This window comes from Adiantum capillus-veneris, chromosome 12, assembly GCF_014529385.1.
Source record: "Adiantum capillus-veneris isolate H3 chromosome 12, ASM1452938v2, whole genome shotgun sequence".
NCBI lineage: Eukaryota > Viridiplantae > Streptophyta > Polypodiopsida > Polypodiales > Pteridaceae > Adiantum > Adiantum capillus-veneris.
The window spans coordinates 81,427,787-81,571,965 of record NC_140942.1 but is presented as its reverse complement, the minus strand read 5'-3'; the positions used below and the strand labels follow the sequence as shown (position 1 = coordinate 81,571,965).

Below are 144,179 nucleotides of genomic sequence, written 5' to 3'. Positions count from 1 at the left end.
AAGAGATTGAAATGAATGTTGATAGCTTTGATTTTGCTAATGAAAGAGCAACTAATGATGCCTCTATTCTTGTAAACTATCTTGTTTCTACGCTTCAACATGCCCTGGGCAATCCATCCCTCCAAGGTGAAGTGCTACAACAATTGTGCACCCATGGTATTCTCCAAAATCCCCACCAAGAAGAGAGAGTACCTAGGAGAGCTCCTAGTGAGACTTTCAAAAGAGGACTCTCTCCAATAAGGGAAGAAGAGGAGGATCCGTACGAAGGGCTCAAAAACTTACTCCTCGATGAGACGTCTCCCTCTCAAAGGAGAGCCCAAGTTTCAACAAATAGAGCACCACCGAAAGAACGAGAAAGAAGCGAGTCTCCTCCCACCTCGGCGGAGCTGGCTCCACGAAGACGGTGGGCAAAACACTCTCCAACACCCCCTAAACGGAGAAGACCATCACATACTCCTCTTCACCATAATTCAAAGAGGGAAGAGAGGAAACAAGAGGAAGAAAAAGACAAGAAAGAGATCACCCTCTTCTCCATCTTCCTCATCCTCTTCCTCTTCTGAAGAAATGGTGCAGAAAAGGAGGAACAAGGGAAGAAAAAGGCGAGAAAGAGGTCACCCTCTTCTCCATCCTCCTCATCCTCTTCCTCTTCTGAAGAAAGTGACGGTGCAACTCTCGATCCACCCAAGAGAAGAGACCATAGAAAATCCTATACCGCCCTAGAAAAGGTCGTCCAAGCTCAAAAAGTTCAAAGAAGGAGGAAAGAACATCTCTTTCTTTACCTACGATGGCACCTTTGGTGCTACAGACAAAGTCTTGGCCTTTATCCAACAATTCGATGCAGCGTTTGGAGATGAGGGCGTCACGGATTCCTCTAAGCTACATCGTGTAGCTATGCATTTTCAAAAGTCCACCAGGCAATGGCAGTCTAGCCTACGAGCAAACGGTGAAGCTCCACGAACATGGAAAGCTTTAAGAGCTTCCATCATGAAGGAGTTTTTCGCTAGCGATGCCAAAGACAAAGTACTCACGGAATGGCGAAGCTTGAAGCTCTCTCCCTATGAATCTTTTCACAAATATGTAGACAAGTTTTGGGATTTACATCTCAAAGCCACTATCTACAAAAAGATGGATTTTGGAGAGCAAAAACAACAATTTTGTGCGGGTTTATATGAGGATATGGTGCAGAATGTTCAGTCCCAAAGGCCTCGCACCATATATGCGGTCATACACCATACCATGGTGGCTTCAAGAATCAACTTCCAACAAGGGGCTAAGAGAAATCTTAAGCCCATGGAAAACAAGGAGCGTAGTGAGTCTAAGGGGAAGGAAAACGTTGCAACTCCAACAACAACAAAGCCAAGGAGAAGGGAGTTTATAAAGGCAAAAATAAACTCTCTCCTGAAGAGCTAGAGTGTTATCAAAAAGATAACCGTTGTTTCAAGTGCGGGGAGCAAGGGCATGCCTATCATGCTTACCTCCACAAGAATACACGTAATAAGCCTCCTAGAGCTTCCATAGTCAAAATTCAAGAAGAGTATGATCATCACAAAGGATCTCCTCTATGTCATGCTTGGGGAAAGGTAAGAGAACATGATGCTTTCATTCTCTTTGACCCTGGTTCTACTCACTCCTGAAGGTAAGAATAAACTCTCTCCTGAAGAGCTTGAGCGTTATCGTAAGGATAACCGGTGTTTCAAGTGCGGCGAACAAGGGCATGCGTACCGCGCTTGTCCCCAAAAGAACAACCGCCAAGATCCTCCTAGAGCTTCCTTAGTTGAAATCCAAGAGGAGGAGACTCACCAAACTCACCACAAAGGATCTCCTCTATGCCATGCTTGGGGAAAGGTAAGAGAACATGATGCTTTTATTCTCTTTGACCCTGGTTCTACTCACAATTTCATATCCACAGAGTTGGCCACCAAGCGAGGCATCCAAGCCTATGAAATGGGACATGTCCTACGTGCCGATGGTGCTTTCAAGGGACAAGAAGCCTAATTCACTCTTTAATTGGAAAATTGAGGCTCCATGTCCAAATCTATGTGGACAAGGAGGATTTCTTCATCTCTCCTCCCAAACATGAGGATGTAATCCTAGGGGCACCATGGTTTAATCCCATGGTTGCCAATGTTAAATTCCTTGAAAGACAAATCTATTTTAGGTACAGGGAAAAAGATATGTACATAGATGCTAAGAAGTAAGGTAGCACCATACCCATTGTACATAAGCAGGCTTTCAATAAGTCAATAAAGAACTCTATTTCTATGTACATTATTTTTGTTAAAGATTCTCAAAATGAACCTAATGTTTTAGCAAAAGAAGATATAGGCAATCAAAAGGAATTAGAGTTATCCAATTTCCTAAAGGGATTCCAAGATGTTTTTATTGACAATATCCCTTGTGAGCTACCTCCCAAGCAAGGGGATGACAACCATGCAATTGAACTTCTTCCAGGAATCTCACCGCCTAATAAACCTCCTTATTGAGTTTTTTAAGCTCAACAAGAGGAGATTATGCAGCAAGTACATGAGTTGGTTGAGAGAGGCATGGTTAGGCCTAGCTCATCTGCATTTTGTTCGCCAGTTTTATTAGTGCAAAAGAAAGATGACACATATCGTATGTGTGTCGACTATAGAGCACTAAATAGGATCCCTATCAAGAATAGGTTTCCCGTTTCATGGGTAGAAGACCTATTTGATAATCTACAGGGGTCAAATTACTTCAGTAGGATTGACCTAAAAAGTGGCTATCATCAAATAAGGATAGTCGATCAAGACATTGTAAAGATCACATTTCGCACTACATTTGGTCTTTACGAGTACATTGTCATGCCTTTTGGCTTGACCAATGCACCAGCCACATTCAACTGTCTGATGGATAAGTTATTCAGGCCTCACCAAAGCTTTACTGGAATGTTCTTTAATGATATAATCATCTACTCTAATTCATTAGACGAACACAAGCAACACCTCTAGGTGATATTTCAAGTTTTACAAGAGAGCAAGGAGGTAGATTGTCTAACCAAACTTTCTCTATAGGAGCTGACTTCAAAGTTAGGCTCCCATCATTAATCTCTCTAACTTTTTCCCATAAGTGTCCTGGCTAGTCTTCTTCTACGAATGGAATTCCATCTAAGGCATCTTCACTGTCAGACACTATGAGTTCTGGCTCTTTTGTTTCAAGGTGGGCTTCTACCACCACTTCACATTTCTCTTTACTGGTTCCTACCACAAGCTCCTCAGATTTTTCCATACTCTCGAACTTGGGTTTTTGTTTTTTCAGCATCTCTTGAGTAATTCTTACCAAATTCTGGTAAGCTTCAAGCTTAACTACTTCCATATCTGGGAAGGATAGTTTTTTCATTTGTTTTCCATGTTTTGGCCTGCTTTAAGTCCCGCTTGGTAAGCTTCCAAGGCTGCATTGATTGGCTCAAAAATTTTGTTTACCAAAATTGATCCTCCAGATTTCACTGTGGTTTCTTTGATTTCACTTCCAGTTTCTTTCACCTTTTCTTGGAATAGTTTCTTTGCTTTCTCCTCTATTTCAGCCCTTTGTTTCTATTTTCTCATCTCATACCTTTTGCTTCTGCTTCTCTTGGTCTTTTGAGAGGAAATTTTAGTATTCTCCAAATCATCAGAGGAGTTATGTTTCTTTTTTTAATCATGGGCTTTGGTGATTACCTTCATTGGAACAATCGGTTCACTCTCGAATGAGCTACTAGGTATAACTTGGACTACGTTCACTACTATTTTACCCTTGTTTAAAGGATTTTTTGGACAATCTTCAGGGAAGTGTCCTCCCTTTTTGCAACATTGCGTACAAAAAGCTTCAATTGACTTAATGTTCTTGTCAGGCTCTGGGCTTTCATTATTCCAATGATCATCTGCACCACAGTTATGACAGTTCCCAGTTCTTGGCTTAATCATGGGTCTTACCATAGGAGGTCTAATATCTTGATTAGCTACATAGTACATCGGTGCAAGCTCTGGTATAGTATAAGTCACATGTTCTTCCATTGGTGGTGGATGTGAATTATACCAATCTCCTTCTACCATTACTGTAGATGGACTAGGCTCAACATAGGGTATAACAGGCACTAGGGCTTGTTCATCTATGACTCCCTCTGAATGCATGTACTTTATAGGCACTGCATTATATCCAGGATATGGAGGTTGTTGACCCAACACGAGTTGAGGTCTTTCCATACCCATCGGTGGTCTTTGAGCTAGAGCCATATTAGACTGATATCTGTACATGGGTTGTCCTTGTGGCCTCATAGGCACGTATTGAACATTCCCATCATACTTTGGTAGATAATAGCACTCATTGGTCTCATGGTTGCTCCATTTACCCTCAATTGCACACTATTTCTGCGGCCTAATTGGTTGTCTCTGTTGAGGTATCTCTTGTCATGCTCCCCTCATAGGTGCTTTTTGTATATTATCCATCATCTCATTCATCCTTTTGAGCATGTATTCTATGGCTGTGAGAGGTGCTGCAATAGCCGTTCCCACTTGTGCTCGTTTAGTGGATGATATTTTCTCGCTTTGGTTATCCTTAGGGACATCTTCTTCAATAAAAATATCACAATTGTCTCCTAAATTAATAGCATCTGAATACAACTTTTAAAGCATACTCTCTAGTCGTATTCAGTGGTTGACAGTCTTTTGGTGCCATTTCTAGCCGTAGATTTGAAATTTTACAACTTCACATAAACAACTCACAATTGATTATTTTGAAGAGGGCAATGTTCTGAAATCCCACCTCGGATTCTACTTACCCTACTCTAGATCCTACTGCAATGGGGTTGTGGAAAGTGTCCCCACAAACACTCGTTTTCTTGTTTTTTATGGTTTTCTGAGCCTTGATCTTAAGACTTGTCTCGTCCATCCATCATTCTCAAAATCCTGATCTAATCCTACAATCTTAAAAGGTACTTAGCAAGCACAACCTACTTCCAAGCTACCTCTACACAATAAAAGACGACAATCTTAAGCTATGCGGTTTTAAGAAGGTTTTGACTCTAGGAGACCTAGAGGAAGTTAAAGGATAACTTCACAAGACGCTCTTGTTTTTCCCTAGTTTAGGTCTCTTCGATTCCCGACACGCCAAATGTGGGATGGGTGTCTAACTTCACTCCTATCTTATTGCATACATAGCGAGAACCAAGAATATAATTGTCAATCCATGGGATGAAGCTGACTTGACAAGTGCATAGAGGCTACAAGAGGTTGTCAATCTCTTGGAAAACAACAAACAACTTGCATTTATCTCATGCTACACTCAAATGACTGAAATCACCAAAAGCTAATCGCTCATCGGCAAACAAATCACATCCGTTACAGCATCAAACAACATCCAAATGTTACAAAACTTCTAGGACATGTTTATAAGACCTAAGCACATGCTTATAGTCTCAAATATCACTTTAGGTCAAGTGCAAAAATCACGATAATTAACAGCAGTGAGTTTTTTACCTAGTCGTTTTCGACTCAGAATGCATCTAAATCCTTAGCAATGATGTCCCAATACCCCACCTATACTTATTTTATGACTTTAAAGCTCAAATTACTACTTATGATGAAAGTAGTCCACAGGTAGGCGACGCCATTAGTCCGCCGGTCGGCGACGCCAAAAGCTACGGATTACCATGAAATGCTTACATCAATGCGTAGAGCTTTTACCTATGGTTGCAATGCAACAGACGACTGCACTGCAATGTGACAACCGGGGAGGGAGTAGAAAGCGCGAGAAGGAGAGAAGTGAGCGCCATTAGCTCACACTGTGTTTCTATTTTCCAAAAACTTACAAAAGTTGGCTTTTATAACTTAGCCAAGGTTTTTGTGGTCAAAACTAATAATCTTGGAGCTCTACAAACAATGAAATGTTTTCATTAACAACACATGGCCTTGCTATATGCATAAACAACCATCTATTAATGTTGTTTAGCAGCACTTGTAACGTTAACAAGTCGTTCTAAGTACCCGACAATTTTTAGTCACTGAAATTGTTTCTGATACAGTGTGCTCAAAACGGATTTGACCAGCACTTTGGGGACTTGGTCGTGACACATAATTGATATAACGTGTGCTAGTGTCAGTCCCAAAGACTCATATTCTCCACATGTGGAATATGTCTCAAAAAAGGACATTTGAAAGAAGAACGTCCTTCAAGTATGAGATGTACTTGTATGTGGGGGTAACTATAAACACTCAGTGACATGAGTGAGAGGGACCCTCATTAACCTTGCTCCACACTAGTTAAACCAAACTCCTTGAGGTCCTAGACCATGTTGTATCCCATGTGACAACATGTGCCAAAGAAAACCTTACATATAGGTCCATGACTGGATAATGCAGAATTGTATTTGGGACACTGTAACCCAAATATTGGTGCTCTTACATGACCTTGTCATGTCTCTGAAGAGCAAAATGGATGAAAACATAGAAGCTTGTACATCCTACTTGGAAAAATAAATGAAAACATATTTGAATAAGAAATAAAACCAAATCAGATGTGTACTTGGAGGTTGAACATAGTGTTTACTTACCCGTAGCCAAATGCACATGCCCAAATTTCCCGCTGGCAAAGGCCTAGGAACACTAATTGGAAAATCAAGCAGCATTCCACTGGTAATCCTAGGTGTTGCCTTTGCAATCCAAACCCCTTGGTTAAAATCTACATTCTCAAACCCCTTGGTTAGACTAGGCAGCAAAAATGCTCAACTAGCAGCCAATATTAATTGAAATCAACTTTGGAAGTTGAAATTGTCCACTACCCCTTGATATATTGTGTATTTCTATCCTTGAAAGTAGAATTACGATGAGATCAAATTGTGATGCTCAACACTTATGGAGTGATTGTGTATTAGCGGGGTCATACCCCTAAAAATGCCACACTTAGAGGCCTAATCAGCGTTGTAACTAAGCAACGGATCTTTTTCATTTGGAATCTTATTCACAGCTAAGTCGTCACGGAATCTTCTCCCTCCATGAACAGAGGAGAAAGATGTGAAATACCCCCAAAGAAAATAGTCATACTATATTTTTTCTTGTGTTTACACAAGAGATTACCTACGGGAAGGCTCTCTTAATCTATTCATGTCTTCCCATGAATCAGTTACTTGATAGCTAGGCCATGCTTACTTGCGACCCGTAGAAATTGTCATTGGATTGGTTGCACCTTGTGCATAGAGCCAATGATGTAAATTGTTCGCCGTTGTATACAAATACAACGATCGGAAGGCCATCTACTAGCCTCAAATATTTTTTGACAGAGTAGTTGATGTTATTGCAAAAGCGTAAAAATGATGGAGTGGACGTACTGCTATCTTATTTGCATGCTATGGATGCATATCAAAAAAATGGATAGATAAGCCCTTGGCTTCGATGGTTGTCTCAACGTGGTGAGATACCGCTATACATGCCTTGCACGATTACACGAGCATGGATACATCACAGTGCATTATTGTCAAACTTACATTGTGAGCTTATATCCACATAGTGCCAAATATCTGTGTCATTATCCTTGATCTGCAGTCAATGGATAGTACCTTGGTATTAAATAGAAGCCTTGCTTCGCATGAAGGCTGGCAAAGCATGGTGCTTTGCACAATAGAGAAATATTTTTCAATGAAAGGTTAAATCATAGAAAAAAAACAAGTATAGCTTGAAATGTGCTAACCTTGTTGCCTCCCTGAGAACTGTTGGCTTCGCTTGAAGCTGGCTCGTAGCCCTGTATGCTGAGAAATTTAAAGCTATCAAATGTACCCTACATGCCATCTTGGCTTGGGTCATACCGACCTCCAAGAGAAAAACAAGTAGATATGGTGCCAAGTTTCTCGAAGTCTGTATGCTATGAGCATATTCCAAACTTTGGAAGTGTTTAGGCAAAATGCCACAAATTGAAGCCTTACTTCACATAGGTTCATAGAGGAGATGAGACAGACTGAGTGTCATTGCTCTTAGCGAACATGCACCCATATGAAGAAATATAGAATCAACCTTGTCAAGTTTTCATAGTAAATCATGAGATTGCCCAATATTGAAAGAGGTAACCTGTGAAGCCTAGATATTAAATATTATCGAACTGTCAAAGTCCATTTTTGTGACCACCGCCCTTATCAACGGAAATCATAGCATCTTGTGGCAGGATTGTGCTTTCAATGTATTTTGTGCACTGATGTTGTCTACACTCTGGCCAGCTGTAATTGCTTTGGAGTTATTATGGATCTAATGCATATACATATGGAGCCGTGCTCCTATGGCCCAATCTACTTACAGCCTTGCTATAACTGAATGCAAGCCATTCTCGCCTTAAATGTTTTGCAAATTGGAAAATAACAATGCATCTTGGCATAATTCATTTGCATGTGCAATTGTAAAAGTAACGATCATTCCTACGTGCAAATCCATGCATATAGATAAAAAGTATTAAATCTAGTCACACTCTTGCTGTAATGAGAAGCAAACCAAGCTTTGGAAGCTTATGTGTATCCCTTGGATGATAATCATTGCAGAATGATTTTGAAATTGAAATTGAATTTGAAACTAAAAAATGAGTACCTGGAATCTTATTGGATACACCAACATGCCTCTTCATACGCCAAAAATCTTCAATAAATACCTTGGCAAAAGGAGTCCGGCCTGATTGTGTCGTACACAATTTGCAAAAAGGATTTGAGTCTATCCCCCAATTTATTGCCCAATGCAAACCACGAGCATATCTCTTCGATGGGGGGCAGATTAAATATGGTGTACTCTAAGCCGTGCTTCAAATTGAGACCATTTCGTGCCCTGCTTGATTTTGGTCTTCAAACTAAGCATTGGCCTTTGGATAGCTAAAGTTTGCTAAACAAAAACCTTGACATGCCCAGCCTTGCTAGGTTTTTACGCCTTTTAAAGCCATGCTTGTACTTGCTGTTAATTACCCTTAGAAACTTGTCGAATGCAGCATTCTAGCTTCGTAAACAAAAGCAACTAGTCGGCCATGCCGAGCATCATTGTCTTCCATGGCACAAGCCTTGCATGTACATGCATGTCGTTATTGATAGGAAACTTGAATAACCCTAATTGCCAAATCTATCGACTCTTGTCTGCACTTATGGAGACACTTTGTCCTAGATCTTGTCGCCTTGCCAACTCTATATTATGATTTGCACGGCCCTTGCATGCAGCCGTAAAGACCTGCACCATCCTCGTATAGTCATGCTTGAGTAAAATTATGAGCAATCTTCAGTGACTACAAAGCCGTGCTTCACATTTAACCCTTGGTTATCGTGCACAATTTCTCAAGAATCAATCTTTGCCTATCTCTGAATATCTCTGCAATTATCGAGGTTTGGTGCCTGGCCTAAGGGCAAAGGTCTTGGGCACCGGATATGAAAAGAAGATCTGATTTGGCCATGGCAACAAGCTAGCCGCGGCGCGCGAGAAAGAGAGGGAGATGCTGCCCATTGTGGTGCGTCCCATCCTACACGCCATTGATGGGAATGATTTTCCTTCCCCTTGTGAACCCAGCAAGCCCGCTTGCCAATGAGTTGGTGCCCCTTAACTCCACCTCCTTCCCCTCTGCAAGGGTTGTTGCATGGGGCCCCTTCAGCTTGGTCTCCACTACTCTATTGCATAAGCATGCAACAAGATGCAAACTCAACAGGCCACGCCCTCTTTGGCCCAAAAAAGTTAAAGCTTTGATAACAATGTAAAGGCCTGAGGAACTGCCTTGGGAATACATCCTCCCTACCACCCTTTATGTAGGTCCTTGGTTGTTAGCATAAGGTATTCCCCTGTCCACACCTTGGTAGTCAACCCTTGGCCTGGTCTGTGACTCTCCAAGGTTTCCCTTGGCATGACATTTCCTTGGGTCATAAGTTTCCAAGTATTGGCAAAAGTCTAGTAAGAATCTGGCAAAGCATCAAGAATAGTCTACACAAGGGAACTGTCAGAATTGACTTTGCCTACAGAAATAAGTTGCTCATTAATATCCTTGATATGAGCAAGGAAAGTTTCCATTTCATCTTCCTCATGCATAATCTTCGACTCCAGCTCTTTACACAACAGTGCAATTTTAGCCTCATTGCGACTTGAATAAAGACCAACCACAATATCCCAAGCTTGTTTTATAGGTTTAGCTGAACAAATGTGAGGACTAATAGTGTGCTTCACAGACGATGCAATCAATGCGTGAGCCTATGCATCTCTTACATCCCAACGAGCCTGCTCAGCCGTAGGAAAAGCAGCTCTAGCAATAGCAATTCTGTCACCAAAACCTGCAACATCCTCAGTGTCGCATGTATCCACAGAATCGAGACATACATCAATGCCTTTCACAAGATTCCAAATGCCCTTTGACACAAGAACATGTTGCATCATGTAATCCCACATTAAGTAATTGTCGCCATCCAATCTATCCTCAGCAACAAACATCTTGAACACATTTGTGTTGTTGTCAACCATGGAGAATGTATACACCTGATGTGAAAACTACCCAAAAAGATGAGAAATGAAGGGGGACTAACATGTGCTATATAGCACAACCCAAAGAAGGCTAAAAGGGACCTGTTATGCAAAAAAACGACACTGAAAAAAATTCTGCACAAAAGGACAAATTTGTTTGCACAATACTGCATGTAGTGGAAATGGAGGCCGAAATGAGCTTGAATGGAAATTTTGAGCAGACCAAGCTCTACGAGTTTACCCGAAGTATTTGTCAGCCTACTGATGCTCACCAAAGCTCACTGAAATCGGAGAAAGTGAGCAGGCATGTGCTGGCAATGCTGACGACTGAGCCCGAGAGAACGCAACTACTGTAATATCAATTGTTGGAAAGAGGGTTTTAGGGAAACACACACAATTCTTATCTCCCTACCCCCCAATATTGGTGCACTTCTCTTATGTGAGAGGAAGGTCTTACATGTGTGATGGACCGTGTCCAATACTCTATGATAATAAACCATCAAATATTGAATATATTGCTTGATTTCAATATGATGTACATGGAGAGATACACAGCTTTATAGTAGTGATGTGTTGAATTTTGCAGAGATTTGGCTAAATTATATAATTGAGGGCTTTAACAAAAGCTATAAGGCCAAAGTGCACACAAAATGCGATAAAATGACTAAATATGGCTCAATCATGAGCAAAGAGAGTCGTGATTCATAGCATATGCATGTGCAAATGCAAATCTCCTTTCTTAATTACACTAGCATGGGTAGTGGCAGAAAGAATTGTATGTATTCCATCACTAATTGACTCTAGCAGAGAGAGACTAGAAAGGTGATTAGTGCCAAACCTAAATATAATGCATAGAAGTTAGCAATCACAATGGCAAAAAAGAGGTACCAATGTGATCTAGTATAGAGGAATTATGCCTAGGTTGTAGTAGGTTAAGGGATGCTACTTTATACCATAAAAGATAATACCAATTGATGTAGATTATGGAGGATGGAACAAGCATCCATTCATGGCTTAATTATAGGTGGATTAAACTTAGACCAAGGATTAATTAATTACCAATGCATCCAGTGAATATGGTTGCAAAAATTGCATGATTAATATGCATAAAAGTTGTACAACACATGCTCTTTTGTGGAGCTAGAAAGAGTAGTTTTGTCATCCATGCAAGCACTATAGGTGGCTTATTCTAAACCTACTTATCATGGTTAACTAGATTTTTGAGCTCCCCTACCACATAGGGTACGTCACATGACTAGTGTCTACCAACCTTGACACATGTGCACATCAAGTGGAGAGGGCATTCATAGTAGATACAACCATAGTTGCATCGAACATGTAGATCCCAATTTCAAGGACTTCCAAGGGTTTGTCCCAAATCTATTGGCAGTAGGCTTGTGGTCAGAGCTCGTAAAAAGGCCGCATCATTAATAACATGATATCCCCCATCAAAGCACAACCTTAGATGAATTTGGCCCCTAAATCTTCCATTTTTTGATCCACTCTTATCTAGATCAAACCACATGGATGCCACTAGTATGTGGTTATACCTCATTTACACATTATCAAGCTGATCTTTGTTTGTCCAAGAACTTCATCCAAACAACATTGTTTACTTTAGCCTAAATAGTAAGCATGATATACTTTCATGGAGTGGTTCAACAATAATAAACAGAAACCCTAATTATAGAATGGAATTTATGTGCTTTTGTGAGGGTGCGTATCTCATCAAGCACCTTTTGCCTTAACCAGTAATCAATTCTCCAAGAGAAGTCTAAGAGAAAACATCCTTGATAAGAATCTCACTAAGAAATTCTTGTGGTTTTGCTAGGATGTCACATTTGGTGTATATGTCAATCAAACCATTTTCCAGCATGACATGCAACATTTTGAATGATGTCAAGAAATAAGCATAGGTGATGTCATTTTAAGGGCTTGTTCTTCTGGTTCATGCTCACTATATCATGCAATCAATGATGTCCATGAGACAACAATATATTATTATCAAATACCACATGTGCCTTTGTAAGCAAGATTTGAGTACATGTGTACCAATGCATCAATTCAGTAAGCAACAAGCTTCAATGCTTGTTGGATATGCCCATGTTTACCATACCCTCAAGTAAATGGCTTCCAAGAAACTACATAATATGAAAAGAGAGAATCAATCACTTCTATGTAAACCTGCCACAAACCACATTGAGTGTATATATCAACCAAAGAGTTTCCTACAATGTCTTCTCGAGCCAAAAACCAATAGCATCAAGAACCTTTAGGGCACACACACATGCCACTTCATTTCAAGATTTTCCTTACATAGCATCTTCTCAAAACAACATAGAGCCCGGTAACCTTGCCTAGCCTTGACATACCTATTCTCGGTCCATCCTATGTGATGACATCACGTGAAAGCAAGTACTTTAGGATTGTCATGCCTAGTAAGAGGACCATAGTCTATAATGAAAATTGATATATAGTTATTCACTGCAGCTAACACGTGGAAAAAGCATGATGGGCTATGAAAAAGGATATTACATTTATGTACATTTTATTATTCACGTGCTCTTTATGAGCTATGATCATTATTATGTCTGATCAGGCAGTCTGTCCATTTTGAGCATTCAAGAAATCTATAAATAAATACATGCAAGAGGAAAATTCTCACTCTTGGATGGGGGGAGATTGCACCCAGTGTTTGTGTTATTCTTCTCTCCTTGCCTCTCCTCTCTTGTTATGTGCCAGTGTAGCACTCCGTTTCTAGGAGGTGCATTGATCCATGCTCTCCTACTTTGTGTGTGTGTGTGTGTGTGTGTGTGTGTGTGTGTGTGTGTTTGCATATAGCTACAGTTATGTGCTTGTGGTCTTCACCATATATATAGATTTGTTGATTTATTCGTTTTAACATGCAGTTTTGAGCATTTTTGTAGGCACACCCCGCTTCCGACTGTTGCAGTGGTATCATAGCTCACATCGATGTGTGTGGTTCCTCAATTAATATGTGCAACAACGATACAACTAAGTCTTTCTTTTCTCGATCCTTCTTTTTTGTTTATTTTTCTTTTCCTCTTCCTTTTGTGCTTGATATATATTTGTAGTGAAAGAGAGGTGATGAAAGGTGATATAAGTTCATAATTGACTAGTGAGATCTAATTAGTATTGATAGATTTTAATTAGTTGTTAGTTTAAGCAAGAGTGAGTATTAACCGATAAGAAGTCCACCAAAGATTCGGTAGAAGAGAAGGAGAAGAAGACAAACCAAAGAGGAGGACTATTTTTTTAAAGTGACAGGGGAGATCCATTAAAATTGATCCAAATCCCCAAAGATCCTCATGGAAACTCTCGTCTTGGAAGGAATCCCTAAAGACCAGGAGAGGAAGAGAAGGAGGACTTCAAGGAACTTCAAGATCAAAAGGTTATTATTATTATTTAGATAGCACAACAAACTTATTAAACCTTAGAGGTTGGGAATTCATAAGATCTAATGGGTATTTGTACTTGTTGAATGACACAATAAACCAAGCTGATCGCGAGGGACAATAGCAACTTTGTGGGCCTTTGCCATTCGGCTGCAGTAGCAACTTCAAATTTGACATCAAGCGGGCAGTGCCATGCATGTGCAACACATGTAGTGACAAGTTATCTCGAGGAAAAAAATAGCAAGGCCAACGAAAAATCGTTCCCACCCGTCAACATCGATAACCACTTGGGGATGCCAGCAAAGAAAGAGTATTGCTTCAACAGCGGCGCACTAAAATAAACACTAGCAAAGCTGACAACGGAATCATAGAGAAGCATGGAGAGCACACTGCCGCAATAGCAAACTAATATCAACAAATTTCAATGTAGTGCCAGAGTCGTTAAACAAGTGGCCCACGTCATTCGTGCATGCGGTAGTAAACGATGACCTGATCCGTGCATCAATGATGGGGACTGCCTGTGGCTATGATTTAGATCATGTTTAGCTAATGAGTCAAGCTTGTGACGGCCATGCGGATTTAGTGTAGATAGAGAGCATCAACTACATGTGAGGGTGAGAATCTTCATAGCTGGTAACTCTCCAAAAAAAGTGGTGCCCCACCTTGTGCCACCTTTTTGAATGGAGCATAGTATGCATGGCATTGAGTGTAAGCAAGGCCTATGATAGATTAATAAAAATCTTTAGCAGTGGCACTGTTCAAACTCTCATGCAGGTTGCAAAGCTTTGAAGCTACCAAGCAAAGTGGGACATTACTAAAATCTTCAGCGATTCTTTCCCTATCTCTCTCACCTCCTCGTTCTCCACACACATGCGCCTACTCTCTGTTGCCTATCACTCAATTTTTCTTTTCTTCTCTTATTAATTTTTACGGCTCCTTGTTCTGGTTGCACGCCACTAAGGAGAAGAGAAAAACCCTCTTTTTATCTCTCCCACACACACACACACTCACTCACTTGCCAATTCAGATGATGCACACAAATACACACCCACACCACACGCGCTCACTTCTTTGTAGTTTGCTCCATACGTGAGCGCTTCTTCTTGGTAGTTTACTACATATGCATGTTGAGCATACACACTTGCACCCTTCGCAATTTTGCATTGGCTACGAAGCCCTCTCAAGGCACACACAAATTTTGTCTCCCTCTAGATGCAAGCTCACACATTCACGTACACACACACACACACACAAAATATGAGAAGTTGCCCTTTGGCTATAGTTCCTCTTTAATGAATCAACAATATTCTTTCTCTTACACATAGACCGATGGGCATTTCAAATCGTCGCCTGCTTTTTGATGGTGATGATGCCTTGCGAAGATGACAGAGTGGAAAAAAATTAACAATAACAATAATAATAATGATACTAATAAACAAAAATACATTTTTTTTAAGACGATTCTTTGTATTGCATATCTAGCCTGTCCTTACATAAATGCAGTTTTGTATTCTTTTGTTTCACCAAGCTTCAAAATAGCCCTACTTGCCCACGATTTTGTCACACCAGGATAGGCCTGTAAGGGCCATGTTGAGATGGTAGGCGTGTATTTTCCATAGTGAAAGTGAAAGATGGCCTCAAGGTTTTAAGGGCATGTCTTTCATGAACCCTTAAATAAATAAATATATATATATATATATACACACACACACACACTCACACACACACACACACATATATAATACTTAACTTTATGTGGATTGTATAGCAGTCAGAGTAGTGTTCGGGAAAAGTGTATCCCAGCTTAGCCTTAATCTAGTTAGAAATTCAAGACATCCGGTTAATGTGCAAGTGAAAAGGAAAAATTTTGCTTAGCATTTGCTTGAAAATAGGGTAAATATAGCCAAAAATATAGTTTAATTTTCCACTTTTAAAAAAGGATTAAAGGGTTTATGTATGTTTGGGGATAAAGGTTTTCCATGAATACTATGTGATAGGACTCGACAGGGCAGTTCTTGTGAAAAAAAACCATGAGTTTATTTGTTTCACTTTCCTTCACTAGATGACATTGGGCTTTTCTTGTGTATATATACAAGATATTTGCATATACAAGCATAGTTGCTTGTAAAGCACTTCAAAATTCAGTTTTCAGTGTCACTTCTTTACTTTGATCTTTCTTTTGAGAACTTGGGCAACAAAGAGGTGGGGCTCTGCTTTTTGAACTTTAAAATGAGTTGTTTGGTTTAAGTGTTGATCCACCCCCCCCCCCCCCCCCCCCCCCCCCACACACACACACACACACACACACACATGTGTAGGTAAAATCTTCCCTCTTAAGATGCATCATGCCTTAATATTCTAGCAATGATGACCATATGAAGACTCTGACCAGATACACTTGTAGCTACCAACACCCAAACTGATTGCTATCTCAATTACTAGAATGCAGATACAACTATATAAGCATCTATCTATTGTAAACAAGAAAATTACTCTCTCATCACTATTTGCACGAGCCCTTAGCTGAGTAATGTACATTTATACCCGTTATCTGTGATGTAATGGAATTAGATTTTTTCTTTGATTGCTATACAATTATCTTAGATGTAGCATCATATGGTTGTGAATTTGTTGTTGATTATTACTCGATATTGCTTCATCTATTTGCATCATATGGTAGTGAAATTGTTGTATCACATCCCTCCCAATATTTCTGATACTCCTTGGTAGATGCATACAATAATGAAGGGTACTTACTTCTAGGCCAAAATTTGATACCAACAACTTTGGGAGACCTACTTTTAGCCTATTCTATGTGATGATCATCACATATCTCTATATTTCATCATGAGTTCAATTAGTCTTTATGGATTGGCTTCATGCTTTGACTATCACTCTTACACCTCTTCACCAAGTATAAGATCAAATATCTGCAAAGTCATATATAAACAAATTCTCAAAAATTGAGCACTTAGATTAGTGTTTCATTTAGTGTTATTGATTGGCCTAGTACAATTTTAACATAAGAATGATATCCACTAGTCACCTAGCTCTACAAACCATTTTGCAAATTTATATGGCACCTTCATTATCTGCTTGTTTGTACTCAAAATTGCCTGTTTTCATTCTTTTTTATTGGAAAACCTCCCCAATTTCATCATTAACGGCTTTTAAAATGTTAATGTATTAGTGTGCAGTCAAATTGTTGTTGAAGTAATAAGAAATCATCTTTAATGCTTTGTCTTTGAGAAACACTTTTGTACATAAAGCTAAGTACAATGCTATCACATCAACGAACCTACAAGTATGAAAATTCTCAATATATTTTGACAGTACACATGTAGCAAGATAATTTCACTTACCTCTCACGAGTAAGCTTTCTCTCTCTATACACCTAGATACCATATATATTACACCACCTTAGTGTTTATTCTACTCCCTTCCTTATCTTAAGATCTCCAAATTTTGCACCACCTTTTATAACATCTTCTTATATGACAATCCCTCAATTTAACATATTCAATTTGATACAGTAATGCTCATTTTATTTGATTTCTTTTAAGCGACTCTCCTTGGAGATATTTCTAAGAGGCTATACTCAAGCAATTTTGCAACAAGCAAGAATACCGTCGGACCCTTTTTAGAAGCATAGCACTTTTACTTGTTTACATTGTGTTATAAGCTATAAAATCTATTATCTCTAGCATCATGGCTTGTAGTTACATTGATTGGAGCTTCTACTGACACACATTGCTGTCAAACTATACACCTACTCACAAGAGCTCAATTCATTTGGGATGATCGTCAACATTTGCTACATACTTCAGTACCCCAACCTACTCCAATTCGGCACCAAATAGGTAGCAAATATTTTGGGTTTTTTTAATACCCTTTGTCTAGTCCATTGGTCACATGCGCATGGATTAACTGATTTAGGTAGTGTGTAAATGCTCATCCTTGGGTAGATTCACCGATTTAGGCAACACCACTTATCTTGTAGATCCATTGATGTAGGCAGCACGAGTGTAGATTTGCCGTTTTAGGTAGCACACACACAAACTACAGATTCACTATTTTAAATGATATTAAGTGCAGATCTGTAGGTTTAGGCAGCACTAGTGTAGATTCATCGATTTAGGCAACACAAACTTAAACTACAGATCCGTCAGTTTAGGCAATACAAGTGAAGATTTATTGATCTAGGTAGCACATCTCATTGGTGTAGATTTGCCAATTTATGCAATATTGATCACAAAATCATGTTGCAGTGGCTGGCTACCACTGTCCTTGGTATGATTTTGTTACCGAGTATAAAATGGAAGATATTTGGATTTGGAGTTGGATTTGGTATATGATGATTTCCTATCACGATAGTGTTTATGGAATGGACTTGGAATTTATAAAGATTGATTTTTGAATGATGAATGTGACCAATGATATCTTGATACATTGACATATATTGCATATTCTAGTGGTATGGAACACTAGTATGTGGATAACAACAAGCATAAATAAATCCATTTGTTTAAATTTAAGAGTTTTATTTTTGACAATTAATTCTAACCATTATTTTTTGACAAGTATGATTTGCACGTTTTTATCTTAGCAACTGAGGAACAATTGCTTTCTAACAAAGAGGTATGTGATGAAAATTGATATAGTTATTTACATTAGTTCTGTGTGTGTGTGTGTGTGTGTGTGTGTGTGTGTGTGTGTGTGTGTTCACGTATAGCTTCCATTATGTGCTTGTGGTATTCACTAGTATACAAATATGTTGATTTATTCATTTTATCATGTAGTTTTGAGTATTTTTGCAGGCACACCCCGCTTTTGGCTGTTGCACAGTCAACATACATATATATGTTGAGCACAATTTGATGCTTCAACAACCCCTTCATTAAAACCTCACCATATGTTTTCTCCTTGTTAAGCCACCCACACCATGGATAATACTTTTCTGAAATCTCATCATGGATTTACTTCCCCTAACCAATGGTTGCATGCACAAAACAAGCTTTTTTTATTATAAAAAAGGTGTAAAAAAGGATGCCCTCAATGTCATGCTTTCAAATGTAATAAAACTTTTAGCCAAACATTGACTAAAAATCACATTTCCTTAAGAACAAGAGAACGATTTTTTTGAGATTTATCAATAAGCCCTGTTCAACCCTCATTTGTTTTCATAGCACACATTAGTATATTTTACAGACAAGGCAAATACACACCCTATACACACAAGCACACACGTACTCATATGAGGACCACTAGAAAACATGCAAAACATTGATACGTACAAAAATTTCAAGAACAAAGTTAAGCTTGCTCCAAAGATTACATGTCTAAAGAAGTCATGTAAGGGAATAGTGACACAAAAAGTGCCCCAACTTCTAAACTTCAGCCTGAGCTACAAAAGTATGTAAGCAAGCAGACCTCCAAATGCCTCATAACAAGAAAATATGTGTCAAAACATCGCTTGCACCATCAGAAGGAAAGTCATTGTTTTGATTGGTCCCATTATGCCACAAACCTCTCTGACAAAGCATGCCAAAGAGTATTGTGACATTGTTAGGATGCTTTGCATATGGGCACCTATGAAAAACCAAGTCACAACTCACAAGGGACAAAATCTTACCAACAACATGAAGCCATACAAAGGAATAATAAGAGGAAAAACAATGAAAACTTTTTTATTGCGCTCATCAAACATGGTGTAAGAACAACAATGTGAGAAGAGAGGAAATGTTTGCATAGACTCTTTGTGGATGCCTTGTTGGAAATCATGTTCCATGGAGGCCGAGAGAGGTTGAAGGAGGTGAAGAAGGAGAAACATAGAGGAAGGGAATAGAGCACGTAAGCACGTACAAGGGATCTCGACCCAAAGATAAGAGAGATGTCATTTATTCAAAGTTCACACATACACACACACACACACACACACACACACACACACATAATCCATGCCACCTTATCTAAACACCTCCATTGAGTCTGCATGTTGCTCGTAGCCACACACGTCATCAGAGTGCCATCATTCTCCAAGGGAGATCGGGAAGGCATCGAGCCTCTGGCTCTGAGAGATGTGAGAGGGGAGCAAAAATAAAGAGAATAGGATCCAGATAGTGCTATTCTAGTCCTAGTAGCAGAAGATGGTATGGAATTTAGATTGATTTGAGAGAAATCAAAGAGAATGGAACTCTAGATTAATGTTGTATAGCAAAGAAATAAGACATGAATGAAGCTTGCAATCAATAACTTATTCTAATGAATGATTCTCAATATTCAAAGTTCACAACTTATCCATACACACCACTATTAGTGTACACATCGATTGTGTTTTCCAAAATGAAAACCTTTTCATGAAAGCTTCAATTCCCACCTTTCAAGAACCTTGATAGCAAAAATCCCCAAATTTCTATACGCATGAAGAAGCCATATCCTTCAAAAACCATCCAAAATACCATGAAATTCTCCCTTTCCTTGTCGATAGTCATCTTCACTTCCAAGCGAGAGAGAGAGAGAGAGAGAGAGAGAGAGAGAGAGAGAGAGAGAGAGAGAGAGAGATCATTGGACGAGCCAACTGGAAAGGCATTACACGTTTTGGCAAGGAATTTGAAATGGCAAAAGCAAGTGAAAGGAGTCTTGCATGAACTTTAAGACTAAAAATAGGGTGGCCATGGGTAAAGACAATGTGAACAGAAAATCATAAAAGCTCATGGAAACTTCACCATCTTGCAAACTTCTTGAGGCAAGGTCACCTTGCACTTGGCGGGCTATAGAGGGTGAACCAAAGGTCTTCATTGTACCAAGTCCACAATTAAAAGTCCAACATTAACTAAGTTATTTGTTGACAATCTGTATAGGCTGTATGGGTTGTCCATCAATATTGTGAGTGGTCATTATCCCAAGTTTAAAATCATTTCTAGAGGGCTAAATTTAAACAATTGGATACATAACTCAACATCAGTACTACAGATCATTTTGAAACTGATGGTCAAACTAAACACGTAATCAAGTCCTAGAGGATATGCTATGGGCATACATTAACAAAAGGCAATTAGATTGGGAAAATTTTCCCTATTCTTGAGTTTGCTTATAATAGTGTCAAGCATGTGACAACGACTGGTTTCAGTTCTTTCATGCTTATGTATGGTTTTCAACATGGGTCACCAGATTTAGTCTTTTCATGCTTAGGTATGGGTTTTAACCTAGGCAACTAAGAAACTTTAGCAAGTCAAGGGTTTTCTCCAAGACCACATGGAAATGCTGAGATTGGATCATTAAAATGTTTGACAAGCATAGGATCGGTATAAAAGAATGGTGATGAGAAACATTGACAAGTTACTTTCATGAAAGCGAAAAGGTATTTTTACGTGTGCCAAACACGGTTGTCTTTCTTTTTACTTTAATCTTTTTTTAAGCACTTTATCTAATGATGTAAAAATTAATTCACATTGTAAATATTTATTTGACATTAATTTTTGTGGGTTGATGTAGGGAGAGGTGGCACCAAGAGATTAAAGAAAGTGTTTTTCAATAGTTTGTTGTTTAATTTTATTTTATTTTTAACAATTGTAATATTTTTTTAAATTGATTATATCGAATTTATATTATATCTTATAAAATTTAGTTTGTTTTCTTTAGGAGATACTCTCCGGTGGGTTGAGAAGTTATGTGGAGGATTCGATATGCATGTGCATCGTTGCATTATTATTATGCACCACAATTCATATGGCTACATAGAGAGCTATGGAGAGAGAGTTGAGCTAACATTTTTTAAAACTTCCTTGAGATGATATGTGGTGAGATTTCACTATGTGACACTCTAGTTTTTATGTACATGTAGTGCGAAACTTCTACGCTATTTTTGGTTCAGAGGAGGGGTGTCCATCCACCTTGTTTTATTATGGAGAGCACACCAATGTTTCACTTATTGGGCATGAAACCAACAGACTCACTAATGAAGCATTACTTCCCTGATGATTCTCGAGCTTTATGTTCGTCGAGAGAGCCATGGCGTGGTGCATTGCAGAGGAACCATGGGCTATTTGCATGTTTTGTGGAGATGTTGTGTAGGCCGAAGGGTATATGTTTGGAATTTGGGTGTGGGACCGCTCCTATTCTTGTTGCTTGTTTGGTTACAGGGCGTGCTTGTGCTTCTATTGATAGTGATGAGGATCTGATTGCATCATGTGTGCCGCCTTTGCTTCACTCAAAAAAGCGAGACAAAGAGGAGGCTTCTACCTCCAAAGATGTGGATGATGAAGGGGACAAATTTTTAGGTGGCAATCCGTTTGATGATTTGTGAGGCTTCCACCCTCTAGTAGCACACCAATTATGGTTTTGACAAAATTTTAGAGTACTTTTTGTTTTTGAGACTTTGATGGCTATGTATTTGGTTTTGATTTGCATATCAACTGTGTATGGTGTAGTTTTGCAGTTAAATTGGTAATTATTATTGTTTCTTGTTTTATGTTATTGTATTGCCAGTGTACATTGAGGCGATTGCTGAAAGGATGACATCAGACAAGCAGTACGATTATGTCTTTCTGGATGAACAACAACGATATGATGTCTTTGTGGATGATGAGTGGGACTCATCTTCGTTTTCATGATTACCATACGTACACTTATAGTAGCAACTTTTTTCGATGATGGATTTTTTGTATTCAAAATGTTCAAAGTGAAGATGTGTAATGTTTAAAATGTGGTGAAACTCTTAAGGTGTTACTACTCTATTACATCAAATTGATTCTTTTGTTGTTTTGAAGAGTTTGATTTGGTTACTTAAGTGGTAAGATTATGGCTCTCCAATTGGACGGCATGATGCAATGTCTTTGTGGATGATAAATGGCACTTTAACAACACATCTCACATATAAAATATATTTATCAAATTTTCATTGAAAATAATCATTCAAACATTGTATTAGAGCACATTACTTATATATATGCATATGTCTACAAATAAATATGAATATATACACGTATATTAATTTAAACGTAAAAAAGCACATATGAAGTTATTTCTTGAATCGATTTGCTCAATTTTTAATTCGGTCGGATAAGTTCGCTCAATGATTGGTAAGACTCCCTTAATCGAGCCTTGGGAAACTTGAGCAAGACCCAATCATTTAGTTTAAAGGCTAGGGATCTTCTGTGCTTATCAGCAGCAGCCTTTTGCCTTTGTTGTGAGATGGATATAGCATCCTTAATCTTTTGAAAAGATTCTTGCAAGTCTCGGCTATATTCATCTGCAGCGAAGATCTTCCCATGTACCTTGAGTAGCAAGGGACTTTTTTTAATTTCCCTCTACCACCTCAAAAGGTGCTTTTTTCGTGGAAGTATGTGCAGTGTTATTGTAAGCATACTCCACTAAGGGTAAGTACTTCTCCCATTGGCACTTTTGATCTACTTTGTGACATAAGCTTTTAGTAGATCAAGCATTGTTAGGTTAGCTATTTCACTTTGGCCATCTTTTTGGGGATGATAGGCCGAAGAGAAGTTTAGCCTTGTACCTAAATTCTCAAAGTATGCTTTATATTCTTTATGGTTCAAACGTTTCAGCAAGGCTTGCAAACGATTGCAATAGAAAGTATTTAGTTTCTTTTCAGAACTATTTACACTCCTCTTTCACGTTTTCTATGGGCATCATATTCGCCATAAGTATTGGAAAATATGGTCATGGATATGCAGATTTAGATTTGTTTTTGCTTAATGCATGCATGCTAGGTGTTATAGACCCTAATGTTTAGCAAAGACTGATTTGGAGTGGCGTGCACATTCATGACATAGATCTAACAATCACCAATAGATTTCATGGCTTGGTTTGGGTGCTCGTGGATCTTTCAAGTTAACCAAGATGGTTCTTCACATAACATTGTTGATTCATCAACAATGTTGTGAGGCACTGTGATCCCTATTTAGTAGTCATTTTGAAAGACAATCTATAAACGGTGGGAAAAACACACCTCAATATTGTCATTTAACCAAAGAGGATAGGAAAACTACAAGTGTAATCTTGTGCTAAAGGATATGAAAAGAGCGTACGTTAGCACTAAGCAATCTAATTAGAAAGCATGTATCGCTCTAGTTGGAGTTTTATTACCATAAGGTAAAGCAGGTTTGCAACTAGGTTTAGTCTCTTCATGTTTAAGTCACGTTCTCAACCTTAAACACTAGTTATGGTGGGTTTGTTTACTGATGAAGATTGATAACAAGTCAAGGAATTACACTATGCTGATGAGAATAGGTTTAGTCTCTTCATGTTTAAGTCACGTTCTCAACCTTAAACACTAGTTATGGTGGGTTTGTTTACTGATGAAGATTGATAACAAGTCAAGGAATTAAACTATGCTGATGAGAAACATTGGCATGTTACCTTCACACAAGGGGAAGAGGTATTTTTGCGTGTGCTAGAGCATTCAAAAAGCCTAAAGAGTGGGCCAACACCTAAATTACCTCCGAGATACTGTGGGCCTTTCAAGATACTCAAACAAGTTGGTGACGGAGCCTACAAACTCTGGTTACAGCACACTTTCATATTCATCCAATATTTCATGTATGTCGTTTACGTAAATGCTTGCACGAGGCTTGCATGGGGATGACAATTTCATTGACCATCATATTTTTGTTGATTTCGTTGAACCTCCTACCCAACCGCATGAACCTGAGCAAATCTTAGACTATCATGATTTACGTACACGTCATCATGTACGCCCACAAGCTTTAGTCTAGTGTCAAGATCGACCCTCAAGAAGGTGCCACTTGAGAAAATATTAGTGTTCTTAAAACGAGTTTCCCATATTTTTTTTTCAAGGACGAAAACACTTCTCCAAGGGGGAAGTAATCTCATGCCAAGGGAAACCCTGGGGGGTCACGGATCGAGGCCAAGGGCCGACTGCCAAGGTATGGACAAGGGAATACCTTATGCTAACGGCCAAGGGCCTACATAAAGGGTGGTAGGGAGGATGTATTCCCAAGGTAGTTCCTTAGGGCTTTACATAAGGAAATCTTGAAGTTGTCAAGTTTGATGCATTATGCACATTGCTATTGCAAGAGTCACTTTCAAAACAACGTGCAGTTGTTGCTGCTCAAAGAAAAAGTGGTAACACCAATGTAGCCACTTCTCATGGTTCTTTTGCGAGTGGAAAGACACCTGTTCCTAATGCTTCTGCTTGCAACACTTTGTCTAGAAATTTTGGTGAAAGGGGGGAAAAGAAGATGCACTGCCATTATTGTGAAGCTTATGATCACTTGATCAAGCAGTGTCTGAAATTGAAGGAAAAAGAGGCTAGTTCCACTACAAGTGTAGCTATTGTAGAGTCTTCTATGGGAAGTTGGAAAGATTGTGCTAAATGTTGCAAATGGGCAGTTCTTTCACACTTGTCGATGTGTACTTGGGGAAAAAAGGACCGTATCTGAACTTGCTAGACTTGGTCTTGTAGTCAAATTTGTGGATGACAAATGTATAGTTCATGATCTCAGTTTTGGTGATGAAATTGTTGCATCTGGCATTTTATGTCGTGGGCTGTATAAGCTCACTTTGTATGACAAGTGTGGGCAAAATTTTGCAAATGCATTTATGGATTCAAAGGCTGTTTCAGATGCAAAAATTTGGCATGCACGTTTTGGGCATGTGAATTTTGCTAGTTTTCTACGTTTGCAAAAATGTGATATGGTTGCTTCTTTGCCGCCTCTTGAAGCACCTGTGAAGTATGTTTGTGAAGGCTGTATTTTGGGTAAGATGCAGCATTCAAAGTTTCCAAAGGATCATTCAGTATAGACTACATGCAAAGTATACATAGTGATGTTTGTGTGCCCGTGCAAACTCCGTCCTTGGAAAGTTACCATTACTTTGTGGTTTTCATTGATGATTACTCCATGCATGCACGGGTGTATCTGCTTAAAGCTAAGTCTAAAGTGTTCATGTGCTTCAAGTAGCTATTGTTGAAAATGTCTCTAAATGTACTATGGGCGCCCTACATTCACATTGAGCGGGGGAGTATATGTCTCATGAGTTTAATGCATTTCTGGCTAGTTGTGGGATAAAACACAAATGTATAGTGCCATATACACATCAACAAAATGGTGTTGCTAAGAGGAAAAACAAGTCGCTTACAGAGATGGCATGATGTATGGTCAAGAGTCAAGCTTTGCCACATTCGTTTTGGCTTGAGGCCATCATGTGTGCTACTTATGTACTTAAGAGGTGTCCTACTAAAGCTTTTCACTGTGTGACTCCTTATACAGAATGGCATGATTGAAAGGCAACTATTGATCACATGTGCATTTTTGGTTGTTTGGCTTATGCTTTGGTGCCACAAACTAATCACAAAAAATTGGATGATAAGGCTGTCAAATGCATTTTTGTTGGTTATAGTGCTGAAAGCAAAAGTTATAGGTTGTACTATCCATCAAAAAAGTGTATCTTGGTTTCACGTGATGTTATGTTTGTGGAAGATACTATTCAGCCCTTAATCTCATGTACTAGAGACAGTAATGTAATCTCACAAGACATTTGACAGTTTGTTGCCTCTTTTCAATGGTGGAAATTTGAATGTAAATTTGAATGAGGCAAATGTACAGCCTATGGGGGTTTCTGAAAATGTTATGAATCAACCTATTACTAATGCACATGTACATGATGTACTTGATGTGGAAAGGGTTGAGAATGAGCTGGCTAGAGGTATGCCAAAATGGCTGGTGAATACTTTGCGTGACTGTAAATTGGATGCACATTTGTCTAATTGTACTTGTTTAGGTTCTCACCAGGAATCTTATGCATAAGATTGTTATGCTTTGGTTGTTTCTAGCTTATGTGATGTTGAGGAACCTCTGCCTTTAATGAAGCACAAATTCAAAAAATTGGATGGCTACCATGCAATCAGAATATGATGCACTTATACAAAATGACACATGGACTTTATGTGATTTGCCTCCTGGAAAAAAGGCCATTGGTATGACGTGGGTTTACAAGTTGAAGTGTATGCCGGATGGTGAGATTGATCGCTATAAGGCTCGACTTGTTGCAAAGGGTTATGCACAACAGAAAGGCATAGACTATGAAGAGACTTTTGCTCCCACTCATTGTATGAATATTGTGCATTTTCTATGTGCATTGGCATCTCATTTTGGATGTGATGTACATCAATCAGATATTGTTACTGCTTTCTTGAATGGTGGCATACTTGAGGAACTTTATGTTTTGTCATTAAAGGGACTGTGCAAATGTAAGAAACCTTTGTATGGGTTGACGCAATCTCCTCGTGCTTGGTATGAGAAAGCTGACACTCATTTGGTTAAACGAGGCTTTCATAACAGTCCAACATAAAGCACTTTGTATGTAAAGTGTGGGGGCGATGTACTTCTCATCGTTGTTCTATATGTTGATGATTTGTTGATCACTGATTCGAATGAGGGACATTGATGAATTTAAGGCTGATTTGAATTCTACTTTGTAACATTTAATGGCCTAATAACTTATGTGTAGCGGAAATTAGCATGAACATAGTGGGCATTTCATTAGAATAGATTCCTAATGAGAATTACAAGAGTGCTTGGGTGGAGAGAGCAACAAAAAGCATAACACCTAGTTAAATAGCATCGACAATACTTTCAAAAGAGAGAGAATTTAAGCTATTGACAACAGTTGAGGACCGGATTTTCATGGAGCCGATCCCCCCTCCAAAAGGCTTTGTATTATGGTTTCTCCCCTCAAGAGAGACATTGTACAATACAATTCTTTGTGTTCCTTCAAGACTAGCTAGTGCAATGAAGATGGAAACTTCATGCACTAAGCAAAACACTTAACAAACACAACTTGAATTATCCCCGTTCTCATACCCAAGACCTCACACACCTTCGAAGATGGTGAGAGCTAGCAGGGTATGAGAGTAGATTGAGAGGAAGAAGGAGTATCTTACGAGAAAGATGTACATCTCCTCACATAATCACTCATATGTAGCATAGCTTAGCTTAGTAATTAGCTTGGTAGAGGAGATGAGCATGCATTGAAGCTTGGCTCTTGGTTGGATTTGCATCCACATGCCAAGAGAGTGTTGATGTAGGCTTCTATCTCACAAGCTTGGAGTAGGTGATGAGTTCTCCATTAAAGCTTGGGAAGAGATAGTCTTCCCTTTCTTCACACATGAGCTTGTGTGAGTGTGTGTGTGTGATAATGCCTTGCAAAAATCAGCCCCCTCTCTCTCTTGGGCGAGCCCTCTTGCTAATTGCTCTTGTTGAAGCCTCATTGGCCCTCCCCAAGTCAAGCCAATTACAATTAAGCAGCATAAGTGATAGCCTTCTGACATGTGTCCCCCTTTCCCCTTTTGTGAGAGCTTTAGGTAATTAAATAATTAAACTAAACTCTCATTGGACCCCTTTCCCTCCTGGCCAATAGGAATCAGGCAAGACATGGGGCTCCTGAATGCTCATTGGACCCCTAGGGAGACTGCCCAATAGTCTTCTAGGAGACTTAATTCTCATTGGTTTCTTTTATTAAATGTTTTTAAATTAATTAAACTAGATTTACTCTAGCTTAATTCTCATTGGTCCACTTCAAGGGTCATCCAATAGAAATTGGGCACACCTTGTGGGCATCTGGCCTAGGGAGCTGACATGTGTCCCTCATTCCCTTTGTGTAAAGGGAGCCTGTGTGTGTGTGTGTGTGTGTGTGTGTGTGTCTTTCTCTCTCATCCCCTACCTTTAGGGCTTGCCCCCTCCCATGTAGGGATGTGCAAAGACTTTTAGGGCACACACAAAGCATCCAATTTTCCCTAGGGTTGACCTTTGGACACAACCTTTGAATTTTGGAACCTTAGCATTTTGGAAGTCTTAATGGGCTGAACCTTAGGGTCTTTTTAGCCCATTGTTGCACATGGCTCTTTTGCAGATGGCCCCCCCTTTGGATCCCTATTTTCCCTCCTTTGGATCCCTACTGTGGCCGGTCTGCTAGCTTAACCAATATTCTAGCTTTTTCTCCCCTGGCCTTCCCCACATTAAATGATCAGTTTAATATGAGAAAATCATTTAGGAGGCTTAGATATTGATTATTATGACATACTTTCAAGATGAAAGATTTGGGATTGTTGCATCATTACTTGGGCATACAATTTAAGCAATGTGATGGTGATATTGCCTTGTGTCAGACAAGTTACATAGAGACATTGCTATGTAAGTCTGGACTTGAGGATTGCAAACCTAGTGCCACTCCCATGGAAACAAGTTTCGAATTGAGTCTTCATGATGCTAGTGATCCTGTCAATGTCACTCTTTACAAATTTGATGTTGGATGCCTTATTTATGTATGCAACACAAGGCCATACATTCAGCTTGTAGTCTCATAGATCATCAAATTTATGCATAGCCCAAGGTCTAAGCATTGGCTGGCTATCAAGCGGATCTTTCGTTAGTTAAGTGGCACTTTAAATATTGGTTTTTTAATCCCAAGGGGGGATCATTGCCGCCATATTTACATGCTTTTACAGACTCAGATTGGGTTGGTCGTTTTGACACTTGAGTTTCCACATGGTTTCTGTTTCATGCTCAATTGTTCATGCATATCATGGTTGAACAAGAAGCAACCTATTTTGGCTACCACTCCTAGTAGTGAGGCTGAGTATAGAGTAGTCTTCATAGATACGGTTGAGTGTGGATGGCTCAGACGCCTTATGAATGATTTGGGTGTTAGACAGGACATTGCCAACATCATCTACACATACAGTCAGAGAACATTGGCAGTTGCGAGGAAAAAAATTTTCATGCTCGCACAAAGCACATTGAGGTGCATTACCACTATGTTAGGGAGAGACTCTCAACAGGAAAAATCAACCATGCTTATGGGCCAACAGAGGACAAGCTCGTATATCTTTTCACAAAGGCATTGTCTTGTGGGAAGCGCGAAGCTTTTCGCAAAGTTTTGGGATTAATCCCCTTTGTGGACTCATCATGTCCTCAGGGCATGGCACTTCCCTATACTTTATGTGCTAGCTCTTGTTCACCGCATCACTCCTAGGGGGGTTTGTTACCATATACATGTGGTAGTGATGTGTGTGAATACACTTAGGACTTCCAAGGCATTGTCTTGTGAGAAGTTTGAAGCTTTCTGCACAAAGCTTTGGGATTAATCCCCTTTGTGGACTCATCATGTCCTTAGGGCATGGCACATCCCTATACTTATGTGCTAGCTCTTATTCATCGCATCACTCCTAAGGGGGATTTGTTATCATATACATGTGGTAGTGGTCTGTGTGAATACACATAGGATTGCCAAGGCATTTTTTCCCTCACTAGGAGGTTCCCCCCACGTGCATTTATATGCCCATCACTTTAGGACTATCTTATCTTTCCATTGCACACTAAGTGATACTAATCTTTATTGTGTGCCTTGAGCTTCCTTCATCTTTTCCAAGCTGTGTGCATTTCCCTGCAACCCTATTCCAACAAGAATATCGACAAGTTTAATGGCCATGGGTTTCACACTTGGCATGGAAAAACCAAGGGCTACTTATTATGCGAACAACTTTGGTCAGTTGTTAATACACCTTGACTCGATGAGAGAATAGAGACAAGCTAGAGCCAAACACAGTTTGAAGGTAAAGATGAGCAAGCTCCATCTGGGCATCCTGCTCACTTCAGTTGATGATAACTTTGTGCACTATCTCGATGCTTGCAACACTACACACAAAGAATGGATCACCTTAGAGAGTCACTTGGAGCTATTTCCAAGCATTATAGGATTGCATTGAAAATGCACATGTAATGGATTTTTCATGGTGCCCAAGGAGGATTTGCCTTCTCTCATCAATAAGCTCAAAAGTATGTGCACATAGCTAACTTATATCAATAGCTTTGTAGACAATGAAAACCAAGTTGCTATGCTACGAAAGGTTGTCCTAATGCAAACCTTGAATAAATTGTGACAATGTTCAAAGAGAAAGACACCGTGTCATATATCTTCAAGAGCATGAGAAAAAGTTCAGAGGCAACACCAAAGACACTCTTGAGGAGCTCTGCTACAATAGAAGCACCAAAAGAAATTCAAAGTGCACAGGTTATGGGAGAACAAATCACCTTTCAAAGGATTGTTATAAGGTGAACCCTTGTCGCATTTATGGTAAGAACACCTTCCTATTGACAATTGCAAAGATTAAGACGACCATGTGGGCTTAATCTCTGACAACGATGATTTATTGTAAAAATCAAAACACTTTGTGTACCGACCCTCTTAGTGTGCAGGGGAGGGTCATGAGTCCCTCCTATGTGTTTAAGGGGAGGCTTGTGATTGTGTGTGCCTTACCCTTTATGATTTTTGAGGGGAGAATTGTGTCGTGCTTGCAACAAAACACTCATAGGGAAGGATTGTTGGATGCGAGTTTTGTTGTATCTAATGTGAATGTCCTCTCCACCTCATGTGCCCAAGTTTAAAGCTTAGTAGACAATAGTCATGTGATGTATCCTCTATGGAATGTGAGTTGGAAGCTCTAGTTAGCCATGATGTGTAAGTCTCACAATAAGGGCCACCTATAGGGCTTGCATGGGTGATAACTCTGCTACCTAATCTAGCTTTAAAAAAGAGTTTGTACTGTACTTTTATACATATTAGTCAAGAAAATTTTGTAGCCATATTCCCTTGGTGCTGGGTCATTAATTAAGTCCTAGTCTAAGTCTAATTTAATTATGGTTAAGCTATGAATGGATCAATGGTCCATTCAACATAATATATAATATCACTTCGGTGCCCAAAGTCTACTACCAATGAAGACTAAAGATTGGAGGCAATTTTATGTCTCATATAATTCTTTAACTGCAAGATATAGAGAACAACAAAACTTGGAATGTTTTGTCCACTGTGAGGATACACTTCCAAATGCAATCTCCTATGCATGTGTTTGGATCATAGCTCATGGCGAGGGAAAGCAGAGCCATGATGATATTTCAAAGCAAGGTTTTTAGGAATGTTGTTTTGGGCTCAAGTTCTCCATAATAAGAGTTGAAGGTTTCTATTGGGTCAAAAGGTTGTTGTGCGGTGGATAAACCATACAACTTTGCATCAACTTTAAAGGTAAACAATTCTTCAATATTCTTTATTCATCCAAAAAGAATGTGGCCTCTAGTGCTAGAGGAGAATTAGCATATTGTCACCCTCCATTGGTGGAGGAACATATCATGTCTCTCCAACGAGGAGAAAAGAAGCATTTCATTATGGTTTATAGAATTGAGTGAGGATTGTGCCATCTTACCATCATACTATGTATGGTTCTTTCTTTTCTTGGGGGCACAAGCATTCGAGCCTGTGATGCATTTCTCATTATTTCCTTGAAACTATGATTGGATTTTTTTTCTAATAACATATGATAATTCTAAACTTCTCTAAAATTGTGAGGCTTCAAAAGTAATTAAACTCTATATATGTAAGAGTTTGATATCAAGCTTCCACACAAAATTCAAGTACACTACTATGCTTCTATGGGAATGAAGCATATTCATGACGATTTGCAAGAGCACACGTACACATTGGTGGTGAAATGATGTGGGAATAATTCATATTTATTGTTGTCTAAAGACAATTGTATTTGTAGAACCTATGGTGCTTTCTTTAGGGATTTTAAATAGGTTGGTAGATTTGACCTAAGAAAGTAATTCCATGTAGATCTTTCCTAACACATTTCATTTCTATTGTAAAACACATATATCTTGTTGAAGAATGATTTTTTTAATGTGTAGCCTAACAATTCCTAATGATCCTCTAGGAAAGGGGATGAGTGAAAATGGATCACACCACTCCCCGCCATAGAGGATTCATGAATAACCTATGATAATTGCTTGCTGTAATGCATTGTTACAATCTAAACATGAAGGGAAAGCTGAGACCCACCTAATTGCTAGATAAATCATAGAGCACACGATTTGCTCAAGTGCACCTACATTTGCATAACTTATCAAATCATACCAATAACTTAAGGTGTCCACATTAGTCTTATATCACCAGTGATTGACGAGGATTATATATTATAACCTTTATTGTCCACAATCAACGTCTACAAAATATATTCGTTCTCTCGAACGAATCAAAATTGTATGATGACTTTTAAAAGCTATTATACCTTTACTTACACTCCATGAAAATCTGCACAATGAATCTAAGAATTGCCTACTAAGTAGGCCTATTCATGGCCTTTAACAACTTCAACCTCGAAAGAATCTACCTACAAAGTAAGTTAACTTAAGTGCTCTATGCCAACACGGTCTCTAAGGACTGAACATTATTGCTTCCCCTCCTTTAGGCCACCTAATAATTATTCATGGCATTTGGTTGCACATTATTTTTCCTCTTATTCCATTTCATATCTAAACTAAAATGCGGTTTCCTTCTAGCAGTGTGAAGAGTAACGAGTTGCGAATGCAAGCAAGCTTCATGGGCACATTCCTGCGGGTGCAGATTCGTGTTTTGCTTCTGCATGTTTCATCAGGAGCATAATTCGCGCTTTGTGCTTGGTATGACAACGAGCTCTCTCTCTCTCTCTCTCTCTCTCTCTCTCTCTCTCACACACACACACACACACACACACACACACACACACACACACACACACACACACACACACACACACAAACAAAAATACAAATGCGCATACGTGGGTGGTATAGTTGGGTTTCTTGATGTAGACGCACACATCAAGAAAAGAGGTAATTTTCAGTCTTCACCCAACAAGCATTTCTTTCTCTGGGTCTTTCGTGATAGCTCTCCAAACGAAGTTGACAAAGTTTTTCTGTTTGTTAGTGTCTTACGATTGTGCAAAGGGGCACAAGCGCCAAATTTAGTTCTCTAGATAAAGGGACATGGACAGGTGAAAGTCTTTCTCAATGCTGATTCGTTACAATTGTTGCCACCTGGATCATCAGTGTTAAATCAATGAAATTTGGCAGAGCTCTCCGGCGCCATAGAAAGCGACTTGCAAGAATAGTGGTCGATCATTGGATGTACAAAGCACGGATGGTAATGGTTTTCACAGTGAATTTGGTTTCTTTTGTTTAGAACTCTTAAGAATTTTTGAGAGCTCTTCTACATTCCTTGCGCTGTACTCAATGGTGCTTCGAAACCTCAGATGCCAAAGAATTTATGCCTCTACAATTTAGCTTTTGTTTGGGACCTTCGTGTGCTCAAACATTGAATTCCTTTGAATGACGATGATTCAGCTGATCGATTGGTTTTCCTATTGTCAATGTATTTGTTGATTGCTATAGATTAATTTTACAACCTTGTAAGCCATCCGGATGACATGGATGCTTGGATTAGTCTTATGCACCTTGCATGATCCTCTTTATGGGCGATAATAATAGTAGTGATGGTACGGAGACACACTCGTATGGTTAACATTTCTCAAGTGAGTTTTTCTTTGAAAGGGTATGACCCTAAGAAAGGGCATGACGTCTCATGAGTAATTATTGAGGCCCTATTAAAAAAGGCTTCCATGCGAAGCAAACACAAGAAGTACTTAGCTCTTACTCTGTTTGTAATCTTAGTTTTACCTGGCAGACTATTCACAGTGATAGTACAGCAAATTAAGTTTTCATGAAGAGTCTAGAACTCAAATTCCCATATTCACTATACCTAATCATAATTCCTATAAAGACAGATTTAATTTCTTAGAAAGATGTACTCGAAACTTTTCGTTTGATCTTAGTGTTTCTGTTGTTGGGCCAGTTGAAAAATGCATCTATTAGCGCTCAGGAAATGAACACTGCAATAACAGGTCTCAAGCAATTATGATATCTAAGTGGAAAAACATATTTATTAGATGTCCTCTTAGGCTTATATCTCGCATGTCTATTATTTAGAAAGATATACATGATAGGTATTTGATGCATGTCTGCCAAACGTCTGTAAATGGGGCTCGACGAGGAAGGCTTCATAAGTAAGAATTGCAGTAATATAGGCTCGATAATTTTCTGTTAATTGGTTTATTGGAAAGTTATGTATGGGTTATGTCTTTTCTACTCTGCCCTTGCATGTGGTTTCAACCTTAGAGCTTTCTTTTTTTATTCTGTTATTGACAGAGACTATTGGTTCTGAGGTTACAAAAAGTCGTTCAAAAACACTTGACACTGTGAGTCGTACTCCACTGTTTATTCTCTTTTAACTTCTTCATTGTTCTCTAGCAAGAGTTGTCTGAAGGCTATTTGCAATCGATTAACATTAACTACCACCCCCGGTGAATGATAACAACACCACAGCTAGATTGAATCAAAACACAGCACAACTGAAAGTGGACTAAAAATTGAACTGAAATAGAACCACAAATAACAAAATTGGAGATGATGCATGGCACAAAATGATGCGCGATCTTATCTCAATACAAAACGGAGACCCAAGCACAAGAAACTGGTTGGTAGCATACTCAGCTCCAGGCCAAGGACTACGATCGGATACAAGGGGGTGTTGAGGCTAGATAGTGCAAGGCAAACGTTTTGAGTGTAGATTGTGTAAACATCGTGGGCTAGGCCTCTATGACAGGATTGAGATGTGCAATGGATATCCCTCCAATATAAGATAGATGATATTTTGTGTTTGTTGGGACATATGTTAGTACCTAGTTCTACACCCATATTGGGCACTGGTGATGTTAGTGGGGATGTTGTACTATTTAGTCAATTATGCATGATGAAGTTGATGGTCATTGTCTTATGGATGACTAACATGAGTCTATAGCTACACTTTTCTTCATAGGTGAATTTGGGCTCTTCCTGGATTCATTTAGGCATATATATCTGTAAATTGTGATGGTTGTCTACTGCTCGTTCATTGAGTGCTCATTGTGTAGTGTCATGACAAGTGAGTTGGTCATGGCCCACTAGTCCACTGAGTTGGCTAAGGACTTGAGGCTGAAATGAACCACATATCCCACTAAATCTGGTACTTCGTGTAGACCATCCAGAGGCTAAGCACTGTACTTGGCTATAAACTCATAGGTGGACGCAGCCTTGATTGAAAATATTGATACGCTGGCGAGGCGAGTACCATTTAGTGGTGCTTTTGGTGTCCCAGATGTACATTAATTTTTCAGACAGTAATTCAACACTTACCAAAGTAGCTTGAGAAAGATTTGGTGGTTTATCTTATAAATGCCTTCAGGGCAGAGTGGAAACTTTAAGCCACCTTTCTATTGCGAGTTGGAGAGCAGAAAAGAAATGGCTTTTGAAGAGTGGCGTAAAACCCAAGTTGCAGAATGTGTGGCCTAAGGCAGGAAATATCATTTCTCCATTTCCAACCGTTGCTCGCTTTTCAGAGGCCTTGGAAATGGCTGGAAATGCGATTCAAAAGCTGCGTTTAAAAAGAAAAACTAAGAAATGGGGCTGCCTTTGTTTAAGCAAGGTCCTAAAAGAAACAATGTTTAAGCAAGGTCATGTATCATCAAAACATCATTGCATCTCCCAACCAAGCACTCCATATTGCACAAAATGGGGTCCACCAACTTACCAAGCCCTTGACGCATCAGGAATATCCACTTCCCGGTCTCTCCTACCAAACTAACGGTACAACCCATCATATAACACATCATAGTTGTCCGTTCCTCCGTTCCTGATGGCTTTTAATAATTCCAGTAGATCTACAGTTCCTAACCTTTACGGTTCAAGTGCACATATTTAAATATCCTAATTTCAATAGATAGAAATTACTCAAAAAAAAAAGAAAATAGTCACCAACTTTTTGGAATGCTCTATTTTTGATGCTGATAAAAGCAACTGTTTGGAATGTGCCAAAGGTGTAGGCTGATATTGCAGCACAAAATCACCTTACGAGACTTAAATGGCTTATGTGATATAGAAGGAAATAATTTTTCTTTGCCCCTTTTGTCAAAAGGTGTTGTGCTAATTGTCTCGAGTTTGTGTGCTGGCAGCACAGTATCTGCGAGATTTGTGTTAGAACAAAATTTTTTATCTATGTCTGATATAATCACCAGCACCTGCAAGGCATCAAGCGAAGCTCAAACCAGATATCTTAGATGATTTTTCTGCCATTTTAGCAATATAATGCTTTTTTGTTTTTTTAACTCAAAAAAGGCATTTTCTTTTTTCCCCTTTTTTTGAGGTTCTGGGGGGTGTGTGGAGGTTATGTAAACCATTAAAGATAATTGATAGAAACAGGAGGGGGTATATGCAAATGGGCAAAGACAACATCAAGCAAGCTTTGTCTCAAACTGCACTAATGTCATGTTTAAAATTCATGATATCATCTTTGGTGCACAGATTGTGCTTCAAATTATTGAAGGCGTTCGCAGTTTCAAACACGCTTAAGCGTAGAAAGCAGGAAGCTGTCAGGAACTTCACCCTAAAGTCCCAAAAGAAGCGTTGTTTTAATGCATGGATCACACTCTACAAGCTTGAACACAAAAGACATGAAGCAGTGTTGAAGCTCTATGGAATGGGTATGCGTTCATGTTTACAAGTAAACTGTGTCATCCTTTCAGGCTTCATAAATGGACTTCATAACACTGAGATTTGCTTCATCTAAAGATTCATCATGATAAGTCACAAGCTTGATTGGCTTTAGGCCTTTGATTTTATCACCGAGAAGCAGCTTTCATCAATCTGCAAAATGCTTGAAGGATGTATTTCTGGTTTTTAGGGAGCCTCTAGAAGTTTGGTCATGCCATTCCTCTTGGTTGACTCTGTTTCAAACACGAGTGATGGCCAGTTTCCTGAAAGCAATGTGCCTTTTTAGCATCCTTTGATGGCCTTTTGTTTCACTCCATCGGACAGTATTTTGTGAGCACTTAAGCCAACACAATTGAAGGATTGGTGTTCATGGCAAGAAAGGATAGTTATTTTGTGGCTAAAGCCGTAATATGTAGAGGAGACTCTTTGCGAATGTGCCAAATGAGATACTCCCGTATTGTTCTAGCACTGTGCATAATTTCTTAACAATGTCCAATATTTGGAACTTTTGGCAGGGCCATGAGCTCTTGTTTGAACTTTTGGCTGTCAGTTGGCTTTCCAATACTCACCCTGTGGGACTGTTTGCATAAAAGTCTCTTCAGTGTCCCTGGCCATTGGCCATTTTGTTTCTTATTGGATCTTTTTGTAGCTGCAGTCCTTGTATACTTTCTGATTTTTTTGACATGTCACTGGTTTTGCACCAATGGGTTATTGTGAATCACCACATTCCCATGGTTAGGACTCCGATGTCTGATCAACAGTTATCAATGTCTAGTATACTTTTATCTTACTGTTTTGATTATAAAGTACCTGAAGGAACTTCTTTTCAGGGGCTTTTTGTACCACCAGTTTGGTCTCATAGGTCATATTGGCCTTTTGAAGACGTTCAATATAACATTTCATTTCATTTTGTTTCATTTATTCACCCTCTTGTTTATCTTTTGTTTCAGAAAATAAATTGAATCCAGTACTTTTCTATAAGCCTGTTTCAAGAGTACAGTGCCATCTTCCAAATTCCAGTTGAGTGATTATGTACAGAACCATCCTACCTTTGGTCAAATAGTAATGAGAACTGCTTGTGTGTGCAGTAAGGAGAAGAATGTGCAGAGAGTTGTTTTGTCTATGGCAGAAACAGACGCAACAACAAATTCATAATCAAAGAAAGCTCCTTATTGCTGAACGTTTCTGGAGCCTGTCAATTATATCCACGTACTTTATGCATTGGCAGCTTGGCTTGGGAATATTACAGAGAAAGAAACATCTAAACAGGGTTGCACTTGGATTTTGGGCTCATAGGAGGCTGAGCATGTCTTTGCTAGCACTCAAAAAGGCAGTCGTTCTGCAACGCACATTCTTGATAATGACTGCAAAGAGAAATCGGCGGCTGTTGGAGTCTTTATTCAAACACTGGCATTCTATCACTATTGAGGGTATGGCTCATTGCCAAGCCTTGTTAATGTAAGCCTCAAGATGTTTGCAGACTTACAACATGCAAAGGTGCTTATAGTTCCAAACCTTTCCTTTCTTGGTTTTGATGGAGTTGCTTCTTTGAGCAGATTTGAAGGAACTACACCAGCAGGCACTGTGTGCTTCTAACAAATCATTGGTGCTGAAATCCTTCAGAACCTTGCGAAATTTTTTATTAAGGAAAAACAGCTCCAAGTGGGTTAATCGCATTGCATTATGTTTTCACCACGATCAGTGCATGTACTGTACATACAAAGCTTGGCACGACTGTATCCTCTTTCAAAGCTCTTGCTTATGAGCTTCTGTTCAGTTTTGATTTATAAGTACTACTAGAAGCTGTTTGAATATAGTCATACACGTCTCTCAACTTCCAAGAGAATGCTTTAATGTATCTATCCTGCAGATGTTACTCTTAGGCATGATAAACAAAGGCTGAAAGCTGCAGCTCTCACACATCTGAAAAGGAAGCTTATGGTAACAAGCAAGCACATGACCTTGTATAAAGATGTGTAGAAACTAGTTTGGAAAAACTGTGATTTTGATACAATCTATTTATTGTACTGCAGCGGTCTGTCCTCACTAAGTGGCATTTGTACACGCAATCTAACGAGCGTCAGGTATTGTATCAAAGTACTTTACATTAAATGTAATTTTTTGATGAAGAGACTTATTTGACATAGCTTGTAGAGGGGCAACATATTTTTCAAGAGACTTGTTTTTGTGGTTGATTTTGGGCGTTTGAAGAAGGATTTAGTTTCCTTTTGCCAAAGATTGTCTGATCTTTAACAATAATTTTGGTGTGCCTTCTCGCCAACCCCCTTGCCCCCCTGCATCAGACCCTGCTACCTTGCTTTTCACAGGCGTGGTTCAACCTCCTCGCTTGCAGTCCGCTCCACCTCCCTTTTTACTTACAGTCTTGTGTAGCGCATGCTGAAGATTCCTGAGCCCGCTGCCTTTAGATTAGCAGCTTGCCATTAACCTTAGCATATCCACTGCCCATTCCCTCACCCCCGCATTGTCATGCCGTGGCATGGACATAATGTGAAATACAAGTTTTAACGCACTCTATAACTTCTGAAGCATGCGAGCAAACGTTACAATGTAAGCTGCTACCTCACACTTTGCTATGGAGACTGCCTTTCCACCTTCAGCCTCCTCACGAGCACCTCCTCCCCTTCGCCTTCACCCATTGATGCTCGAGCACCACCACTCTCTGCCACCCACCCCAACCCACCTCTCTCTACACGTCACCCCTTCATCCACACCACCTCTTTTGTGTGCCCCACCACTGCCTCATGTTTCTCGATCATTCATAGCTAGTGCTCCAACAACTTGGCAGTTCTCACGAGCCGAGCACAGTGGTGATGGCACAGGTCCTTTATTGGTACGGTTGTACGTTTTGCGCCGTGTGCAGAGGGGGCACTCTCTACTAGGTAGCATGTCACAAAAAGTGATGACCTGGCAACCTGTACTAGGAGAGGAGAGTGGGTAAAGGGCCTACAGCAGTTTTCTCGAAAAAAAGTTATGACGTGGCAATGTTGTACGGTAGCCTAGGTGATCTGCGGCATGTTGGGCTGTTGACATGGCAGGTTGGCCACAAGAGTCAGATGCTCTTAGGCACTGTTTTTTAGCAGTTGCTTTTGAGAACAATGCAAGCTTTTTGTATTTGATGCTGTTAGGCTTGGGGCCTTTAAATATAAGCCTTGGGGCAGAGTTCTGGTAGACTTGTAGTAGCAATTGCAGAGTGTCTCTCTCCGACGGTTGTACTTTGTAAAAGAATTATATAAAAGAAATACTGAAAGGGGCGTTAGGATTTTGGGGGCAGTCATCTGGGAGTGAAACTCCCCCACTGTGTGTCCCCCGTGTGGACTCTCTCTCTCTTTCTCTCTCTCAATCTCTCTGTTCAATTGTATTTAAAGTGCTAAGTCTTCCAATTCTGCTCTTGTCAGGTGGCACCTAGTGCCCTCTACGGTGATAGTGATTCAGAGCGTCAGTTGTGGTGCTATTTCAACAAGCAAACCGGTCCTGCATGAACCTACAATGGAAAGTTATGGAGTTAAAAGAAGAAGAAGACAGGACAACAAAAAGGGGAGACAAAGAAACAGGAGGCCGTTTTTGTCCTAAAAAGGTTAACACTAGGTTTGTGTTTGAGTCATTTAAGACCGCCGTTGCCCCCACCTCCCCCACCACCACCGCCACCAGGCTACAATGCTTGGAGTCCATATGGATACCCTTATTGTCCATACCCGGGATATACGCCTAACCAACCCAAAGATTTCAAGAATGGCGTCACGACAATCAAATTTTTCACTTTCTCCGGGGTGAAAGATTGGAAGAAAGCATTGCAGTTGCTACAACAATTCGACAACATCTATGCTTTGGGGAACTATATATAAGAATCCAAGATTTCTCGAGCAACACGATTTCTTAAAGATAATGCTATGCAATGGTGGAGCTCAATCGCGACACAACCGCATGCTCGAAGGACCTGGCAAGCTTTCAAGACAATTTTTATACATAGTTACATGACTTCTATGTTCGAAGTCCAGATCGTTTGTGTTTTTTTGTAACAAACTTGGACAAAAAAGAACCAAACATAAACACTATTTTGTTGGGCTCACTTCATGTTAAAATAAAATGAATACATGTACATCAAAAGAAGTGTGGTAGTTGATGAGAGGTAGAATGACAGATTGTGGAGATGCAAGAATTTCTCTTGTTCTTTTAGTCCCAAACATAAACACCATATGTTGCTGAAAATGTATCTTTCTACTGAGTGCAATATTTATCCTAATAGGTGGTGTGAAGTGGGAAACTTGAAAATGCTTGCCACAGAGACCATGGAGGACTATAACCAAAGGTTTCCCGACGTCTACCTTCCGGCGTCCTTCTCTAAGATCATTCCCTTGGAGGACCAGTGTGAGCGCTACACCATTGGATTACCATCACCATTGTAGGAATATTGTTTTTCCAAGCAAGTTTCAACCATGCAAGAGCTTATGGACCATGCTGTGGTCGGCTACAAAATGATGAAAGGAAAGTTGGAGTTTACCACGGAAGCAACTCCGGCCACTAACCAAAACTCCTGGTAAAAAACGAACAAATTCTCAAGAATCCCGTGAAAACCAGCCTCAACGGCCTCGTCTGACACACCGTCAACGAGACGCCTTGTTACAAGAAGACTGATGCTTCGAATGTTTCCAAACAATGCATACGTTTAATACATGTCCTGAGCGAGCCTCGACGTCCTCAGAGCAACCTTCTGCTCCCACGTCAGACAGATCCCCGGGGCCACCTCCGGCTAAGAGGGCTAGTGTTGCTAAATTGGCTTTATCTGACAAGAAAATAATTCTAAATGAATTATTAGATTTATTAAGCGAGGGTTTTCTCGCTTGGAACACCAAGAAAAATAATTCTAAATGAATTATTGGAATTTTAAGTGAGAGGGTTTTTCTCACTGGAGACATCCGAGTATAGAGTATTCCTAGTGCGTCATTCAAAGTAATGATGAGAGCACTAGGAACGGGTACTTCTGATGCGTCACATCGGATGGGTGACAGGCAGCATCGGAAAGAAGTATCCGACCATCCGGGAACGGACATCTCTGATGCGTCATAGGATGGGTGACATAGAGGCTTAGAGCATCGCGAAGGAGATTGTACCATAAGTTCTGTAGGAAAGGACTAGGTGATGGGTATTCCTTATGCATCACAAGGTGGGTGACGGGTGCATCGGAAAGGGGATATCCATAGTCTAGAGGAAATTCCGAACTGTGTTAGAATTGTGCACAAGGAAAAGCAAGCACTTGAATGAAGATGGGTTCAAAGGAAACTTTGAGGAAAAACAGATGCTTTTTGAGAAAGCGGGATTGCTTTTCGGGAAAGCAGGGCTTTCCCGCGAGGAAGTCTATGTCTGCATTGCAATTGTGCATGTGATTGCATCCAGGGACACCTGGTAAGTTCTGTGAAAGCATTGTTTTTAACTTATAAGGTTTTATTGAGTTTTTGGGCAAATTCAGACTATTTTAGAAATATGCGATTAAGTGGGCAGCCATCTGATAAATAAGGCAACAGATCAGTCATCGTTTTCTCTCTCTCTTTTTCTCGCAAAAAAGCGCAGAAAAAAAACCGCGATCTCTATGTGAGCAGCTATTGAAGCTGTGGCCAAGAGCTATAAAAGCATCACATGTCCTCAGTCAGAGAAAAAGACCAATTTTTGCAAGGAGAAGATGTTGCTGCAGATTTCAGCCATAAAGAAGACGCTGCGGGTGATGCCCATGGCTACCCCAAGTGTACTAGATGTCGCCAGGACCCAGTGGGCGAGGACCCTTGCGAAGAAGTGCCTACGGAGAGTGTTTCCATCGCGACAAGCTGCTGTTTATCTCTGTTTTCAGCCCATAAACGCTGTAGACGGGGCTGGCTTACGAGAAGGAACCCGAGAACACACCTCTTTTGTGTGTAGGATTGGAAGAGAGGATTTTCTATGTAGAGGTCTCTTCCGGGGAATTGCTTTTCGAGAACCGAATTGTGTTTCGAGCATCGAGACTTTGAAGGTAACGATTTTCATGTTATGATCCTCTAAGTAATTTTTTGCAGGTGTACTTCCTCTTAATTAGGGAGTAGGAGTAGAGCCTAGAGGAAGGCATGAGCCTTTGCAAGAGAAAAGCGCTCTGAGGAACTAGAGCCAGATCAGCCCAAGGGTTTCGTACCCGAGTTTGGGAAGTAGATCCACGGATCAGAGAGAGGTAGTCTCTCAAGTTGTGATCCGGAAGTTGGGATTCCCAAGTAAGGACTTCGTATTCGGGAAAGTAGAGTTGTTCTGCGGGAAGAGGACTTTGGAAACAGAGTTGGAAAAGAGAGTTGCACGTGCCACGGATGCCATGCCCTGAGTTTGGATGGTGAGATCCAGAGGCGAGAACCTTGATTCTCGAGGATTTGGAATAAGGAATGGAAGTTCCTTGGAATAGGGTCTTGCCCTAGGAATAGGAAGCTGCGGCTTCCAGGAACCATCAAGTCTTATTCTAGAATGAACGTGGTAATACGTTTGGTTTTAGTGCTTGTATAGACTTCTCCTCAGTAATAAAGATACTATTATGGGGGGGGACCAGCCCGTCTTCTGGTCCCAGTACCATGTCGATCTTCTCACTCTCTCTCTCTCTATATATATATCGCTATATGCTACTTCCCTCCAAGTACATCAGTCTACTCCTCACCTAAAGGACAGTCCCCTTTCTCCATATTGAATAATGACATATGGGAGTTCTCTAGAGATGGAGACATCGTTCTCTTAGGAGACTTTAATGCCAGAACGTCCAACTCTCAAGCAGTATTCTATGATACTTCTGAGGAAATGCTCAGAGAAGTGGATTTATTACAGGAGGGGCTTACTAGAAACTCATAGGATAAAGAACACACTGAATATGGGAGACATCTCATGGAGATGGCAACTACACATGGTTTGGCCATACTTAATGGTCTAGAGAATTTCCCTTTATTTGGGGGATTCACATGCTTCCAGCACAGGCATGGGGCCAGTACAGTGGATTATGTCATGACTTCACCAAGCTTTATTTCTAGTATCGAGGACTTTAAGGTGGGACCCAGACCGGTTGGGATTGCAGTGGATCATGCTCTCTTGACCTTATCAATCTCCTTCCAATACAATGCCTCTCAAGTACAAAGGAAGAAGACGCACACAAGATATACTTTCACACCAGAGACTGATTCGGTCTATGTGGAACAGATCTATAATAGGATGTGGGCAGCTGAGCGAGTATATACTGTAGAGGAGATTACTTCTCAGCTAACAGAGATACTACATGGAGCAGCACAAGAGGCATACCCACATACTCAGCCTGATCAGAAGAGAGGATCTGGGAACGTGGCTCAAAACAGTTGGTACGACGAGGAATGCAGAGAGATGAGAACCCAGGTCCAGAAAGAGCTTACACTTGGGATCATCACATATAAGCAGTCTCGGATTGCTCTTTGGCGTATAGTACGTCGCAAGAAAAGGGCATTTTTAGCCAAATTGGAGAAGGATTTATATCAGCTCTTCTTGAGTCAGGACTCACATGAGGCCTGGCGTTTATTTCACGAGCACTCATCGCCTCCGACAATTACTTCTCCTGAGATTTGGGGTCAATATGTAACATCATTATATATGGTATCTGGACAGCCTCCATTACCAGATCAGCTAGAGCCATGCCCTGCTACTACTAGTACTTTCTTTACTACGGAAATGGTGGAAAAAGCCATTGATAAGATGAAGACAAGAAGAGCATATGATCATGAGGGTCTAGTAGCAGAACATCTGATCCATGCAAGGGATCTACTTTCAGAAGTCCTTGCTCGTCTGTTTAATCGGGTCATGTGTGAAGGACTACCTGAATCTTGGAAATTATCTACTATCGTACCTATTTTCAAGTCAGGGGATCCTATGATACCCGAGAACTACCGTACCATTATGGTGGGTCACACATTGACCCGACTGTAGGCATCCATTCTGGAACAAAAATTGAGTAGATGGGTAGAGAATGAGGGCATAAGGGCAACAGGACAAGCTGGATTCAGGAGGGGTTATTCCACTCTAGATCATATTCTTACGCTCAGAGCCATTATTGAGGAGGAAGAGCAAGCGGGAGAAGGATGTATTGTTGCTTTGTGGATTTTCGGAAAGCTTTTGATACAGTACCAAGGGGCAGATTGTTGCGCAGAATGCAAGAGTTAGGGGTCCCCAAAGAGATTATCTGGGGGATCATGGCCTTATACGGGTCAGTAACTGGTTATGTACGTACTCCAGAAGGGGATTCCGACATTGTTCATTCCACCGTTGGAGTAAAGCAGGGATGCCCACTGTCCCCTACTTTATTTGGTATGTATATAGATGAGGTATCAGATTACATTGATAGAGAGGGTGACAGAGGTGCTCAACTTGCAGGGTCATGGATCCCTTTGTTGTTGTATGCAAATGATATTGTATTGATAGCAGAATCACCAGATGGAATGCAGAGGCAGTTAGATGCATTACATAAATTCGTGAAGGACAGCGGACTGTCGTTGAATTTGGGTAAAACCAAAGTTATGGTGTTTAACACCACACCGCAGTGGGTTAGGAGATCGGCACCTACATTTGCATATGGCCAGGATACAGTAGAGTACACAGATGCATACACATACCTTGGTGTGGTATTTACAGGACCGAAGTTTACTCTTAAGAAAGCAGCGGATGCTAGATTGTCCAGAGCCTCTGCGGCCTTGGGAGGGTTGGAGAGGATGTGTTCACAAGTGCAGTTTCAGGAACCACGAACAAAACTTTGGCTCTTTGATACTGTGGTGGCTTCGGCTATGCTTTATGGGGTCCAGATTTGGGAACCATATGTGGATCTGGATAATTGGAAGTCAATGGAGAGACCGTTGGTATCTATGATTCCCGAATGACTAGAGCCAAGTCCTCCGTACCACACGCGATTATCCGAGCGGAACTAGCTGCCCCTCTGAGAGAAATTGAAACTCTTACCAGATCAGTGTCCTTTATACATGGTTTGTGGGATACAAATAATTGCCGATATACTAGATTGGCCCTCGAATCCTCTCGACAGTTAGCAATGAAAGGAGATACATCATGCTGGTATGCGCAACTGTCCTCGTGGTTTCAGAGACACGGGTTCAGTATGGAAAGATTACCCCCCTTCCAATACGCCAGGATCTTATACAGTTGGACACTAAGAGGACATGGGTAGACCCTACACAAGAATTGGGCACGAAGATGGCCGACTACAAAGAAAACTTCCTACAGCTATCTGAAGATGGTTTTGTGATTCGCCTGAACTACATGGATACCCACCTATCTCATGGTTTTAGATGTGCTATTGGTCAGATTCGTACATCCTCACACCAACTGGAAATTGAATTTGGCAAATTTAGGGGAATCCCACCTAAGAGCAGAATTTGCAAGTTATGCGGAATGGAGCCAGAGACAGAATTACACTACATATGCCATTGCACCGTATACTATGAGATACGTGGGCGTTTCCATTGCCTATTCAAAGAAGGCTTTGGACCTCTAGATAGAGTCATGCAATACCAAGATCAAAGGTGCTTAGGCCTGTACCTACTGGAACTACATCGGCACAGGGATAATCTAATGAGAAGACAAAGAGCACTACAACCTCAGAGGCAGATCACAGATTTCTTCGGATTGAGAGAATCAGGAATGGAAGGAGAAGCAAGAGGCCAGCAGCGAGCACAAAGGAGTACCCACATTCATACCAAAGGCACCCTCATTGACAGGGCTATTGAGCTTAGGAAATCGAGACGACCATGACCGAGATGCAGAAGCACACTTGACCGGAGGAGACTACAACAAAGGATTAGAAGCATTCTAGCTAGACACCCAGAATGCTCCTAAGAAGTTTATCTAATACTTTGTATTTAGTTTTTGGCATTTATTTGCACACTCTCACACTTTTCAGACATTGTACCAGATTCACCACTTTTGTATCAGTTTGGTCTCATAGGTCACTCTGGCCTTTTGAAGACGTTAATATAACATTTCATTTCATTTCATTTCTATATCCTCTGGCTTCAGTATCAAGTGATAAATTCTATTTATCCAAGTATATTCTATATTGCTATGCGCTCCCGTTTGTGACAGTGGTATCAGAGCATGGTCTCCTCTCTTTCTTTGTAAAAGAAGGTGACTCTGGGAAGATACGGGAAGAAGCCATGACAAGCCACGAGAGAAGTAAGCAGGCGGAACCCTAAGTCCTGCAAGGAAAAGCTCGCAGAGTTGGGAAAAAATTTCTCTCTGCAAGAAGTCGACACAAGACTTGGGATTCTTTGAGAAGGCGACAAGAGCATGATGCCGAAGAACCTAGAGAATCCAAGGAGCGGAATGCTCAAGGTCCTTTAGAATCCAGAAAATATATCCAAGAGCATCAATCCAGAACCATAGCCAAGAAATCCCGTCATTCCGAGACCTCAGAACACTCTGATCAAGTTCGATATTTTTGACGGAAGAGAAGATGTCCCGAAACCTACCGCTTTCATTCGACAGTTTGAAGTTGCCTTTGCAAACGAAAATTTCTGAAAAGCGTCTAAGGCGAGGCATGTGACCAAACACCTCAAGGGATTGTAAGTACTTGGTGGTATACCAAAGCTCTGCAAGGAACTTACAACAAGACTTGGATTCAATTCAAGGCTGAATTTTCCGACAAATTTTTTCCTCTACGCTTTAAGGAAGGCATCAAAGAACATTGGGATTGGTTTACCGGATAGGAGCACGAGTGAGTCATGGATTATGTGAATCAATATTCGTTCACTCTTTCCAAGGTGGCTCCATTCTTGAACCTCTTTGAGGAAGAAATGATAAAGAAGTTTAACGAAGGACTTTTGCCCGAATTTTGTAAACGCATCCGCAAGATACTTTGCAGCGGATGGTGGAGTCAACAGTACAAGCTGAAAGTGTACACCTCAGTGTACATAACATCTAATCCCCGTAGTGGGACGGGAACCATTGAACACAGAAACAATGAACTTTTGTTACCTCTCCTCGGATCACCTCTACAGTGGTCCCCTCGCATCCCCGAACCTCCTGGGAATATTAGGGACCGTTTAGGGCCGAAACCCTAAACCTGTAAAAATACACAGCAGGCTGTAATTCCCTGTTTTGGGCTCCTTTTTGCGTGCATCTGTAGCAAGTCCTCAAGCTTCCGCACCTGTAGGGCTACTTGCCCTTTGAATCGGACCAAATATCTCAGGTGAAACCTCTCCGAATTCACATGTACCTGCAGGGGATTAGCCACTAGCTAATCCAGTACCTGTGCAAGAGGCTCTTGCCTCGGCAATCGCACATGAACCCACACAACTGTACATGAATCAAATGAAAAGCCCTCTTGTGGGGCATCACATAATTGCACGTAAAGGAGAGAGAGAGCAGTGTGTAGCGTGCAGGGCATCACTCTTGACACCACTGTACATAGAGTGAAAGGAAGCACTCCATAGCTCTTAACCTGTGACAGGAAACTAAAAAATGAGCCTCTCAGCTATAAATTCAAAGCTACCTCTTCTTTGCATTGGGAAAGTTCACTAAAATGCGCCACTTGGCACGATTACATGCATTTTCCCGTTTCGGGGTTGCCGCCTAAAAATCTCCCAACTGGTTGCTCAGTTGACTCTGCGGTAGAGTTGTAAAATGTTCCCCTAGTCATATCGGAGGTAATGACGCGAACACATTTCACGGCCCAAAATAGTAGTTCCCTAAATTTTAGGAAATGATTCCGTTGGGCTCCCATTGGTCATCTGACCAACTATCCTCATTGGGACCGCATCCAAAAGTGCAATGTGGCCCAACTATCGGATACTTTCTGTTGGTAGTTCCACCTTGACTTTATGCCTTTATTGAGTTCACTTCCTAGTATCCACCAACTTGCTAAGTGCGACGGGGGACCTACATGATCTTGCTTTGAGCTTAGACATCCTCTTACTATACGAATTCCAGTGCCGACCACTTCCCGTCTGCTGGTGAAACTACCGTTCACATTGGCCATACAATGTCCGACCGTTTGTTACTTCAAAAAGAGGGTCTCAAAAATAAAACAAAAATCATTGGAAAGAAACCAACAACTAAGAAAAGTAGTTGCCACGTCCTCGTGACATAGTTAACAACTGCAACATCCCCGTGACACTGTGCTCGGCTACGACCTTATGGAATGAACCTAACCCTAATTTTTAGTGCAGGTTCCAGGATGGAAAGTCAGTCGACTTTTCGAGCTCGACTGATGTTGAGATTGCTTTTTAAGTTTGACTTCTGTTTGAGAACTTGGTTGGTGATCTTGTTTGAAATTTGTTTGAAATGGATGGTATTTGTTTTGAACCTATTTTGGTGCCGATTTGAAATGTTTGACTCTGGTTTTAATAGTGGTTTCATTTATTGGTGATTTTACTCCCGGATGGAGAAGTGAGAAATTTTGTTTTGGTATTGTTTGAACCTCGGAACGACGCAGGCCAATGCCTGGGGAGCGTTTCGTTGTATGTTTAAAAACCTCGGAATGACGTAGGCCGATGCCTGGGGAGCGTTCTGTTGTATGCTTGAACCTCCACGCAACGCAGACTGCGGTTTGGGGAGCGTTTGGTTGTACAGTCCTTTGAGCTCATGGCCCGGACCTTTTTAGGTTATTTGCGGGGGGAGTGAGGAGGTAGTTGTTGAGTAGCTTCATACCGCAGACCGTTTGTCTCGGGGGAGTGCTCAGCGGCGCTGTCTGTTGTGTCTTGTAACATGCATATGTAAGCATTTGTGTTGCATTGTGATTTGCCAATTACTGAATATTCCTAATTGGATGAGATTGCCTTGGTATGTAATTTTAGTGCATCAAGACACCCGTGGAAGATCAGTACGGTCTGGGTGTGATGGCTAATTTTACTACGTCGAAATATCAAGAGTTCCGATCCGGACGAAAGGAGAAGCTAACTCCTTCATCAAAAGAGCCAAAAGGAGAAGCTAACTTCTTAACAAAAAAAGAGCAAACTGAATGTCCCTCGGAATTTTTTTTGAGCTAACTTGAGTTGTTTTGCAGATATGCTGTAATCGCGGACGATTACTCTCTTTCAAGAAGGGGAGATGCCTGACGTGTTGACCTACTGAAGAACGGAGCTACCGGCCGAGGGGCCTAAACCCTAGAAGAAGCAGAAGCAACAGATTTCCGGAAATTCCATTGAATGCTGACGTGGCAGAACTGTACGGATTTCCGCTCACGCTGGCAATGCTGACGTGGCAGGTTGTACGGATTTTCGCGTTTTGCGTTGGCTGATGATGTGGCAGTTGTACGGATTTCCGTGATTTACACTAGCAGCTTTTTGGGCATTGCTTTTGGACCAGATGCTTTTGAGTTTGAAGGCTTTTCACTTTAAACTGCTTTTGGGGCCTAGGGCCTTTAAATATGAGGTTAGGGCTCATTCCCTGGCATGCTTCTTGGAGAAGGTGCAGAGTCTGGAGTACCGGCTTGTATTGAGTTGATGCAATATAAAGAAATACTAAAAGGGGCGCCAAGGTTTGGGGCCAATACTCTCTGGGGTGGAACTCCGCCACTCCGTGTCGCGTGTCGTCTCTCTCTCTCTCTCTCTCTCTCTCTCTCTCTCTCTCTCTCTTTCTCTCTCAGTTCAATTGTTAAGGAAGTGCTAAAAGTCTGTTTAAGTCTGTTCTTTTCTATTGGCACGTGGTGCCCGTCTTGTGACATATTTTCCAAAAATAAAATAAAATAAATTCAATAATTCCAGGAAAATTAGCGGGTCACCTTGAAGAAAACAGGCTAAATTTGGAGGGCCGCCTTCGGTTTCTGCTCTGTGTCAGCTTATCTCACTGTGGCAAGTTGCCTATTTCTTCCTCATATTCTGCGAAAACCTACATTTTGTCGCTTCTTCTCTACAGAGCTCCAGTTGGGATGATAACCTTTTCCTGATAGGTTTAGTATTCTCTGCTAGTTTCAGTGGTTTCTGCTTAGTTCTGTATTTTCTCTAGTTTCAGTGTTCCCCGAGAACGGTGAGTGATCTTGTGGGCGGGCAACGTGTAGCAGGGCTACAATGTCACTAGCATGGGACAGACAGCTAGTTGAAGTTGGGCTGGAGTTCACACTGGACGGGACTTTGGCCTAGGTAGTGACACATGGCAACTGATACGGATGGTGGTCCAATCGACACCGTGGCTAGTGCATTACCACCGTAGTTTGAAGAGACTTAGTTGGACTGGATATTTATGAGTTGTTGGTGGCTCTTTATGGTAGTACATATGCGTAGTTGTTTGGAGTCATCAGATCATCTACTTTTTGTGTGGTCAGTAGTCTGGAGTCTATTATCTTGAGTTCACACACAACACGTCTTCACGTCTTCCGTGCATAGCTCAGCCTCGACAACCCCATTGTATCCATGAGTTCTGGGCTGGAGCGGAGTGTGCTGCCATGCCAGAGTCTGTGTTGGTTTCTTTGAGTTAGTCGATGTTCATACTGTTCAAGTTTCACGACTGGTGTCTTGCTATTGTTGTCTGTTCTTCATTGTCTTCTGTGTTTTCATTCTATGGAGTGAGATCTCACGCACACTGCACTGATATTATCTCCACTATACAGAGCATGACACATTATCTCCACTACACAAGGGCCTTTAAATATGAGGCTAGGGATCATTCTTTGACAGTCTTCTGGGAGAGAAGGTGCAGAGCGTGGAGTACCGGCTTGTACTGTGTTGATGCAATATAAAGAAACACCGAAAGGGGCGCCAAGGTTTGGGGCCACTACTCTTTGGGGTGGAATTCCGCCACTGTGTCGCACGTCGTCTCTCTCTTTCAGTTCAGTTGAAGTGCTGAAAGTCTTTTCAGTCTGTTCTTTTCTATTGGCACGTAGTGCCCGTCTTGTGACACTCCATGAAGAAGGATGCCCCAATGAGGGTGTGGCTGGGTAACTTGTGGTGGGGCATCTCGAGTAGTCCCTCTGTAAAAAGTAGTGATCTGCCTGCCTTTGCAGGGATCCTCTATGTGTAGGTAACCTTCTCCGGAGGGTAGTCTCTTTGAGTCTACGGATTTCTAGCAAGAAGAGACCTAGGCACCTATGATCATAGTAGTCCATAATGTGGGATAAGTGACCAAAGCCCTCTTTGAATAAGCAATGAAAACGCTTCACATACTTCCATTTTCTTTGGTAGAGATACCACCGGCAGCTCTAAAACCCATTGTGGTTCCTGGGGATTCTTCGGTGCCGTCTTCTTTAGCAGAGATACGAGCTACATCTTCTAGACACATTAGAGCTCTTGGGGATTCTACTGAGCTTTCATATAGAATTGATATTGATGATGTTCCTCTCGCTAGCATAGGGCACAGTTTGAGGTGAATTTTCCCGTTCTTGGATCATAGAAAAATGTATATATTAGGAGAACTGAGAGAATCAAAATCAAGAAATAGTCTTTGTCATTCATTGTAAATTTATGGACATTTTTGGGATCACACTTCTATTATGATCAGCTTTTGTACCTTTTATCCTAAGGCTGGCCCTTGAGATGTTTATTTTAATAGAAGAAATTTTTTTTTTTGGAAAAAAAAAGGGAAAACAGTCAAAAGAGAGAAAATGAGCATACTCTTAAGAGAGGAAAGAGATTCTAGAGAGAGAGTGTGCAGCTGGGAAGGATTCTTCTTCTGGCTTGGTGTTTGACATGGACCAACCTAAAAACGGTCAAAATATAGTGCTCATAGTTTGGTAATGAAGCTACCCAAATCAAATGCAAGTTGAAGCAAATGTACAAGAGCCAGTCAGCACCATCTTGGTGAAACATAAGGAGATTACGAGATCTCCAAATTGACCAGAGAATCCAGAATCTCAAACATGGACACACAAGCTTCCTGCTACAAGTTCAATCTTTAAATCTTATATGATATTCAGATTTGTGGCTGATCTTTAATTCAAAAAATCAGTAATGTGATTCTACTATAGTTTTATGATGCCTTCAAGGATGACTGCAGTAATATAGGCTTTTTTGTGGAATAATTATCTTTTAAAGAACTTTTCTCACTTGCTTACTTTATCCTACTTTATTTAGGAGTCCCTCAGCAGAGTATACGATAAAAAACTGTGCTCCAGATGCATACAGATTTGGAAAGAACATATGCTTTTAAGTAGAAGAGCTCAGAGTTGTATGAACACTGATGAGGTATCAGTTTTACTCAAGTTATAACAACAAGACACTTGTATTTTTGATACAAGTAGGCTATATTTCTGCATGCGTTTGCACTCACTTAGGATATAATGTAACCTGGAAGTTGAACTGCCGTGTCAAAGGCTCTTTCACGTTTAGTGTTTGTAGGAAGTACCGTTTTTGGGCTCTTAAAAGGCAACTTTTAATCCCGTCTTGAGGTTGGAGCTTTGTGTTGTTGAGATTGCATGGCAGCTTTTTCCTTTAACCTTGGTCTGGTAGTTTGACAAAAAATTGGGTCCAACAAATTTTCTTCCATTCGTAAACCTTGACAACATTATAATGCATGAGTGAGGAAGTAGAAATGGTGGCATGTATATAGAGAGAAAGATGCGTTTGTCTGTAACATTCACAGATACAGATCTATAGGAAATAATCTCCACCCTTTTTTGTGCATCTTCTTGGTATCTTCAAGTCTTGAAGGTTTTTTCTTTTTGGATTTTCCCGTGACCTAGTTCTAGACCACCTTATGGCAGCTCATTAGGTTTAGAACCAGGGCTACATGTCTTACAGTATAGATAAGAGGGACTGCGCAACAGAGGCCGAATGCAACAAGAAATCTGGCAGGTGATTATGTACAGGTGGAGGAAGAAGCATAGTCATTAATAGCGGGCAGAGAGGCAACAATTGGGTCCTCTTCAATGCCCAGACTGATCTGCAAAGATATATCCATGCAGAGAGTGCAGACAAAGTCAAGGAGCCAGAGTGATTATAGACAAAGCAGAGCTGGTGCTTTAGCCTAAAACTTAATTGATTGACTCTGTTGTTTTGTAGATCAAAGGTGCACTGGATCCTAGACCTTTTTGATTTTTGTCCGTGATCTTTATAATGTTGAGCAGAGTGTCTAGACGTTGGAGTTTCTGCGATTGGACATTTCAGATGAAAACCTGCACTGGTTTCAGTTTCAAGGGAATTCATTGCTGTTCTGGCTCTCACGATTGCCTCTCAAAGAGATTTTGTGTTTATGGAGATGCCTCCTTGGAGTCTTGTTATTAGAACGTTTGGTAGATCGTTGATACCACATATTAGATGCAAGCAACATTCTGAATTATGGCTTCCTTTCTTTTGGCAATGCTCACAGAGCAAAACTTTCCAGTGGAAATTTTACCTCTGCCTTGCAATATCGTTTCCCTCTACTCCAACGTTTTTGGTTATTTGGTATCTTACCCTCACGTCTTGCACACTTATCGCCCCTTCTTTGTTGACTCAGATACTGCTTTCTTCATGTTGTCTGACAGTCTCACGTTGCACTGACATTCCGTGGTGCTACAATGGATACTTCCATGAATTTCAAGCTTTCATTCCGGCAAAACTGGACTTTTCCATACAAGTGAGCGAAGATCCATTGCCATCCTTGAGGCTTACTTTTGAGTGTTTATAGTTCAGACCCTTGTATCATAAATTTTGTGGGTTTTCCCTTGATTTTGAGGCCTCACCTCAAGGTTACCGGAGAACCTCACCTTGAGCCTTGAGGTTGCCGGAGAATGGAAAGCAGGGGGAGGAGCAGCATTGTGGGAGGATGAAAGTGGGGTATTGGAGGGGAGGAAGAAGAAGCGAGAGGCGAAGAGGGACCACAACAGGAAATACTGGAGCAGCTCAAAAAGGAGCTCAAACAACTCAAAGCACAGCAAGAATCTAAAGCCTTAGTATGGTGCAAGTCATGTTGATCCGTAAGACATCCTCCCCAAGAATGCCCCTTTCGAGCCTATTTCCACTTCTGTGAGAAGAGTGGTCATGAGGACAAAAATTGCTATTATCTGAAGGGTTTCAGACAACTTCAACACAACTTGGTCCCGCCTGTCCAACCCCCAACATCCCACATGTGACATGGATGTGGAGAGTATGGACACCTCCAAGGAAAGTGTCCTCTTCCTGAAGAATCTCCCTGTCTTCACTGCCTTGAGGCTAAAGTCCACTTTACAGTGGATTGTTCGCAGCAACGTGCCTCTACATCCGCCAACCTTCACAAGGAGACTTTTTTTTTTTGCAAGAAAAAGATCCTTCCATTAGTTAATAGGACTGCCCAAAGGGATCAGAAAAATGGGGAGACTCTTCCAGTGAGAAATCAAAGTAAGTACAGTAAGGGCTAAATCATGAGATGGGAGGAGGAAAAAGCCACGTTGGTGGCCGGTAGTGCCATCTAGGCACACCCTGAACCATGGCGAAGAAAGGCCCTAGGCGCCAAAGTCTCAAGAAAGCCTCTTGGCGCTCTTGCATGCGGTTGGAGCTGCCCTGAAGTCTCTCAAACTGACCCCTGAGTGTATGGATCAGCTCGAGCCAAAAGTCACGAACAGTCTTTGCCGGTGGAATAGGGTGAGCCTTGAAGATGCAAAAGCAGTGAGCCCGCCAGATGAACCAGAGTGTCAAGCCACAGATGAGCTCCCAACACCACTCTCTATCAGTGCACCACTCTCGGGAGATGAGCTCTGCGGCAAGCTGAAGTGTAGGTCGATCCCCTTGAATCACTATCATCTTGCTGGTGGAAGCCAACTCAAAGTGGAGCGCAAGGCCTGTGAGCGTGGACCTAGCTGCAACACCCCAAGTGTACTGTCTGGCTGTGGAGAGGGCTGGCATCAGCCGAAGAATCCAAAGCCAAACCTGCTGTGCCATGGGGCAGTCCCACAAACAGTGAAGTTGACTCTCCAAAGGATGGCCACACATTGCACATGTTGCCGAGAAGCCACTGTGTACCAACCAGCTCCCAACTGCTGTAGCCCTATCTCCTCGGCTGCCTGTTGTCTCACAACGTGTTGGGGTATAAAGCCCAATGTGGTCGCCTAGGTAAGTGGGTGGGCCGCCAGGTATGTACACATATTCTTTTGTAAAAACCTAATAAGAACTCACTATGCTCTACAGATCACAGTAGAGCGAGTTCACCATATCGTCGTGCTCTTCTTCTCGCACTCTCTCTCGCATCGCACTTCCGGTCGTACTCCTTCAACTGGTATCAGAGCTCAGATCGAGGCTCGGGGCAGCACTGCAGGAGGCTAGAGTCACCAACTCAGATTGGAGTGAAATTCGACAAGCGAAGACACGGCCCCAAATCTCGTGGGCAAGCTCAAAGGGCTCGGTGTTGTCAGAATTTCATTCTGAGGTCATCTCGGCCACCGTTCGACTTCGACAAAGGTCTGCGCAGGCCATTTTCGACTACGTGGTCTCGACGGGTGCAGATCCGACTCTGCAAATTTGGGGTTTTCGGCCTACGACTGCAGGTGCTGAGGATATCGACACTCCCAGAGTGTTGATTTGTGGCTGTCTACACATCGAAGGACGACTCACAGTTCTTGGAGGTGTGTCATATACAACACGGGCGCATCTACACACAAACTGTAGGCGACATCCACTAGTTCATCAGGTAGCTTGTGTTTGCTGCTTGATATTCCAGATTTCATCCTGACATTGCAGGTACTTCCACATGGGATGTATTGTCAGAGATGATGTATGTCTGTTGAGGGTTTGCTGGCTGTGAGTCACGTAGCAAACAACCGCCACAACGGTTACAGCATACAGTGGGAAATTTGTGGATGTATGACTTTGTGGGAAGTCTATGTACTGTCAGATTTACTGCAGTCTTTGTTGAGGGTCGAGTGAGGTTTTATTGAGCTGGGGGATTCTCGAATGTTGAGATCCTTTCGGTGATACAGGTCTTGGAGCGATCCTTCGAGCACCCTTAGATAGACAGCTAGGATGTATTGACTGTGAGTTAGACATTTTGGATTGCATCTTTGCTTTACTGCCGTTGAGGCATTGTCGCAGTCTATGCTTATAGGACAGTGACAGGACAGTGAGAGACAGTACAGGTGCAGGACAGGTTTACCCGCAGCTTACAGTGTCAGAGAGACATTGTTTTTTGAGCTGTTTTTTGGTCTGTTTTTAGTACACCAGAGCCATTTTACAAAGGAGACTCTGCCAAAATTTTTGCAGAATCTGAAGCTTTCTTGGTTCATTTGACAGGTTGATATTGGTTCAGAGGTCAATTTACAGGGGAAACTTTGCCGAATTTTTCCCAGAAAAGTAAACTACTGTGAAGCGTAGCTATGGCTGGATCACAGGACACTGCTCTTTACAATATCAAGAAGCTGGATGGAACCAATTTCCCATTGTGGAAGAAGCAGATTTGGCACGTGTTGGTACAAAAGAAGCAGATAAAACCTATAAAGCTCAAGGGGATAAAACTAGAAGATATGGACGAAGATGAATGGAGCGAAATGGATGAATTGGCACTTTCTACCATTATGCTGACTTTGGCAGAAAACGTTTACTTCAATGTAGCAGACGAGATGTCGGCTTATCAAGCATGGTTAAAGCTGAGTGATCTTTGTGAGAAGTAGAGTGCAGCTTCACAGGTATACTGGCTTAAGAAGCTTGTTGACTTGAAGATGAAAGAAGGGACACCTATGTTTAATCATCTGAATGAATTCAACACAATCTATAGTCAGTTGTCAGCTCAAGGTGTCAAGTTTGATGAACCTGTTAGAGCTATGTTCCTGTTGATCACATTGCCGGAAAGTTGGGACACTTTTCGCACAGCTTTGAGTAATTCTGCACCTCCAGATGGTTTGAACATAGCAGGTGTAGAAGGAAGTCTGCTTACTGAAGAAACCAATAGAAAGACAATGGACAAAGGCAAAGGAACAGCCTTAGTTGTCAGGGGAAGGACCAAAGAAAAGTACAAAGGTGGAAAGAGGAATCAGTCTCGTAGCAAGTCCCGCAGTGCTAAAGGCAAGAGTGACATAGAATGCTACCATTGTGGCAAGAAGGGTCACATGAAAAGAGATTGCAGAAAATCGAAAGCAGAAAAAGGCAAAGAGAAAGCTGAAGACCATGGTGAGAAGAACAAGTCCTCAGTGAAGATTCAAGAAATAAATGTGACAAACACTGTTGCAGAGGATGACAGTCTAGTGTCAGGAGACATCTACTTCTTGAAGAATACAATGGACTCAGCTCTTCTTACAGCATCTGATGGAAATGCACTGAGTGACTGGATTATAGACTCAAGGGCATCACTTCATGTGTCTCCAAACAAGGAGTGGTTTACTTCTTATGTGACCACTAAAGATCATGTTTGGCTAGGCAATGGGCAAACATGTGAGATCTTAGGTGTTGGAGATGTTCAATTGAAGTTTCAGAATGGCTCTTCTTTCACGCTGAAGAATGTGAGACATGTTCCCGCAATTACAAAGAGCTTGATCAGCACAGGTTTACTTGATGATGCTGGCTACGTCACCATTTTTGGACAGAACATGTGGAAGATATCTAAGGGTTCTATGACAGTAGCACATGGAGTAAAGTCCAGAGGACTTCACATGATTTATGTATCAAATGTCTCTAAAAATGTAATCAATGTAACCGAGTAGCCGAACGTTTCTTTGTGGCATAGCCGGTTAGGACATATGTCCAAGAAGGGAATGGAAATCTTGTCTCGTTCTGGTTATTTGCCTGGCTTTTCATTTAATGATTTTGAATTCTGTGAACATTGTCTGTATGGTAAGCAAACACAGCAGCCACATAAACATAGAAGCAGTAGAAGAGATACACAGTTGGCACTTGTTCATAGTGATTTGTGTGGACCTATGCCTAACCTATCTCTAGGGGGAGCTTCTTACTTTATGACATTTATAGATGATTACTCGAGGAAAGTATGGGTTTACTTTCTCAAGCACAAGGATGAAGCGTTTAGTGTTTTCAAAACGTTTGTGACACTTGTGGAGAATCAGAGTGGCAAGAAGTTTAAATGCTTACGCACTGACAATGGTGGAGAGTATGTTTCAAAGGCCTTTTAGGACTTTTGTGAGTCAAAAGGTATAAAACGTGAACTTACTGCTCCTTACAATCCTCCTCAAAATGGTGTTGCTGAGAGGATGAATAGGACCATACAAGAGAAGGTCAGAAGTATGTTGTCTAATGCACAGCTGCCAAGTGGGTTTTGGGCTGAAGCTGTATCAACAACTGTTCATCTTGTAAATAGATCTCCTAGCAAGGTTTTGCAGAAGGATTCAGTGCTAGAGATGATATGGTCAGGCAAAATGCCCTCATACAAGCATCTCAGAGTCTTTGGCTGTGAGGCATATACTCACGTTCCGAAGGAATTTAGGAACAAACTTGAGCCAAAGAGTAGAAAGTGCATCTTTCTAGGCTATGGTAATTCTGGTGAGATGGGGTACAGACTTTGGGATCCCGAATCCAGAAAGGTTGTCCGCAGCAATGATGTTCACTTTAATGAATCGAAATATCATTCTAAACCAGAGAGGGTTGAGGAGATTAGAAGAGTTGTCTTCCAAGAAGATGGACCTGCACGTGCAAGACAAAATGTCAGGGCTCAAGAGGAGCAAGGACAGGATAGAGTGGAACCACAGGTTGTGGCTGAGCCTGAGCCACCTATTGTGCGTAGATCTGGACGTGTCACGCGACCTCCTGATAGGTTTGTTCCATCTATGAACTATGTCATGTTGACTGATTGCAATGAGCCTTCATGTTACAAGGAAGCAGTGCAAATGAAGGACTCCGGGAATTGGCAATTGGCCATGCAGTCAGGGATGACAGCTCTGCATAAAAACCAGACATGGAAGCTAGTTAAATTACCACGGGGCAGAAAGGCTCTACCCTGTAAATGGGTTTACAGGTATAAGATCACCGCTCATGATAGTCAGCCAAAGTACAAAGCAAGGCTTGTTGCCAAGGGCTTTAAGCAAGAACAAGGCATTGACTTTGATGAAGTCTTCTCTCCGGTGGTCAAGATGACTACATTGAGATGCTTTCTTGCATTGGTTGCCATATTAGATTTGGTGTTGCACCAAATGGATGTCAAGACAGCGTTCTTGTATGGTGATTTAGATGTGGAAATTTACATGTAGCAGCCATAAGGGTTTGTTGAGAAAGGCAAGGAAGATTGGGTATGCCAGTTGTTAAAGAGTCTTTATGGCTTAAAACAATCACCGAGGGCATGGTACCATAAATTCCACAAGTTTATGCTTTCTCAAGGCTACAAACGTAGTGAGTTCGATCACTGTCTATATACAAAGAAGGCTAAGGATGGCAGTTGGCTGATCCTTATTTTGTATGTGGATGACATGTTGATTGGTGGCAAGCACTTGGAAGAAATTTCAGCTTTGAAGTCAAAGATGGCGAAATCGTTTGACATGAAAGACATGGGTGAGGCAAGTCATATACTTGGTATGCGCATTGAGAGAGACAGATCAAAGAAGTTGATTTGGTTATCTCAAACAGAGTATATTGACAAGGTTTTGCAACGTTTCAATATGGAGAAGGGAAAGGCATTGAGTGTTCCATTGCCACCATATGTGAAACTTAGCAAACAAGATTGTCCTGTGTCTGAGGAAGAACAGGCTGAAATGGATAAGATTCCATATGCGTCTGCAGTGGGTAGTTTGATGTATGCAATGATTGCTACTCGCCCAGACATTGCATTTGCAGTGGGAGTAGTAAGTCGATACATGTCAAACCCAGGCAAGAAACATTGGGAGGCAGTGAAAGGAATATTGAGATACCTGAAAGCTACAAAGAGTATGCGTATATGCTATGGGAGTCAGGAGCTAAGTGTACAGGGTTTTATAGACTCAGATTATGCAGGTGACTTAGACAACCGAAGGTCTACGTCAGGGTATGTCTTTACATTGGCTGGTGGAGCAGTATCATGGCGTTCTAGATTACAAGATTGTGTTACTCAGTCTACTACAGAGGCTGAATATGTTGCAGCATCAGAGGCATGCAAAGAATCAATTTGGCTTAATCGACTAGTAACAGATTTGGGAATCAAAGAAGAGATGCCTGTGTTATATTGTGATAGTCAAAGTGCTATACAATTGGCTCGCAATCCAGTTTATCACTCAAAAGACAGAGCATGTGGATGTGAAAGTATCATTTCATCAAGGAAATGCTCGAGGATAAGCAACTTCAGCTTGTCAAAGTTCACACCACAGAAAATCCTGCAGATCTACTTACAAAAGGACTTCCCTCAGAGAGCTTTGCGCATTTTCGCAAGCAGTCAGGTGTAGGGTAGTACATCACTTCTCTACATCTCTTGTATATTAGCTTGTATAGTAGCTTCTCTCACACTTAAAGTATCACATTGGACTTTAAGTGGGAGGTTGTTGGGGTATAAAGCCCAATGTGGTCGCCCAGGTAGGTGGGCGGGCCGCAAGGTATGTACACATATTCTTTTGTAAAAACCTAATAAGAACTCACTATGCTCTACACATCACAGTAGAGCGAGTTCACCATATCGTCGTGCTCTTCTTCTCGCACTCTCTCTCGCGTCCCACTGCACTCGTGCCAGAGGACAACTCTCCCAATCCCAAAGCCGCCAGTGTCGTGACTCAAGATATGATGGTCAGGATCTATGACACAAGTCCTCCCACAGATGCCCACAACTCGGATCCTCTAAAAACAGCACTCTGCAACCTGTGGAGCCTCTACCGAGACTCTGTGAAGGCGACCCTCTCCCCGAACCTCAAAAAACATGTGGGGTACTGACTCCGAGAAGCTCGAATTGCAATGAGTGCCTCCATCCGCGTGAGGGCCCCCATCCATCTGGGAGCTACTGCCTCTAGAGGGGTAAGCCACTCAGTTGGTATAGCCTCTGTAATATCGTGACACATGCTCTATACCCCCCTCATGGCTCATAGCTGAATGCGCTGAATCTCCTCTGGAAGGCCTGAAAACTAGAGCCAGTCGTCGGGAGTACGGGCCAGACCCTCTACCATGGGACCCAGGAAACGTGAGGCCTGCTACCAACCAGGTGGCCTCTTTGTGTGCTAACCATGGGGTTCCAAACAAGAGGCTTCCTCAAGTGCTCTTCCATGCAAGTGGGCTGATGCTACTCTAGACCTAAGTAGGCTTGCAGTAAATCGGTCCTCCAATCTCTCGCTCATACCAACTTTGCGCATCTTTGTAAAAATCAACCTGGTGGACGGGCTCCAAGGGCCGCCCGCATGAGGGACTTGAGCTCGAATCCGGTGAAGCAACAGCTCCTTCCATGGCTCCTCCCGTGGAAGCAATCCTCTGACCACAAACTTCCCAAGGAGGGCTCTGCTCTGTTGTGTTGGGTCGATGATCCCCAGCCCCCTCTGAGAACATGGTAAAGTGATGACCTGTCAAGCCACTTTGGCCCCAGTTGATTGGGTGTCGTGCGGTGACCATAAAAAATTCATGATCAGCCTCTCCAGCTGGTTGATGCAGGAGCTCGATAAGATTCAGCAAGATGTGATGTACCACATAGTAGCCAACAACACCTGGTTGGCCACTACAACACTACCAGCCAAAGAAAGCCGTCCCGAACTCCAATGAAACAGTTTCCTCCTAATGGAAAGGAGGGGAGCGATCTGCTGCTCTGGAGACAAATCCGCCCAAACCTGCTCTCTACATGCATCCTGGTGCTCTGACTGTGGCTTATGTGATAGCAAATCACTGTAAAAGTCAGTAGCAATTGGAGTCTGGCTCAGGTTCTGAAGCAACTGAGCCATTAAGTCTCTTCAACTGGTTAACACTGGTGCGCGCATGGTGGGACCCCACAGTCTCAGAGAGCTCCCCAGTATCTCTGCCGCCCACCTAGGTCCACTGAGATGCCTGCCGATGAAAGGCAAACTCATGACGCCGCTCCTCAATGCTAGTTTTCAAGTGGACAGCCAAGGAAATTCTAGCCTTCAAACACTTGAAAGAGAAGCTGACTTCAGGTTCAGTAATCATTTCGCTAGATCTTTTGAAACCTTTTGTGGTTCAATGTGATACATGTGGCCACTGCCTTGGTGCAGTTCTAATGCAGAATGGCCGAGTAGTCGCATATGAGAGCAGAATTCTTTTGATGACCGAAAGGATCTTGCAAGTTTATGAGAAAGAATTGCTGGCAGTAATTCACGCTCTCACTAGTTGGAAACACTATCTGATAGGGGCTGATTTTCTTGTCCAGACTCCAAACAGATCATCAAACCTTGCGATACTTTCTCACACAAACGAAGTTGTTTGAGAAACACATGCGATGGGCAAACATCTTTTTTTTCCGAGAAAAAGATCCTTCTATTAGTTAATGAAACTGCCCATAGGGCTACAACCTCCTCTACATGAGAGGGCTACAACAATCATGATAGGGAGACTCTCCCAATGAAAAAACAACATATGTACAATGAGGCTAAATCAAGAGATGGGAGGAGGGAAAAGCCACACAGGTGGACGATAGTGCCATCTGAGCACTCCCTAGACCATGGTGAAAAAAGGCCCAGGTCGCCAGAGCCGAAGGAAAGCCTCTCTGTGCTCCCGCATGCGGTCGGAATTGCCCTAGAGTCTCTCAAACTGTCCTCTGAGAGTATGGATCAGCTCTAGTCAAAGATCGTGAACAATCTCTGCTGGTCGGTACAGAGCGAGCCTCGAAAATGCGGAAGCAGCGGGCCCGCCCATGAGCTTCCAACACTCTTCTCTCTCACTGCACCACTCTTGTCGAGTAAGCTCTGTAGCAGGCTGGAGTGTAGGTCGACCCCCCTGCATCACTATCATCCTACTGGTGGAAGATAGCTCAAGCTGAAGTGCCGGGCCCGTGAGAGTGGACCAAGCAGCTGCCCCCAAAGTGTACTGCCGGGCTGTGGAAAGAGCTGGCATCAGCCGAAGGACACGAAGCCACACGGGTTGTGCCAAAGGACAGTCCCAAAGACAGTGACGCTGACTCTCCACAAGATGGTCACAAGCTGCACATGCGGCCGAGAGACCACTATGTACCAGCCAGCTCCCAACTGCTGTAGCTCTGTGTGCAACCAGCCACTAGAACAGAGTGTCTTGTCTCGGCTGTCTGGAGGCCCACAACCTCTCCCAAAAAGCTGCCAAGAACTCAGCTGTGAGACCCTCCTCCTGCCAATGAGGTGTTGCAGCAGGACAAGCTTCTCTGCGTGCTGCCAGTATGTGACATCCTAGTCGAACAGTGTACTGAAAGAAAGGGACACCTGGGTGGTCTGTAGAGGAGAAAGGGTCCCTCCAAAGCCACTCCCCAGGATCCCACTGTACTCGTGTCAGTGGACAGCTCTCCCAAGCCCACAGTCTCCAGTGGCCAGTCTCAAGAGCTGCTGGGTCGGGATCTATGACACAAGTCCTCCCACAGATGCCCACCACGCGGATCCTGTGAAAACAACACTCTGCCACCTGCGGGGCCTCTACTGCACCTCGGTGTAGGCGTCCCTCACCCTGTAGCTCGAAAAACAGGGAGGGTATAGCCTCTGAGAAAGCCCTAAGAGATGAGAACCTCCAGTCGCGTGAAGGCTCCCATCCATCTGGGCGCTGCTGACTCGAGAGGTGTGAGCCACTCAACTGGTACTACCTCTGAGATGTCCTGACACATGCTCTGCACCCCTCTCATGCCCTGTAAGCTGAATGGATGGGCAAACATCTTGTCAATGTTCCATTTTCAGATTGTGCATGTGCAAGGGAAAAAGAACGTGGTGGTTGATGCTTTGTCATGGAAGCCTCAAATTTCGGCAGTGTCAATTCCGTACCATTGTGAACTAGATGAAATGAAGACACAATATGCCGAAGATTCAGATTTTGCAAGGATCTAAGATCAGCGTGTTGATGGGCAACATCATGAGCACTATATGCTTAAGAATTACTTTCTCATGATGCATGGAAAGTTATGCGTTACTAAACAGTTAAGGCCAAAGGTTTTGATGGAAAGTCATGCTCCACTATATGGTGGGCATCGTGGATTTGATGCGACAAGGAAAGGGGTTGAGGCATTCTTCTTGTTAGGTGTAGCGGAATTGTTTAAGGATTTAGCTCGGATCTAGTACTGCTCACAAAAACACAAGGGACACTTTACTTCACTCGAAAAAGCTGAATTGAGCTGAATGAAAGAGAGACACACAAGGGAGAGAGAGAAAAGAGACGACACCGAATGTCAGGTCCCAACCCTCAAGGGCCCCCTTGCTCTGCTGCCAGAGCAAGTACGTTCTTTATTCTTGCACAATGTTGATACAATGACTAAATGCTGAGATGCTGATGCTAATGAGTACTGATGCTACTGATGCTGAGTACTGGATTGATGCTACTGGTGCTGGGTACTACTAGATACTGAGGTACTGAGAGGTTCTATGTTGACGACGACGACGACGACGACGGGGTATTGCTGGGTCTGTGTCAATGACAGTGACGACGACGACGAGGTACTGACTGAGTCTATGTTGACGACGACAGAGTATTGATGGTCTATGTCGAAGACGGAGAGGTTAACGACGGGTTCTACGTCGAAGATGACGAGGAGGTTGAAAAAGGCTTGGGCTGAAATCTGAAAACTAGCGCGATGAATGACTTTCCAACGAGGATCTGCTGCCGAGAAGGGGATCTGGTACGCGACGAGGCTAGGGAAGGGTACTGCTGCAAAAACGCTGATGGCTGAAAACTGAGAGGTTGTGTCGGTGATGACGACGTTGATGACGACTGTAACAAGACGGGCACCACATGCCAACGGAAAAGAACAGACTGAACTGATTTTTAGCACTTCAATAACAACTGAACTGAAAGAGAGAGACGACACGCAACATGGAGTGGCGGAATTCCTCTCTAGAGAGTATTGGCCCCAAACCTTGGCGCCCCTTTTGGTATTTCTTTATATTGCATCATCAAAGTACTCCATCCTTTGCACCTTCGTCCAGAAGCATGTGTGATGGAGTACCTGCTTGTACTTTGATGATGCAAGATAAAGAAATACAGAAAGGGATGCCAAGGTTTGGGGCCAATACTCTTTGGGGTGGAATTCAACCTCTCCGTGTGGCGTCGTCTCTCGTTCAGTTCAATTGTTATTGAAGTGCTAAAAGCGTGTTCAGTCTGTTCTTTTTCGTTGGTACGTGGTGCCTGTCTTGTGATAGTGGTATCCGAGCATCAAGCGTGTGCTTTTTTGAAAGCATACTAGTCCTACAAAAGAGTAGGCAGAGCAAACTAGAGTCTATTGGAATCTTATGTGAAGTATCTTTGGGTCCCGACCCCGGACTTATTAGCCACTCCCACCCTTACTTCATCGCGCATCGGGTGCGCTCCCGTCTTCACCGCTCATGTCTTACAGGGCATAAGCAAAAAAGATCACTTGTAAGAGAAGGATCCAAGATTTGTTTGGAGTCACTGTTTTTCTCAAAAACAGTGTCATGCAGATGGTGATGTCTATAGCTACCAAGCCGCACACTCCAGGGACTTGGCAAGCTTTCAAGAAATTTTTTGCCCGAAGTTATATGGTTTCTGACATCTTCCTTTGGAGTGCAACTTCTGGCAGAGTGGGGTATCATGAAATGCTTGCCATGGAAACCCTAGCAGATTATATCTTGAAATTTCTCGACATCTCTCAGTAGATGTCTCTTCTCGAGCTGATAACCTTGGAGGTCCAGTGTGATTGCTATGTCTTCGGACTACTATCGCTGCCCTTTAAGGAACATTGTCTGTCCAAGAGCTGATGGACCATGTTGTGGTCAGCTATGACCTTATGTAAGGAACCTAACCCTAATTTTTGGTGCATGTTTCAGGATGGAAAGTCAGTCAACTTTTCGAGCTCGACCGATGTCGAGATTGCTTTTTAAGTTTGAGTTCTGTTTGAACTTGTTTGGTGATCCTGTTTGGAATTTGTTTGAAATGGATGGTATCTGTTTTGAACCTGTCTTGGTGCCGATTTGAATTGTTTGACTCTGGTTTTAATACTAGTTTCATTGATTGGTGATTTTACTCCCAGGTGGAGAAGTGAGAAATATTGTTTTGGTATTGCTTGAATCTCGGAATGACGCAGGACAATGTCTGGGGAGCGTTTCGTTGTATGCTTGAAAATCTCGGAACGACGCAGACCGATGTCTGGGGAGCATTCTGTTGTATGCTAGAAAACCTCTGAACAACGCAAGCCGATGTTTGGGGAGCGCTTGGTTGTATGCTTGAACCTCCAAGCGACGTAGACTGCGGTCTCGGGAGCGTTTGGTTGTAGAGCTCATGGCCTGGATCTTTTTAGGTTATTTGTGGGGGGAGTGACGAGGTAGTCATTGAGTAGCTTCATACCGCAGACCGTTTGTCTCGGGGGGGTGCTCAATGGCGGCGTTTGTTGTGTCTTGTAACGTGCATATGTGAGCATTTGTGTTGCATTGTGATGTGCCAACCACTGAATATTCCTAATTGGGTGAGATTGCTTGGGTATGTAATTTTAGTGCATCAAGACACCCGTGGAAGTTCAATGTGGTCTGAGTGTGATGGCTAATTTTACTACACCGGAATATCAGAACTCCACTGGAATATCAAGAGTTCTGATCTGGACGAAAGGAGAAGCCAACTCCTTAACAAAAAAAGAGCAAACTGATTGTCCCTCGGAATGACTCTCGGATATTTTTGAGCTAACTTGAATTGTTTTGCAGATATGTTGTAATCGCGAACAACTACTTTCTTTCAAGAAGGGGGGATGTCACAAACTGCTTACGTGTCAAGCCACTCAAGAACGGAGCCATTGTGCAGATCTCGACTGAGGAGCCTAAACCCTAAGTGAAGAGGCAGAAGCAACCAAAGATGTAGGACCATCACACGCTCTGATACCATTGTCACAAACGGGAGCTCATAGCAATATAGAATATACTCAGATAAATAGAATTTATCTCTTAATACTGAAGCTAGAGGGTATAGAGAGAAATAGAGAGAGAAGATCGACACGGTACTGGGGACCAGAAGATGGGCTGGTCCCCCCCGTAATAGTATCTTTATTACTGAGGAGAACTCTATACAACCACTTGAACCGAACGTATTACCACGTCCGTTCTAGAATAAGGCTTGATGGTTCCTGGAAGCCGAGGCTTCCTATTCCTAGGGCAAAACCCTATTCCAAGGAACTTCCGTTCCTTATTCCAAATCCTCAAGAACCAAGGTTCTCGCCTCTGGATCTCACCTTCCAGACTCAGGGCATGGCATCCCTACAACTCTTTTTCCGACTGTGTTTCCAAAGTCCTCTTCTCGCAGAACAACTCAGCTTTCCCGGACACGAAGTCCTTACTTGGAAATCTCAACTTCCGGATCACAACTTGAGAGACTACCTCTCTCCGATCTGTGGATCTACTTCCCAAACTTGGGTACGAAACCCTTGGGCTGATCTGCCTCTAGTTCCTCATAGTGCTTTCTCTTGTAGAGGCTCATGCCTTCCTCTGCTCCTACTCCCTCGTGAAGAGGAAGTACACCTGCACACACGCACAAACATGGGACAACAATTCGTATGGCGAATCCACAATTGATATCTCTCGTGCTTTGAGCAGGAAAAGCGACTTCCGTGCTTCGTAGTCTCGTGACCTCTTGCGTCTTTTGGCGGCAGAATCTCCTCTTCCTGGCGTTGGCAATTCCTTGATCAAAAAGAGCCGAAAGGAGAAGCTAACTCCTTAACAAAAAAAGAGCAAACTGATTGTCCCTCGGAAATTTTTGAGCTAACTTGAATTGTTTTGTAGATAAGCTCTACTCGCGGACAATGACTTTCTTTCAAGAAGGGGGGATGTCACAAACTGCTGACGTGTCAAGCCACCGAAGAACGGAGCCACTGTGAATATCCCGACCGAGGGGCCTAAACCCTAAGTGAAGAGGCAGAAGCAGCAGAAGATGAAGCAGGTCCTAGTCGGGATCTTCAGAGTGGCTCCGTTCTTCAGTGGCTTGACACGTCAGTAGTTTGTGACACGACGCGATGACAAGTGCTCAAAACGCTGATTTGCTGAATTCTGAAAACACTGGCTGAGATCTGAAAACGCTGGTTGATTTGATGATACGGCGAGGATCTGCAACGGTAGGGTGAGATCTTCGAAGGTAAGGGGCTGATCTGCAAGTGCTGATGGCTGGAAACCAAACACGCTAGCTGAATTTGGGGTCTTGATGGATGATGATCAAAATGCAGGGTGATGTTGCTGGCGTTGAGGGTATTGCGGAGAGAGAGACCACCTGCCGGGTGCAACACTAGGTGCACCACCTTCTGTTGCCTCCTCTACTGCTCACTGGCGCCCCCCTCCTTTTATAGGGCTGAAATGCTGGGTCGAGCAGTAGCTCTCCTACAGCCCCACGATCCCACTTAAATTACCCCCCGAGTCACTTAATAAATAAGTGACCAACTAAGAGGTAGTTCATGCGGTACAACATCCTATACGCTGAAAATGCTATATTGTGCAAGAGAGGGTAATGCAATTGTGACCGGCCTGGACATGCACGTCTTGCTAGAGGCTCACAAAGTGCTAGGCTCAGTCCTAAGCTAGGCTATGAGTGGTGCTAGACCATGGCAGAAGCATGTCCATGTGGCGAAAGTGAAGTGCGCACGTGACACTTCTATTGGCCAGCTTTACGTCAAGATGTTGACACATTTGTAAGATATGTCAAAAAGTCAAATTTGACAGGCAAAAGCAACTGGGATTGTTGCAACCATTGCCGATCCCTGATAGGCAATTGGAAAGCATAGCGATGGACTTCATCTTTGATCTCCTAAGAACGCAAAGAGGCAATGATGGGATTTGGACTATCATTTATAGGTTCAGTAAGCAAGCCCATTTCATTCTTGTTAGGAAGAAGATAAAGCCAGAACACATGGTCAAGATATTCATGAGAAATATCTTTAAGTATCACGGGATGCCTCAGTCAATTGTAAGTGACAGGGATCCACGTATGACGAGTCTTTTCTGGAAGGCATTGTTTGAGAACATGGGCACTATGCTAAAGTTCTCATCTTCGTTTCATCCACAAACTGATGTGGACAGTCAGAAGAGACAAATTCTACTGTCCTAGATCGTTATGTGTTAGAGCACAAGGTAACTTGGGAACACCCATCTCCCATTGGTTGAATATGCTTACAATAACACTGTGCATACATCAACAAGTAAGGCACCATTCGAGATAGTGATAGGAGGGAAGAAAGTCCCACCCATTTTGCAAACTAAGGACAAGATATTTGAGGCAGACAAATATGTGCAAGATATGGATGAAACATACAGGAAGATAAAGATTGCTCTTGAGAAGACTCAGACTAAGCAAAAGAAACCTGCTGATGTTACGTCGTGAACTTGTATTTTCACTTGGTGATTGGGTACTTTTACGCTTTGAAAAGGCCAAGAAAGGCAAGGAGCATTTGTTTACTAAGCTCAACATGTGATATTATGTTTTTTTTCAGATTTCAGAAAAGATCAGCGATGTAGCTTATAGGTTGAAGCTACTAGAAGGCTGGAACATACATAATGCTTTTCATGTCAACCTTCTAAGGCCCTTTATTGGTGATGTGCTAGAGAATATGAGGAACAGGCTGAAGTGGAAGAATTGGATGAGATTCTTGTTCCTGAACAGATATTGGCGCATAAGGAAAGGAAGGTTAGAGGAAAGGTTGCAAGACGCTATTTGGTGAAGTTCAAGAACTATCCATCTTTGAATGCTAAATGGATGGAAGAGTGTGAATTGGTTGATTCACCTCAGCTATTGCAACTATATCTTAAAGCCTTTCAGATGGAACCCACAGTGACTTGATGTAGCTCTTTGGAGCTAGGTGAGAGCATGGTTCATGATGCTCAAAGGAGTAAAGCAATTGTATCTACTCTTTCCATAGAGAATTTGGCTAGAGAAGTTTGTGCTTGAGAGTACACCAAAAGACTTCTATGCTTGATATATGTGGTAGCCAGGTTGGTGGGATTGTCTAATCGTCCAACACTACATTTCCGGAAGCATGTATATCTTGGATTCCCATCATAGAATATATGTGATATCAGCAGATGTCAGCATGTATTATTGGCATACAAGCCAGGTTGCGTGCAGTATTTCAAGGGTGGGGTGTGTCACCAGAAGGTGTATTTTCTTGTTGCCTTCTTTAAATATGTACTACATATTTTTATTTATTCTATTTTTACTTGTTTTCCGCGGAACCCTTGAAAAGGTGCAAGTGGACATTACATGGCCATTGTGAAACGGTTGCGGTCAACGGGTTTCTCACATTGGGAGTGTAGGTCGGTCAGTCTGGGACCGGTTGGGCCAGTTAGACTGAATTCTGATGAGTATGTGCGCTAGATGGAATTTGGGCCACTTGACAAGTCACTTACAACTTTATAAGTTGGTGGGTACTAGGAATTAAACCAAAAGGAGCAAACTGGACACATGGCAGTAGGAGAGCAACCTGGAGGTCAACACACACACACTCAGGCTCTCATCTCAAGAGGGGGCGCCCAAAACTAAGAGTGGAGGCTGATTTTTATCATTAAGTAACCTACAGTGTGTGTGAGTAGTGGGTGACGGTTCACAACTCAAATGGAAAGCTTGCCTTCTCCTTTGTCTCATGTAGCGCGATGATTTGCTCTCGTGTATCTCTCTCCCCCCTTTGTACATATGGTAATGCCCCACTAGTTGGGCTTCTCAATTGACAATGTACAATTCTGGGGGTTTTATGTGCGTTTGACAAGGCAAGAGCCTTCTGAAGAGGAATCGGATTAGCTAATTGCTAATTCCCCACAGGTTCCATTGCAAAAGATTGAGAATTTGGAGAGTTTTCTCACGTGAGAACTCGTCCAAATTACAAGGGAACTGTCCCATTGCGTGCGGGAGCCCTTGGGACACCCGTAGACATGCTCGCTCCGCTAAAAACGATCCAAAACAGAGAATTACAGCCTGCTGTGTTTTTCTGCAAGTTTAGGGTTTCACACCTAAAGTGCAAGAGAACATGAGCGGAGCCTCGGGAAGGCCTTGGCATGCTTGTGCATGGCTTTGGGCACCTGGCAGTGACAAAACAGGGAATTACAACACGCTGAAATTCTGTTACAGCTCACAAGAAAGCTTCTAAATTGCGAGAGAATTCGTCTTGGACAAGTACTTTTGATCACAGGGGATTTGGCATTGTTATGCTGCCGAAATTGGGTCAAAACCTGCAATCTCAGCCCTCGCCAGGTTTGGACAGCTTTGTGAGACTTTGATTTAGGTGTCCGAACGTCTGTTCTTAATTGACTAAAGAAATACCGAAAGGGGCGCCAGTCTTTGGGCCCTACAGGGTGTCGGTCTTTGTGTGCGCAATGACATTCTAGTCGTTGGACGCATCCGTGTTCTCTTTTCTTCTCAGTGCTCTGTGTAAAGTTAACAGGTAATTGAATTAGTACCACCCTCTACTGTGTACAGGCCGGTTATACCACCACCGGCTCTCTGAGCTCTGGATCCAGCAAGATCCTCTCTGGGATGCGCAACATCGTACTTCCACTCCTCTGTCTGTCTCTCACGGTAAGAATCACTGGCGCATGATCTAAAAATTTAGTCCTTGCCAGAATGCAAACAGATCCTCCCATGTCACGGATGCGGCCATTGGCGTAGAAGTGATTTTCCGAGATAGATTCACTCCTCCTACTCTGCGGTTAGAGCGAGAGAAGGATAAGCTGTCTGGGGACCGCACAAAGCGTGCATGCTACCAAACATCTGAAATCCTCAAGGTCATACATAAACGCTCCCAAGCTGCCAACTCAGCCCCGTGCACAGTAGCATGGCTATCTCCAATCCTATCTGAGTGATCCTTCTACATTTTGAAGTCTCCCTCGACACTCCGCTGCACTGCATACGACAAGGACTCTACAATATGTGATCGGAACTCAACTCGTGCACTTGCCACATTGGGCGCATAGATGTTCAGGAAGCCCATGAGGCAACCATGAACTTGCATAGTAATCCACTTGGCCTTGCGTGGCACAGTAATACCTCTGCCCACGATGGCCTGCTGCCATGAGTCCGCAATAGTCATACGTACCCCTCCCTGGATGCCTTCATTCCCTAAAGCAGCCGACCAAAATGTCTCATAACGGCCACGCAAAATCTGACCACATCACCGAATGCGGCTCTCACAAAGATGGTGCTCCTGAAGCATAAGAATATCAATCATACCACCCGTAAGGCATCTCTGAAGCTCTTGACGCAAGCGACCCCTAACGCTAAAAGTGGGGTCCACCTAATCCCTGCACATTCCATGAGACGATCCTCATGGAGTTAGTGAGAAAAAACCAATGTGGCAACCGGAGCCGCTTGGATGGGGTGTAATCCGCATCTGAGCAACCTCGAGATAGTCGTGACTGTCGAGTCTGTCCAACCCAGGCCCAGGAAGAGCGTGCCATTCGTCGGGCTACATCCTCTGTCCAAGAGTCCGCATGTACATATACATAGCAAGATGTACTCTGCGTGTCAGCAAAAAAGTGTACCACAATGTGCCTACATCTTGCTGTATCCGGTGGTGTCACAAAGAACTTGGCCAACGGCCACAGAGTCTATATGAAATGTGTCGCTCCCAAGTCTCCCGTGTGATGAGAGAACTCGAGAGCCTGAACTTGAAGCTAGTCCGTCACTAAAGTCCAAAGTCCAGTTAGTCTTGTCCCTGCCACACGATGGGAAGGAGAAACCAACCGCTGTGTCCAGGGCTTCTGCCCCTCTAACTGCTAGAAACAGGACGTGGACTCTGAAGCAAGCTGCCTCAAAGTTGGGAGAGGGATCGTCGAGGAATCGTGAGAAGTCGTAAGCGAATAAGTCCCATCGACGATGGATGTCGAAGCTAGTCAGTACTCGAGGGACCGTTGCAAAAGGTGATGTCTGCACCAACAAGGGCGCCCGCAAGAATGGCTGCTACTCTCTTGCTAGGCGGCTCATGGCAAAAGCGCTGCCAAGAGACCTCCTAGCTGTCGATAAAGGTCCTGTCCCATAGGTTGGCTGTGAGGTAGGAGAGGGAGTGGATGACGGGAAGGGGGGGGGGGGGGGGGGGGGGGGGGGGGGCGGTAACGTGGGGGATGGGGGGAGGCGATGGAGGCAGGGGCGGTAGGTGGAGCGGGAGCAAGAGGGGCTGTTGGTGGCGAAGCTGAGGTGGAAGGGGTATCTGTGGGCTCGTCCTGCTGTAAGGTTTCGAAACTGCCCTGTGGGAATCCACTGCTGCTGGCTTGGTGCAGGTCAACCACCGGAGGTGCCGAGGCCCGAACTGGCGTGGTGGTCTCTGGCGACGTCGACCACGGACGTGTTGTCAGGCCTGGGCACCAGTCTTGGAGGAAGAACCTGCCTGAGCTCCTTGTGTCTTTGCGTGTTGGGCCTAGCCAGTCTTAGGAGGCTGGGTCTGTGTCGCGAGTCGGGGTCTCTTGCGTGGACATGCCTTCGCAAGATGGCCATCTATCGACAAATGAAGCACTGATTTGGGAGGCCCGAATACTCCACATTCTGACGGAGCCAACCACCACTCACCAGAGGTAGTAGAATGACCTTCGGGAGGGTGTGGGTGTCTGGAACATGAACGCGTAGTGTAGGTATGCGTGCTACCTTGACAGAGACGGAAGCTATCGTGCGAGGTGTCTCCAAGACAGTCCCAATCTTGGAGCTTATCCTGAAAAGTAAAGGGAGGTACTCTGTCCTCAGACCAGGGAAACAAACTGAGATGGGTAGGTCTGCCTCCTCCACAAGACCATCGGTAGTCAGATCAAAGCCATGGCACTACTGTCAAAAATGAGTCCTGATTGCTCGAATGGCCAAGGGACTCATCACAATGACCTTGGACACCATTTCGGATGTCTCAAACTCAATCTAATAGTAGCCATGCCCGAGAAACTGAATGTCAATGATCTTTCCCACCTTTGCTAAAAGGTGGGCCTGAAGGAGGTCACGCACCTCTCCTCTGCTAGGTCGGGTGCCGATGATCTTGTAGATAACCCAGTTGGCCTGAAGGTGCACCACCTTTGCCTCTGAGCTCGCTTGCTTTGTCGGCGAAAGAGCAAGTCGGATGGTGGGTTCCGCAGGGTTGGGCGAGGGGGCTTCAGTCGAGTCCCTCTGTGGCGGAGCAAAATCCTCCATTTGTGTCTACTGATGTGACGACGAATGAGGTCGGGAAGAAAGTGGTCTTCCAACTCCTCCAATGCAGAAGGAAGAGTAACACGACTACTGGGGTTTGGGGGGTGGGGTGTGGTGATGAGGCTACGCGAGGAGGAGAGAGAGCAGTGACGGCAAGTGGGAAGCAGCGCTCCTTGATCTTCATGCTAACATCCCTACACAAGGAGACTTCATCTTCCCAATCAATTTGATTGCTTTCAGCTCCACTCACCAACCCCTGCCCTCAACTCATGGCATGTCTTCTCAAGAACCACCCCCATCATCAAAGTATCATGGTATCCTAACCAAAGCTCAATGAGCAGCACTAGGCCTCTCTCTTGCAAAAACTCACAAGCCTGGGAGCCACAAAAGCCTTTCCCTAACAGCAAGACCTCCTTGCCCTTCCTAGCTATAGATGTACATGGCGTCTATGTAGAGGCGGTGGCAGATCTTCAGCACTTTACAAAGATGACCAAGGATGGCTCCCTTACATCTAGGCTTGTGAGTGTGAAGGGCCTTCTTCAAGCTACGTTCTGGATCCAACTTTCTGAAGTGAGACGGTGGCTATCATTCAGTCATTCTACTCTGCAGTTGGTCCTAGAGGTGGGCATCTGTCTCTACAACCAGCTGAGTCCTATATGATTACTTATAGGAGTCATTGTGGATGGTGGTTCAGGCATCAATCTCATGCCAAAGTTCATCATGGTAGCTCTTGGTCTCCAACCCACTCGGCCATTACCCTTCACTGTGACACTTGTAGACCAAAGGACAGTGTAACCTATGGGCTTTGTAGAGCAAGTTCCTCTTCAGATTCACATTCATCTTGATTTTGTGGCTTTCCCTTGCTGATCGTTATACTGTGGCTACGTCACTCCAAAGCTCTTCATGATTGGGGCAGTGATGCTATGTGGATCTCACGTGGCTCATCTATGAAGCTCATTATGTTGAAGGAGGCATGCATCCCACTGCCCACCATAGCTCCCTACCTGTAGAATCAAGCCACTCGTAGGAGGAGGAGATGAGGAGCTTCTTGAGTGGTTGGCTGCCTCAGAGCCCTTACCACGCTTGGTTGTTTCAATCCACCCCATGACTACAGCTGAAGACATCCACTCCCTCTAGGCTGTGCCTACTACTATCTCAGCTCCTAGCACTATCCTAAGGGCATCTGTTGACCACCTCACATTAACAAAGGTACCTCCTCTAGTTGTTGACATAAGAGGACGCAGAATTTTCTTTAGAGGCTGTAGGGCTGGGAGAGTTTATCAAGGACCAAGCGATCTTCACTACATCATAAACCACCCCATCGACACCCTCGCAACCCCATTCGCTCAAGAAGTCTTCTGTACCGGACGAGCTACAGTACATGAGCTACCCTTTGATGAGCTCCCCCCCTGGCTGACTGCAAGAAAAGTATGGTGATTTTTTGATAGATGACTCCCGATCATGATGTGTCACTGCTATTGCTGCTCAATCCCATGAAGATCCTTCCATGGCCCCTGTTCAGGACCCAGTTTGGGAGGTAAACGTAACCCTTAACCTGTCCACTTGCTTCGTGGTTGTGGGAACATCCACTGCTCCTAAACCGGTCTTTTAAAGATGTATTTGCTTGGAGTTACCATGATGGGGAGGGCATCTCGGCTGAGTTGACAGTTAAAACTATTCCCTTGGTCCACGATGCGAGGCCAATTAGAGGTTGCGTCTATAAGCTCAATCCCAAGTATGCTGTGGCTGTCAAGACAAAATGCAAGAACTACTTTGTGCATTATCTCTTTGTGGGTTTCCTTTCATCCTTAGGTTTCCCACCAATACTATAAGTATTACCAGAAAACAGTGTGGAGGGAGGGGGGTAGGGAATAAGCAGCAGTGAGGGCTTGTTTGAAAGGCCACACACATGGCATTCAAAATTCACCGCAGCTGCAACCATAGCTCACCTGGCAACAGTATTTCTCCCGCTGCATCAAATCCTTGAAAGTATAAGTATTACTGTAGCCTGCTACAGTGTCACTTTCACTTTCACACGACAGTAGTTTAGAGTTGGGCTTTAGTCAGTTGGTCTTTGGTTGGTCGGTTCACACTTGGGCAGAGACACGTGGCAGGGTGGTCTAGTGGACATCGTGGCCAGGTCACCACCGCCACCCAGTGGGGATAGACTTAGATGATGTTCTTTATGAGCCGTTGGTGGCTCTTGATGATTGTACATATGAGTAGTCGTTTTGGGCCAGTGGCATTATCTTGGTAAGTAGTCGTCTAGAGTGGGTCTTTACACAGAGCACGTCTGCACCATCCCGGCACATCTGAGCCTCGACACCCCTATTGTACCTGAGAGCCCTGGACTGGAGCTGAGTGTGCTGCCACGCCAGAGTCTGTATCAGTCCTTGAGATAGTTGAGTCATATGTTCTGGTTTGCTGTTGTGTCTTTGCGAGCTCTGTTGACGTATATTGTTTCCTTTCTGTTCATCTGTTTGAGGGAGATCCAGTCTGTTTGAGTGAGATTGTCACGCACATTGCACTGAGGACCACCCACTGTAGAGAGCACGACATGTTATCCGCGCTACAGGTGCTCTCATTTTGGCGATCACGGTGGGACCTCAAAGGAAGTCTCAGTCTTGTGGGGATAGAATTGTGAAGCTAATCGGTTGTTACCTGGCTCTGCACACTTGCTTACACTGTGTAGATAGTCTGCAAGTCTGGTCCTCGTCTCTCGGCTTGGTCTAGTCTCTGGTCCTCGTCTCTGGTCCTGGTCTAGTCCCTAGTCTCTGGTCCTCGTCTCTGGTCTTGGTCTAGTCCCTAGTCCTAGTCTAGTCCTTCTCGCCTTGGTACAGTTCTCTTCTTGGTCCAGCTAGGTGGTCTAGTCATTGGTGGTCCTGGACCAGGTGGTCTGGTCATTATCCTCACTTGTCCTAGTCTAGACCTTTGTTGTTCAGCCCACAGTTAAGGGCCCTTTTTTGCCAAAGTTGGTTGGATTGGTGGTCACTGCATGACACATACAAGGCAGTCAGTCGAGCGTCAAAGTGCACTACTGAGCCCTCTGAAGTACTATCACAAAAGACGACCTTTGACACCTTGTAGAAGTCCATCAACCTCATCAACCTTACCTCCACATACGCCATCTCCCATTCCTTCATTCCCCATTCCTTCATCAGGTTCCACATCTTCCAGATCACCTTCTCCAGTAAAGCTCTCTCCTATTCGGCTACAACAAGGGGCCATGGAGGCGTTGGCTAGCGTGTTGGCCAAAGTGAACATCAAGTTCCCCACCTTCAAAGGACTCTCCTCGGAAGATGCGGACGACCATACACGGAGGTTCGTATCTCTCTGTAGAGGACGTGGTCTTAACAGGGAAGATGCTTATCTGGTACTTTTTCCTTCCACCTTGGATGGCGCAGCAGACAAATGGTACAACCAGTTTGCACAGAATCATTTTGCAACTTGGGCAGACTTAAGACAACAGTTCTGTGCAGCTTTCAGGCCGGGCGACTACCAAGAGAAAGTGTTGGATGAGTTGGCCAACATGGTGCTCCAGCCAGACGAGACTTTTGCGGAGCTTATGACCAAAACCAAGTCTCTGGTTGCCAAGCTTCCCCAGCAACCTGATGAATTCATGGGGTTAAGAAGTGGGTGGAGAAGGCGCTTCCAAAAACCTCTCAGCAAAAACTCTGGGAGAGCCTCCGACCTGACGCCACTCTGGAGGAATTCATCGCAGCTGCTACTAGAATAGAGGGGGCTAGGAAGCTGTTCAACAACTCTCCTCACATAGATACTCCCTTTGTGTTCTCCGAAGGAAGTCCTGCTGATCCTTTGACTTCCTTGTGGAGGGAACTCGAAGCCCTCAAACTACAACGCGCCCTCCAAGAAGAGAAATCAATCTCTCTGAGACGAGAAACCATCGCACAAGGAGGCTTTCGATCAAATCAAAAGAGAACTAGAAGAGCTTCGGTCTTAGCAGGAGACCAAAGCTATGGTATGGTGCAGCTCTTGTCGCTCTCCTAGACATCCTCCACAGGACTGTCCCCTTTGGGCTTATTGCCACTTCGACGAAAAATCTGGGCACGAAGATAAGGATTGTTACTATATCAAAGGATTGCGGCAAATACGACAAAATCTAGGTCCTTCTCTCCAACAAGGGCTAGCACCTGCATCCAACATGGTCTCACCCTACGGCCATCAAAACCCGTTGCCTCCTCTGCTGACAACACCCCCTATGCAGCAAGGTATGCACAACAACTTTGCATCCTACAGTTTTTATCATGCTAGTACTCCCTCAGTTCCCCAAAGTTTCTACACCTCAGCCTCCAGCACCTTGCAACAACAAGAGCAGCGACCACCTCGTCCCCCGTTTCGTCCGTCTAATCGGCCAATCCTATGCTACAGATGCGGTGAATATGGGCATTACCAAAGTAAGTGTCCTTTACCTGAAGGGTCTCCTCCTTGCAGACATTGTCCGGAGTCTAAGGACCACTACAATAAAGATTGTCCCAAACAAAGGGCATCCTCATCTTCAGGCCCAAATCAAAATCAACAAGAGTTTACATTCCCGAAAATCAATCTAATCACAGTAAACACCACCCCTCAGCCAGCACCTGCTACACATACAGTTCAGCCACAACAAGCAGCAAAGCCTACTAGGGTGCTCACTCGAGCACAAAGAGCAGCCCTGGGTTTAAGTTTGCCAACTAGACCATCCGGTCCAACACTTAAGCAACCTGTTCAAAATGTCGCACCCGTAAATGGTGCAAAGAATAGGCCAATCTCTATGCTTTCGGACATTGATGGAGCCTTCCTGGCAGCAGTAGCTGACTTGCAACAGGTCAAAGTTTCCGAGGAGGCCCAGGTTGTAGAAGCTAGGCCCATTGCGGAAGCAATCTTGAAGAACACCTTTTAGCAAGCATCTCTTTATGAGATGCTTCGGCTAGATGCAACTCTTATAAGTGACACCCTCTCAATAATTCAATCTTTGTACCCTGGTACAGGGCCTAGTGGCGTGCACCTACCTGTGCAGCCCCTGGAGTCCTACATGATTTCATATCCAGCTGCTCCACTCACCGACTATAAAAGTCCACGTCTTAATGTATCTATTCTTGGGCAGTCATTCTCAGTCGTCATAGTGGATAGTGGGTCTGGAATCAATCTAATGCCTCAATTTACCATGTCAGCCTTAGGTCTGCAGCCTACTCGCCCTGCTCAGTTCACTGTTACATTGGCAGACCAGAGGACAGTCTATCCTATGGGCATAGTAGAGAAGGTGCCTTTGAAGGTACAAGACTTCACATTTAGCTTGGATTTTGTGGTGGTTAGTCTTCCTCAGGTGGAGGGAGGATTTCCCTTGCTGATTGGTAGACCATGGTTGCGGCATACTAAGGCACTTCATGATTGGGGAAACGACGCCATGTGGATACACACTCCCCGCTCCCAAATGCAACCAATCCGGCTTGAAGGAGGGATGGATCCAGTGGCTCAGCACAGCTCATTGACAGTACAGTCCAACCCCGACCCTGAGCAGCCCATCCCACCTGACGGGTCTGACGAGGACCTGCTACAGTGGTTGGAAGCTACCACTTCGATGCCATGCTACATGGTCTCTACTCAAAACTTACCTGTGCCGACAGTAACACTCTCTCTTCAAAATCCTCAGGAGGACACTGATGTCCAAAGTCCTACAGCAGACAGTACAACATTCGAAGAAGTAAGTGTGTCAGCCCCAAATTCTCATGCGTCGAATGACTCGCCGATGGAAGCCCTCGGTCTTGGGGAACCTATAACACATCATCGAAGGGGGAAGAAATCTCCTCTGCATACACTCGCCAAAGATTTCCCCCTTCCTGGAGCATCTCCCAAGTCGGACCCCCTTCAAAAGCACTCTGTCATGTCGTCCGCATCTGAAGATTTACCCTTCGAGGAGCTCCCACAGGGATGGTTACAAGAAGAGTATGCAGAGTTTCCAATCGATCAAACACTTGCACATGATGTCTTTGAAGCTCCAAGAGGCAACTCACCTCTCATCTTCAGAAGCACCCTCTCCAGCTACACCCCCAGACCCGGTCAGAGAAGTCAACCTTGGAGATCCTGACAACCCTCAGCACGTACTGTTAGCAGCTTGGTTATGGGAGCATCTCGCATTACTCAATCAGGTAGTCTCTTTCATACACTCTTTTAAAGATGTTTTTGCTTGGTCCTACAAGGATTTAGAGGGGATTCCACTAGAATTGGGTGTCCACACTATACCTCTGGTTGAAGGGGTTAAGCTTGTAAGAGGCCGAGCTTACAAGCTCAACCCGAAGTATGCTGAGGCGGTCAAGGCAGAGTTAGAAAAAATGCAAGAGGCAGGGATCATAGTACTTGTGGAGCACTCTGAGTGGTTATCACCCATGGTGATAGCGCCTAAGAAGCAATCCAACAAAATCCGTGTGTGCGTTGATTACCGTGCTCTGAATAAGGTAACTATCCCACTGAGCGTGTGCTCGAAAGGGCATGTATTGTACAGTTTCATGGATGGGTTTAGTGGATACAATCAGTTGGGCATCCATCCAGGTGATCAGCTGAAAACGGCCTTTGTGACTCCCTGGGGTATTTTTATATACACTCGAATGTCTTTTGGGTTGAAAAATGCCCCACCTTCGTTTAATAGGGCGGTATATCTCATCTTTTGTCCTCTGCTTACGGATCATCTTCGCATCTTCATGGACGATTTTTCGACCTTCTCAGGTGCTCAATGTTCAACCCTAGTGAAAAACCTAGAGGAACACCTCGCTCAGCTCTTTGCTGTCTTCCTCAGGTGCAGAGAGGCACGCCTAAAGCTAAATCCTAACAAATGTCATTTTTTGGTTATTGAAGGCACACTTCTAGGCCATGTGGTGTCTGCTAAAGGTTTAGCGCCTGACCCAGAGAAGATTGTGGCAATCTTAAAGTTACCACCTTTCATCAACCCAAAAGGGGTACAGAGCTTTGTAGGCCACACAGGGTATCATCGCAGGTTTATACGCATGTATGCACAGGTGGCTCAACCCCTGACCCGCCTAACCAGTGCTGTTGTTCCCTTTCAATGGTCAAAGGCAGAGGCTGAAGCTTTTGCATACCTTAAAAAACGCCTCACTGAAGCGCCTATCTTAGTAGCTCCCTTTCATGTGCATACAGATGCCAGTCAACTGGCTGTGGGTGCGGTGCTGACTCAACCTAGTAAGGAGTATAACCTGGATCATCCTGTTCACTATGCAAGTCGCCTACTCACCAAGGTAGAGTGCAACTATAGCACCACAGAAAGGGAAGGTTTAGCTATTGTGTATGCTCTGCAAAAATTTCGGCACTACTTATTAGGGGTCCACTTCACAGTTATTACTGATCACCATGCCCTGCGATATCTGCTCAACAAGCCGCAGGTTGCAGGTAGAGTATGGCGATGGCTACTCTTATTTCAAGAGTTCGATTTCGAAGTGGTACTCAGGCCCGGCAAACATCATGTCCTTGCCGACCACCTTTCTCGCGTTCACACTGGTGAAGAAGCAACATGGGTTGCTGACGACTTTCCTGATAGTAGTCTCTTTAAGGTGGATACCACTCCGGAATGGTACGGTGATGTTTTGCATCTGCTTTCTACTGGCCTCTACCCAGAGAATGCTTCTCCCCTGCAGAAGAGACGCCTGTTGCTGAAGTCTAGGCCTTTCACTCTTATTGGGGGCCAACTATACAAATCAGGGCAGGATGGTGTTCTGAGGCGGTGTGTCTCCCCTCATGAAGTTGAGTATATTTTAGAGGATGCCCATAGTGGTCCCACTGGTGGCCATTACCCTGGCCATATTACTGCACAGAAGATTCTCCAGTGTGGCTTATGGTGGCCCTATATTTTCCGCGATGCAATTGCCTATGTAAAGATATGTGATGTATGTCAGCGTTGTGGCCCTAAACCAAGCAAACAATCAAACCGTCCTCTGCAGGTCTCTATGGCATGGCAACCCTTTGAGAGATGGGGCATAGATTTTGTAGGCCCAATTACTCCCTCTGTCCAACCCGGCAATCGGAAGTATCTCTTGGTGGCTACCGACTACGCAACAAAGTGGGCAGAGGTACTTGCAACAACGGATTGCACTGGCACTACGGTAGCCAAGTGTCTCTACGAAAATATTTTGTGCAGGTTTGGATGTCCCTTGGAAATCACCAGTGACAGGGGTAGTCACTTTGTGAATGAAACAATTTCTACCTTGCTGGCCAACTACAAGATTTTTCACAGAAAATCTTGTTTCTATTACCCTAGAGCAAATGGGCAGGCAGAGAGCACTAATAAGGTTCTGATAGCACTCCTGCGGAAAGCATGTCATCTTCATCCCTCGACTTGGGCTCAAGCTATCCACGGTACACTTTGGGCATATCGAACTTCTTTCAAAGCCACAACCAATCACACCCCATTTCAATTGGCTTTCGGTTTGGAAGCGATAGCACCTTTTGAATTCAACTCAGGATCCCCGCGAGTGGGGAGTCTTCGTGCCAATGGAAATTTGGGGTCGGCATCTGTCTCTCGTCTTTTCCTTTTGGAGGAAAGCCGAGGTTTGGCTTCACTGGCTCTAGAAGCAGAGCAACTTCGTCGTAAAGCCTGGCATGATCGCCATCTCAGGAAGCCGCAAATAACGCAAGGAGCACTGGTGCTACTTTATTAGGCCAAGTTTTTGAAAAAAGCAAAGAAGTTGGTCCCAGCATGGCAAAGACCATATAAGGTGATGTAGATTCTACCCCACGGCGTTGTACAATTAGCCACTCTCGAAGGAGTTTCTCTGCCTTTAGTCAATGGATCTCGGATCAAATGCTATCATGCTTAAGAAGCCGCTCAAGGGTCTAACCGCGCGACAATCAAGTGTTGAGCTTCGCCGACTCTTGAACCTTTGAATAGCTTCGGAATCACTATCTTCCCCATCTTGCTGTTCCGTTTTATCTTCTCTCTCTTAGACCCTCTCCTTAGGCAGCTCTCCTTCTGCAGACTCTGTTAAGCTCATAGGTTTGATTCTGGACTTGATCAACTCTATCCTTCACTCTCTCTGTCTTCAATCTTTGTCTTTCTTGGACATAACCTAATCTCCTCAATCTGTCTAAGTTCTTTTCTCAGATTTTGCTCTCAAGTTAAACTCAGTTCTTGGAGATGCATAAAGCAATAAATGCTTTGAGTGGGGTATTTATGTAGGGTGATACTCCGCGTTTTATCTGGCATTGCTGATTCTTTCTGGTAACTCGGTTTTATCAATGCTTGCTATTCTTTTGGTCTAGATAAATCTTTAAGGTCTCTGGGATATTTTCCGATGCGTTAGAGCTACCTGTTTTTTCTACCCTCAGCTTGTCTCTCCTCTCAACCCCCTCCCCTAGCCCTAAACCTACCCATTACCTTCCTCTCCCTAGACCCTAGCCTCGCCCTAACCCTTCCCTTTCCCTCGCCCTCGCCTAGCTTTCCCATCCCCTCGCCCCTAACCCTAGCTTTCCCCTCCCCCAAACCAACTTACCTATCCCTCGCCCTAGCCCCCTCACCCTCTCTCCTTGGCCCTAGCCCTTTCCCCCTCACCCTCTCTCCCTCGCCCTAGCCCTTTCCCCCTCGCCCTCGCCCCCCCTCACCCTCTCGCCCTCGCCCTCGCCCTCTCCTATCCCCTCGCCCCTCGCCCTTTCCCCCTCACCCTCTCGCCCTCGCCTAAACCCTCGCCCTCGCCCTCGCCCTCGCCCTAGCCCATCCCCTCGCCCTCGCCCTCGCCCTCGCCCTCGCCCTCGCCCCTCGCCCTCTCCCCCTCGCCCTCGCCCTCGCCATCCCCTCCCCTCGCCCTCCCCTTTCCCTCGCCCTCGCCCTTCCATCCCCTCGCCCTCGCCCTCTTCCCTCGCCCTCCTTCCCATCCCTCGCCCTGGCCCTCCCCTCGCCCTGCCCCTCCCCTGGCCCCCCCCTCGCCCTCGCCCCTCGCCCCCCATCCTCCCATCGCTCTCGCTCCTGGACCTTGCCCTGTTCCTCGCCCCTAGCCCCTCGCCCTGGCCCTAGCCCACTCTCGGCCTTGGTCTCGCCTGGCTTGCGCAAAAGCAAAAACCTAAAAAGCAGCTTTTAAAAAACTGAAAGGCTACTTTCTCTTCAATTTAAAAGTAATTCAGTCTCCACTTCTTCATATCAGAAGCGCCAAGAGTCTTCACAGTTCCCAGCGCCAAGTGCCTCCGGTGCCTCGGAAGCTCCTGAGCACTGCTATACTCAAATTTCTCACTGGAAGTCCCCGCACAGTTTAGGAAGATGGTTCGTACTCGAAATAGGGAAAAGCATCTGCAATCAGAGGAAGAGTCCTCTGCATCTGGGGTTAGCTCTGACAGTAAATCAGACTATACTCCTAGTTCAGAGCAGATTTCAGAGGAATCTTCAGAGGAAGATACAGTCAGTCACTGCTGACAGAGTCACCACTCTCTAGGTGCCTCGCCCTTCTGGTGCCCTCTCCAAGGTACCTTTAATAATGATATATCATCTACAGGCTCCGAATCCAGCACTCAAGGAGGTGTTCTCTCAACAACAACCGATACACTTGGGTCTTCAAAATTTGGCTCAGACCGATTTGTCTGCCAATATCTCTACTGCCAAGCTATGTTCCCTCTTGCTAACTTTTTCAAAGCTGAATGATATGGCACTTACAGCGGAGGATATTGGACAGGCTATGGGAATATTGACTGTGCTGGCACCTCTGCCCGCAACAAAAACCTTCTCGAATCTCTCACCAGAAGAAACTGCAAATGCTTGTCAAGAACTTTTGCTGGACTCACCTCCAGACTATCACAGGAGTCAACAACTGTATTCAATGTTACAGTATTATTTTTTACTGCGAGCACCTGAAAGAACAGGGGTTCCATCTTCTCCAGGTTCTCCAGCAATATGCGATGCTCTTTTTTGTCTCTACCACTGCCTGCCATACCCATTTCACAATTTGTTGTTTAAAGCGCTACACGACAGGGCAAAGCGTTTTCGGACTCAGCGTAAAGGCAAAGCGGAAAGGTTCAATTGCTATGCAGCGCCTATTATGTATTGGGTAGTACAGATTATGCAGCAAAAGACAGATGCAAAAGCAGTTCTCACCATTCAAGATGATCCAAAAGAGCAAGAACGTTCCAAAATGGCCAAAGGGAAAGGCATCTTGCGCAAGAGGGCAAAGGTACAAAAGATTCATCTGAGCAGCTGGCAACACTACCTTTCTCAGAATCACAGGTCAAAATCTCGGACGTCCATACTACAACACCAGAAGTGCGTATGTCTACTTCGATGGCCACCTCCACTTTCACACCACCTCTTGTGAGTAGTGTTGCAGTCACTAAAACACAACCTCCAGTTGTGTCGCCAGCACCACGTACTACTCTTACTACTGGGGCACTGAAGGATACTGCAGGGGCATCTAGCTCTGGGGCGCCTACATCTGACAAGCATGACATATATGATACTTTTGCGCCTCAGGCCGACAGACTTTTAGAGGCAGACAGAAGAGCCATTTCGACGATTATCAATGCAGCCCTCTCATTGCAAGGTACCAACGGTATACATCGCGCTTGCTATGACGGGATGACAAGGGAAGTGCAAACGCATCTTCAACGAGCGATGGATAGGGACAACTTCATTGCTACAGCTCAAGATCGCATACGAATCTTAACTCAACAGGTAGTGAACCTCAAACATATTGTCCACACTCAGCAAAAACAGTTAAAAGAGGCAAATGATATGACGGCAGCAGTTCAGGACCTCTCTCTGGTGGTACATACACTATGTACTTCTTGTGCAAAATACCAAGCTGTAGCCATTTCACAGGCAGTTCCAGCTACAGCTACAACTACAACCCAGGTTTCTCAGCAAGTTCCTGCTATGGCAGCATAGGTACCGACACAGACGGACGTTTCCAAAGCACACTCAGGGGATTCTCAAACAGTAGAGAAAGCAAATCCTACCAATATGGTGTCTAAACCAACATGATCGGTCTCATCACAATTTCAAGGTCCCTCTAGGGCCTCCCCCTCCCCGTCCCCATCCTTTCCTCAGCACTTCTACGCCTGTCGAGATTCCAACAACCTGTTCCACCTTCGCAGCCTGCGTAGTCTTTTCCTGGGTTTCCACCAGCTCCACCTACTCACCCTCAACCGTCTCACATGACGCAGCCTGCTGCTCATGGGGTGGCTACTCCATACCCGATGTACCCTCCTCATGGCTACTACCCCTCACCATACACTTGGCCTCCATCTCCTTACCCACCTTACTATCAGCCTCCTCCTCCTCCATCATCCGACCACCAACAGTATATCGCCGATATTTCAGTTCCGCTCTCCGAGATGGGTAGCGGTCTTGTGGCGGGCAATCTGTAGCCTGCTACAGTGTCACTTTCACTTTCACACGACAGTAGTTTACAGTTGGGCTTTAGTCAGTTGGTCTTTGGTTGGTCGGTTCACACTTGGGCAGAGACACGTGGCAGGGTGGTCTAGTGGACATCATGGCCAGGTCACCACCGCCACCTAGTGGGGATAGACTTAGATGATGTTCTTTATGAGCCGTTGGTGGCTCTTGATGATTGTACATATGAGTAGTCGTTTTGGGCCAGTGGCATTATCTTGGTAAGTAGTCGTCTAGAGTGGGTCTTTACACAGAGCACGTCTGCACCATCCCGGCACATCTGAGCCTCAACACCCCCATTGTACCTGAGAGCCTTGGGCTGGAGCTGAGTGTGCTGCCACGCCAGAGTCTGTATCAGTCCTTGAGATAGTCGAGTCATATGTTCTGGTCTGCTGTTGTGTCTTTGCGAGCTCTGTTGACGTATATTGTTTCCTTTCTGTTCATCTGTTTGAGGGAGATCTAGTCTGTTTGAGTGAGATTGTCACGCACATTGCACTGAGGACCACCCACTGTAGAGAGCACGACATGTTATCCGCGCTACAATTACCAGAAAACAGTGTGGAGGGAGGGGGGTTGGGAATAAGCAGCAGTGAGGGCTTGTTTGAAAGGCCACACACATGGCATTCAAAATTCACCGCAGCGGCAACCATAGCTCACCTGGCAACAGTATTTCTCCAGACTCCCGCTGCATCAAATCCTTGAAAGTAGGACTCCGCATGAAGCTAACCACTGCAGCTCACTTCAACGTAATGGTAGAGACAAGGATTTCTATGGTGGGAGCTAATCACGTGTGTGAAGAGGCATAGGTGGTAAAATCCCGAGTTTTTGGATCTATTGCTGAGCCAATGTGCTTTCACTTAACATGTATTTTGGGCATCAAAAGGTGTACATATTTTTAATCTGTATCAAAAGCTTTTGTATATTCACTTGAGCAATATCCTCAATTGCTTGCCTCAGCAGTTTAGCTATATCGTTTGGCCACAAATTATTTTGATCATGATATGCCACGTTACACTTTACAAAACCTTCTCTAGATATGCCATAAATATATGCTCCATGGCTGTATAGCCTGCACAATTTTGGTGAATTGGTTTCATACAGAATACCATATTTGTTTAGGACTGAAAAACCAATATTTCAAGGGGCTATGATGGATTGTTGAGGTTATCGCAGTGCTCTACGTTTTGGCCACTTGTGCTTTTGAAAACAAGATGCAGTTACAGCTTTCCATGTCCCATATTGTATGATTTCATACACACTGTAGAACCACATACACAGGCGCACACACCACTTCTTAAAAGGCTCAAGCAGAATATCTGATGTCCTGATAAATTTCTGATTTTACTTCTGTTTGTTTATAGAATGAAGCTTTGTGCATACTTTCTCACATAGTCGCACTACTACAATCCCAAAACAGGCTACTACGACGAGGGTTTCTTCGAATCATGAGGAATAAACGGTTATCTGCAAAAAGAGGGATCAAAATCCTCTCGATTTCTCGAGCCTGTTTTTTATATAGGAGGTGTATTCAGGAATTGGCATCTGCTGCTCGAAATTACATTGAGAACAGCAAAGAGAGAAGGTAAGATACTTTTTATAATAATTGTCAAAATTATCCACCATTGCTTTATCTTATAAACAAACAGGTGCCATATTTGTACAGCGCATGTTTCTTACAATGATGAAAAGGTGGAACGAGTGGCACGTCCGGCAGAGCAGGTCTTGGCCTCCACCTGCGATGTCACTGCCGGAGAACAGAAATTTCTTCATCCAAACGAAGACAAAAATGACCTAGCTTTATTGGCAGATCCTACAATGCAGACTGCAGAAAAAGAGGAGTCTGCTTTCTTTAAGGCAGTATCAGCTCTTCCAGATTCTCACAATGGATTGAAAGCACTGTCAGATAAGCTTCCCAGAACAAGGGAAGCGAAGAGTGTTTTGGGAAGTTATAGAGGCAGGCCACCGAGAAAGACACGATTGCCACCGCGAAGACCTCTATATTTAAGTCATCCATTCGCATTAGAAAGGCGTGTGTCAGACACAAAGCTGATCAGAGAAGAGCTTATTTGGACAGAAGATTTGCTCTCTAGCTTTGACAAGCTCAAAGCGGAGCTTCACCAAAGAGAAGCAGAGTTGGCTGCACTACATGAAAGGCATAATTCAGGTGATTTTGGTGTGTATTTTTGAAGGAGTGTACCTGTGCGCTATGTCTTTTGCCAGTGTTCTTAATGTCCATCGTCTCCCTTTTGCTGTTGTCACATTAAACTATCTAACAGCTTATAGCTCTGCCAGGTGACAAGCTACACGCTGACAAATTTCGGTTCCTCCAAGAAAAAATCATGATTTTGCACGAAAGGCAATCAATTTTATTGCCCATGGTTCAAGGTCTTGCAAGCAGGGCAGAAGCACTTCAGAGAAGCTTTTGCAAGGGAACCCAGATTCTTCATCTTGACTGACTGTTCGTCATGCCGAAGGCCATTGAGCTAATATCCTGTTATAAGTGTAACTAACATTTAGCATGCACCCAATCAACATAAAATATCCATGATCCATTTTTTCTGATAATGTTTCAGTGGGGTATGTTGCTTGGGGTGCTAGTCTTTAACAACCTTCAATTATATTTTCCTTCATTGAGAATTTCCTTGTGTCTAGCATCATCTTAATGTCAATGTCAATGTGAAGGTCTTTTCTTTTGCTAGTAAACTTTGAAGTTTGGCAGTAGGGTTTCACTTTCAAATGCAGGTCTCTTGCAAACAAAATTCAAATCCATTATTTGGGATTTTGGGTCTCTTACAAACAAAATGCAAATCCAGTTATGCCTAGGGTTTCGTGCCATGTTTGCTCAGATATGGACTTTCAGTTCAGTGTAGACAACAGAAAACTGGATGGTGCGTAGGGCTTACTACCTCTTCACATTGGAACTGTTTTGATGTGTGAAAGGAAGAGCCAAATTTTGCAACATATTAGAAGTCTTGAATACTTCTCCACTGATGACGGCGAGACCCTGAGGAGGCTACAGGGCATGGGTTGTTTCACTCATAGTTTTATGGCTTTTGATGTCGCGGCAGAGTGAGGGAGAGCATAGCTCAAAGCTATTTCCCCAATTCTATGCACATTGTGTACATATTGAAGTGAGAACCTGTAGCACCAGTATGGGGTACCATCTCTTCCACATGCAGGTATTGAAGCGCTTCTCTCTCACACAGAGGATAGGAATGATTCCTCAAGTCCCTTTTGAGGGGAGGAGAAAAGAAGGTTTTAATGTCGTAGGAACAATCCCTGAAGACTTGAAAGATATGTCCAATGAGCCTTGAACTGAGGACCTATTATTCAAGTGGCAATCAATTTAACACGCTTGATAAAAAGCTTATTCCATTTTCCTCCTCTCTCTCAAAGACATGTGAGAGCCCGGAGAGAGGATTACCTAGAGTACAGGGATATGTGGGAGTCCGCACATAGGAAATATACGTGCCACCACACTTCAAGAGGTTCAGGGGGAGCAACAACTCTATATCGACGGAAGCTACAGGGCACTAAGGAGAGTTCCAACAGGGAGAACTCCCAGCAAACAATGCCAAAGGACGTTCCTTCAGTGGCAAATGGCTCTTCCAAATCACAGTAAGACCTTGTATCCACCATAGATCAAATTTATTCAAAGACTAGCATATTACAATGGTCAGCCAGCCAAGACAAGAGAAGCATAAATGCTGCGGGCAGAAATGGCAACATAAGGACTGTTCCATAAAGTTATTGTCCGACATACGGCATCCATATGCTAGTGGCAGATTGGGCAGGAAAACAGCCAGCATGCCTCAAGCGCGCAATTCCCATTCAGTTGTTGTCCCTCCTGCCGTGGAAGATGATCCATAACGGCTTTCCAAGACCATGAAATCAAGCATATGACCGATCATCTTGGCAAGCACAATCTTCCAAAGGGAGGTCTAGCAGTGACCAAAGGCGGAGGTGGTAACATATTGAGATAGTGAAGTAATCATAAGCTGAAACTGTTGCGCAAGAGTAGGTAATAACATGGCCTTCCTCACAAGAGCGTCGTGGTGAAGATCCAAAATATTCAGCCCCCAAAACACTACGAAGTGCAAAGTTTCTCCATCAATAACAAACGGAGCTCTTTCTTTCAAAAATCATTGCTCCACAAATGAGATAGAATATCAAACATGAGCGATGTGAGATGAGAATGAGGCCAATCCGACAACGGCAAGTAGAATGGAACATATGCCATCATGATGCTCTAGACAATACGAGTCCAAACATATAATGGTTATGTAGACAATTTTCAATACTGTAATTTGACATTCAAGCGTTGCATAACCCAATCCAGTTGCTGAGTAGTAGTCACTTTCTAGCACCCCACATGTCTGTTGACAATCACATGCTGATTAAGAATATCTCCGGGCCACAAAAGATGATGTCAGTCACTTGGATTGAGAGGCAAGAGTTTAGAATTTCGGAAATTAACCTTAAGGCATGAAGCAAGCCCAAACGTATCTAATGCATGCATAATCTCTCACAAAGTCATTCTGATTATTGCAAGGCATGAAGAACGAGTCATCAGCATAAGCCTTCCCAATACAGTCATTTTCAGAGAGGAATTGCAACCCGTGAAGACAACCAAGCGAAGTCAAGTGATCCAAATGTAACAACAAAGGGTGAATGGCAATGACATACAATAAGGCATTGAGGGGGCAACCTTGTTTGACAGAGCATCCAAGTGGCCAAGGTTTAGTTAGCTCACCATCAAGAAGACCAGCAGAGGTACTATGAGCATACAAGAAATATACAACATTGGCTAGCTTGAGACCAAATCCAAGGGCCCACAACGTGTCAGCAATGAACCATTGTATTGTGTCAAAGGCCTTTTCAATGTCTACCTTTATCACGAGCACATCTTGCTGGGTATATTTGACATGTTCCATTCAAATGAAGACATTAGCGAAATTATCCATGATTTGGTGACGAGGGATGAAGGCTTATTGAGCTGGATGGATACCCGCCAAGAAGAGGCTCTTTGATGTGATGAACAATCATCTTAGCTAATATTTGTACATGACCGGCATAAGAGTGATCAACCGCCAATGAGAGAACTGCTCTCAGAGCGTTTGTTTAGGTAATAATTTCAACAAGCCTTCTTTCCAAGATAAAGGAAATTCTTACTTTGCCTACGCAACATTCGTCATGTAGAGTAAAGGCTCTTTTAAGGGCTCCCAAAAAGAGATAAAAAATTCCACAGTGAGGCCATCCCAACTAGGGGAACGCAATCGACCGAGAACAAGTAACATTAATGCAATTCATTCTTAGTAAAATCCACCTCCATTGCTTGTGCATCTTGAAGCCAGAGAATTGCACACACCATAGATAACAAAAGTTGTCTCGCGCATGAAGAGTTTTAACAAAAGCCGGAGGCAAAACAACAAATACATTCCCAAAGTGTGAAGCCATGGCATTAGCAAGCTCATGTTTTGAGGCTACCCAAGAGCCAGATCGGAGCATAACCCTCTTGATGGTGTGAGGGGCCATTGACTGGTCAAGTAAAGCAAACGCATTGTTAAAATCACCACAAAGCAAAGCATTGAAGAGCCATGAATATGAAGACATCACACACCACAAAGCAGTGTGTTGCCTTGAGACTGTATGCACATAAACACCACCGAATTGTGGCCATTGATAATACATTGAGCCACCATCCAATGGCTTGTTGGATCATTATATGCAAGAACTGAGTGCAGCTCATGCCTAACCATCATCAAGACACTGAAAAACCCATTAAACCAGCATGTGCTATCCAGTAGTCCACAAAATACGAGCATTGTCGAGCAAATTCATGTTGATTGTGCTCTTGCAAAATAACAATGTTTGCCTAACATGCATGTACATAATGGCATGTTAATCTCCACTTATGAGGGTTACATAACCCACACACATTGTATGAAATGCATTTAACACCACTATGTATTCACGTGATATGTACAAAAAACAAAGGAAGGAGGAGACTAGGTTGACATGCCCATAGGCACATCGGCATCAACAGACCATGGCTCGACAACAACATCTTGCATGCCCGCATCAAAATAAGTAAAGCCAATAGGAGATGAAGAAGCGCCATGAATCACTACATCTCTGTAAGAATGTACCACTTTGTTCCATGCATCAACAAGCATGCAACTATCATTACAAGGAAGAGGTTTTTGCATCGCAATTCTCATAGTAGGAGGTACATAATTATGAGAAGAAATCTGTGAGCATATTTTAACTGTCTGAGATCCTTCCCCCGAACCTGTTTTCATGTGTAGTTGCAAGCTTTCCCTTCCTCGGAGTGTTTGGGGAACTAGCATATTTGACTTCAACTTTATCCAGAGGTGGGATATTATGCATGGAAGAGGTCCCAATGGAGGTTGATCTAAGGTTAAAGGAGGAGACAACAAGTTGTGGAACAACTGAAGGAGGAGGTTGCAAATTAGGTTTAGGACATTCAGATTGCATGCGTTCAACATTTTCACAACGAAAACCCGAATTCACAAATTTTCCACAATTTGAGCTTGAAGGGGCATTTTTCCAATGAGAGGGTCCCTGAGTTAACAGTAATACCTTCAAGGGTGGGAATATCTGTGGCTAAAAGCGCACAAAACCGATTTGTATTGGCATCAAGTTTGGGAGGACATATCACTATCGAAGCAGGCATAAGAAGAAAGTTTCGTCAAGTGCATGGAAAGTCAACTATTTCCACCCAATCTGGATACTTGTGGAGCGAATGAAGCTTTGGTAGTCTTTGGTAAGAGCCCAAGGGAATACATGTGTCATTTGAGTGTCAAAAAACAAAGGCGTCGGTGTCTACCAACAATAACAAGACTTTGTAGAATCCTCTGGTGCCGAAGTAGACACCTCTGACTGGTTGGTCTTTAAGAAGAAAATCTACCCACTGGCCAACATCTTGCGCAATAGGCATCTTGCCCAGAAAGAACAAAATAACAACGTTGAGATCATATTATGCGACCGGGTTGATGAGAGCTTGAATTGGAATAAGTACTTCAGTGGTGGGTTCCTGACCCTCCCGGGCATTCCACACATCCTCAAAATCTTCCAATTTGTTTTGTGCGTTTGTAAGAGTTTGTTAGGAAATAGCTAAGTAGATAGGAAATAGGAAGTAGCTAAGTAGATATTAGAGTAATGGAGAGAGATAATTTTCACACACGAGAGATTATAGAGTAGAGTAGAGAGTAGAGAGAGAGAGAGAGAGAGAGAGCATGATATACGTGGTTCACCCAATGTGGCCTATGTCCACGGGAAAGCAACCAATCAATGGATTTAGTACTTCAAACTAGAAGTAGGTTACATACGGATTATACCCTTAATGGAACTCCCGCCTTGCTTCACTCTCACCACCTCACATGAATCCTGCTTTATCAACTTCACAATGCAAAATGTGTGTAGAAAAAGACTCCTTTTATAGGCCAAAAGAGTTGCCCTCTCTCATGAGAGGCAACTGTGTATAGCCACCCTTGTGTAGACAAGTCCAAGTTGGACTCCAATGCGCCTATGTGTGTGGCCGCCCTTGAGAAGACGAGTTTGCCTAGAAATCGGTCACCGGCCATTGACTTCCGTCCACCAGCCAACCGGCCAACAGTTTTTTGACCACTTTTTGGCCTCCATCCGACCATAATGTTTCGGCAAAAAAGGAATATTTTGGTGTACACAGTCTCGAGAAAAGCTCGAGACTAGGCATGAATTTTTGATTTTTTCAGCAAGTGATTTTTCTTATGCACGATGGCTTCTCCTCATAATGGGGGCCTTACAAATGTGTGTTTTAAAGTCTAAAAGTTACAAGGTGTGAATCAGGCTCTATACTCAACAATCTGTCACTTGAAGACTGATCTCCACACCAAACCTGTGTTTACTTTCCATCCTAGTTTCTTATCCTTGAATGCCAATTGAAGATGAACAAAAGCTCAACTTCTCCTTGTTGACTACCTTTGTAAACATGTCTACAAGATTTTCACTTGTGTGTACCTTTCTTAGCTTTAGTTATCCCCCGTCCAAAAGAGTACGTATGAAGTGATATCTCACCTAAATGTGCTTTGTCCTTGAGTGAAAGGCTGAATTCTTTGCAAGATGAATGACGCTTTTACTCTCACTGTACAAGACACAATTTTCTTGCTTGTATCCAAGCTCCTCCAAGAATCTGTCAAGCCACAGAATTGCTTTGCTTACCTCCATCATTGCTACATATTCTGCTTTCGTGGTAGAAAGTGAGACCACTTTCTGCAGCTTTGAAGCCCAACTTACTGATGTGCCTCCAATCATGAAGACGTAGCCAGGAGTGCTCCTTCAATTGTCTTTGTCACCTGCCATATCTGCATCGGCATACCCTTGCAAGAAAATGTCAGTGCCTCCAAAATACAAAGCATTCGTGATTGTCTCTTTAGATACCTAAGTATCCACTTCACAGCTTGCCAATGCCTTTTGGATTACCCGTGAACCTACTCATAACTCTCAGTGCATGTGCAATATCTGGCCTTGTACAGACCATAGCATACATTAGAGAACCTACTGTTGCAACATATGAAACTTTAGACATATAGACTATCTCCTCTTTTGTCTTTGGACACATATCCTTGGTTAGTTTAAAGCGACTAGCCAAAGGTGTAGAAACCGATTTTGCATCTTGCATTGAAAACCTTTCTAGTACCAAGAAAATGTAATCCTCTTGAGATAGCTTTACTGTTTTTTTCGTTCTGTCTCTTGATATCTTCATACCAAGTATCCGCTTTGCATCACCTAAATCTTTCATTAAAAAATATTTAGACAACTCCTCTTTTAGGTCTTTGATATTTTGCATGTTAGCACTTGCAATCAGCATGTCATCAACGTACAACATTAGAACGATGAACTTTCCATCTCTCAAATTCTTTGTGTAGACGCAATGATCTGAGTTTCACCTTCTAAATCCATGGTCCCGATCGAACTTTAAGTCCACTGTCTTGATGCTTGCTTTAAGCCATACAAGCTCTTCTTTAATCTGCAAACCATTTTCTCCTTACCCTTTACTTCATACCCCTTTGGTTGAAGCATGTAAATTTCCTCCTCCAAATCACCATGAGGGAACATCGTATTTACATCTATTTGCTCAAGATTTAAGTCATGAGTAGCCATAAGGCTTAAGACAAGCTTAATTGAGTTCATTTTTACAACAAGAGAAAATATTTCATTGAAGTCAATACCTTTCTTTTGAGAAAACCCTTTTACCACAAGCCTGGACTTGTACCTTTTCTTCCTACCTTCTTCTTCCTTCAGCTTGTACACCCATTTGTTCTGCAGTGCCTGCTTACCTTTAGGCAACTCAACCAACTCCCATGTTTGGTTACAATGTAATGAGTCCATCTCCACGTGGATGCTCTTCATCCATTCTTCTTTGGATTCGTGTTGTATAGCTTCTTTGTATGATTTCAGCTCTCCAAAATTTGAGATCAAGAGATGGTTGAAGGAAGAAACAAACCTTTATGGAGGTCTACTTGCTCTCGTAAATATTTGGGGCACAGGTTGAGGCTCCTCATTTGGTTGACGTTGTTGCATGTTGTCACTGCTTGCACTCTTTGAGTATTCACCGTCCTCACGCTCCATGTACTCATCACCCGTTTCTTTTGTTTGTTTTCTTTCTAAGTAATCTTTGTACATATTTTGCTCGTTGAAAATTATGTCCCTACTTCTAAAGATTTTACCATCTTTAGGACTCCATAGACGATACCCAAAGTCAGCTTCTCCATAGCCAATAAAGAAACACTTTTTGGACTTTGCATCTAGCTTTGACCTCGGGCTTCTATCTATATGCATAAAAGCCTCACATCCAAACACTTTGAGAAATGCATAATTCACCGATTTATCTGTCCATGCCACTTCTGGAACTCCCCCATCCAATGCCGTTGAAGGTGATCGGTTGATTAAGTACACAAACGTAGTTACTACTTCTGTCCAAAGCTCAAGCGGTAGGCCTGCATGTAGCCGTATGCTTTGTGCTCGCTCCATGATTGTTGTGTTCATCCTTTCCGAAAGCCATTTTTTTGAGGTGTCCTTGGGGTTGACCTTTGCCTCCGAATGCCATTGCTAGCACAAAATCTTTCAAAATCTTGGCTACAATATTCACCTCCATTGTCGGATCTGAAGCATTTAAGCTTGGTATCTGCTTCATTCTCCACAAAGGCTTTCCACCATTGAAATATGGAAAACACATCAGATTTATTCTTCATTACATAAAACCATGTTTTCCTAGTTGCATTGTTTATGAATGTTATATAGTACAACGAGCCACCAAGGGATGGTGTACTTGCAGGACCCCAAACATGAGAATGAATCAATTACAGTTTTTTATTTTTTCTTTCATTTCTTGTCTTTTGAAAATTTATCCTCTTTTGTTTACTATAAACACAATCTTCACAGAACTCTAAGTCTACCTATTTCAAACCTGCTAGAAGCTTCTTTGATTGAAGGATTTGCATTCCTTTGGCACTCATATGCCCAAGCCGGTGGTGCCACACCTCACTGTTGACTTCTATAGTTGCTGCACAAGTTAAAGATTGTGTGCTGATAGTACACAAGTAAAGTGTACCAACCTTTTTTGCTTTGGCAACCAACAAAGATCCCTTTGAGATCTTCCACCGTTTGTTTCCGAATGCAATGTTGTGACCTTCATCGTCTACTATCCAAGAATTAGACATATTGTCTAATGAGAGAATTAGAGTGTCTTGCTCTACTTTACCTGCCACATTGGCCTTCCATGTTGGCTTGTTGTCTTGAGACTCCAACTCTTTCCTCTTCTTTGACCAGCAATCCTTTTGAACGTGGCCCTTCTTGCCGTCGCAGTTCCAACATTCAAGAACTGACTTTGTGCTAACTTACTCCTCCTTATGTGATCACGACCCTTTTGATTTTTGACCTCTCCTTTGATCTTCCCCTCGTTTTCATTGACAGTGTAGCACTTGATGATTTACCTGTGCTTCTCCTTTGCATTTCCTTGCTTATAAGAACACCCACAACATCATCAAACTTAAGAGTCTTTGTGTCAGAGACAAAGTTAATTACAACCCATTTGTCCCAACTATCACAAGGATGTCCCAACTATCTGATAGAGATGATAGTAGGAGGGCTCGCACTTCTACTATCATCTCTATCCGATAGAGATGATAGTAGAAGGAGGGCTCGCACTTCGTTGTCGAAATTGACATTCACCAATCCAAGCTTGCTTATTTTCATGTTGAAGTCGTATAGGTGTTCTACAACTGATCCACTCTCTACCATTTTTGGATTGAACAATCAATTCATGAGAAATACCTTATTGGATGTTGATGGTTTCTTGTAGAGGCCATCAAGTGACTTCATCAAGTTCTCCGTGATCTTCATCTCCAAAATGTTGAAGGCAACTGTTGATGCCAAGCTTAGCCAGATTGCTCCTCATCCCTTTCGGTCAAGGACAGTCCATGCTTCATCTTCCATTGTTGCAGGCTTCTTTGCAAGATCGCCTAGTGGCAAATAAAGGTCCTTCTGGTAGAGATAGTCTTCAATCTACATCTTCCAATGTTGATAGTTTTTGCCGTTGAACTTCTCAATCTTGAGATTACCTTCCTTTGCCATTACTCCACTCAATTCAAGGAATCCTTTCCTTGAGATATTTTAGCTACAAGCAAACCTTGCTCTGATACCAGTTGTTAGGAAATAGGACGTAGCTAAGTAGATATTAGAGTAGTTTACTTAATGGAGAGAAATACTTTTCACACACAAGAGATTATAGTGTAGAGAGAAAGAGAGAGAGCACGATATACGTGGTTCACCCAATGTGGGCTACGTCCATGGGAAAGCAACCACTCAATGGCTTTAGTACTTCAAATTAGAAGTAGGTTACAAAGGGATTATACCCTTGCTGGAACTCCCACCTTGCTTCACTCTCACCACCTCATATGCACCTTGCTTCATCAACTTCACAATGCAAAATGTGTGTAGTAAAGGCATCTGTTTATAGGCCAAAAGAGCTATCCTCTCTCATGAGAAGAAACCCTGTGTAGCCGCCCTTGTGTAGACAAGCCTAAGTTGGACTCTCCAATGCACCCATGTGTGGCCGCTCTTGAGAAGACAAGTCTGCCTAAAAGTCGACCACCGGCCAATCGGCCAACCGACCGACTATTTTTTGACCACTTTTAGACCGCTATCTGGCCAAGATGCGATTGCTCATTGCAGTTGGAGGTAGGCCACTAGATAAACTGTAAAAGGTACTTCTCTAAAAGGAAAGAGAGCAAGAGAGTGATGTGATCTCAGTCCTCCACTAAACACATGCCACTGCATTTCTAATATCATAACTACTATGATTTCTTTACGATGACAACCTAGCTTATATAGGTATAGGTCATTTTTTCAACCTCCACTGGAGGCCAAGCCCATTGCACACATTTCTCCACATCTCCACTGCATGTTAAATGCAATGTAGTTGTTTCTCCACTACAGTGCATGTAGTGTTGGGTTGGTTGGCTTGCAATGATCAATGGGTGATCAATGAACAAGTTGTTAATCTACTTTAGGTTATGCCCAGTATTTAGCACCACTCTTTGTTTTCCAATTCTTGCGTTATATTGTGCGCGACACACACACACACACCCTTGAGTTGCCCCCCTCTCTATCACTATGAGTTGAAGACATGCCTCTCTGCTACCTTAAGCTGAAGGCGCCTCTCTCTGCCATCCCAAAGCTCAAGGGCATATCATCTATATGTAAACCTGGCATATTTGCCCTCCTTGCAATGTAAGCTCCTGTAGGAAGAATTTTTAGCAAGGTCTAGCTACACACAAAACACCTGCAAACGAACAATCTTCAACCTCTCTCTCTCTCTCTCTCTCTCTCTCTCTCTCTCTCTCTCTCTCTCTCTCTCTCTCTCTCTCTCTCTCTCTCTCTGTCTTCTATTCTAAAATATGACAATGACAATGACAACGTAAAAAATCAACAACGCTGAAAGACATCTAGAATAGAATTTCAATAAATACTTGATATATTGAATCAAATAGTTTGATTAAAACAACATATCTAGATAAACTAAATAAATAAATAAAATAAAATAGATTGATAAATAATGAAATTTATATGAAATATTTCATAAACTTTATAATTGAGAAACCAAAAAGTGTAAATTATAATATAAATATACATATAGAAAGATTTTCCAGTTCGGAGTTAGACTTCTAAAAATCTTCAGAATCAAATATAAGATAGAGATATTAGCGAATTATAGTCACAATTTAAAATATAGAGATATTAGAGATTCAAAAATAGAAACCTTGAGAATTGAAATAAATTTCCTATTTAAGATAAAATGATTACAAGATTACAAGACATGGCCAATCGTGGCCATCCAAGCAAGCCAAGTAGTGGGTTACTCTCATTGGCTAATGCAAAGTGTGAGAGGACATTATGTCAATAGTTGCAAGGGCCAAAAAATTAACAATATTTTCTTAGTCATAAGCTCTTTGAGAATAACATCATATTGTATATGTTGTGGTTAGCACCTATGCCAAAGATTAGGCTTTCCACATTAGCACAAACCATGCTTGGTGAGCTTCCTATATAGAAATCTCAATTCCACCCTCATCTCCATATTTCTCATGCAACAAAAGTCATTTATGAGTGAGACATGAAGGAGGAAGTGGTAAGATACAACAAAGGAGCAACAAAGCAAGCAAGAAATAAAGCTCAAAAGATTCCTCGAAGCATATTGAAATCCACATGTATGCAAGCTAGCAATGCATGGCTTGAAAAGTTGCATTTAATTTATACTTTACACCATTCAAATTGGCCCCATTTACAAAATTATGTTATTCTTTGAGGGATGAGAACATACTTAACTATAGATGCTTGAACCTATTCGCTTGACTGCAGTCAACCCCACACAATCCACTTTAACTCCCACGTCCCTCCATTTGTGTGCATTATGCCCCTTACACATTTTAAGAGTTTGTGCATCATTCCCTTGAGTGCTCATTTTTTTAAATCACATTTATTGTCGCTTTCTTCAAATTTTGTGCCTTGCAATTAAGTAACAAGTTGACATGAGCAAAAATATCCATAATGAGGTGGTTAGTTAGGGGCTCTTGGAATAAAACATCACGCTATAAATGCTTTGGTCAACAATTGCAGTGTACTTTCAAAAGAAGAAGAAGTTGCGAACGAGCTCCAAATGATGTCTCTTGGATTGTATTGTTAGTAGAAAATTCTCAATAGGTATAAATCCAAGAAGCATTTGGCTATTTTCAAGAGTGTGAAGTTTGGGCTCTTTGAACTGGATTAAATTGAAATGCATTTATAAGTACATGTATATGAGGAAGATCTCTCTAAGGAGGCTCTAGATTGTTTTGAAGGGAGCAATGCAAGGGCATCACCGAGGTGCAATCACTTATAATTTAATGTGTTGCATATGTTTGGCCATTCATGTCTACTAGAGAAGGCACAAATGTACTTTGACAACATGAGAGAAAAATATGCCATTGCACCTAAAAAGAGGAAAGACTTGCATGATTGATTATTTTGTGTCTGGAATTCTCTCTCTTGGAATGGACTAATTACAAGTTTAGTGTGAAGAGATCCTCTCTTTTTACTACCTTAGGCAACACCAACATCGAAGGTGGTGTAAATGGGGAAAGGGGAACACTCCCAGCACACAAACAATTGCCTCTTTATAGCCCACGGTTTCTACAACTCCCCCATCCACTAAAAAACACCATCAAAACTCCACACCTTTGCATACAGATCACTGTATGCATGCATATCAATGCACATACGCTTCACATCATCAACTGGCAACACACCAAACCAATTTTTCCCATTTACAACAATATCGCATCACACACCACTCTCTCTTTCTCTCTCACACACGCAGAGGCCCACAGAGGCACACACATCTCACACACCGGCACCAAGTACTTGGAGTCGAGCAAAGACAAGAAGTGGGGAAAGGGGAAGAAATGGCACACAATTTGGCTATGTCTTGCTTCAATTTTGACAAAAAACACCTTCTAAAAAATTTAGAGTGCGCAGGTGATGGAGAAGGTAGAAAAGAAGACTATGCACACACACCAACACACATCGAGACACACACACACACAATCATTACCCTGCAGCAGTCATTCAACGAGCTGCTCTTCTCTTCTTCTTCTTTTAACAATTATCTAAAGTATATTTACAACATAGTATAGTCAGTGTCCGGCCGCCCATAGCACAATGGACATATTCTTTAACATCATATTATTTAACACTCCCCCTCAAGCTCAGAGTGAGCTTGCATATGATGGATTCCCAATGCTTCACGAAAGTAGCAAAACTTCTCCTTTCCAAGAGCTTTTGTGAATATATCCGCAATTTGATCATTTGTCTTCACATACACCAAATCAATCTCATTTGCCAAAACTTTTTCTCTAATGAAGTGATAATGTATCTCAATGTGTTTAGTGTGAGCATGGTAGACTGGATTCTTTGCCAACATGCTGCTGCTAATATTGTCACAATATATAATGACACTGTCAAGATAGTCAAAACCAAAGTCTACCATAAGTACTCTCAACCATGACTCTTCACATGCTGCCAAAGCTGCTCCAAGATATTCAGCTTATGTACTTGATAATGCTACAGTTGATTGCTTCTTGCTACTCCAACTTATCATACCATTGCCAATGGAAAATGCATAACCACTTGTAGATCTTCTATCCATAAAATCTCCTGCCCAATCTGCATCTGTGTAACCATAAAGACAAAGATTCCCATTCTTTTCATAAAACATTCCATAACTGACAGTGGCTTTCACATATCTCATAATCCGTCTCACTGCATCAAGATGACTTTTACATGGCTTTTGCATGAATTGACTCACAACACCCACTGCATAACTCAAATCTGGCCTTGTTATTGTCAAGTAAACAAGGCTTCCAACCATCTTGTGGTACATAGTGACATCCTCAATGTAATGTCCATCATCAAACAACTTCACATTTTGATCAAGAGGTGTATCAACTGGTTTGCACGCTGTCATTCCATACTTCTCAAGCATATCCAACGCGTATTGTCTTTGTATCATCCAAATTCTTGATAAAGTGTCGACAATTTCAATTCCCAAGAAATATCTCAACTCACCAAGGTCCTTCATGTTGAATTCTCTCAACAAACTCTTCTTGACATGAAAAATTTGCTCATCATGACTTCCAGTGAGAATCAAGTCATCAACATAGATAACAATAACGATGATCTCTCCATCAACATGCTTCAAAAACAATGAGTGATCGGCAGTAGACTGTTTAAATCCAATCTTCTTCAAGAATCTGGTTATCTTTTCACACCAAGCTCTAGATGCTTGCTTCAAACCATACAATGCTTTCTTCAACTTACACACATAATATGGAAACTCTGGATGTTGATAACCCTCTGGCTGTATCATATAAACTTCTTCTTCCAAGTCACCATTCAAGAATGCATTATCCACATCCATTTTCCGTAACTTCCAACCAAACATACTTGCCATTGCTATCACCAATCTGATTGTTGTCATCTTTGCAATTGGACTAAATGTCTCATCATAATCAAGACCTTTTGTTTGTGCATAATGTTTAGCAACAAGCCTCACTTTGTATCTTTCCACACTACCATCTGACTTGCACTTGAATTTGTATACCCATTTTGAACCAATTGCTTTCTTTCCACTTGGCAAGCGAACCAAATCCCAAGTGTCATTCTTCACAAGAGCATCCATCTCATCATCCATAGATGACTCCCATTCTGATTTTCCAATTGCCTCTTGAAAACATGTAGGCTCTTTATGTTGCACACGTGAAACCATGTATGCATAATGTGTACGCATGTAACCGTTGTATGTCAATCTATCAACTGGATAACGCACCCTCTCTGATCTTCTCAATTGTGGTGCACTCTTCTCTTCAACTCTTGCATATGGGGGTACATATTTCTCAATATGCTTACTACCAGGTGTCCTCAAATGTGGTAAACCATGCTCTTCATCGAAGCTTTCATCTCCAGAACTCTCTTCAACCACTTTCTTCTTGCCTTTCTCGTCTTGCTTCTTATCTCACAAACGACCGCTCCATGGGTTGACACTTCCTGTACTCTCCTCTGCCATATGTGGTCCTGAAATAGTTCTTGTTGATGGTCCTGGCTTATCAACAATATGTCGCACATTCTCTTGCTCTTCATACTCATCTTCTATCATCACTGGCTTTGGTTTATACCATGGCTCATGCTCACAAAATCTGACATCTCTACTGACATAAACTTGTCTTGTCATAGGATCATAGCATTTGTAACCCTTCTTTTCAACTGGGTAGCCCGAGAATATACACTTCAATGCCTTTGGCTCCATCTTCTTTCTTGCTTCATTTGGCACATGAACATAGCAAACACATCCAAAAACTTTCATGTAGGAAACTGTTGGCTTGATCCCATAAAGTCTCTCATAAGGTGAAATTTCATGAATGGCAGCTGTTGGTGTTCGATTCATAATGTGTATTGCTGTATGAACTGCTTCAGCCCAATATGTTAATGGCATATTCATCTCATTCATCATGGCTCTTGCAATCTCTGCTATGACTCTATTCTTTCTCTCAACAACTCCATTTTGTTGTGGTGTGTATCTGCAAGTAATCTGTCTTCTTATGCCTTGTTCACGTAAGTAATCATCAAAACTGTGTGACATGTACTCTCCCCCTCCATCTGTACGTAGGCATTTAATTTGACAACCATTCTCTTTCTCAACCATAACTTTGAACTCCAAGAATACCTCAAATGCCTCTGACTTTGCCTTTAGAAAGTAAACCCATGTCATTCTGCTGTAATCATCCGTGAATGTGATAAAATATTAACAACCATTTGGCGTAGCATGATCACAAGGTCCCCAAATATCTGAATGAACAATTTCCAAAGGACTTTGGCTAATTCTCCTCCTCTTTGGAAATGGTAAACGAGATTGCTTTCCAAATTGACAAGCTTCACAAACATGATCAAAATTCAATCTGCCAAACTTTGGTAATCCACGTACAATTTGATTTTATTGCATATGCTTTAGTCTTCTAAAATTGACATGACCAATCCTCTTATGCCATAACCTTGCCCAATTATCTTGAGTGGCTGATTTGTTTGCATACATACCACTGTGTAAACATGGATCTCCAGCTTCCAATGAGAACAAGCGACCTTTCTTTCTTCCACGTGCCAATATATCTTTCTTCCAATGACTTGTATTCCGGTCCCAAACCATTCAATGTCACTGAAACTAAGTCATCATTTGGAACTTCAACATTAATGCTCGCAAGATCTTCCTGTATTTGCTTTATCTCTGTCACATAATCTGATATGGATCTATTTCCTCGCCATACACAATGTAACCTTTGCTTCAAGTGAACTTTTCGTGGTTCTGTATTGGAGCTGTTCATTCTTGCTAGTATCTCCCATGCTTCCTTTGGAGATTGAGCCTTCTTCACATGTGGTATAAAGAAGTCACTAATGCATAGTGAAATCCAATGCATCACTTTCCTTGAATTCTCAATCCACTTCTTGTAAGCTTCTACTCCTGCTTGCCATGTTTTATGTGCTTCAACATTCTCTCTATTTGGTTCCAAACCAACCTCCGAACACTCTTGTTCACTTGTAATATAATCCCATAAACCTTTGCCCATGATAAATTTCTCCATCCTGTAAGACCATATGCTGTAGTTCTCTCTGGTCAGCTTCTCTCCAACAATCTGTGTGACTTGAGTTGAACTTTCTGCCATCTTCACTCTCTTAATTTCTTCCAAAGGATTTTGACAAAATTTCAGCAGAGTTTCGTTTGTATTTGGACAATATCTCAAGTGACAATCTCAACCAAAGTGCTCATAAACACTGACAGAAAATCTCTCACTGCCAAGGGAAAATCCACTGACTCACTTTGCCACAGACTGCCTCAGTACTATGCATAAATACTCTAAAAGAATGTCCACATGGACCTGTATGCAAATGCAATCCATACGCTGTCCTGTACCACATATCCATACATCCACCTTCTTCCCATAGTCATAAACGACATATGAGGTCTTTCGCGGGGCCAGTCGGGGGTTCGCTCCAGTTGCTAATCCACCTTGCCAAGGTACCAAAGCTCTCAAGGCAAGGATTCAAAAAACCTCACTCGACCCTCACAAAGGCTGTAGTTTTCCAAAATACATTGACCGCATATCCATACATAACCACAAAGTACTCAATCTGACAATATAACCTCCTCAATTTCTTCCCACAACCTTTCTTACATAGGCGGCTGTCCATAACGGACCCACAACAACCAAACATAATCTTCGATAACACAATATCATGATGCAAAAGCTCTATGCCCCTCTCCAAAACCTGTGTAAATGCTGAATTCTTCACCTGTAACCTGTAAATCTATTGCCGAGTGCAAAACTGGACATCTCCTATGCTTGTGTGAGCTGGCTGTTTGCTACAAAAAATTGTAGATTTTGGCAAATATGAGCATGCCAATGCGTCTGGAATGCCCAAAAACATAAAGATAGACTCCTGGATCACTGTATTCCGAGTTCGGGTGAGGGAGTTATGACCAAAAAACCTCTCTTTTTTGCTGTTTTCCAGAGCTGCGGAAACCTGTGTATTGATTGTAGCTCCTTAAACTGAGCTCTGATACCACTTTGTAGAGTGCGCAGGTGATGGAGAAGGTAGAAAAGAAGACTACGCACACACACCAACACACATCGAGACACACACACACACAATCGTTACGCTGTAGCAGCCATTCAACGAGCTGCTCTTCTCTTCTTCTTCTTTTAACAATTATCCAAAGTATATTTACAACATAGTATAGTCAGTGTCCGGCCGTCCATAGCACAATGGACATATTCTTTAACAAAAAAACCATGAAACTTGGCTACACCGGCTTCGTTGGCACGACCATGAAGAGCGCAACAAAACTTCGGCAGTCCTTGGCTTCACCTCCGTGGAGATCCCTTTGTTGAAATCTCAAGAACACCTTCTCGTTTGAGCCCTCCTTGGCCCCAAAACTATCCAAAACCCTTCTCCCTAAGAGCTCCTCATTGAGACTCCCAAAAACCTCAGATGGTAGACCTTCCAATGCGACAAAATTGGCACAGAAGTAGCCCCTAATGAGACTTCAATTGGCAATATCTTGGCAGCCAGGACTTTGATTGTTGATCTAAAAAGACGACATGCTCCACATGATGAGCACTCTATGCCCATACATTCACTTCATCTCTGAACACTTGTATCCACCTGCCCTGTTTGTCTAGGATCTACAAACCATTCCAGCTTCAAACAACCATAACTTTCACAACCTAGCTCCATTTGAGGAGCCGTCTTGACCAACTTGCACATCATCTCAAGCTCCACACCACAAAACAAAAAACCAAAACTTCTAGATATCTTCACCTGCCATCCCATTTGACCCATTTTGGAGCCCTTTTGGCCTAAGAAACCCCATCAAGCATACATTCCAATTGTCACCTACCTGCCTAGGTCCTTCACTCCTGCTTTAGCCCTTTGCCATACACCTGTCAGCATACATACCATTGCTTGTGCCCTCTGCCATGGTTGACACACTTTGGTTGCACCATCATTGCCGAAACCCCTTGTTGAACATTCATGCTCAACCAAAAACTGCTTTATTTGCCTAGAAATTGCAAAACTAGACAACACTTTGAGCATACCAAAACTAGACAACACTTTGAGCATACCAAAAAAACCACTACCATATGTGCAAAGTCTTATTCTTGCATCCTACTTCCAATCCTCAAGTGGGTTGCCTTACCTCGTGAATAGTCTGTCCTCCTAGAAAAAACACCTGGATTTGCCCTCTTTCATCCATCTGTATCAACCTCCAATAGTGTTTCACCCAGGCATGTAGTCATCCATGCACACAATAGGCCCATAGAACTTTAGCACCTCTTCGAGCATCAACCTGCCTCCTTGAAATATCTGGATCTACTAGCACTTCCCTTGAACCAACAAACACGTTTGACCCTCCCTCCCAACCATGTAAATTAGAGCTCCTCTCAAGGGAACCTCGTATCTTGCAGATAACACACTACATTGCACTTACAAGCATACATTTCAACCATTAGTGACATACCTCTTTTGAAAGATTGGACACATCCTCCTCCATCTGTCATAGAGCACACCTGTTGCATTGGTTCCACCATTGGTTCCATGCTCTCTTTCACTTTCTCTTCAAACTCAATGCCAACATCATCAAGCCCTTCATCATCGACTGGCCCTTCAAGATCAACCAACACCACAACTTTGTCAACTTCATCTGCCCACTCTTTAATCACCTACTCTTCCAATTCATTCCCAACCAAAGAAGATAGAGAATTATCCTCTACCGCATTTCCCTGGTCTCTCTCCAAAAACAGGCTTGCTTCCTCTTTCATGGCAACACTCCGTACCTGATGCACCATTGTAGCACATTCCACTGCAATCTTCACAAGCATAGTCATCAGCATGGCATTGCATAGCATCTTTATCTGCATGTCCATTTCCGTAGGCCTAGACTCCTCCACTTGGACTCCATCAAGCACATTGGTTGGCACTTCCACACCTTGATTGACTTTCTAAAGAATGCTTGAAACACCATGTTCATGAAACGTTGGAAAGTTACAGGAGCATTTGTCAGGCCAAATGGCATAACTCTAAAAGCATAACAACCCCAAGGAGTGATGAAGGTTGTTTTCAACTGATTCCAATGTGATACCTATTTGAAAGTAACCCGAGTAGCCATCACACACAGTGTACTTCTCATGACCAGTTACCTCATTTAGTATCTCATCTTGAAATGGGAGGGGAAAGTGATCTCTTTTTGTTGCCTCATTGAGTGGACGGTAATCCACACACACCCTCCACTTGCCATTTTTCTTAGGAGTGACAACAATAGGAGCGACCCACTCTGAATTCTCCACTGGATAAATGAAACCTGCTGCTAGAAGCTTTCTTACCTCCTTGAGTAAAGCCTGTTCCTTGATGACTCCTAGCCTTCGTAGCTTCTGAGCCTTCGGTGTGGCCTCTGGCTTCAACTCAAATTCACCTGCTCTTCCAATTCATTCTCAACCAAAGAAGATAGAGAATTATCCTCTATCGCATTTCCTTGGTCTCTCTCCAAAAACAAGCTTGCTTCCTCTTTCATGGCAACACTCCGTACCTGATGCACCATTGTAGCACATTCCACTGCAATCTTCACAAGAATAGTCATCAGCATGGCATTGCATAGCATCTTTATTTGCATGTCCATTTCCGTAGGCCTAGACTCCTCCACTTGGACTCCATCAAGCACATTGGTTGGCACTTCTTCCTGCTCCTCACATGCATCTTTCACATCTTTATCCACATGTAAGAGATCAAATTCCTCATACCTTGAGTAAGATGAGTCGGTTTCCCATGTCGTATCAACATCCATAGAACTGTTATCATCCATTTCCACCTGTTCATCTATCTCAAGATATGGGATTTCCTCTACTTTCATCACTTCAACATCATCTACAAATCGCACTCTCTGATTTCTAGCACACAACAATGGAGCTTGATCAACCATACCTTGACTCGGTAGCGTATCTCTTGCCTGATCTGAAACCACTTGTCTTTCTTTCACAATTGGAGCTTCCCTAACTAGCATCTTTGGCATAGAAATCACTCCATCTCGTTGCAACCATAGAACCCTTGGTTCCTCCTGCACCGACACTTCCTTGTGCATCAACCTTGGCTTCACTTCTGCCACTTGGATTGGCCTAGGTGCCACAGCATTTGACAAACATTGCCTGGCTTGCCACTTCTTCAAAATATTTTTAGTTTAGCCCCTTGCCAAATTTATTGCTTTCGCATATGTTACAGGCCCGTCCGCTTCAACCTTATCTCTAACCTCCTCATGCACGCAATCCAAAAATTTGTTCAATTTCAAATAATCAACATTATTGGTAGTAGTTACCTCCATCAGCTGTCTCCAAAGGGCTTCAAATTCCCACTCAAATGCTTGAAAATCTCCGTCTAGGCTTTGCTTTAGACCATCCAACCTCCGCTTTACCTCATCAGCTACACATCCGGTATATATTGGCATCAAAAAGCCGCTTCCAAAGTCATCCAGTCCGCCTTTTCTTCATCTCGCAATCCCTCGTACCATCTCTTTGCTTTTGCACAAACCAGGAGCCAAGAAACTCAAACCGTGCCTTCTTCTCTTGATAATCTTCTCTCCAACACAAATAAACCATAATCCTGCAGCCAAATTTCCGCATCTTCCACCCCAAAGAAAATAGGAAAATCTGACCATGCCATCTTTTACAACACCTGCTCTTCAATCACATCTGGCTTCTCCAATCCACAACTTCACCTTCAAATAGGAGCAATCAAATGCTCCTCCATGGGGGCACTAGAAGATGGAAATGGGAACACTCTGAGCACACAAATAGTTTCCTCTCTATAGACGAGGGTTTCCACAACACCCCCATCCACTATAAAACACCATCAAGACTCCACACCTTTGTATACAAATAACCATCTGCACGTATATCAATGCATGCACGCTTTGCATCATCAATTGACAACACAACACACCAGTTTTTCCCATTTACAACAATCTCACATCACACACCACTCTCTCTTTCTCTCTCACACACAAAAAGGCCCGTGGAGGCACACACACACACCGACACAAAGCACTTGGAGCATAGCAAAGACAATAAGGGGGTGAAGGGGAAGAAACTGCACACAATTTGGCTATGGCTTGCCTTAATTTTGACAAAAAAAACACCTTTTATAACAATCATGAAACTCGGCTACACTGGCTGCATCGGCACAACCACGATGAGCGCAACAAAACTTCGGCAATCCTTGGCTTCACCTCCATGGATCTCCCTTCTTTGAAAACTAGAGAGCACCTTCCCATTGGACCCAAAACCGTCCAAAACATTTCTCCCTGAGAGCTCCTCATTGAGGCTCCCAAAAAACCTTAGATGGCACACCTTCCAATGCGACCAAATCGGCATAGTACTTGCCCCCAACGAGACTTCAAATGGAAATATCTTGGCAACCAAGACTCCCATTGTCAATCGAAAAATACCAACATGCTCCACATGATGAGCACTCTAGGCCCATGCATTCACTTCATCTCTGACCACCTGTCTCCTCCTACCCTGTCCGTTTAGGATCTACAAACCACTCCATCTTCAAACGGCCATAACTTTCACACCGTAGCTCCGTTTGAGGAGTTGTTTTGACCAGCTTGCACAAAATCTCAAGCTCCACACCACAAAGCAAAAAATGAGCACTTCTAAACACCTTCTTTTGCCATCCCATCTGACCCATTTTGGAGCCCTTTTAGACAACGAAACCCCATCATGCATATATTTTAGTTGTCACCTGCCTGCCCAGGTCCTTCACTCCTGCTTTAGCCCTTTGCCATGCACCTATCAGCATACATACCACTGCTTGTGCCCTTTGCCATGGTCGACATGGTTTGGCTGCACCATCATTGCCCAACCCCCATGTTGAACATTCATGCTCAACCAAAAAATTGCTTTTTTTGCTTAAAAACTGCAAAACTAGACAACACTATGAGCAGAACAACAAAACCACTACCATATGCACAAAGTCTCATTTTTACCTCCTACTTCCATATCTCAAGTAGGTTGCCCCATCCCCTCCATAGTCTGTCCTTCTGGATCAAACACCTGGCTTTGCTCTCTTCCATATTTACCCATGCATGTAGCCATCCATGCACACAATAGGCCCCCTAGAACTTTAGCACCTCTTAGAGCATCAACTTGCCTCCTTAACATATTTGGCTCTACTAGCACTTCCCTTGAACCAAAAAACACGTCTAACCCTACCAATGGCCTTTTTTCCATGAGGCAAGCCACACAAGATCCCGTGCCATTCTTCACAATAGCATCATACTTAGATTGCATTGTAGCTAGCCAAACTTCTTAATTTCATGCTTCATAATATGACACAAGCTCTTTGTCATACTAGACACAACCAAAACATAACAATCTAGATGATACAAAAGCGGCATGGTGAAAACCCAAAAGAATATGCCTACCTAGAGGTGAGCCCCATTTACTCTCATGCAAGGTTTTCACTAATAATCCTGGCATATTTCTTGCTTGCTCATTTTCATCCCTATCCTTATCAATTATATCATCATTCTAAAATGTATCATATACGTATTGTGAGCTCGTATGTGTTTCATTGGTAGATGCTAGCAAGGGTTGATCTACATCTCCCACAAAAACAACATCAAAACCAATCGAGATAGGCTTTATTTGTGGATGATAGTACCTCTGTAACCTTTTCTTTGTAGATTGTAACAAAAAAAATGCTTTTCAAAACCTAATCATTCATTATTTACCATTTTGTTCAGGCATAGAACCATTCTTTGGAAACTTGGAATATTGCATTACACCCAAAGTACACCCTTTGCATGCATGGTTTAATGGTGCCTAAAGAGGGGGAAATGAAGCACCTAAATCAATTTTTTGCAAATATAGCAAACTAGCAAAATCTCACATGACCAAAATGAACATAGCAAAGTTTTGCACCTAAAAATAGCCTTTGAAAAAAAAAAACTACGCAATTTGAATCTTCCACACATTTCTAGTACACATTGAGCTTACACAATCCATGAACCGAAGTACTATATGCCACAATAGTACCTAAAATCATGCATGGTCTACCTATCATTCAGAACCTTAACTCTACAAGATGGAGTTTTGCAAGTATAGACAAAGGATTCTTCTTGATCCTTGGGCCCATACAGAGCATCCACAATTGTGAAAGGGTACTCACTTGTAGCAATAAGCTCAAAATTTCCAATTCCCTAACTCAATAAGACACATTGTTGGCATACGTTGGTACAACCAAAGTTGGTTGATGCTAGGAAATGTGTTGTGTAGTTCTTTGGATGCTGACATGTGCATGGAAAAGGGCTAAAGCAGGTACAAAAGACCTAGGCAAGTAGGGACGAGTGGTCATAGCTGATATGAATGGATATATGTGAAGTGCTCATGCTGTGGATCATGCCGGTCTTATCAGGTTTTGGAGCTTAGATGGGGAAGATATGGCCATATGAAGTTTTCAGGGGGGCTAGTTATGTGCCCAGTTGATTGCATTATTAAAGGTGCCATCAGATGGTGGACTTCAAAGTCAGCAATGTGGGGATTCAAGTGTGTTTTGTGGCTTGGTGTTCCACCCACTGGGCACCAAATGGAAGTTGATTGAAAAAGGCGAAAGATGGGTTTTTTTGCTAAAGTTTTATGAGGACCTTGAAGGGCCCTAGGGGGAGAATCGCCCGGTGAGTGACATGTGTCCAACCAATCAGCCCACATGCAAAGGCATTGGCTGGATAGTTGGGGTATATATAGTGCTCCATGAACACACTCTAAGAATCACAAAGCATGGGAGTTTGGGGGAGCTTGATGAGCCCATGGCTATGGGGTCTAGCCCTCCTTCCTCACATGCGCATAGCGAGCACTGTGCTTGGCAGATTTTGGTGGTGGTGTCTTACTGCGGGTGCCGCCGTAGTGTTTGTTGGTAGAGCCGGCCGTTGAAGTCTCTGTGGATGATGATGATGATGTGGCAAAGGTGGGGTTTTAATGGCCCCTATGGGCGTTCAACTTTTTATGAGGGGGAGGTTTCCACGAAATTGTTGTCACAGCGCCGTGACATCCGTATAAGGGATGTTTCCCATGTTGTACTGTGAGAGAGAGGGATAAGTGGTTGAGGTATCCCCATCACGCAATGTGTACTAAAGGTGATGTGCCACTTGTATGGAATGCATAGAAATGCAAAAATGGGCTCAAGAAAGGCTGCACGAGCAGGATAGACCCAATTTTTTTTATTTTTCAAGTATTTTAGCCTCCTATAAGAGGAGTTTTCTTGGACATTGAAAGGGATTTTGGCCGTTTGGCTTTAGCAAGAGGGGCTTTAGAGCCATTAAGTCTATGCGGAGATAGGAGGGCTATTGGTTTGTGGATGTGCGCCCGTCGATGTGTGTCCCGACGGAGCAGATTTGTAATTGGTCATTTTGAACAAATTGAAGCCATCATTGTTGTGTTTTTGTGTCGATTCCCCCTTCCCCCTTCTCTTTTTCTCTCTATGTGTGTGTCGATGCTGGCAGATGTGTGTGCTCACAGACCGCTTTGTGTTGTGCAAAGACGTATAGAGAGAGGTGTTGTGTGTGTGGAAGGCTATGAATTGAGCAGTGCGGAGTGAGTGGGTTTGTTTGTAGTGTTGCAACAAGTGTGTGTGTGTCGGGTTGTGTGTAAACGATGGTTTCCCTACATAATTGTGGTGTTTTGAGAGGTTTTTCTAGTGGATTGGGGTGTTGTAGAAGCACTGGGCTGTAGAGAGGTGTCTGTTTTGTGTGCTAGTGTGAGAGTGAGCAGTAGCAAAAAGAGTGTGAGCCAGCGCACCGAAAACGATGGGGAGAGAGAGAGAGAGAGAGAGAGAGAGAGAGAGAGAGAGAGAGAGAGAGAGAGAGAGAGAGAGAGAGAGAGAGAGAGAGAGAGAGAGAGAGAGAGAGAGAGAGAAGAGAGAGAGAGAGAGAGAGAGAGAGAGAGAGAGAGAGAGAGAGAGAGAGAGAGAGAGAGAGAGAGAGAATGCAAGTTCTATGCAAATGATGCTCTCAATACACAATTTGAATGACTACAAGACCCTAAGCATTCTATTTATAGAATCTTAGGTTGAGGTAGGGCAAAAATGTGTAACTGGTGCAAAAAACATAAAAGCCCAAAAATGGCTAAAAATGTGTGCACCTAGCCAGGCTTAGAAAATGGCCGGCTAGACACGTGCTAAAAGTGTCCACCCATGCAATATACATGATGTGTGATGGGTGGCCAACACAGGACAATCACTAGCTGGTGGTGTAATCTAACACCCCCTCTCAGCACCGGATGCTAAGACAACACAGAGGAGTCGAAGGTGAGAAGCCAAAGTCTGTTGAGGTACTGCCTTTGTGAAGATGTCTGCTGCATTGTCCAATCTAGGAACATACTCCAAATAAACATCTCCAGCCAAAACTCGCTCCCGAACGTAGTGGTACTGCACCTCAATGTGCTTTGTCCAAGCGTGAAAGATAGGATTCTTGACAATAGCAATGCAACTTTGATTGTCGCACAAAAGACAAGTCGTAGCGGTTTGGGGAAAACAAAATTCTCCCAGTAATATCCATAGCCATATGGCCTCACAAGCAGCATAGCAAGCTGCTCTGTACTCCACCTCTGTAGAAGATAGCGCAACGGTGGGTTGCCGCTTACTACTCCATGAAATGGGTCCGGAGCCGAGTGTGAAAACTACTCTTGTAGTAGAGCGCCGAGTATCTGGATTTCTTGCCCAATCTAAATCGCACCAACCAAGTAAGGTGCAACCCTTGGAGCGACCATAGAACACACCATGGTCCAAGTGCCACTGATGTACCGCAAAGTACGTTGGGCACACTGCCAATGTCACTAACGAGGTCGGGTGTTGAAGGAACTGAGGACAGAAACTGTGTAATAGATGTCTAGTTGGGAATAAGTCAGCCATACGAGGCAGTCAGCAACATTCTTGTACTGCTCCAAGTCAATCCATGGGGAAGGATCGTGAAGCGATACGTTCTCTCCGGGTTCAAGAGTAGTGCCAATCGGTCTGTAGCCTATCATCTGGAATCTCTCCAGGATAGCATTTGCATACTTCCGCTAAGAAAAGAAGATGCCGTCTGGTGTCTAAAAAATCTGGAATTCAAGAAAATAGTGAAGAAGCCCAAGATCAGTGATCCACTTGATCTTGCTGGTCCAAGAGCCTGTGAAAATGAGATCATCCACATAGACAATCACTATTGCAACCAAAGAGCCATCAGAGACAACATAATAATTGGAATCTGATGAGATACACCGTAACCCCATCTTCATGAGAAATTGGTCAAGTGCGAGATACCACTGTCGTCCAGCCTGCTTCAGTCCATACAATGCTTTCCACAACTGATAGTTCCAATCCTCCTTGCATGGTATACAAAACCCAGGAGGTTTCTCCACATAAACTTCTTTATCCAAATCTCCATTCAGAAATTCACTTTTGACATCCAGCTGGAAGACAGACCAACCAAAGTTGACTACGAGAGCAAACACTGTGCATATGGTAGTCATGCAAGCGGTGGGAGCAAAGATCTCATCAAAGTCCATGCCTGGTCGCTGTGTGAAACCCTGAGAAACAAGTCTCGCCTTGTGTTTGTCGAGGGAACCATTGGCCTTGTACTTTGCCTTGAAAATCCATTTCATAGAAGCCACCTTCCGCTTGTTGGGCCTGGGAACCACAGTCCAAGTTTTATTCCGCTTGATAGCATCCATCTCTGTCTGCATGGGCACGCTTCCAGAAATCATGATGGAGTGCTTTCCTCCATCAAGGAAGGCTCAACTGGTGAAGCCTGAATCTAAGACACGAGTCCAAAGTTCACCAACTCTGCACCATCATAAACTTGGCTGTCCTTGAGGCGTGCAAAACATCGAGTTTGTCCAAGGTTGACGAGTCTGGTAACTTTGTGATGCCAGAGGAAGAAACCCTAGAGTAGAGCCAACCAGGAACTAACTTCTCCTTGCAAGGTGAAACCGCCTCCACCCAAGGAGACACATCATCCACATCAAAATTGGAATTTGACATGGCATGATCAGGTGAAGTAATTGGCTAAGGTGTAGAGGGTACATGAACATGAGCATGGATGGGATCAGGTGTAGGAGGTGGACGAGGAGGAGGTAGGGAAGGTATAGGATTGGATGTTTCCCCCTCTATAGGTGTGTTGAAGAGCTCCATGAAAGTCACATCACCGCTAACTGTGGTGGTTCTTGGCATCAGAATCATAAAGCCGGTATCCGTTAGACTCTTGTGAATAGCCCAGGAAGATAAGCTTCTTCGCCTTGAAGTCTAACTTTTGTCACTTCTCCTTTGGCACATGGACAAAGTCCGGACACCCAAAAACTCAAAAGTGTGAGACTGAGGGCTTGCAACCGTAGTAAGCCTGATAAGGAGTTGTGTCCTGCAAAGCATGGGTAGGAGAACGGTTCTGGATGTAAATCGCCATGTTGTACACCTATGCCCAGTAAAATTGCGGCAAGGAAGCATGCGCAAGCATCGCACGAACCATCTCCATGATAGTATAATTCTTTCACTCAACAACTCCGTTTTGGGAAGGAGCGTAAGGAGTAGTCAGCTGGCCCTGGATGCCCTCTGACTTCCACCACTGTGCAAAGTCCTTCGAGGTGAACTCACCCCCTCTGTCTAAGTGAATACATTTGACGTGCAAGTCCTTCTCCTTTTCAACCATCATCTTCCAATTTCGAACAAAACAGAAAGCCTCCAACTTGAGCTTTAGGAACCAAGCCCAAGTGTACCTGCTGAAATCATTCACAAGCACAAGCAAAAATTGTGAGCTAGAAAATGAAGTAGTGCTCATTGGGCCACATAGATCGATGTGAACCAGTGCAAGTGGTGCCGAAGCTCTGTTGGATGCGTGCTTTGGAAATGTAACCTTGTGTTGCTTGCCCAACTGGCAAGCCTCGCATACACCTGATGAGGAGCGTATCACTGGTAAACCCACCACCATAGAGGTCCTAGTAGCCTGTTGAAGGTGCTGATAACATAGGTGTCCAAATCGTGCATGCCATAGAGAAGAAGACTCCGTGGTCCTAGACAGAAGAATATAGCGAACCATCGTGCTCATTGCATGCAAGGATAGTACCTGTTGTAGAATCAGAAATGGTGACTGTGCCACTCCCAAAGTGTATGTCATCTCCCTGAGAGTCCAAACTCGACACAGAGAGGAGGTTGAAGGTCATGTCCAAAACGTAAAGCACCTCCACTGAACTGAACTTCGTGTCTGAGGTTGAATGAAAGAGGGTAATCTGGTCTGTGCCAGACACTAGAATCTCATGGTTGTCACCCATAGTGATGGTCTACCCATGAGTCTCCCTGAGAGAGCTAAACCATGACTGTTGGGGAGTCATGTGATTGGTGGATCCACTGTCAACAACCCAAGTGCGTGACTATGATGTAGCAAGAGCGTGGTCCGTCGTCATGACAAGAGCGGTCCCTATCGTCTCGTGAGACGCTACAACTGCAGTTGAGGCTGTCTGTTTCTCTTTGTTGGACTCGTCTCGCTTCTTCTTTCTACATTTTGATTCTCTGTGCCCTTTGTTGTGGAAATGGTAACATTTGATGTCCTTGTTCTCTTCTTATTCTTACCTTTTATTATTGAGAGCATCATTTGCAGAGCACTTGCATTCTCTCTCTCTCTCTCTCTCTCTCTCTCTCCAACGTTTTTGGCATGCGTGGATCACATTCTTTCCGCTGCTCACTCTCACATGGTCTGATGCCATGTGAGAGTGAGCAGCGGAAAGAGTGTGAGCCACGTGCACCAAAAACACTAGAGAGAGAGAGAGAGAGAGAGAGAGAGAGAGAGAGAGAGAGAGAGAGAGAGAGAGAGAGAGAGAGAGAGAGAGAGAGAGAGAAAACGCAAGTGCTCTGCAAATGATGCTCTCAATACACAATCTGAATGACTACAAGACCCTAAGCATTCTATTTATAGAACCTTAGGTTGAGGTAGGGCAAAAATGTGTAACTGGTGCAAAAAACATAAAAGCCCAAAAATGGCTAAAAATGTGTGCACCCAGCCAGGCTCAGAAAATGACCGGCCAGACACGTGCTAAAAGTGTCCGCCCATGCAATCTACATGATGTGTGATGGGTGGCCACCAACCTGGGATAATCACTAGCCGTACAAAATGGCGAAGCGACGGTGGTGTAACTCTAACAATTGGGTGTGTTTCCCTTTCTCACTTTCCATCTTCTGGTGTCCCCATTGAGGATCCCACTGATTCCTCCTTGGTGATATGTTTGTGATTAAAGATGTGGCAAAATATTGGTCCGATTTTCAATGGTGATGAAGATGCAGACGAATGGTTGGTGGATTTTGAGCTATTTATGCTCTCATTATGGATGCAAAGTGATGAAGAAAAGGTGCAGATAGTTCCATTGGTGCTGCGAGGTAAAGCAAAGTCTTGGTTTGGTGGTATAGAAGATGGAAACAAGCAGAGTTTAACTGGTTTTTGAGAGAAATTTTTGTGCACATTTTGCAAAGTGGTCTTGGTTGGTGAAGCGGATGCGAAGATCAAAGGGCTGCGACAAGAAGTAAGAGAAGATTCAACATTTTTGTTGATAAATTTGATTGCTATTGGAGGCATTTGGTTGTTGTCACCCAAGTGGTCAATGCGGATTGTTTCAAGCTAGATAAATTCCTAGCTTTTCTACATCCACATGTTTGAGTGAAGGTCAACTTTGAAGAGCGAAAGAGTTATAATGAAGCTATTAGAGTTGCCAGGGCAAAGAGTCAAAAGATGAAGAAGAAAATGGAGTGCAACTTGCTATTATGGCTGGTGGACATCAATCAAAGCAAATAGATAGGTTCTGAGAGGTAAACACTTTTCCTTCTGTTGATATGCATTTGATAGAATCTATTAGAGATGATGGCAGATTTTGGGAGATGTCAGGTGTGCCTATGAGGCCTCAAAAGCTACAGAGAGGTGTGTTCAAGGTGCCACCCAATGTGTTTTGCCAAGAAGAATCAAGCAAGGAGATGGTGCAGGAGTTTAGGGAAAAGGTGCATGTTCCAAAGAAGGAAATAGAGGAGGTAGTTGAAATGCCAAAAGAGATGAGTTCCAAAGAGGAAGCCGAAGGTTGTTCAAGCGAAGGTAGCACATCGAAGACAAAGTTTATATCCTCAAGGTATGAGGTTTTTCATGTGGATGAAGTGGTAGTAGATAACTGCCAGGTGCATACAGGTGGGATGAGGGTCAAAGAGGAGCATGATGCATGTGTAGAGATACCTTGTGTGAACCAGGGGGTTGGGAAACCCTCTCTTATGCCTTGTGATGGTGAGGCCGTACTAATGAATAGGTACGATATGATGGCATAGTTGAACAGTAGGTTCTTGGGGATAACGAGTAGTAGCTATAGCCAAAAGAGGAGGTGTATATGCAACCTACGAGCTTGCTAGAAGAAGAAGTACATGTAGTTTTTCTTGAGCCTTTGTGTGCCTCTAAAGCACACAATCAAGTGTGGGATGCAGTGGAAGTGGTAAAGTGCACATACACTTTCAAAGCAGATGAATCTGTTAAAGAGAGCGGCTCTATGGAATTGGGATCAATGGCAGGAGACAGCTAGGGTTAACAAGTTTGTGCCAATGAGTTGATGATTATGCTTTTGAGGGTTTCTTTGTGGAAAGTTGTGTGGCATGTATTGTGCTCTTTAAGGAGGGTTGTTGACATGGAGGCCTCTTTAGGGGATGCTGGTTTGGATGCATATGATACATGAGCCCCGCATATGAGCATGGATATTTATGGTGTGTATGCAGATTGTCACCTGATAAATTCACATAGGACTCCATATTTTAATTGGGAGCTTGCATAGCAGGAAGAGAACCAAGAACCTCCTTGATACCTTAAAAAACCTCTTCACATTCATTTATCCATTGTAGAGGATCAAAACCTTGCTACTTGCTATAGAGGATAAAGAATTTGAGAGGACAAAGGAATGAACCTTGACATATACTTCACCTTCTGAATAAAGGTAGCAAGCTGCTTTGTATCCTTAGTTTATGGGAGGAGTACCAAAGCCTTCACTTTGTCAGGATCCGCTTTAATCCCATTCTCAGAGATCATATGCCCCAAAAACTTCACTCTTGGTTGAGCAAGATGCCACTTCTTTGGGTTGAGTTGACCTCCACTTTCATCATATTGCTTCAATGCCATCCCAAGCTTTTCACAATGATCCTTTCTAGAGCTATAAATACAAAAGTCATCAATAAGATCCTTCACAAACTTGCCAAGAAAGGGAGAGAACTCCTTATTGATGTGCTTTTGGTACCAAGCACAACCATTCATAAGACCAAAAGTAAGCACAAAACAACAAAAGAATCCCCACGGTGTGATAAATGTGGTCTTCTTTTGATCTTCTAAAGCCAAGGTGAGCTGAAAATATCTAGAGAATCTATCACATACACTATACCTCTCATGCACTGCAAAAATAGAATCAAATATGTCATCTATGAAAGAAAGAGAGTATGGATCTCTCTTCATAGCTGCGTTTAGAGGCTTAAAAGCAACAAAAATTCTCCACCTTCCATCCTTCTTGGGTGTGACAACAACATCACTCACCCATTCTATAGTACTCACAAGACATATAAAACCTGCTTTGAGAAGCTTGTCTACCTCGTCTTTTAAAGCATTAAGTTGTACCTGTCCCATTCTCCTTAGCTTTTGGCATACGGATTGAGATCTTTCCTTGATTGTAATGTGGATTTCCTCTCCTTTGAAGCCTCTAATTTCCTCATAAGAAGTGATGAATAAATTGGGAAATTTTTGTATCATGGCAAGATACTCACCCTTCTCATGGCTAGTCAAATCCAAAGACAACTTGCTTTGAATTAGCTCCTGCTTGACATTAGGCTGAATTTTGGGTTGCATCAACTCTTCAATTTGATAATAAGGACTAGAGATATCCTCATTCTCCATAAGGCCAAGAAATATTTGTTTCTCATAATGCTCTTCTTCAAGAAACAAGGAGGAAACATCTACATCATTATCGTTGCTATCTTCCACCTCACTATCATCATCCCCATTGTCTTCTTCTTCACTTGAGTGCTCATCAGCATGATTTATTTCTAGCCATGTCAAACCTCTAATTATCACCCCTTCTATTGTAGCGAGTGATGGTATCATGCCCCTAGTTTTGTATAGCTTTGGTTGTCTATACCCATGGTCTTCTAAGTATAAGAGGGAATCCACCAATACCCACGGGCATATAATGACAATTCACCAATGCTTTAACATCAAATACATTCATTTCTAAGTCCTTTATAACTCCCAAGCACTTCACCCTTGATTGGGTTGCAAGATTTATGCAAAAACCTAAATTTTCACCATATTGAGTCCCAACTCTGATACACAAGTTTGAGTGATAATGCATACCTGTGCACCTCCATCAATATACGCCTCTCCAATGCACTTCCTCTTATGCAATTCATCCACAATAGGGCATATATCAGGTAGCTCATTCAAAGATAGGACTCTCACAGACCCCTTGCATGCTCCTTCTTCATAGGGTTGACCACATACTTCCATTGCCTCTTTAACTTAGGACACATCTCCATGAGTTTCCCAAAGGTAACATCATCCTTTCTACTCTCCAAATCATCCCTTAAACTATAATTTGGTTGCCCTTCTCTCAAAGGAAAGTCGGATGCATTGTAATGTTGCTTGGGTTTTCTCTTCTTCTTCTCTTTACATGTACCTATTTCAACATGTTTCCCTCTTTTATGGTTGGGCCTTGCATCACTCATGTCATAATCTCTTGTAATCATCTTACCTACATGCAAGCTAGTCTAGACAACTCCTCAAACAGAGCCCCAATGTGAAAGATATCAAAGCTCAAAGATGGAATATTTTGCAGATCCAAGACGGACATAGAGGGTGGGGATAGGTGGCCAGAGTTGGGATCAATGGATACACATGAAGAGCTTGAGTTATGGAGCATGCCGATCTTGTCGAATCTTCAATCAGAGCTCCATAGGGAACATTATGGCCAATTGAATGTTTGTCAGAGACCAATTATGGACCGAGGTGACCGCATTGAAAGGCGTGCCATCTGGTGGCCTTTTGGGCCTTGACAGGACTTGAGAAGGTAGTGTATGATGTTTGGAGCTAGTGGGATTTGACTGCTCATGGCCAAAGGAAGTTGGGTGTGTTTATCGTAGGAAAGGTGACAGAGGACTATTTGCCATTCTGGCAGCCTCGATAGGTGGACTTGGGAAAGTCAAAGTACGATGGGGTTTGCACAAAATGAAGTCGGTGCGGTGGAGTTTTGGTCGGACCCGATGGATTGGGCATCGAACCTGCAGGCACAAAGCTACACAGCTCTAAAGAGAGGGAAAAAAAAATATTTTTACTGAGTTTGGAGGTGGTTTTGGATTACCATTGTGGGGGGGCCTATTGAGGACAGGCCACATGGACGTTCATAAGTCCCGCATGCGGTTCTATAAAATGACGGACAAGTGTATATTACCTAGTGTTTTAAGCCCTCTTGGTAGCATAAGTGGAGAGAGGATGCTCTCTCGAGCTGGGCTATGGTGGCCCCTTGATGGGTGTTGTCCACGCAGACCTTGTGGCGCCATTGGGCGTGCAACCAACAAGTTTTGGTTGTGTGAAGCATGAACGTCAGTGGCGGATGCAGTGTTATGGTTGGGGTTGTGGCAGTTGGTCTTGCGCAAGCGCAGGCTGATGACATGGCTATAGTAGAGCCCGATCCCGCACCCCTAAGTGTTGCAACTTTTTGAAGCTAAGAAGCCCCCCCCACTAGCGACATCGCTAGTGCCAGGGTAGGGGGTGAGTCGGGTGGAAGGGGAGAGAGAGAGAGAGAGAGAGAGAGAGAGAGAGAGAGAGAGAGAGAGAGAGAGAGAGAGAGAGAGAGAGAGAGAGAGAGAGAGAGAGAGAGAGAGAGAGAGAGAGAGAGAGAGAGAGAGAGAGAGAGAGAGAGAGAGAGAGAGAGAGAGAGATGGGCAATCCCAAGTCCACTCAAGGGCCAACAAAGTTGATCAAAGGGGCATTCGGGGTCCAAGGCAAAGAGCTCCAAGGCCAACATGGGCACAAAGGTAGAAAGAAGGTAAAATAAAAGGGAGAATTAAACAAAAATGAAGTGTCAAGGGCACCAGCGACATTGCTAGTGCATCCCCCTCAACTTCAAGTGCAAATATGAGAGAGCAGCTAGAGAGTTCAAGGGAGGAGCCACCCCCCAAAGTAGCAAATTAAGTTGCCAGATGGACCAATCAGAGGCCGGATTCCAAAAATGAGATGAGACCCCTTACATAAGCCAAATTTTTTACATCGTTAATGCTTTTGGCCAAAAGGCTTTTTGCCAGGATCTTGAGCCGTTGAGCCTGCAGATAACCAAAGAGTGAGTGTGTGAGTTTTTGGGTTGGCTTCTTTGTGCAGAGGAGTGTGCCTGCAAATTCCCAGTGTGTGTTTTCTTGCCCGATGACCAAGTGTGTGTTTTTTAGCACGGTGAAGCTTCCATAGCAGTTTCTAGGTGTCGTTTCTACCCCCCCTTCTCTACTTTTGCTTGTGTGTGGTGCCGGTGTGGATGTGTGTGCCCCTCGGGCCCCTCTTTGTGTGTGGAATGGAAGTGAGAGAGTGTTTTGGTGTGCGACAGTGATGTGCGGCTTGAAGCAAGCTGTGGAATGCGTGTGGGTAACTGTGATGAGTGTGTTTGTGCGTTGGTGTGTGTGCAAGCAATGGCCTGTTTGGTAGAGTGTAAATTTTGAAGGTGTTTTCTGAGAGAATAGGGGTGTTGTGAATACCTTGAGCTATAGAGAGGAAATTTGTTTGTGTGTCGGGTGTGTTCCCCCATTTCCCCTCTCCATCTTCTGGTGCCCCCACGGAGGAGCACACTGATGCTCCTAGTTGAAGTCAAAGTGGTGATTTTGGTGATGCCAATGGTGCGGCCTTTGAAGAGGGGGTGTTGCTAGAGAAGAGATGGCATGGACGGGTTTTCCCATTTTCACCGGGGTCAAGAATGCACAAACCTGGCTTCAAGATTATGGATTGTTCGTGCTAGAGAGCGGTTTATTGAGAGAAAAAGGTGCGATGCAGGTGTTCTTGCTCCTGGTTCATGGTAAAGCGAGACTATGGTATGATGCCCTATGTGAAGAAGTAAAGAACGATTACGAAGCCTTGGAAGTGGCTTTTCAAAGCAGATTTGTTGCAAATGTGCAACTAGACAAAGTAAAGTGAAGGTTGGATGGGTTGAAGCAGAGCTTGGAGTGGAATTTCCAAGCATTCAAATGGGAGTTCAAATCCCTTTGGGGAAAGCTTGTGAAGGTAACTGCTGCAAAGAATGAGGGTTTTCTAAAATTGAGCAAGTTTTTAGATTTCTTGCATGAGGAGGTGTGAGACAAGTTCAAGATTGATGGCCCAATGTCATATGAAGAAGCGGTGGCTCTAGCAAAAGGGCGGACCAAGAAGATATTGAAAAAGCGGAAAGCTAGACGAAGTTTGGAAAGTGTAGCGGGGCCAAGGCAAGTTAAAATGGTGGAGGTGAGGCCAAGATTGGTGCAGAGGGTTGTAGCTGTGCAAGAAGAACCAAGGGTTCTAGGTTACAGAGAGACAGGGTGGCTCCTATGCACCAAGAATGCCAATTAAAGAAGCTCCAATTGTGGAGGATGTATAGGTGGTTCCAGATCAGGCACAAGATTTGTTGCCAAATTAGGGTATAGTTGTTGAAGCTCCATTGAAGCATGGTAAAGGTCAAAGGGTGCAATTTGCAGATGGGATTGAAGCAGTGAAGCTTGATGAAGAGGGTCTAGAGCTTGAAACAAAGGAGGAGATGGTAGTAAGTGATAACAGCTCTATGGATGCTGAAAAGTTGGGAGACTGAGTCATCTCAATCAAGGTATGATCAGTTTGATCTCTTGCATATGAGTGGAGATGCAGTGAGTATGTGGGAGGAGCAGGGTACGATGTAAGCCGATGTGCTCGACGAAGACCAAGTGGAGGAACCGAGGTCTACAGGTGATGATATGCAAGTAAAGGTGATGTGCACTGCTATGCTGATGAAAGTGGCAGTGGAGTATGCCATGGTGGTGCAACAGGTATAGGGTTTTGCCAAAAGGAATGGAGCAACCTTGCCTATGGAGGAAGAAAAGGATAATGCAATAGAGAATGAGTTTCTCTTTTCCTTGTCAAAACATGATGCAGCGGTAGACTTGTTGCTTGAAGAGCAGGCAAATGAAGCCAATAAGCAGGTGGTGTTGATCGACCTTGAATGGCTAATTGATGATGAAGGTCTCGAGATGTTGAAATTGAGTGCATAGCAGGCGAAGAGGGCACGTGGATCCAAAGGTGGAAGTGATTCTAGTGCTGCAGGTAGGCTATATGGTGGATGGAGATTCCCAAGTTACAATTGTAGCCAAGCTTTCTAAAGAGGTTTTTGAGTGGTGGTTGAAAGGAATGCTGATAGGAGCAGCTGTGCAGTGGGCTATTGAGAAAGTACATGATTTTCTTGAAGAGGACGTCGATTTATGTGGTTCGGAGGGTATGTCGGATGTGTCAAGTTTGTCCTTGGATGATGATAGTGTTGACCTGTTTGGAGATGCTTTGTTGCAAGTGGGCAGTGTGTCAATGGGTGCTCGAAGTGGTAGAGGTATGTTATTGGCATTTTGGGTGTGTGGTTGGCTATGTGCTTTGGTGTGGCACTATGGGAGGTTATTGCAGGTGGATGGAGGAGATCAAAGCCAAGTGTTTGATCTAGGTGGATGATGGCAGGTAATGCAAGGGATTGGGCAACCCGCTTGAGCAAAGGTGTCAGTAGCAAGAGCCACGTCATGTACATATTCTAGCGTGTTTTGTGGTGTACAGAGTGCTTTTTTGGGTGTGCAGTTTTTTAGATATAGTAAACACGTGTGTGGTTGAACAAAAATGTTTAATAAGGGGGTGGGCAATGACGGTGCAGCCGAAGTTGGTATGTGTAGGGGAGTGTCCTTTGCCAAGTTGTGGGTGCTAACATGTGCAAGACAAGATGTCAAGGCAGGTGCAAAAGACCTGGACAAGCAAGTGACGGTTGAAGTGTATGCCTAATGTGGCTCTTTAGGTCAAGAAGGCTCCAGAAAGTTCCAATGGGATGACAAGTGAAGGTGCCCAAGATGTTGAGTTAGTGCTCTAGAGTGTGGAGTTTGAGATGTCCTCAAACGGAGCCCCGATGTGAAAGATGTCAAAGTTCAAAGATGGAATGGTTTGCAGATCCGAGACAGACATGGAGGGTGGGGACGGGTGGCCAAAGCTGGGATTACTGGATACACATGAAGAGCTTGAGTTATGGAGCATGCTGGCCTTCTCGAATCTTCAATCGGAGCTCCTGAGGGAAAGTTATGGCCAGTTGAAAGTTCGTCGGGAGCCAGTTATGGGTCGAGGTGACCGCATTGAAAGGTGTGCCATCTAGTGGCCTTTTGGGCCTTTACGGGACTTGATAAGGTAGTGAATGATGTGTGGAGCTAGTGGGATTTGACAGCTCATCAAATGGAGTCGTCATTGCCAAGTTATGGCCAAGGGAAATTGGGTGTGTTTGCCGAAGGAAAGGTGCCAGATAACTATTTGCCATTTTGGTGGCCTTGATAGGTGGACTTGGAAAAGTCAAAGTATGGTGGGGTTTGCATGAGATGGAGTGGTGTGGTGGAGTTCTGGCCAAACCTGGTGGATTGGTCATTGGACCTACAGGCACAAAGCTGCATAGCTCTAAAGAGAGGCATAAAAAATTTGTTTTTATTGAGGTTGGAGGTGGTTTTGGATCATCTCTACGGGGGCCTATTAAGGACGTGCCACGTGGCCATTCATAAGTCCCACATGCGGTTCTATAAAATGTCGGTCATGTGTATATCCTAGGTTGTGAGGCTGTCTTGGTAGCGTAAAGCGGAGAGAGGACACTCTCTCGAGCTAGGCCATGGTGGCCCCTTGATGGGCATTGTGCGTGTAGACCTTTGTGGCGCCAGTGGGTGTGCAGCTGATGGTTTTGGTTGCGCAGGGCTCAAACGCCAGTGGTGGTAGCAATGTTATGGTTGGGCAGTGGCAATTGGCCGTGTGTAGACTAATGATGTGGCTATAGTAGAGCCAAATCCCGTGTGCCTAATAGTCACAACTTTTTGAAGCTAAGAAGCCCCCCCACTAGCGACATCACTAGTGTCGGGTTAGGGGGTGAGTCATGTGGAAGGGGAGAGAGAGAGAGAGAGAGAGAGAGAGAGAGAGAGAGAGAGAGAGAGAGAGAGAGAGAGAGAGAGAGAGAGAGAGAGAGAGAGAGAGAGAGAGAGAGAGAGAGAGAGAGAGAGAGAGAGAGAGAGAGAGAGAGAAGAGTGAGTACAAAGAAATTCCAAGGGGAGGCTAGCCGGTCAAAACCCCATCACACACACACACACACACAGAGAGAGAGAGAGAGAGAGAGAGAGAGAGAGAGAGAGAGAGAGAGAGAGAGAGAGAGAGAGAGAGAGAGAGAGAGAGAGAGAGAGATGGGCAATCCCAAGGCCACTAAAGGGTTGACAAAGGTGATTAGAGAAGCATTCGAGGTCCAAGGCAAAGAGCTCCAAGGTCAAGCTCGGCACAAAGGTAGAAAGAAGGTAAAATAAAAGGGAGAATAAAAAATGAAAAAATGTAAGAGCCGGGGGCACTAGCAACATCGCTAGTGCACTCCCCTCAAGTTCAAGTGCAAAGAGCCAAACAAAGGCTAGATTCCAAAAATGAGATGGGACCCCTTACATAAGCCAAATTTTGTACATTTTTAATTCTCCTTAGAAGGACTTACTAGAAGGACTTTTGCCAGGGTCTTGAGCCATTGAGCCTACAGATAGCCAGAGAGTGAGTGTGTGAGTTTTTGGGTGGGCTTCTTTGTGTAGAGGTGTGTATCTCCAAAGCCCTAAAGGTGTGTTTTCTTGCCCCGATGACCATGTGGGTGCGCCGTTCATTGTAAGGGAGTTATATATGGCGTTTTTTTAGCATGGTGAAGCTTCCATAGTAGTTTCTTAGTGTGTAGTTTCCCCTGCCCCCCCTTCTCTAATAGGTTCTCAAATAAAAAATTAGAGTCACCATTGTGTCTTATTATGTGTTTGATAAGTGGGGTATTGATGCAATAGGTCCTCTACCTATGACAGCGAGAGGAAAATGCTACATACTTACTGTTGTTGAGGTGGGCCGAAGCCAACGTTGTTAAACAAATCACAAGCAAAGATGTTTCTCAAGTTGTATACGATGATATTTGTTGCAAATTTGGCATGCCATTGGAGTTACTTTCTGAAAAGGTTCCAAGTTTTAGGGGAGAGTTGGTGGATTATCTACTCATTATATATGTGAGAAGCTGTATATGCATTCCAGGTTTACTACTCCCTATTATCCCCAATGCAATGGTATGCATGAAAGGTCTAATGGAGAGCTCATAAGGATGCTTACAAAGATGAAAAAAAATAATGTGAAGACTTGGGATTTAGAGCTACCTTGTGCTCCATGGGCTTACAAGATTGCAATCAATCAGGTATTGGTTTCTCTCCCTTTCACCTAGTTTTTGGCAAAGCGGTTTGCTTCCTATTGAGGTGAGATATCAGCTTTGAGGCTGATTCTAAATCTTGAAGATGAGCCTAATGATGCACTCAAGGAGAGACTTTTATTTATTTGCAATATGTACAATTAGGCAAGTTGCTGGCTTTTGAGAATTATGAGCAGGTCTTGAAGAACAATCAAGGGAAGGCAAATGAGAAGGTGAAAGACAAAGACATCAAGAAGGGTGACATGGTTCTTCATTATAATAGTAATCTTGATAGAACTTTTCAAAAGAATTTTGAAATTAAGTGGCAAGGTCCTTTCTTGGTCTTAAACAGGTTTCCAAATGGCACCTATCAACTTGCTGACTTGGATGGTACCCCACATAAAGCACGTGTGAATGGCTACAAGTTGAAGAAGTATGTTGCAAGGTTGATGAGTGTGATTGACGATGAGCCTTCTTTTGAAGAATTTTTTGATCATGTGGCTGATTATGAAGATGAAATGAAGACTCCCTCATGTGGTTTACAAGACCTCTTTTTTGCCTACTGATCATGAATGATCCAGCAGGCTGGGGTGTGTCAAACTATATTGGGCGCATTTTTGACACCCCTTTTTTTTTGTAAATACTTACATATGGACATGACACCCGATGTCAAAAGTGTGTGTGGGATTTCCTTTTGTGGTTTTTTTAGCTTTCTTTAGCAAGCACATGTACATGCATGGTAAGTCGCTAGGGTAGCGCCAACTCTCGGGTTACGATAAGTGCCCGTTATTGAGTTTTGTATATAATTAAAACTTATATAAAAACATAAAAAAATTAAGTCAAAGTTCAGAAATTTGCATGCTTTGGGTCGTTCTAGCTTCTCCATGCTTTTTAATGCAGTTTTTTGCCCTCGCATTGCCTTTCTACATGTAGTCGTATTAGGACAGCTCTCTGTTCATGTCAATTTTTCCCATAGCGGCATGTAAAATCAATTTTCATGATCTTAAAATTTCTTGCCAATCATTTTTAAATATTTTTTTCCAAGATTTAAAGTTCCTCAATTAAAGTTATGATCTTTGGGTTACGACTAGTTCTCTGCAGGGTTATGTCTATGGCAGCCTAATGGCAAATTGCGTGCAAACAGACTGGGAGGGAATGTATCTATGAATTGTGGAATTGATGTTGAAGTTGTGGGTTTGTGATGTTCAATTGTAAAAGGGGAGCCCCATGTCTCCATATGAATTGGTCGATGTGTGCTGTAAATCCATGCTTTGACTGGGGTTTGTGCTGTAAATCCATGCTTTGATAGGGTTTTGCTCTTATGTGTTGTGGTCCTTTGGATGAGCGTGTACTTGTAAATTCCAAAGGGGGCAAGGACTTTTGGTTGGGGTTTACTAAGAGTTGTTTTGGTATATTTCTTGGTGGTGTGGTTGAAGTTTGAATACTCTTAGGCTAGATAGCTATAGAGGTGTCCCACTTTTTCTTTTGCCCAACACCGATATATCCAAGGGTGGTAAGAGAAGAAGAAGAAGAAAAGACAAAACTAGAAGGATATTTTGTGATGTGGTTTGATAGAGCATACAAAACGATAATCTAGAAAGTAGGAGGAGTGGTAATACATGTTGGGGTATAAAGCCCAATGTGGTCGCCCACGTAAGTGGGCGGGCCGCCATGTATGTACACATATTCTTTTGTAAAACCTAATAAGAACTCACTATGCTCTACACATTACAGTAGAGCGAGTTCACCATATCGTCGTGCTCTTCTTCTCGTACTCTCTCTCGCGTCGCACTTCCGCTCGTACTCCTTCAACTGGTATCAGAGCTCAGATCGAGGCTCGGGGCAGCACTGCAGGAGGCTAGAGTCACCAGCTCAGATTGGAGTGAAATTCGACAGGCGAAGACACGGCCCCAAATCTCGTGGGAGATCTCGAAGGGCTTGGTGTTGTCAGAATTTCATTCTGAGGTCATCTCGGCCACCGTTCGGCTTCGACAAAGGTCTGCGCAGGCCATTTTCGACTACGTGGTCTCAGCGGGTGCAGATCCGACTCTGCAAATTTGGGGTTTTCGGCCTACGACTACAAGTGCTGAGGATATCGACACTCCCAGAGTGTTGATTTGTGGCTGTCTACACATCGAAGGACGGCTCACAGTTCTTGGAGACGTGTCACATACGACACGGGCGCATCTACACACAGACTATAGGCGACATCCACTAGTTCATCAGGTAGCTTGTGTTTGCTGCTTGATATTCTAGATTTCATCCTGACATTGCAGGTACTTCCACATGGGATGTATTGTCAGAGATGATGTATGTATGTTGAGGGTTTGCTGGCTGTGAGTCACGCAGCAAACAACCGCCGCAGCGGTTACAGCATACAGTGGGAAATTTGTGGATGTATGACTTTGTGGGAAGTCTATGTACTGTCAGATTTACTGCAGCCTTTTTTGAGGGTCGAGTGAGGTTTTATTGAGCTGGGGGATTCTCGAATGTTGAGATCCTTTCGGTGATACAGGTCTTGGAGCGATCCCTCGAGCACCCTTAGATAGGAAGCTAGGATGTATTGACTGTGAGTTAGACAGTTGGGATTGCATCTTTGCTTTAGTACCGTTGAGGCATTGTCACAGTCTATGCTTACAAGATAGTGAGAGACAGTACAGGTGCAGGACAGGTTTACCCGCAGCTTACAGTGTCAGAGAGACAGTGTTTTTTTGAGCTATTTTTGGTCTGTTTTTTGAGTACACCAGAGCCATTTTACAAAGGAGACTCTGCTGAAATTTATGCAGAATCTGAAGCTTTCTTGGTTCATATGACAGGTTGATATTGGTTCAGAGGTCAGTTTACAAGGGAAACTCTGCCGAATTTTTCCCAGGAAAGTAAACCGCTGTGAAGCGTAGCTATGGCTGGATCACAGGACATTGATCTTTACAATATCAAGAAGCTGGATGGAACCAATTTCCCATTGTGGAAGCAACAGATTTGGCACGTGTTGGTACAAAAGAAGCAGATAAAATCTATAAAGCTCAAGGGGATAAAACCAGAAGATATGGACGAAGATGAATGGAGCGAAATGGATGAATTGGCACTTTATACCGTTATGCTGACTTTGGCAGAAAGCGTTTACTTCAATGTAGCAGACGAGATGTCGGCTTATCAAGCATGGTTAAAGCTGAGTGATCTTTATGAGAAGCAGAGTGCAGCTTCACAGGTATACTGGCTTAAGAAGCTTGTTGACTTGAAGATGAAAGAAGGGACACCTATGTCCAATCATCTGAATGAATTCAACACAATCTATAGTCAGTTGTCAGTGCAAGGTGTCAAGTTTGATGAACCTGTTAGAGCTATGTTCCTGTTGATCACATTGCCGGAAAGTTGGGACACTTTTCGCACAACTTTGAGTAATTCTGCACCTCCAGATGGTTTGAACATAGAAGGTGTAGAAGGAAGTCTGCTTACTGAAGAAACCAATAGAAAGACAATGGACAAAGGCAAAGGAACAGCCTTAGTTGTCAGGGGAAGGACCAAAGAAAAGTACAAAGGTGGAAAGAGGAATCTGTCTTGTAGCAAGTCCCGCAGTGCTAAAGGCAAGAGTGACATAGAATGCTACCATTGTGGCAAGAAGGGTCACATGAAAAGAGACTGCAGAGAATGGAAAGCAGAAAAAGGCAAAGAGAAAGCTGAAGACCATGGTGAGAAGAACAAGTCCTCAGTGAAGATTCAAGAAATAAATGTGACAAAAACTATTGCAGTGGATGACAGTCTAGTGTCAGGAGACATCTACTTCTTGAAGAATACAATGGACTCAGCTCTTCTTACAAAATCTGATGGAAATGCACTGAGTGACTGGATTATAGACTGAAGGGCATCACTTCATGTGTCTCCAAACAAGGAGTGGTTTACCTCTTATGTGCCCACTAAAGATCATGTTCGGCTAGGCAATGGGCAGACATGTGAGATCTTAGGTGTTGGAGATGTTCAATTGAAGTTTCAGAATGGCTCTTCTTTCACGCTGAAGAATGTGAGACATGTTCCCGCAATTACAAAGAGCTTGATCAGCACAGGTTTACTTGATGATGCTGGCTACGTCACCACTTTTGGACAGAACATGTGGAAGATATCCAAGGGTTCTATGATAGTAGCACATGGAGTAAATTCTGGAGGACTTTACATGATTTATGTATCAAATGTCTCTAAAAATGTAATCAATGTAACCGAGCATCCGAACGTTTCTTTGTGGCATAGCCGGTTAGGACATATGTCCAAGAAGGGAATGGAAATCTTGTCTCGTTCTGGTTATTTGCCTAGCTTTTCATTTAATGATTTTGAATTCTGTGAACATTGTCTGTATGGTAAGCAAACACAGCAGCCACATAAGCATAGAAGCAGTAGAAGAGATACACAGTTGGCACTTGTTCATAGTGATTTGTGTGGACCTATGCCTAACCTATCTCTAGGGGGAGCTTCTTACTTTATGACATTTATAGATGATTACTCGAGGAAAGTATGGGTTTACTTTCTCAAGAACAAGGATGAAGCGTTTAGTGTTTTCAAAACGTTTGTGACACTTGTGGAGAATCAGAGTGGCAAGAAGCTTAAATGCTTACGCATTGACAATGGTGGAGAGTATGTTTCAAAGGCCTTTCAGGACTTTTGTGAGTCAAAAGGTATAAAACGTGAACTTACTGCTCCTTACAATCCTCCTCAAAATGGTGTTGCTGAGAGGATGAATAGGACCATACAAGAGAAGGTCAGAAGTATGTTGTCTAATGCACAACTGCCAAATGGGTTTTGGGCTGAAGCTGTATCAACAGCTGTTCATCTTGTAAATAGATCTCCTAGCAAGGTTTTGCAGAAGGATTCAGTGCCAGAGATGGTATGGTCAGGCAAAATGCCCTCATACAAGCATCTCAGAGTCTTTGGCTGTGATGCATATACTCACGTTCCAAAGGAATTTAGGAACAAACTTGAGCCAAAGAGTAGAAAGTGCATCTTTCTAGGCTATGGTAATTCTGGTGAGATGGGGTACAGACTTTGGGATCCCGAATCCAGAAAGGTTGTCCGCAGCAATGATGTTCACTTTAATGAATCCAAATATCATTCTAAACCAGAGAGGGTTGAGGAGATTAGAAGAGTTGTCTTCCAAGAAGATGGACCTGCACGTGCAAGACAAAATGTCAGGGCTCAAGAGGAGCAAGGACAGGATAGAGTGGAACCACAGGTTGTGGCTGAGCCTGAGCCACCTATTGTGCGTACATCTGGACGTGTCACGCGACCTCCTGATAGGTTTGTTCCATCTATGAACTATGTCATATTGACTGATTGCAATGAGCCTTCATGTTACAAGGAAGCAGTGCAAATGAAGGACTCCGGGAATTGGCAATTGCCCATGCAGTCAGAGATGACAGCTCTGCATAAAAACCAGACATGGAAGCTAGTTAAATTAGCACGGGGCAAAAAGGCTCTACCCTGTAAATGGGTTTAGAGGTATAAGATCACCGCTCATGGTAGTCAGCCAAAGTACAAAGCAAGGCTTGTTGCCAAGGGCTTTAAGCAAGAACAAGGCATTGACTTTGATGAAGTCTTCTCTCCGGTGGTCAAACTGACTACATTGAGATGCTTTCTTGCATTGGTTGCCATATTAGATTTGGTGTTGCACCAAATGGATGTCAAGACAACGTTCTTGCATGGTGATTTAGATGTGGAAATTTACATGCAGCAGCCAGAAGGGTTTGTTGAGAAAGGCAAGGAAGATTGGGTATGCCAGTTGTTAAAGAGTCTTTATGGCTTAAAACAATCACCGAGGGCATGGTACCATAAATTCCACAAGTTTATGCTTTCTCAAGGCTACAAACGTAGTGAGTTCGATCACTGTCTATATACAAAGAAGGCTAAGGATGGCAGTTGGCTGATCCTTATTTTGTATGTGGATGACATGTTGATTGCTGGCAAGCACTTGGAAGAAATTTCAGCTTTGAAGTCAAAGATGGCAAAATCGTTTGACATGAAAGACATGGGTGAGGCAAGTCATATACTTGGTATGCGCATTGAGAGAGACAGATCAAAGAAGTTGATTTGGTTATCTCAAACGGAGTATATTGACAAGGTTTTGCAACGTTTCAATATGGAGAAGGGAAAGGCATTGAGTGTTCCATTGCCACCATATGTGAAACTTAGCAAACAAGATTGTCATGTGTCTGAGGAAGAACAGGCTGAAATGGATAAGATTCCATATGCGTCTGCAGTGGGTAGTTTGATGTATGCAATGATTGCTACTCGCCCAGACATTGCATTTGCAGTGGGAGTAGTAAGTCGATACATGTCAAACCCACGCAAGAAACATTGGGAGGCAGTGAAAGGAATATTGAGATACTTGAAAGCTACAAAGAGTATGCGTATATGCTATGGGAGTCAGGAGCTAAGTGTAAAGGGTTTTACAGACTCAGATTATGCATGTGACTTAGACAACCGAAGGTCTACGTCAGGGTATGTCTTTACATTGGCTGGTGGAGCAGTATCATGGCGTTCTAGATTACAAGATTGTGTTACTCAGTCTACTACAGAGGCTGAATATGTTGCAGCATTAGAGGCATGCAAAGAATCAATTTGGCTTAATCGACTAGTAACAGATTTGGGAATCAAAGAAGAGATGCCTGTGTTATATTGTGATAGTCAAAGTGCTATACAATTAGCTCGCAATCTAGTTTATCACTCAAAGACAAAGCATGTGGATGTGAAGTATCATTTCATCAGGGAAATGCTCGAGGATAAGCAACTTCAGCTTGTCAAAGTTCACACCACAGAAAATCCTGCTGATCTTCTTACAAAAGGACTTCCCTCAGGGAGCTTTGCGCATTTTCGCAAGCAGTTAGGTGTAGGGTAGTACATCACTTCTCTACATCTCTTGTATATTAGCTTGTATAGTAGCTTCTCTCACACTTAAAGTACCACATTGGACTTTAAGTGGGAGGTTGTTGGGGTATAAAGCCCAATGTGGTCGCCCAGGTAAGTGGGCGGGCCGCCAGGTATGTACACATATTCTTTTGTAAAACCTAATAAGAACTCACTATGCTCTACACATGACAGTAGAGCGAGTTCACCATATCGTCGTGCTCTTCTTCTCGCACTCTCTCTCGCGTCGCACTTCCGCTCGTACTCCTTCAATACAGGATCCACAAGGTAAGGTGATCTTCTCCAAGGCTTATGATCTAGAGATTTTCACACGAATAATGAGGCCAAGCGAGTAATCCTCTCTCCATCTAGGCTTGAATCAATGCATGGATTTTGGTATTTCTAAGCTTGTGGTAAAGGGTGATGCACTCTTGGTCATTAAGAAGCTTTTGGGATGTGGCAGGTAAAGAGAGATTCTTTAGGATTGTTTTTTTCTATAAAGAAGCTGCAAGAAGAGAGGCTTTAAAGGATATTGATGATTTTTTTAGTACAATTCAATGTTCAAAAGATCTATCCAAGATGACAAGGAGGAGGATTGTTCAAGAGGCTCACGTGTTCACTTTGATAGGAGAAGATCTAATGACATATGGTCGAGATGGAGTGCTAAGAAGGGTCGTCTACAAAGAGGAAATTGGTATGCTTCTAGAGCAGTGTCATGAGGAAAGTGGACATCAGCGCAAAGATCAAGTACATTCTCGTGTTCTTAGAGCTGGTCTTTGGTGTCCATCTATAGTGCAGGATGTGCACTATTGGTGCAAGACATGCCAGGAGTGTCAAACCATGGGTGAGCGACGGTTGGTGGCAGAGTCACAAGGGTGGTTAGATAAGAAGAAGGGGAAAAGCCGAAACTAGAAGGAACTTTTGTGATGAGTTTTGATGGAGCATACAGAAGGATGATACAGAAAGTAGGAGGAGTGGTGATACAGGATCCACAAGGTAAGGTGATCTTCTCTGAGGCTTATGATCTAGAGATTTTCACGGGAACAATGAGGCCAAGCAAGTACTTGAATCTCCATCTGGGCTTGAAGAAATGTGTGGGATTTAGTATTTCTAAGCTTGTGTAAAGGGTGATGCACTCTTGGTCATTAAGAAGATTTTGGGATAGTGGGAGGTAAAGAGAGATTCTTTAGAATTGTTTTTTTCTATAAAAAAGCTGCAGGAAGAGAGGCTTTAAAGGAGTGATGATTTTTTTAGTACGATTCAATGTTCAAAAGATCTATCCCAGATGAAAAGGAGGAGGATTGTTCAGATGTTCACTTTGATAGGAGAAGATCTAATGACGTATGGTTGAGATGGAGTGCTAAGAAGGGTCGTCTACAAAGAGGAAATCAGTATGGTTCTAGAGTAGTGTCATGGGGAAAGTGACATCAGTGCAAAGATCGGGTACTTTTTTGTGTTCTCAGAGCTGGCCTTTGGTCGCCATCTATAGTGCGGAATGCGCACTATTGGTGCAAGACATGCCATGAGTGTCAAACCATGGGTGAGCGATGGTTGGTGGCAGAGTCACAAGGGACTATCATAGCTCAAAATGCATTTGAGAAGTGGGGTTTGGATGTGATTGGTCCATTACCCAAGTCAAATGGTGGCAAGAAATATATAGTGGTGGCCATTGACTATGGACGTTCTGAGACATAACAAGGGTGACACTTTGGGGTCAGGATACTTTTTGCAACAATGTCCGCTTGGCTATGGTAATTGAATCAATGGCTTTGGGTCCTCGATTGTACTGCGTGATGAGGTCGATGTATCATGGGTTCTCCGAGCGAGTCTTTTTGCTTGCACAGTTTCTTCCTCATCAAAAGATATATCTTTACCCTCATTTTGGTTTACCTCTTAGAGGGCCCTTTAAATTCTCACCTCATACTCAAGAGATCAGTGGAGCAATTTCACTGTGAATTCTTCCTATGGATGAAAGGCCTAATATGTGTCCCGCTTGTGATATTTGCTTTTGTGATCATGTGATGGTGGATGGACTTATTAACTTGATTAAAAAATCCATCTTCATTGTATCTCTTAACAAGTTTGTCATCTATTAAGATCTTGGTTCTTGTCTTAACTCCTTCTTTCTCTGATGTGTCTTGACAAATACAATTAAATGTGTTCTTAGCTTCCTATGTCTGGTATTTTGTAGAATCCCTTGAGAGAAATACAAAATGTAGCTAGCTTAGTTACAAGGATAATAGTAATCTTGTTATTATGTAGCAAAAAACAATCGTATTATAGAAGGTAGCATTTCTTGAGTGACACAAAAAGGTAACAAAATTATCTTATTTTCATCGATTACATCGGCTAGGGAAGATTAACATGATCACAAAAGGAGAAAGCTCATTACAAAAAGATGAGAAAACTGAGAAATAAGATGTTCGTGGTCTTGCTAGGAAGTACCTTTAGTGGGATAGCCCTCCCGCTAAACCAAAACCTCCTAAACTATTCTCTATGGAGCAGCTTTGGTTCCTTCATGTCCAAAATTTTCTCTAGCTCCATCCTCATACTCTTTTTTAGTCTCAAGAATGGGAAATTGTTGATTCTGTTCACTAGCATTCAAGGCAGCATAGACACTGCCTGGGGGATTCACTCTATATACAAAAGGGGATGCCACCTGCGAGCGGACAACTTTGATAAAACCCCTATATATGACTCATATTAGGGAATATACCCCCTTTCTATGCTTATACAATAATCAATGAAGAAAACTATCATACCTCTATCTTACATATAAAATTTAGGTCTCACATGATCTAACTGAGTAAAACTGGTCAAAGAGTGTGTAGCATAGTGACTGGCAATGTTCTAAGGAACCACTTCTATTGATAACTAGATGTACATTCAATGTGTCTTAGTTTGACTTTCAAACTATGTGTCCGATCAGGCTGCACTCTGGCTACTCATCCCAATTCTGACCCATCCAAAGCTGGTGTAAATCAACCCTTGACGTGCTCCAAATCATCCCTTATCTATGACCATCTTGATGAAAAATTTGATGTATGACTTGATAAAAAACTCTCCCTAAATTCATCTAAGTTCTAGTGCTGATCGGTGACCAATCGTTACAAGTAATCAACCCAGGTCAGGTTCCCCCCCCAAATATGATAACCCCCTTCCTTATTTTTAAGCTTGAGAGATAAATTATTGGGATGCTGCCCCTAACTGATTATGTAACTTGTAAAAACCCCCCCCCTCCCTTGCACTTACATGGTGCGATAAGTTTTCCATGGTGAATCCCCTGGGCGACATTGGCTTGTTCATCTATCTCATCCTTTACTGAAACAAATTTTATTGTTGCTGATCTAGGTAGGTTGACGGTTGGCCCTTGAGCACAAAAATGAGTGGTAGGGGGAGTTCTTACTTGGGTTGGATTTCTTCCTCTTGCTCCAAGGTTTTTGAATTTTCCCCTTTGATTGGGTGTATTTTGAAGGTTAATAGGGAGGTTCAAATTACTACGGTCATTTCCTTTAGGGCATTGGGCCTTCTTATGACCAAATTTTAGGCATTCATAGCACTGAATTTGCCTTCCACTTTGAGTGATAGGAAGTTTATTTACATGAACAAAGCGTAGTGGTGATTGGGGTTAGATAGCTGGCTTTGGTATAAATGATACTTTGGTTGCTTGACAAGGTTGACTAGGGTAGAAAGGAAATTCTCGCTTCCTATTGTTGTAGTACCTCTCTGAAAAAGGCTCTTAGGCTTTGACTTGGTCCAGATTAGAGCGTCTGCGAGTGAGGAAGGTCGAAGGGACTCTACTTCAGGAGCCAAATCTTCTCCAAGCCCAAGGATGAAGCGAATTAGCTTTTGTTCTTCTATCATGAGAGGAGCATATCGTGAAAGTCGGACAAACTCCTCATAGTAAGCTTCAACAGACCTATTTCCCAACTTGCAAGAAAGAAACTCATTCATCTTAGAGGTGGAGTAGTCTAGGGGAAGATATCTCTCCTTGAGATGATGCTTTATTCATCCCAGCTTTGGGTCACCTCTCCTACTTGGGGAGATTGGTATTTGAGCTTCCACCATGTTTTTCCTAGTTCTTCTAACTTAGCTCTCCCCATTATTCCCTGAGCAACTGCATTGTAGCTGGCAAGAGCAAAGTAGTCATCCATCCAAATTATCCATTCTTCTAGTTGAGTAGGCACGTCATCACCCTGGAGACTATATTAGGTAAAGTGGGAAAATCCCAATTCCTAGGTTGGACAACTTTCAACATATCATGTATAAAGTAATGAGATCTTTGTCAAAGACATCAATTTTGTTAAGGTCTCTTTTCAAATTATGCACATAGATTACACATTGAGAACAAAATTGGACATGAAATTTCATGGTTTTAGTCAATTGAACCATTAAGATACTAGTCCATTGCAGTTATTATCGTTGTGTATGCCTCATTGTCCTACCTGTGATTTATCTAAAGGTAAAGTTTCAAGGCCCACCACTTATCCAAGCTAAGTTCAACATGAGTACCTAAACTTATTCAAGGTCCACCACTTGTCCAAACTAGGACCCAAATTGAGGAAAACAACCTACCTTTCTATGACATTCAAACTTATCCAAGAAAACTCCACTACTAATCTAGGATTTCTTCATTTGAGGCATGAAGCATACATAAAACATGTATCATATGATTGGTTGCATCATAAGAGTGTTGGTTTCATGGTGCACTTATCTAAGGTAGGCTCCCTTGGAGGAATATAAATCCCACCACTTGTCCAAGCTAGGTTCCCTTAACCTATGGAGGAATACAAAGTCAACTTCTTGTCCAAGATACACTCAAAATGATATGTTAAAATGAGTACCTATATATATCTCTGAGTTGCTCTAAATGCCAATTTGACCATTAACAAACAAAAAAAAGAATTTTATTTAAGATATTGCTTTCACTTTTCTTTTTTAGATATTCCTTGAGATACATCAAGAAGTGTCAAGATCACATATATTACATTCTAGAATACCATGTGATACGCCACTTTATGCACATAGATGTATTCTTTCAAACATGTTCATGAGGATAAGACATTTAGGTATTCAGCTACACTTATGTTAAGTCATCCTAATTTTATACATTTTATAACAAAGGGGTTTTTAAATCCACCACTTGGCCATTCTAAACTATTTAATCAATTTCATGCTACTTGTGTCAATGCTATTCTATGTGTATTTACAAGAAAAAAATAGTTGCTATAAAGAAAATTTCAATCTATTTGCAACTATAATAAAGGTAAATCTCTTGTGTTTATTACATTGTTCTTATCATTAAACATATTTGGAAAACACAAGTCTTAAGGAAGAAGAATTAAACTAAATTCAATAATGGATTTTATGATAAACAGTTGCGATTTTGATATTATGTTCTAAATGAATGGGTTATGCTGCATATTTTTCAAAATTGATTGATTTAGATAAGAATTTTTTTATTTATGCATGAATACATGCATATGAATTCCCATGCCAATATCACAACAACATGGCATATTCTTGTATGAATCTCCATGCTAATATGACAACAACATCGTTTAATGAATATTTTTTTTATTAAATGAGTATAAAAAAAGAGGTCTTCTATTGATACAATTTATATTAAGTACAAAATAATATTTACCACCCATTGACCCAACATAAGAAGTCATGCTCATGTTTTGAAGAAAAAAGGACATTGTTCATGTTGTCTTGTGTCTTGAAGCAAACAGAGTTCTCTTGACTAAATACATTTATACATTGTAAACAAAAATAGCGATCACATTCCAAACTAAAAATACAAAGAAAAATTTGTATCCTTAAATTACAATTTACTCCATTAATAAAGAAGTCCCCTTTCACTAGGGTGAACTTTGTGGAAACATCCAAGTTACAACAAGGTCTAAATATTTATAGTGGATCCATTTACACAAGATATGAGCACAATATAGATAATTCTCTACTCAAAGCAACAAGAAAAAGAGCACCCATAAGAAAGATGCACTCCATTAATAAAGAGTCCCCCAAAAGATGCACTCCATGTGAAACACATTAGATTAAACAGAAGTCCCCTTACAATAGGGTACACTTCAAGTAGAAAAAAATAATGTGATAAATGGTTGGATGAAAGATAAATGTACAATTTATATTCACCTTGAATAACAATTTACAATGAAGCAGTTCTAATTGATATGTGGTTTTGTGTACAATTGATATCTCTGTCACTACATTCTTGCCAAACAACTTCAACATGTGACTCTCAACAATGTCTTCTTGACAAGTAGACATTCATGACATAAGTTGTCTCAGGATCCTCTACCTTGTTCACAATTGTATTGGAAGTATACCTCCTCTTGTTTCTTGCACACAACCATCCCACTAATCATGGAGCTATTGTGCCTTCTAAGAAGCATTGAAGTTGTTCAGGTGTTTGTCTCCAAAATTTTGGAAATATGAGATAAGTTCCTGGCATATTCCACTTCACTCTATATGGAGTATCATCAAAAATTAATGTGTTGCTAGCATGTAGATCCTCAAACATCTCCCAAACTGAAGTCAAATTCTTATGATAAACTCTTTTATATCAAATCATGATATTTGGATTTTGACAATGCTTATTGCTCATAAACATCTTGAACTTTGAACAATGCCTAGGAAAGCACATCTCAAGTATATGTTGAGCTTTGGTTAGGTTATAGAAACTCCATATCCAAGGTTCAAAATAATCAAAACAAAAGTCCAAGAAAGCTTCAGCATCACGGTGCACCACATGATAAACTTCATCTTTGTCAAGCACAATTCGCATGTGCTCGGCCCATGATAGAACAATATCACCGTGTCGCATTTCAACTGAATGAAGTATAAACCCTCTATATCTAAGATAAGAACCCTCCATTGTTGCTTCAAGGTAAGTAGTAACTGAGTAGAGGGTGGCTGATGGCTTCGATGAGGACCCATAAAAGGTTGAATAGAAGAATTTTCTCTTTCAAATGAACTATCCCAATCTAAAAACAACATATTTCTTTCTTTTGGCTCTGAAAAGAAACACAAAACATTTAGTTGCTATTCATTTTTAAACCTTAAAACAAAATTGATGGTTTTAGCATTCAACATTTGATCACTATAGACATCCAAAAAATCTTAAATTGGTATCACAATACTAAAAAATTATAAAAGTAGGGCAATTTGTCAATACATAAGTAAACTTTAAAGCTCTCCAAGTCGATTGATACAATTGGTCTAAAAACCAATGGTGAAGTACAATTAGGTGAAAATTGGTCTAAAAACCAATGGTTTAATATCAAGAAAAACTCAAACACAGAGAATAATCTTTCTGTGAATTTTTTTTAGATCGCAAAGACACAAAATTTTGCAAAATAACCCGTGGCTGTTCTTAGAGGTTTCTTCTTTCATCTGAATGAAATGGTTCAAATTCCCTATGAAATACTCCTTCAAAGAATAATCTCG

General features: G+C 42.8%; 2 protein-coding genes across 8 annotated transcripts; both read left to right on the top strand.

Annotated features, from left to right (window-relative positions):
* Window positions 1-33,200: 33,200 nt before the first annotated feature.
* On the top strand, window positions 33,201-90,293 carry LOC147446028 (uncharacterized). 7 transcript variants are annotated; one of them, XM_086525349.1, is made up of 14 exons: window positions 33,201-33,360; window positions 33,647-33,713; window positions 33,793-33,862; window positions 34,924-34,973; window positions 37,114-37,292; window positions 38,253-38,321; window positions 38,391-38,732; window positions 38,859-39,038; window positions 39,173-39,243; window positions 39,336-39,386; window positions 53,346-53,456; window positions 89,025-89,245; window positions 89,310-89,827; window positions 89,956-90,293. In XM_086525349.1, the coding sequence occupies exons 2-14, from the start codon at window positions 33,706-33,708 to the stop codon at window positions 90,117-90,119; spliced, it is 2,034 nt and encodes a 677-aa protein (XP_086381475.1). In that variant the 5' UTR covers window positions 33,201-33,360; window positions 33,647-33,705; the 3' UTR covers window positions 90,120-90,293. The 7 variants fall into 7 exon arrangements, with proteins under 7 accessions (XP_086381475.1, XP_086381478.1, XP_086381476.1 ...); XM_086525352.1 differs by lacking the exon at window positions 34,924-34,973; XM_086525350.1 differs by lacking the exon at window positions 38,253-38,321.
* On the top strand, window positions 85,331-86,587 carry LOC147446029 (uncharacterized). Its single transcript, XM_086525356.1, has one exon. The coding sequence runs from the start codon at window positions 85,757-85,759 to the stop codon at window positions 86,585-86,587; it is 831 nt and encodes a 276-aa protein (XP_086381482.1). The 5' UTR covers window positions 85,331-85,756.
* Window positions 90,294-144,179: the final 53,886 nt, after the last annotated feature.

Bases quoted from the DNA above. Each gene is read 5' to 3' on its own strand.
- LOC147446028 (XM_086525349.1), top strand. The intron at 39,244-39,335 runs GTAACAAGCAAG...ATTGTACTGCAG, and splicing joins ATCTGAAAAGGAAGCTTATG to CGGTCTGTCCTCACTAAGTG. The intron at 89,246-89,309 runs GTAAGATACTTT...ATAAACAAACAG, and splicing joins GAGAACAGCAAAGAGAGAAG to GTGCCATATTTGTACAGCGC.
- LOC147446029 (XM_086525356.1), top strand. From the start codon at position 85,757: ATGATATATCATCTACAGGCTCCGAATCCAGCACTCAAGGAGGTGTTC.